Genomic DNA, 138,609 nt, shown 5'->3' with positions numbered 1-138,609 from the left:
CTTAGATAACAGAAAAAAATCTGACCTTTGAAATATCAAAGTTGGCATCTTGGTTTGCTGTAATAATCCATATGTCTCTGCCAAGATAGGATAAAAGTCACTTTTCTGAAAAGGCATGGTTACAAGCGACAGAAAATGAGGGTCAGTGTACACACAGTAGAAATTGCTGCTCAATTTTCAGCTGCAAACATCCAAGATGGATGCATTCAACTTTTGGGAGCTGCTAGTTAGGGCAGCAGAGCTATCTGCTTGCAGGAATTTAAATGCAGGTGAAGATTCTAACATTCCAAAACTGCAAGGTCAAGCTTAGAACAGCTGAATCAAACTGAATTCCTTTAGTGAGGCTTTTTTTTTTAGTGACAAAGTCCCTGCAGCACAAATGCAGTTCACTCTTTTGTACACTCTTAGTTTAGAAGCCCTTTGGGGCACATTTAAATATGTGTGCATCAGCATGAGAAGGAACAAACTTCTACCAGTGTAAAGGATCTTTCTTTATACTTTGTCCATAACAGAGCTCATAACAGAAGAATTCAATCAAGCTGTATGCCATACTCAAACAGTTGCATAGTGTTTTAAAGAAGGAAAAGGTAGATGAGGGTTAGTGATTTAATAAATTGTGGAGGAGGACTGTCCATGATTTTCTGGTAAATGAAGAAAAACCCCAAGAAACAGATATCACATCTGAGGAACTTGACTTTCTGGCAGATGGTGTTTAAAGACTCAGGATATGGTAGAAAATCTAGAAGGGGGAACTAGGCTGAAGCTACTTGTTTTGTTGTTGTGGAGTTGTTTGGATTTTTTTTTGTAGGCATGCTAATTCCTTCCTTAAAGACAATTTCTATTCTTATCACTTCCCTCTTGTACTTGCTAAGTTAAATATGTGTATTTTTATTTGGCAGCTCCACTGTTCACTCTGTTTAGTAAGATACTGTGAAGGAAATGGGAATTCTGAACAGGCAGAAAAGATAACACAACAGGGTTCTTGTAGCAATAGAGGTCAAAAGCAGAGATCAAAGTAAAGAGTGGTCAAGGTGATGCAATGTTTTGGATGAAGAGTTTTTTTGTATATTGTGATACTTTTTCCCCCCTAAATTGACTATGGCTCTCATTGTAGGTGGTTGGATTGCTTTATTTAGACTACACAGTAGAGATTGCTGCAGAGTGAGGGAAGGTGGAGTTAGGGTGCATTTATTGCAGCAGCTGCAGTCATGAATGCAGCAACCCCTTATGATGTGAGTGGCACACAGATTTGAACACTGAGAGCTTTTGGCTGTCATTGCCCCTTGACAGTAGCCCTGGTGGCTTCTAGTAACCGTGCAGGGGAATGAGTAAATTGAATATGTGCTTTGTTTGGCATATCAGGAAAGGGAAAGGCTGCAAATGCATGCATTATGAGGAGCTTAGCTGAAGCACCCACTCTTTGAGGTTCAGTTGTCATCCTGGTCTCCTGTGCAGTTTCTTCAGGAAAACAGTTTCAGGCAGCTCCTTTCCATTTCTGGATTTAATCCTGCTCTTAGCTTAGCAAAATTCTGCTGACACACTCTTTACAATCCACGTAAGTTCAAGATAGCAATTTTTTTTGTTGGGAGTCCACTCTTCACCTCTGGGAGTCATAGAAGTCATATTTTCATGAGAAGATAGATACAAATGGTCTGTTTAGCAGAGACATGACAGAAGACAAGAAGGTGCTAAGGTCTGTTCTTCTCAGAAATACTTGAGACAAAAGTGTCCAACAAGGTAGTCTGATGGCTTCGAAATATCTTCCAGGCATGCACAAAACCTTCCTATTGATTATTTTGGGATGGAGTATAAGTGACATCAACTACATGGGCTTTACATCAGCCTTATGTTGCCAAAACATCTACAAATCCTCTTGGTCTTACATATGAGTACTGCTAATGAAGTAAAAAAATAATTGGAACTTTAACATTAAATTTTGAATAAATGGAATGGCTTAAGTGACTTGGAAAATAGAATGCTTGAAACAAGTCTAAGGCCAACACAGAGACAGGATTCAGCTGCTTCAGTCCTATTGTTTAAGTAGTGGGTGATCATGTAATTTATCCAAAATCTCCTTATAACTACTCACTCAGCCTGTCCCCTTAGTGATCTGGACATCTTGTGGCTGCACCCTTCCCACAGCATCTTTGCAAGAGTGAGGAACATAATTTTCCACTTCTCGCCAGGACTTGTTTCATAATTTAATGTATTTATGTTCTTGCTTGCAACATTCATACCTTTAGATGATGTCAGCCTTTAAACTATATATATGATTTTAAAAAACTGTATTAAGAAAATTTTTATGGTCCTCCATATTTTAAAAATGAATGTGCCCTACTACAAATATCCTGGATTCTTGTGTTTTTAAATGTGTCTTGGTCTGAATTGCTGTCTTCTTAGTCATCTTCTAGATTAGATGGGGCTCCAGTAGGAAAACAGAACGAATTCCCAAAACTGCCAGTAAGACTAGAGAACACGGGTAACTTGAACCCACTGTATTCTCCAGTTTCTGTAATCAGGATATAATAATAATGCAATAGACCATTCATCTGCAGTGTAGCTGGAATATTCCAAACAAATGTTTTTATCTGCTGCAGCAGAGATTCTTATCTTATTATGAAATAATTTTGCTATGCGGTGGAAACTGTGTAATCGCCCTTCGAATTATGAGAAGGCATTTCAGCAGGGTTGTAAACTGTGAAAGCACATCTGCATGTGGCATTTGTGAGTTATGGATGTTAAAACCCCTTGTGCTCTCTGTGTAGGTACAACAGTTCCACTGCCAGCAATGAAACATAGTATAAACCAAAGTTAGTCAAAGTGAGTCTGGGAAATGCATGTGCTTGGGTATGTAACACCATGGATTTTTTGCACCTATCTAAAGGATCAGCTGCAACCCAGTGCTTAGGAACAAAAGTAAAAATTCCTGTTTTCTTCCTCCTGTAGCTTTGACATAGAAAACCCTGGAAATATATGGATATGAAGGTGTAGTTCATCCATATGTAGAATGTTAGTAAATATATACCATATGCAGTAATGATTTGCTGTGGATAGTGTGTGAAGCACAATTCCTGCAAGACTGTCTCAAACCACCAAGTAGGTAATTGGTGTAACAGATCCTCTTGGAGCACACAGATTCTGCACCTGGCCAGTTTGTGGTTTCAAGTCTTGGGGCCTCCTTGCTCGCTCTCTCTTAAGATGTCAGTGCATTGCTGAGTAATTGCCTGAAATAAGCCCTAGATCTGAGTAGCTGTGTGAAAAATAGTGGTTTAATCTTTCTGTATTGTTTTACAAAGCCTCCTGTACCTTCTTCAGCTGCAGCATAGTCATCCAAACTGTTCCATTATTTCAGTTTTGAAAGGCAGTATCTCCTTGTTTCTAGTACTGATCTAAGTTCAGCATCCATGTCCAAAACAGTAGCTGAAGTATCTTGTTCCTTCTCCTTAGGCCATCCTAACCTCTTTCACTTGCTTGACCTGGGAATCCAAGAGAGGGAGTCCAAGGAAAGGAGCAGAGCAGATGAGAAGAGCAGTAGCAGTTAGGGAGAAGTGGGTGCAGGGGAGCCCATCTGCCTTACCTGGAAGTGTCTGCATTGGATCAGCTGCTGATGCTTGCTTCTGCAGCCAGAGAAATAGCAGGCAAGTGGGGAGGCCCAGGGATTTTGTCACCTGGGGATCCCTCTAACCTGCCTTAGGCTGCAGGAAGCCCTTTCCTGAGGGTTAAATGGCCTCAGTGCTATGTAACTGGTTCCCAGCTGAAGAGTCAGTTAGGTGCTATTTACAGAGCCCCTTAAATACCTTGGTGTTAAAGAATGCCATAACAATCCTCAAGCAACTACTCAAGAAGGGAAAGAAGAATATTTTTCAAAATGCATACGGGGTTTCATTTGCATTTTTTGTGTGTCCCTTTACTGCATATAGTATCTTTGCCCATCTACTTCTTTCACCAAATCCATGGTACAGCAAGCTCCAGGAGCCAGAGTAATAGAGGTAATGCCTAATTGTTTGCCACTTCTCTGTTTTTCCCTTGGAGCTCCACCAGATTTTTTTCTTCCAATAACTATAAACCCTGCTTGCTGAGGTAGAACAAGGCTTTGAGTTAGAGCAACTGCAAGAGACAAAAAAGAATGCCAGAGAGAAAGGTACATGAAATGGTGGTTAGTGGATGGCACAGGCCATAGTGGTAAGTAGGAGATCAAAATGACAAGAGGGAACCATTGGGACCTGCAAACCGAGTGGCTGTGGTGGGATTGGAAGCTGGGATTGTATCTACAATTATCTTTTGATTAACGGAGTATTTGACCACTTTCTGGGATTATCCTTAAGTCAAATCAGGTCTGGAAGCAATTATTTTATTCACAGTATACGAATCTGCTGGCACCCCAGCCATGGCAGAGCATACTGCTACCACCTGTGTCAGTGCTGAACTGTCACTAATTTCTTCTTAATGCATTCTTTACATACCCACGATTGTCTGTGGGTTTGCTTTTTCTGTTTTATCCCCTCTTTCCATTAGGCTGGATAACAGAATGACTTATCTGTTCATGAGTATGTATATCTTATCCATGCTGAGCTGCCATGTTAATTCTAGAGTAGCCTAGAATTAGTTGCCGATCTTAATTGGCACTAACCCTGTTGCAGGGAAGTTTGTTTCCTAGGTACTTTGAGTCAGCACAATATTTATATCACACCTGGAAACACTCCAAGCAGGTTTCAGGCAATTCTTTAAATAAAAGGAATGAACTGCAGGTGACTGAAGACACAAGGTTTTTATTTTCTGAAACTTGGACCTCTGTCTCACACAAGGGCTCAGTTCTTGCTTCAGTCAGCACACCTCACACACTTACAGAATTTGCCAGGACCATCTGCTTTTGAGCTGTCTGATGCAGGCAGTGGAATGACAGTAAGTACTGATCCTTTTACAGCTCTGTGCAGGAAGAAGCTGTTCCCTGCTACCATTCCGCCAAGGGGCTAAAAGTCATCAGTTTTTGTAACACATATGAGCTGTGCAGGTTTTGGATTAGATTCACTACATCAGTTTTGGTATATGGTTTTATGAGAACAATGATATTGGTGCAGACATAAATATGGACTAAACAATTCTAGTAAAAAAACCCTTTCTGTATATATACATCTGTCAATCATAGATAAAAATCACAGTGTTATTACATAAGGTAGCACTGCTAATGGAACACTAGAACTACTTTAAAACATTAAAAACTGTTCTCTTCCTTTTTAATCCAGGGTTTTTTTTCACCTTAATTAATATGATTGACAGACATCATTCTCTCTCACATGTATGTCTTCTCTGGTAGAAGCCCCACATTCCACTCACTCACCAAGAAAAAGGAAATATTCACAAGGAAAAAAGTGCTCTTTTAAAGCCTGTGTAAAAACAATTCTTGGTATAAAGTTGCTTGTCCCTGCTCAAGTCCCTATTCATGCTAGCCCAGTTTAATTCAATCGAAGGAAAAACATTAATTTCTAGCAAGACATTTTCTTTGTTTCTTCAATGCAATCCTAAATAAGATAAATGAAGTTACAGGGAAGATTACAGTAAATAAATGAACCAAAAGATATAGGCGTGCATGCCTTAGGGTAAAGTATACCACACTTCTTGGCATAAAACTGGAATATTTTGAACCATATAATTCTTACGGAAATTTTTCTTGCCTGCTAACATGAAACTTTATTTTTACTCTCTGTGTTGGCCTAAACACTACTGCAGACCCTTACAATGAACCTCTTAAGTTAAGACTGGTGCCAACCCATGAGTACTGACCTGACCCTGTCCGATGCTGTGAGACAAGTAACTTCTTCTCCTATAAAGGGCTGAACAAGCCTACCAGTGTCTCTATCTGAAACATAGCTGTTAATTTGGAAGTGTTAACATGTACCACCTGGTCCTGTGAGGATGGGATTAGCCAAGGGTATCATTAACACTAATAACTTGTTGAATGAAAAATAAAAATGAAAACTGAGGAAGTCTGCAAGGGTGTAATTGCTCCAAAATTAACTTTCCAATATTTCTACGTTATGGAATGTCATATTTGCTCAGAAATGTAGACAGCCAATGAACAGATAATATGTTTATTGATGAATAAGTGAAAAAAGTGTAGCGTTTATTTTCCCACCTTTAATATTGATTTCACCTTGTTTTCTTTCACTTGTCTCAGCCCAAGCTGTAGGCCAGGGCCAGCTACAGACTGTGTAGCTACAGAAACACATTCTCCAGCTGATGTGTGTCCACCTTACTGTTTCTGCCACAGCAGTGCCATAGCACTGTCATTCCTTAAAAGTGTCAGAAGTGAATTGCTAGGTAAATAAAGACATGAAGAAATGGGTGGATGTCCCAGTGCAATATTAGTTCTCACCTTACAAACCCTGGCAAAAGGTCTTGCACATTTTTACCCTGGAAAATATAAAGGGTAAGTATAGAAAATCATAGTTTAAATATTTTCTTGATGGCTTACTCCTATGCTGGTTACCTCTCATGCCTTCAGGTGAAACATCTTTCAGGAGAGTGGCTGCAGCTCACTAGCACAAACACCAGTGCTGTCAAAGGTACTGTTCCTGCCATTGCCAAATTTCAGCTTTGCTAAAGGCCCAGTTATGTATTGCATTCACAGTAAATATTTTCCCCATCTCTGCATGTTTTAGTTAAAAAATTGCTACAATAAAATTATATTCAGCATGAATGTATCCAGTTCTCCAGAGAAATGGGACACCACTTGATCTGAGATGATTTTGTTACATTCTTTTTGAGTTGGTGAAATTTCTACTAAAAACACTTTGTTCATTGTTAATATTTTCACAGATGAAAACCTAAATTTCAAGCACGCATGTTGAGTCTGTGGGTCCCCAAACCAGGTAGATTTTCAAGAAAAAAAAAATAAAGTTGCAATTTTAGATAGTAATTATGTATTTATTTTACATTTGTGGAATATGCAGTTTGTTTGCTACCACTTCTAGTGGTACAGATTATTGAACATATGATATTGTTGAACTTTTTTTCTGTGGGTCTAGCTTGTTTTTGCTTAGTTGCTAATGTATTTTGAATAAAGGACATGGCAGTTCAGCTGCTAGTCTGTGTTCATCTTTGCTGTCTTAGGTTCAAAGGGAAAGAGAATTAATTTTAAAAACCCTTGAAATGTAAGAAACAGGTTACTGTCTACAATTTTAAGAATTATAACACTTTCATGTACACATTACTTCCAAAGGAACAGATGCAGATTGGTTCCTATTGGTTTGAAAGTTGTGATGCAGGGTATTGCCCTTCATTAATGAGAACCAGAGGGGTCCAGAGCACGACTGAAGGCTCTGCAGAAAAAAAATTCATGTTCTGCTTTATCACTGGTGTAATGTTCTGTATTCTTGTCATTTTGCCTCTGGCATAAGCATGTGTGCTTTGACTGTATCTATATCAAAATATAGCAAAGTGGGGATGACAAATAGTAACATCCCCACAGAGGCACAGCACAAGAAAGGATCATGCTTTTCAGCCCATTTCTTTCTAGGTCATGAATGACTTGCATGAAGATGTCAGTATTCTGCATCTGTTTCTCTATTTTGCCAGATGTCTTGAGGTGAAATAAGAGGATTCATGCAGCTAGGAAAAAAAATCCTACAATCACTTATCTGTATTGTGGTTTTTATTGAGTTAGGAGAAAAATATCAGGCATCCCTTGGCAAACTGAGTGTTACCAAAACGTTTCACTTGTCTTAAGCTTACCTAAATTTAGTAAAGAATTCAACAATGTATTAGAAATAAAATCCTTTATTTAACATCTTTTAAAACTTTCCCCTTGATGAACTGAAAATATGACTATGCTACAATTATTGCCAAAATCATGATTCTCTTTAAAAAGTCTTTTGAGAACTGACAGTGACAACTTATATCCCCAGTAAAATGTTGTGGTTTGGCTTTGATTTGTGGTTAACTGCGGCTGGGGTGTCAGCTGGAGTAGCAATTTGCAGAAGTAATTCCAAAATCATAATTAATTTTCAGCTGTAGCTGGACAGTTTGAACGGGGTTCAGATTTGGTCCTATTCTCTGTTTTAAAATACCTTTATCTTATACTGTTTGTACACTCCAAAGATTGTCTTTTCCCTCCCACCATCCTAGCTATGTGACTGTAATTCTTTCATAAAGAATGGCTCTAGAAGACCAGTAAATAAATAATTCATGCTATAACCCGTAAAGATCTGCTTTCTGGATGGCTTGCTGGCTGTATGGTAGCAGGAGACTTGGATTACATTGGGACAATTTTAAATTAACACTCACACTTTTAACATGAATAATTGCTTTTAATCATCATAGCAGCCAGTCTGCAAGGACTAATAAATTCAACTGAGTTACCAGAGACAGAGTTTAGTCTCCTTGGGTTCTGTAATACATTTTTGATCGGACTACTATGGCTCTGTGGCACTTCCATATTCCATTGAAATCTTGAAAATCACTCAGTTATAACTCAGTAGAAATTGAAAGAGTCATATATCCTGCCTAGGTGTCTTGAATTTTTGGCTTCTGGTAATTCTCAAGGTTTGGAGAAAAAGCCTGTTTTCAATCTGCTTCTCTAATCATTCACTTTTCCTTACTGAGTTATTCTTTATCAGCAAATTCTTCGTTCCTTTTCTTGGCCTGTAATAGTTTGGGTGCTCATTGTTTTGAATGTCTTTTTGGAGAAATAACAATCCAGCCCAAGGGGTAGATAGCAAATAGGGTTATATCTTTGTTAGTAATTTAGGTTTTTTTAAAAGGATCAATGGATCTGGCATCCCCATCCTATACATTTTTGTGGGTTTTTTCTCCTTAAGGCAAGATGATGGTCTTGCCATCTAGACCAGCAGTCAGAGCACAGATTTGTTTAGCACATGTTATGGGTGCTCTGAGATGTGAATAAAAGCAAGTGAGAACAGCCCCAACAATATATATGACAGGAACTGATCCTGGCCTGGACTAAAACACTGGCATAATGTTCTCTAGGTGAGCCTACCTGAGACCAGAGCATCAGCTCCACTGTTCCTCTGGCTTTCCTCCTTGCCCTTAAGAGAAGATGAAGTATATTTCTGTTACTCTGTGCTGGTCTTGGGGCTAAATGCAAATTCCTGCCTTTCCCCTTCCCATCCATTTAGGATGTATTATAGTAGCTCTCCCCCTTGTGTGGGTTTTTGTTGTTGTTGCTGGGTTTCTTTGTTTTGGCTCTCTCTTTGAGGGGGGTTTGTTTGTTTCTGGGGGGTTTTGTTTGGGTTTTTGTTGTTGATTTCCTCACCCATTTATACAGATGTTTATGCTTTCTCTTCTGTGGAGGCATGAAAGACAGCTCTCAACCAAGCATTTTTGTTAGCAAGGGTTTCAAAATAGTTAGATGACCCCCTCTGTGTTTTTGAAGAGCACAGAATATTACATTAAAGTTTGCCATACTGGCATTTCAAGAATCACAAAATGTTTTTGTGCTGTGATATCTTGAATAATTTGTCTTTACTTGTACTAGTTTTATGTTTCTTTCATTATGGAGGCTATTTATCCTTTCTGTGTGGCTTAGTGGCCCAATGCAGTACTGATGATTACTTATTTGCTTGGAATGGAATCAAAAGTATATATTATTTGTCACAGGACACTAAAAACCCATTAACTCAGGATTTTATCAGTGGTGTGAGACAAGTTTCAGCCATCAAGGGAGAAAGAAAATGCCCCTGTATAATTATTTTCATGCTCTAAAATAATGTTTTTCTTCAGTTACCCCCAATGATACTCTTGAATTCCTAAGTCTTTTACCAATATTAAATAAGGGTTAGTTTATCCATTTGCTAGGTGTTATTAAAACAAACTCTGTAGGTATAAACTTGGACCAAGGGACTGATTTGAATGTGTATAAATGTGAACATCAGCAGAAAGAGGCAGCCAAAGCTCTGGCATCTAATTTCTAACTCCAATCACTAACCCACATAGCAGGGACTGAATAAGTGTGCTTTAACAGTGGATATTCCTGAAATACATATCCCTCCTTGAAAAATGGGCTACACTTGGGATGCAAAGTCTTACCCTGCCTTTACCTCTGAAATGTAAAAAATTTTCAGTTAAAAAATTCCTAGTCAGCTAGTCTGCTTCCAGAATTTTTGTACCGTTGAATTGTTGTCCTCTCTAAAGGGCTGACTAAAATCTGGATGCATTAAGAATATATCTCTTTTATTTCATCATTCTGTTTACCTTTGAACTAGTTTTCTGCCTTTTCTAATGAGCTGACTTGACTACTAAAGCTGCTGGCATCCCCCAGGACCTGAGAGCAAGGAGGTCATCTGAACCCTTCACTTTCGGCTGCCTTGCCACATGAATTTCAGGAGAATGGTTTCCACTGTTTATTGGAACTGGGATTAAGAGTGGCTGTGTTTTGAGTGACAGAAGCTACTGGGGAACTCTAAAAGCTTTCATTTAACCTATTCCTTTCTTTTCACAGCAGTCAGACAGCGTTGTAAAGTTGCACCACTGTTAAGGCAAACAACCGCACTGCGAAGCAGTGAATTTAAAGCGCCTGTCTGCCTTTTGGCACCTTGGCCTTTGGGCTGGGAAAGCCACCCATTGCCTGTGAAATACTTGTGAGGAACAAAAATAAGATTTTTCTTGTTCTTCTCATGATCAGTTATGTCTGCTGCAGACACTTCACTGCACAATGTCAGCTAATGCTGATATCCCTTCAAGCTAAACAGATCGCCAAGAGAAGGCAACGAAACCCTAAACATTCAGCGGTGGCTTTGGATCCCTGCAGCAGCCAGGGTTTGTTTGGCCACTTGTGTGTTTGTGGCTTTTAAGTGCCTGCCCAGGCCCTGAAATTTCAAGAGTAAGCTAAGAATTTATTATGAGCTTTGCACTTGAAACATTTTTTTCACTTAAAGTTCTTCTGTTACTGCTCAACTTCTGCTCATGCAGCAATATAGGTACAGGCTAAACTGGGGTATTGGTGTTTTTGGAGGACATTGTTAGAATTAATACAAACCAAAACCCAACAAAAACCCCTAGCCTGCAGTTAAAAAACCATTTTTGCTATACCTTACCTGGAATATCTCCAGCTCCCTCTTTTTCCACTGGCTGGTTGTCAGAGATTCCCAGAACTAATAAACCACCCTCTTCTAGCGAGAGGAAGGCTCTGGATCTGCCATGATCACTCCTGGCATCCTGGCTCTAGGTGGAATGCTTCCATGTCCTGGGACAAGTCCAGCATCTACTCTGCAATCTATAGTGCATAGTTTTGAATGTTATAAATACTTTCTCAAAGATTTACTTTCTCAAATATACCTGTATAAATGTTCATGACTTAACAGTTCTTACTAGCATATAAAGCAAAGTTACTTGGTTTTGACTTTACACTTGATGCCCACTAGCATTTTTCTTGAAAAATCACATTTTAAAATAATTTATTAAATAGTACTAGGCTCTGCCTTTCTGCATAAAAAAATTTTAAGTATTGATAGTGTATTTCAATATAAGGCAACACAGAATGTACTTTTTCTGTTGATCCCCCTTATTCTTCTACTTCTCTTTAAAGAATAGTTCCTTTGCCTATTTATTCAGAGCACCTTCATTTCCTGACTCTCTTCTGCTTTCCAGTCTCTAAGAAATGTATCAATAATAGAACTAATAAATATAGATTGGGTTATTCCAGTATTATTTTTTCTTCCTCTGTTTAAGAATAAATTTATACAATTTCTTCCCTAGCACCAAGAGAATGGATGTCTCTGGCTACATGCATGTGTGCTTAAGTCTATTTATTTTCCTTGTTAATATTTCTAAGACAGCTCTTCATAATGCCTTGTGAAAAAGCACATAAAATCATATTATTGGCTATTCTGTTAACTTATTAATATAGTCAAATTGTTGAAGGAGGGAACAGATCTTCATTAAAGAAACCACACTGCTTTGACTGAGCAGCTATTGCTTTTTATCTCAATGGTGGACTATGCTGTCTTCAACAATTTTTCCTTAGTTTCCCAGTAAAATTTTTATGATTACTAAAAAGGAATTATTTATTATAGATTATGGTTAGCTAGAACTTCTCAAGTATTGTACACTATAAGACTTTGAGTTGACTGAAGCTGTAGCTCTGACAAACTTTCCCCAAGTAGACTTCCTACCTCTATCTTTCATTTATTTTCTTATTTTAACCCCAACACAGAAGGAATATGAAGACAAGAGCGCTTGGTGTGGGGTAAATATTTCAATTTCCACTTGATAAAAACTGATTTTGGTTATTCTAAATTTAACAAATGAAACATAGGATGCCAGCGTTTACCTCATGTCACTTCGTGAAAAAATCTACATATTAAAAATTTTAAGCTGTCACTAAATTTTAACTAGTATTGTTAGCATAGTTTTGGAGTTTTTTTAACTGTTCTTTGCTTACTTGAAAATCCTACAAATCCTACTGCTTTGAAGAAGTATATTTTGAAATACCAGAATTTGCTGCCTCCTAGCTGAGGCTGTACCTGGCTTAAGAATGAAGCAATTATCACTCAGACTTTTTCCATCAGCAGTTATTGTAATTATCAATTTATTTGTTTTCAGGCTTTAAAAGTGGCTATTGGAATGGTGATTCCCAGTTGTTTATTTTAACCTCTGGTTAATCAAGACCCGGTGATTCTGTTGCTTGTTCTACATGGATAGTAAGTTCATTTCCTGGAAGGCTTTTGATGATCTGTTAGCAGATAACACAGCTATTCCTTTTCAGCTTTCACCTGAAAGATAATGTGATGAAAGTGTAAAGGGCTGTGGTTCTTTTTCATCTTTTCAACTGCTTCTGATTACATCAGATTCTGTGGGGAAATGATGTACAAATATGACTAGAAAAAAAGTTTCTAATTTTTAAGAGAAAAACAGTATCTTGCCAAGGGCAAATTACTAAAATAATATTTTTCTTCTTTGACTATCCTGTCCAATATCTGATACCTATAATATTTTTGAGATTTAGCTTAAGCTAGATTGTCTTGCAGAATTTGCTCAAAACCCCTTGCATTAATAGTTAACCTGGGGATCTCTACAGATACATAAGGGAATTCATTATTCACATGACTGTGCATGAACTAACTTTTTTTTCTGTGTAGGTCTTGCTCTACTGTCTTGAAAATAATCACCAGTTAAAGCTCCTCGGTGCTACACAGAAGCCTGAAATTTTGGCCATAGATTTGAGATGTTGCTAAATTGCATAGCTGTTGAGATGAAGTGGGCTAGTTTACTTTATCTTTTCAAGTGCACATGTCAATGGAGGCTATGTCTTGGCAGAATAGGAAACCATATATATTTATCCTTTGGCCAAGGGTTGGCCACAATGCAGCTTATATAGACAGCGACACAGCAGATCTTTCCAATCAGTAAACCACAAACCTTAGTCTTACTCTGTTGGATCACACTTTTCCATATTACATATCATGTAATTCTGGCAGTGTTAGTCACACAGCATCTGTACAGCCTACAGTATGACTGAGACAGATGAATGCATGAGCACTTGTCTTTTGAAGTTCTGGCCACTTTCCTTAAAATACCTGCTTTTAACCTTAGCTACAGAAGATGATAGTCAACAAATTTCTACATTTAATTAGTTTGACTGCATGTTATCTATACACCTATTAAGCACACTGTAAAATATTTCTTGATGCAGAGTAACCTTTTGTAATTACCTATTATGACTTGCTGATGTGTTCTTTACCTAAGAAAGAAGAAAATTCTCTTACTTTTTACTTTGCTGTAGGAAGTACAAATTACTTACGTTCATAAGCAAAACCAGGGTGAGTAAAAATCAGTAGTTATATGTAGAGAACTGAATTTTGCTGCCAGTACTACTACATTGGGCCTTTGATAAATGATTCTCAGTGTTTCTAAATGGCTGCAATAAAAAAACCAACACAAACCCTTTGCTCCTTTGCAGGGTGTTTAAAGAATTTTGTGTTAGTAAAGTCTGCTGTTCTGAATGAGTTTCATATCAAGACCAGAAAATATGTGACCTGGCTTTATTAGTTTTGCAGCAAGTCAGACTTTGGGAATGTTACTCTTATCTTCTTTGTGCCTTGGATAACTAAGGTGCAGGGAAAAGGCTATCTTGACCTATTTCAGAAGATTGTTGTAACTATAGATGCATTACTGTCTGTAAATAAATTTGAGACCTTGTAGGAACACTTTTAGAAGTCTGAGTTTTCACAACTGATGTTTTCACCATTTTTCCACTTATTATTCATTGCCAAAACATCTCCTCTTCTTTTGGGGAATTTATTTTCATTGCTGAATCTACCAATCTTTTCTTTCCCCCAGCACCCTTAAAGAGCTTGACAAACTAAGAAGTTTTAAACCTTTTAGTTGCTGAAGTATCTTCTTGGAAATGAAACTTTAAAAAGTATGTTACTGCTTGGAATAAGAAGGGCTGCATTGTTGGTTAGAGAGCTCCCATAAATGTTGTGTGGAAGCATCTCACAGCAAACAATGGATACTGGGAAGGAAATTAACAGTGATCCATTGATTTCTTACTACACTTCTGAACTGTTTGTCTGTTTTCAGCTTCTAAATAGTGAATCAATACACAGTCAAGTCTTGATCTCATAGAATAATCACTGGTATGCAGCAGCACATCTTGTGGTTTGGACAACAGAGGGGCTTGGGAAGAACCGTATTCCTATTACTTGTTCCGCTGCTGAACTACTCTATAGCATTAGAAAAACCCTTTCACTACTTTCTGCTCACTTCCTTTATCCTTTTTTTTTTTTGTTATTGTTCTTAGATTTTGTGGACGTTTTTCTAGGGACATTTTTTCCTCTGTTCTCTTTTGCCAAGCTCAGCACAAGGCCTGCCTGGACAGAGTGGTCACATCTGTGTAGCTCCATCCCCTGTGTCCATTACCATAGGAAAAGCAGGCTAATAAGTATATATTGCTATATTGATTGTATTGTAGAGGAATAGGAGGCAAAAATTATATGCTGTTTTAACTATTTTCAGGTTAATTCCTTGGCTTGACAGATGTTGCTGCATAATTTCATGGTGTTTGAAAAACAAAATCTGTGGTGAAGAGCACAAAAAAGTCAAAAGTTCTCCTTGGAAAAAAAAAACCAAAGCAAAAGAAAAACAATATCCCAGCCAAAAAATAGAAGAATTGAGGTCAGAAGTAGTAAGTAGAAAAATGCAGTGAGCAAAAGAAAAGGGGAATGCTATATATTGTACCCAGAAAATAGACATTTTGTATGAGTTTTGGTAGTCAAATGTAGGTTGTTTGGGAGGTGGCCATTAGCAATATATGAATTTCTTAAAGAAGAGCTTTTAAACCTGTAAAGAGGTTTCATGATGGAACTCTGCGTAGTTCCAATTTCAAATACAAACTCTTAATTATTTCCCTTGTTTTGCTCTGTCTGCAGTAGTACATAGCTTTGTGCAGGCACAGCAGACCTGCTGATCGAGGTTTCAGTAGTGAGTTTCCTCATGAGTGTTTTCTGGTGTATTTTATCGATGTGTGATTTATTCCCATTCAATGTACTCAATTTTTCTTGGAATGGAATAGGAAGAAAAATCCCTAGTTGACTAGCCCTCCAGACACAGCTGGAACATGCCTGGCTTTGCTTGAGCTTGCATTTTATCATTGGGTTTAACAGATTTGTAGTGTGTGCTCACATTTCTTCCCTTCTACTGCTGTGAAGTAGCAACCTTGTTAAAAATACAGTTGATGTTACAAGATACCTTAGTGGATAGCAGGAGTTTGTGTAAAAAAATGAATAAGAGCCTTCACATCAAAATGTTTTGAATGTCTAACTCCTCACAGAATTTAAAGCTGGAAAAGACCATGGAAATGTTTGTTCTGAACAACCCTAGTAAGCAAGATAGGAAATTTTGCCAAGAATTGTATAATCTTTCTAGTATCTTTGGCTAAAAATATCTTCTTGATCATCTTCTTAATCTGAAAAACACCCCTGCAACAGAAAGGGCACCAGCTCCACTACTCAACCACTCTCCAAATTAAAACTGTCCTCAGCTGCTATTTATCAGATTTTTGAGTGGAATTTAGGTTTTCTTTGTATTGACACTGTGCCACACTCCAGGCCAATAGGTTTGGGTTTTCTTAATTACATGGTGCTTTATTTCTTTGGGGGTTCTTTTGTTCCATAATTATATTGCCTTTTCATTTTACTATAATAAATTGTTTGAGGCCCTTTATTATCAAGTAAAAAATTAATTCTAGATTTTTTTTAATTTTTGAAGTGTTTCCTTTCTGCTATCCTGTTCTCCAAACTACATCTGGTCTTATTAAAATGTGGATGTCATCTGTACACAGTATTCTAGTACTGATACCATATATAGAGATAAATCACTTTCCCACTAAAAATCACCACATCTGCTTTTGTTTGTATATCCAAAAAACTGGATTGCCTGGAGCACATGGAAGGATCATGCTAGTTCCAAACTCCTTTTAATATGAATTGCAACTGCATTACTTGCTTTTGGATATCATATTTTGTGTACCTTTTTGGGCTTGCAGAAATGTGGTTTTTTTCTGCAGGTAATTAAGGGATTTTTATCATTTGCCTTCTCAAAAAAAAAACCAACAACCCTCAAAATAGGACTTTAAGTCTGTAGAATCAGAATCCTGTAATGAAATTCCTTCCTTCTCTGTCCTGTACCTGTACTCCCAAAGCTGAGGACAGACCTTCTCCATGTTACCAGTTTAAGGCCAGGTAATAATAATAACCTGTGTTGAATTCCACACTGCAAGAAGTGCATGGAGCTCCAGGCAGGTGAATGATGTCCTGCAGTACAGGCAGTTGTTAACTTTTGACACTGTTACATTTATAACAGTTGTTAGGTTTATAACATTGTCATGTTTATAAAAGCTGAATAGTGGCAACTCTTAGAATATAAATTCCCCAAAACTGTACAGACATGGGTAACAGGACTTGAAGCCAGCAGTTGGAAAGGAGCAACGAAAGGCTCCCAGGGTAGAGGAGTGATATTCTACCCCTTAGGGGAAGATCCTATCAAACATGTTCTCACTTTTCAAGATGCTTCCCCCTCACCCTACCTACTCCATGTCTCTCTTTGCCTTTGAACATATTATTTTTCATGGCAATTTAGCTCATGAGCAGTATCATTAGTAGCTTGGTTCTTGCTCATGTTTTGAGGTGGCCTTAGTTTCCCTGTTTCTTCAAGAAGATATTTTTACAAACTTCTGTTTGAAAGAAGAAAATGGCCTAGAGTTTTCCAAACCTGACTGTTGTTCTGTAGGTTTCCATTTGGAAAGTTCGTCTATGCAATAATTATGTGCTAAAAAAACAAAAAAGAAAAGCAAGATCACAGATATCTAGTGACTAATTTGAATGTTTGAATATAGAATAACAGAGACTGATTTTTTCATTCTATTTTTTTTTTAGTTCAGTTTACTTGCTCCAGAAATTCCATTTTAATAGTTGAAAAAAAGCAGGAATGTCTTTTCAAGCAATAAACTAGAAAGTTCTGGCTCATAGAGCAGTGCAGAAATGTAGGCCTATTCTCTCCATAATTTGATAGAAGAGATGTTTTAGTCAGAATAACACCTAGATACTGCAGAGCTTCCTTAAAGAAGAACTTAAGTTTTAAAGCTGCACTTTTTCAAGCCTTTTAATTATTTTGTTATAACATTTGATACCCCTTACACACAGAAGGCAATTATTTGATGTATATGAAAAAAGCTACCAAGCAGAACTTGTCAGGAAACATTCATGCTGCAGCAGCATTCACTGCAGCTAACTGCTTTAGGGAAGCTCTGGGGGTCTCTCCTGAGGTACCTGAGTTACTGCTGTACATCCTAACAGCCTTGGTGAGGTGGTTTCAGCAAAAACCCTAGTGAGACACTAGCTCACATTTCTCTGAGTGGATATCCACAGAAACAGGACTTTTCCTAGCTCTTTTAACTCTTGGCTCTTAATGAATTATAAAGGATAAATTGATATTTGTGAAGTGTTTGACTGCTTGGGACAGGAATACTGGAAAATGTAATGCAAGGGGAAAACATGACACCACAGCTGTGCAAACAATGCTAAGACGTTCTTCATACCCGCTCCTCACTCAGTGATTTGCATCCCCCTCCTCCCCTCACATGGTCAGAGAACACTAAGTTTGATATACTTGATGTGCAAAAAATAGATACACTCTCATGTGGTTTATTATGGACATAAGTTATTAATGATTGTTTAAAGAGCACACTGAGACTCATTCTGTTACAGCCCCTGGGGCATCAGCAGTAGTTTGAGTGTCCAAGAGGATTCTAAGCTATGATCAGCACGACACATACCAGTAGGTGTATCTTCAACAGAGGAATTGCCATGGGGCTATTTTTAGTATAGCTATCAGATATCTTAGGGTGGAAAATTGTAGAGCTGTCTTCCAAAAGATTCTACAAAGCCAGACAGGATGACCACAAAAATATGAGTAGATTTTTAAGACTGTAGCAAGCATGAAAATGTTCTCAGAAAGACAAAGGGTTATTTTTCTTAGTTGTGCAGGAGAGGGAGGGACATGCCTTCCTAAAATTGTGATAAATCATGAATTCTTCAAAGTTGTTTCACAGGTTGTTTCTTTTTCTCATGCTTCACAGGGTCAAGTCCTAATATCTTCCTAATTTACACCTGTGTCATGTAATCCCCTACCTATTTTAAGCCTTGGCTGTACTGACTGAGCTGGTACATTACTGCCACGTAGAGTTCAGTGCCAGCTACTGAATGCTTTTTATTGAAACTTATACAGTCTCTGGTAATCAAGAGATCCTTACACAGGACTGCTTTCACTAATCATGTGAATAAAACAGTGCCACTTTTTCTTATTATTTTATATGCATCTTCCAAACAATAAAGCAGGATACCATTAGTCGTGTGCAGCTAATGCTAAAATAATAACTCAAATAGCAGGTAGATATGGTAACAGCCACATTTGTTTGGAACATAGAATGCATACACAAATGCATAGGCACATACTCTGTGTAGCTACACTGAATTGCATACTATCGAAGAAGTATCTGCTAAAGATCGTAATGAGAGAAGTAACTATGCTGCAAAGCATGACATGTGGCTCCACGATCTTAATTTTAGTAATATCTAATCTCTCTGTGGCAGTAATGCAGCAGCTCAGTTTCCACAGTCAGGTGTAACTTCTTGTTAAAGTCAGGACTGACTACATGAGAACAGAAAAAACCCTGAAGATATTCCTTTAAAATTCCTTCCCAAACTCATGTAAAAGTGTTGTGAGAATGCTTGCTGGGTGAAGAAAAATCAGTTTATTTGAGGACAGAACTTCAATAGTCTCTTGCTTCACCAGCACTATGTCACTGATTGTATTTTCTGGAAATATGCTGGTGGAGGTTTTCTGAGGCTTTTCTACTTATCTTGGATATGGAGGAAAAAACTTCGAGAACTTTTTGAAGTCATAATCATAACAATTGAGTGGCTGCAAGATTGTAGTCCGCCATAGGAGTTTTAATTGCTTAGCGTTACCATTTTTATGCAACAAATGATACAATTTTTTTTCTAACCCAGGAAATGATTGAACGAAGCTCAGATGTTGGTGAATGTTAGCAAAATGTTACCTGAAAATGTCTGTAGACTGCTGCTGTGCCTGCATCCCACTTCAGTGAGTGAAGTGTGTGACTATTTCCTGCCATTTACAGATGGTGATCCATAAGGGTTCTTGCAGGTTAGATGGTATATTATTTACTACTCACAGTATTAAAAGGAGCTATAGGACTGTAACTGTTTTATTGTCTATCTGGGCCCTCTCTGAAAATCAACATTTTGATGGTAATGTGATCTCCCCATTTCCTGTGCAAAATCTTTTACTGTGTTCCCCAACTGGAATTTCTGCTCCTTCCTGATCCAGGGTGTTCACTTACGTTGACTGTTGTATTTGTAAGTTTGCCTTTCCCTACCCTAAAGATTTTGTTGACAAAATGCTAGCCCTTCTCTGTTGCTTTATTTTCTTCCTTGTCCTTTGGCAGCTTTCCACAGCTTTTGGCAGCCCCAGCTCTTTGTCCAAGCTGTCCAACAGGAGATATTCTCATTCTGGGTACATTTCTCAGAAAGGACAACTTTTGTTGCCTCTCACAGAAGCCTCATAGAAATCCACACAATGTTTCCTTTTCAACCAACAACCTACATAAATCTGTAGGTTCTGAAGGAATCTTCCTGCTATCAAACTGTAGCAGAGGTGAAAGTCATCTCTTTCACCTTACCCTCAACCTTTCATTATACACCACATTAAGCAGTTAATTATCAGTTTAGTGCAATTACACTTGGCAATGAATATATTTTTTTTTTTCCTGGCAGAAGTGCTGTGCCCTAGTCTTGAACTGCAGGCATTAGATGGCCTGTTGAATGGAAATCTCAGTGCTTGTGGAATTATTACACATATAAAGTGGCTTTTGTACTTAAGCAGTAATAGGATCAGTAGATGTGTCAATTTAAATGATAATTTATTAAGGACAGGATTAGTGAGAGCTCACTTGCCTTTGGGAGTAGAGTTAGAACCTTGCTCAAAATCCCATCTAAATCTTCTGTGCTTCTCTTTAGCCTGTCCTTGTTTCATTATGTTCAGCTGATCATTCAGCAGAACTTAAACACACAACATTAGGCACCGAATTAGAGGTTTTATTTTTATTTTTCTTAAGTTAGCAGTGCTTTCTAGTCCCTTGCAACTTCCAGGCTGTCCTGAAAGCACAAGTGCATTGCAGTCATAGTAGCAGCTGCTATTTTCTCTTGTTCTAAGCAGACATTCTCTGCCACTCTATTCCTATCCCTCTGCATATTCAGTTTCCAAGCAAGAGCCTGTTAAATGGTTATCTTGAGGGGAGAGTAACCCTACTTCAGTGGGCCTTTCCTGACTAGAAATCCAAGTGGATTTTGAATGTAAACTTTCTTCAAACACATCAGGCACTGTTTTGTGGAATATTCTGAAGAAGTTCTCTTACACATGTAATTCAGCTTAGGTTTTGTGTGATTTGCTTTTGTCAATCTAATAGCTAATATGAATACTAGATTATTTTAAAAATAAATCATGTCATTTACATATATAAGAAGGTAAGTAATTCTTATTAATAATTGTATCTGGTAAAGTGGCTGTACTACTAAAACCTTCCCTCCACCTTTCCTCAAATCCTAGAAGAAGGATTTTAAAAATGAACTTGCTCAGTTCTTCTATTTCTGGCCATAAATGTAGAAGTGAGAATCTAATTTGACACAGATGGTAAGTAAACTGTTTCTTAAGTTTCCACTATCAGGACTCTAGAATTTTAATTGATAAGCTTCAAACAAATTTTAAAAGCCTAGAGTACAATAAATTTAGCGTTGAACTCAGGGTTAGAAGCAATAGATTGCAAATGCAAGGCATAGTGGGAGATAACACTGAACAAATGCTTATTCTGTTTTTTCTACTTTTATTTACATAGATGAGCTACTGATTTAAATAAATTCATTGAAAGTGTATCATGAGCCTACTGTAAAAGAAAATAGGAGCAGCATATTAGTAAAATATTTATATAATGCCAGATTTAGAGAAACTGTAAATGTTAGAACGGGCTGAGAAATAACTGGAAATGCAATCCCTGAATAAGTAAATCCCTGAATAAATAAACAAAATTGCTTTGCCATAGATCACACATCTTACATGGTATCGTTATTTTATGGAAGGATAGTTAGAAACTAAAAAATATGGGAGGTGGAAATTAAGCCATAGCATACACAGGTTTATCCAATGTTCTGGCAAGGAAATACACATGATGCAAGCTTGGGGTTGTAGGTGCAGAAGGTAGTGATCAAAACTGGCCATTGAATTGATAGTCAGTTATTACATCTGGAAAATATAGACAGACTATGTGCAGACTGTATGTGCAGAGCTAGCACTTCATACAGTACATTAGTAGAGCCATGAATAGAGAATGCAATTTTTTTCCAATCCCTCAAAGAACTGAAGTCCCCCTACAGAGAATTCAAGGTAAATGCCAGCAAACACTTGGTGAAAGATTGGAGAGTGAAGTGAGTAATTAAACAGTAGCATAACAGAGACTATCAGGCTGTAGTCAGCAAAGGGAAATTCCTCTACTCTGTTGATAGTGAACACTAGGAGACTGCAAAGATGGAGGCAGTGGAATATTATTTTTACATACAGAGTAGTTTGGCTGCAGCATGCAAAATGCTCAGTTGAGATCAGATTTGTTTAGTTATGGAATACAACTAGATGCATCAATGGTATGTGCTCCCCATTTCTAGCATCTATAGTATCACTCCTTCAAAAATATTTCATGATAGGAAAATAGATAGAAATCTCTCATTTTATATACATTTTCAGGGTACTGCAGGGGTGGAAAGTCACCATGCTGAGCTGTCAGAGTCCTGGATAAAACCCTTCCTTTACTATGTATTGTGTGCAGTGGCAGGCTATGTATGACATGGGCTGCAATGGTAATTAGGTTTTATAGCATGTGTATCTTGGCCTTTTTTACAATCTATTGCCAGACTGTTATATTTTAAGAGGTGAGCATGTGCCTGTTGAGGCTTGATTTGAGCTCACTAGCTGGAGTCTTGCACGCTACCAACAGCTGACAGAACAGAGAATTTAGCTCCAGTCCTGTACTGAATTTCAGGCAAGCAGCCCCTGCACACTGTTTATGAATCTGCCTCCACAGGTCTCACTGAGGAATTCAAGCAGGCATCAGATTGTTCTCTATACCTGTTTTTCACTGTGTGTGAAGTGAGATGGTCCATCTTTGTAGCTGAAACACGCTACTGAGGAAATACTATGTTGCCAGGATCCTTGGAAAAACCAGAAAGGAATGATGATGTTTCTATGATTTCTTAAATTCTTACTTTGAATTGTTTTCCCCAATATTTAGACACCAATACACTCATCTTTGTCAATGCTTTCCATTCCTGATTGCAGGAGGAGGCAAGCCAGGCTCCTTCAAGGCAGAGCTTCCTTTTGGGTGATAATAATGTAGAAATAACCTGAAGGGGAAGTAGGACACAGCAGCCTCCATTCCAGTCCTGGTATGCCTGGGATTCCCTGCTGGCTGAAGATCCCAAAACTGAAGGCTGCCTTGATCCCCTCCTGCTGTTCTGTCCCACATACTGCAAGCATTTTCTCAGGAAAGTTTTGTGAACTATGAATAACAGTCTAAATTTTGAGGACCATCACATTCTATCAGTTAGTCAAAAAGTCCTCCTTTTTTATATTTTTTTTTCCTGTATGGAGAATAGCTTTATTTCAAGATCATGTCAGAACAAACCTGCCCATTTCAGACAATTTCTTTCTCATCTTTGAGATGCTCCAAAGATGCTCTGTGGTCAGACAGTGATAAAAATGTGCATGAGGGATGCAATGTTCTGGTTTGAACAGTGTTTCCAGCAGTCTTGGAAACAGTGAGATCTATGTCAAGTCTTCAGGTATAATTTCAGTGATACTTAGCTGATGTAAACCATCTTAAAATTACAGAACTCTCCTCAGTTTCGTAGATATCATCAGGACTTTCAAATGGATATCTATATTGCATCTCCACTTGAACTGATTAAGAAAACCCCAAAACTGTATTTCTTTATACTCATTTCCTTTACACTTCCCTTTTTAATTTCCATGCTTTTACTGTTGCCATCTCTTTAAAAGGTCCTTTGACAATACAACATATTAATGGAAAACACTTGCAGATGTTAGTTCCTTTGAAAACACTAAATGTATCTTCAATACAGCATAGTTACTGTAAATCACTTGACATGGTTCAACCTCTAAATAACTTTGAACTTTCAGAAAATTATTTGGGGAAGGAGCTGTTTTAAGCATAGGTCAATCAGTTTGAAAGAAAGGAATAGTGATGCCAGTTTTTATCAGCTGGTTCAGGAACTGCTGCCTGATTACCTCTGAGTTCATTAGAAAGGATATACCTGCTCTGAGTCTCAGGTAACTTCACCTTGCCAGACTTGTCAAGTGCTAATGTAACTACTCTGACACAGTGAAAACTGACTTGCCTAAGCAATGGACAAAAGACAAAACATAAATGCTGTATTTGATTACCTTACACTCAGGGATTTGAAAACCCAGGTTAAACCCTGAGGTTGTTGCTCTTTGAATTCAACCTCTTTGAGCAGTGGGCTTGAATTCAGGTTCTGAAGGACTCAGTAGAAAGATGGGAAAGGTTTCAGTCAAGAGTTCTTTCTTTTGTACTGTCTTATTCTTGCAGTAGTACAGTAGTAACTCTGCTCAGAAGGCTTACACATACAGCTTATGTCTTTGAAAAAGCTTACTGTGTTGTCATGTGCAAAACAGGAAACGTGTAATGGTATGATCCCCAGAGGAGCCCATCCAGGGCAAACTCTTCTGACCTTGTGGAAAACACATCCAGCCGAAACTCACAGTGAAATGGAAACATCCAAGTTAACCACAGAAGTTAAGAATATTCTCATCTGCATTGTGTTGCTTTAACATGGAAATTCTCTACATGAGCAGCTAAACAATGAATAACACAGCCTGCAAGCTGATGCCACTGTGCAACTCTCTTCATGTTGTTTTTCTTCTTCTTAAAAGCAATATTGTACCCCAGCTTGTTTTCATTTTGCAAGCAAAGTGGTATTTTGGAGTGAATGACATACTTTCAGATTTATACACTATTAGATATTGTTGCTGTCCCCAAAGAGTAAGAAAAATGTAAATACCAAGGAGAAAGAGACATGATTCAAATTAATCTTAGCAGGCGACAGCTAGATTGTTATTTAGAACTGAGAAGAGATTTGATTGAGAACAGATATTTTGGTCCAGAAATTCTCTTTTCTGGACCAGACTAGTTCTCTGCTCTATGTAGTTTTGCATGTGTCAGGGTAAACTCTTGCCCTGCACAGGTACAATTATAGGATCCAAACCCTGTTCCAAGCAATATCTGAGGCCATGTTCCTTGAAATACATGGCCAAGGATTTATTTCATATTAAATTAGAATTAGGGGAGGAACATACTATTTGAAACCCAAAAAGCTATATTCTAGTCTTCATAGAAGCTAAAGGCAATAATAACTGTTTTCAAAGGGTCTGGGAATAAAAACAATTAGAAACCCTGTAAACTGTGGGAGTTTTATATATTCCAACTATAAAGCCTACTACAGAGAGATATATTAAATATTTATGGACAGACTAGTATTAATATCTGTATTTAAAATTTTGGTTACTTCAGTAGCATGTGTCTTCACCTACTGATTGAAACAATATTACTTTAGCAGTCTTTCTGTTAAATACAAAGCTGAAGTTATTCAGTGCAACATAAACATTTAGCTCTACAGTTTAGTCTGTAAACATTAAAAAGGCTGGAATGTTTATCTAAAATGGTCAGACGTCCAAAACTTGCAAAGCAGATCTGTTTGCAGTGTTAACAAGAAGTAGAAAACAAAGAACTTTACTCACTTGAAAATGAAGAAAAAAAATCTCAATTTTATTCCCATCAATAATTAGGCTCAATTTTGTTGCCATTCTGAGTTTTCTTGGCACTGGTTTGCCTATCCTGAACTCATTTTAGAAGATAATTGGTTGAGGTTAGGACTGCTGCTGGAATCTCAGTATAAATCTGGGTCCCAGTAAAAGGACAGAAAGGGGATGGAACAGATGCAGGTAATACTGGTTTTGTATTTTTATTTTTCTAAAAGACTCACTGGGATATATCAAGCTGAAAAAACCCAGAGGTTTAGGAGTTGCTTCATGAGCAATTTCTGTGAGAAGGAAGGAGCTACTGTCACACAGATGTGACTGTAACCTCATATTTTTGTCTTTATGCTACTGCTAGTAAATCACCATACCTGAATGCTGCTCAGTTCTTGGTTTGGTTACTTAATATTTTACAAAATTATTAGCCCTCGTAATACATTGTAGTCGTAAAGTGTTTACTTTGATGTAATAAGTAAAATGTTATTTCTGCTTTTTTTTTTTTCTCTTAAATGCACTAAAATTCTGTGTCCAGGCTAATCTGGAATATGATTCATGTCATTATCAGATCAGTTGCTGAAATCCTTTCATCAAGTCATAAGGGAAGTGGCTACATCAGGTAAGGGTTAAGCAGCAGAAACCATAATGATCCAAACAGTAGCTATAAAATACTAAATAAACATTTTCATAGTTCACAAGAAAGTTTGGTTTATTCTGTGATGAAAAAGCAAGTTCTGAGGGTCTCATTCTGTTGGGATTAAAATTACATTTAAATTCCTTTAAGGAAATCACAATATAGAATAAAGTTCACAATATAAAATTTATTATAGAAGAAATCACAATATAGAATTACAATATAGAAGAAATGGGGTCTTTTTGTTTTGTTTGTTTGTTTTAAATTTAATTTAATTAATTAATAATTTATTTTTAGAACTTGTTTCCTCCAAACCACAGCCTGAATACTTGCTGTTTGACCAGCTATGACTACAACAACAGGAAAGAACTCAAAGGATTTTTACAGTTAAACATTGATTGGCAGACATAGGGGAACTGTATGTTTATCTGGCATAATTCTTCTCAATTTATTTAAGAGTAATTACTCTCACAGATATTTCATAGCCCTGCCCACAGATATAATTGCTGCAATAACACAAACGGCTGCTTGAATCCTCCAGTGTACTTCTAGGGATTGGATGTCTGATATTACCCCATGTTTTGATTTGCTAAATACCCTGAGGTGCCTCTGTTTCTGATGTTTTCTAATGGAAAAACCTTTTCCATCCTTGCTCTTAGTGAGATGGTAGCTGCTCAGCAGGGACACTGTCGCTTCCACAGATCTTTGGTAGACAGTAAGAGGACTCCCTCTGTTGGCAAATCCGTGGGTACCTGTGAGATAAGTAAGAATTATTGTGTCCATGTATCTTCCTGGGATACTTTAATTTTGTGAAATCTCAGCAATTTGATTAATGATGTTGTGCTTGAATAAACAAATAAACAAAACTAACTAGCCACAATCTGCAGCTGAACTGTAAACTCAGACACTTGCATAATTCTGGTCTATGTACATCTGAGCATCATTCTTAAATCTTCTCTTAACACATTTTTGCGTTCTCTGTTATATAAGCAAATTAAAACTGAAGGAAGCAGGAATATCAGTGGCTCATATTTGTGGGTGTTAAGTATTTCTGAGGTGAAATAGCACAACTATTTTAAGAAAAGAAAAAATGCCTTTCCATATTTCTAGGAGAGGGCTTTGACTCATCATGGAATGCATTAAAATAGACTGAAGTTCTGAATCTTAAAATGTTAGCACTGAGCTGTCATTCCTCTGTGCTTTGAGCCAGCTCAGATAATAGGCTGTGCTGATGGCAGCTGCTTTGTAGAAAACAACAATTTATTTTCTTTTTTTTTTTTTTTTTAATTGCTTCTAAATATGAAAAGGAAAATCTAGTTCAGGATGCAATGAAGCTCCCTTCCTTAAAACTTCAATCAAAGGCTGTTTGCAGGGTTCAAAATGAGGATAAGGGGTACAAAACAAGAAAACCAAAAGCAAACCAAAAAGCATTTGAGGCCAGCTGTAATCAGCTAGGACTGACTGAGCTGGAGAGAGTAGAAAAGAGAATTCCTTGGCCAGGGGGATGAGCATCGCAGTGGAGCCTGTGTTTTGCAGAGCTGCAGGGAATGGAGGCTGTTGGGGTGCTGGGTGCAGGGGACCTGTGCCACCAGGCCACCCCAGGCTGCACTGCTGAGCACTCCCACACCACCAGGAGACTCTCGCTCCCTGCAGCTGAAAGGCAAAGAGATATGTGCTAATTCAAAGTATCAGCTAGATCAGCAATACTTGTTGGAAAAATGCTTACTCAGATCTGAATTTACCTTCTTCCTTTTAGACAAATGCTGCCTCGTTGCTGTCAATAACACAAATCTGACTCTGTTCAGTTTCAGTTAAATACCACGTTGTTCAGCTCTCTCAGGATCTGATCCCTAGCCTGTGGTTAGGGTGCTTACCTGCAAGCAAGGCTGGGCTGGGACACCTATGAAAGGCAATCTTTCAGTGCTCGTTTTTCTTAATAGTTGAAAAATATTTTGAGCAATCTTGCTTAAAAGGTCATCTGTGCTAAAGATGGCTTGAATGACATGGTTCTCCTTAAATGTGGAAAAGGCTCCTGGTGAGTCAGGGCTGAGTCATGGGAAGATTATGCTACTACTCTATATGAGACTTGGTTTATTATGTTCCAAGAGTTATGTCCCAAAGAACTGTTTTGCTGCAGCAGAACGCTGCTGCAGCTGGAGGCATGGTTTGAGGAGGTGCTGACCCATATCATTAGTGAGGTGAAGAAGCCCCTCAGAGCTTGCTGTGCACAGATGACCCCCAGGCAATAATGGTCAGAACCTCTGGAAAGCTACACTTTTAACTACAGCTTGAACTGTGTTTTTTGTAGTCTTGAGAATTTTTTATTAAGCCTTTCAATTCTGACTAATAGTTACAAAGAAGTGTTTTACGTGTAGAATATTTATCTTTATGTAGTCCTCTTGTTTTTTATTATCATGCTGAGGATTGATTAATGGCATTTATTTCCAGTGTTAGAGAAGGGAATTTGAAGAATGAACAGGCTAAAATCACATACTAGGCCTATAGTGAGCTAAAATGGCCTAGATCTTGATGTTTACTGAGTAGTTGTATTTTCAGCACCATGACTGTTTTGACATATTTAATACCCCTATAAGCTTTAGGCACTCCTTTCTTCAAAGAATTACCACACAAATATCAAAGAAGAGCATACAGTAGATGAAGGAAAAGAAAGTAGTTCAATATGGTATATTCTGACATAGGATTTAAAACTGAGGAGAGCAGAACAGAAGATACAGGAGAGGGTTCAGTTCTAGTGAATAGGACAGTAAAGCTGTGGGTTCATGACCTGATGGGAGGAGCTAAAAGGTGTCAAAGTTAGAATCAAGGCTAAACGGAGCTTGGAGAGTGACTCCAAATCCCACCTTTTTCTATTAAGAGTACAGCGGAAGCATTGCTGTGAGACAGAAATATGAACAGTTATATCAGAAGTGAGGGAACATAGAAACTGAGGTATTTATTTCCCAAACTTTATGGTGTAAAGGGCACACCTGCTCTGAGTCAGTGGTACACCATTTATTGGCATCACCAATAAATAGGCTTTGCTGAAGCCAGCCCTGCTGTGCAAACCTTGAGAAATGGCTAAAGCTGTATCTCTTCACCTAAAGAATTTGGGTCTTACTGAGAGTTTACAGGACCAGCCTGAACTGAGACCAGACATATCTAAAACTTCAATGGCTGCCACCAGAGAGGAGTTTGACTACAAGCCAATCACTTTACACTACAGATATCTGCAGCCCCAGAGCCTGAGCTCTCCTGCATGCATGGCAGTGGCTGCACAGTGGTGATCTCCCCTTGAGCAGGGGTAACTCCCAAGGCCATTCCTCAAAGTCAAGAGATCCCTTGCCTGGCATCTACAGCTAGGTAAGTGACATTTTATGTTAAATCCAAAGCATATTCTACACAAGCGAGCTTAGAAGTGTGGTAAGAAGTAGTGTTTGACCGCCTTGTTGTCACTGTTTAGTAACTGTTTAATCATCATTGTTAAATCACTCTTTAATAAAACTTTTTTGTTAACCTTACAATAATGACTTCTCTTAATAGCTTGAAAACTCTTGGATACTGCTGAATGCCTGAGTTGCTTTGCTCTCTGCTTCCTGGAGGAGGAAAAAAATAGGTAGGTAGGTATTTGTGTTTACGTCATATTAAGCTCCACCTGGAAACTTTGTGGGGCTGGAACGTCATTTACAATAATGAAGCAATCAGTTCAGAATGGTATTAGAAATTGCCACAGCTGACACATAGGGATAAATGGCTCATCTGGAATGCATTCAGATGGGGTTCCCAGTCAACCAACTGAATTGCATTCAGCAGTACTTAAAAATACTAACAGATATTTATCTATTTCCCCATACTGGGAGCTTAAACTCTGCAGGTGTAGGTAAAGTGTGTGCATGCCAGGACCAGCTCAGTCTGGTTCTGTGAGTTCCCTTTCCTCTTGGCTAACTCTGTTACATAGAATTAAATGTTGATTGGAGTTCAGAATTCAATTTTACACAAGATACAATGCAAAGCAGAAAATCTAAACAAATGGTAGAAAATCTGATCTGATAAAGAGGGGAACTACTGACTTCTAAGAGAGTATGTGGCAAAGTGTCAGCCCACCAAAGTCGGCCAGGCTATGCTCACCAAGCAGGAAAACACCGAGCTATCCAATTTTAACGCTCCAAGAGTTTAATGAGAAGTTTTTGTTAATACAAAATGGAAACTAAAGCACTTCCATCTGTTACTCCTTGAGGAAAATGTTTATTTCAAGGCTATATTCTACTGCTTGTGAAGGGTATTGGTTTACGTACAAATGCATGTTGAACATTCCAATTCACTCTTAATTTGGATGCCTTCGGTAACAATGGAAGATGCTCAGATTGACAGCCTCTCACAGATCCAAGCTCACAGCATGATGGTTTGGGGGAAAATGCAAGAGACATGCAAGAAAATTACTTCACCGATTTTTTTTTGTGCTAGAGACCTACCCAGGTCTAAGGCAGATAGCCTTTGATAACATAGTTTGTACAGTCCATCACAAGTTCTGACACAATTATTAAATGGCTGTAGTGTTGCATTCCTCAGCAAACAGCAAGTTGAGCCATAGGCTGTGTTACCTTTATTCCAGACTAGTGGCAGTGCAGACATTAAACACTGCAGTCTCCTACTGCAACACAAATGCACTGGGGAAATGAAGTTGGAGTGCAGAAGTCATTTCAGTTAAGCCTGCCTCCGAGCAATGGATTTTAAGCAGTAAAATTTTCTCAGGAGTGTAACACAGATTGAGGATAATGCCGTTACCATCAAATGCTTATCTTCAAGTCTAATACACTGGCATATACAAAGAACCTGTGGAGGATCAAGCAGGGGCGGCAAATCCAAATATGTGATATTGTCTTGGAGGGATCTGGTTTAACTGAAGGCCCAGTTATGAAGAAGGAAAACAGGTGCATAGAAGAGTTGCAAGCTGATGGAATTAGAAACTATGTGCAAAAAAAGTAAGTATAAAACCTACAGAATGCTCAGAAACAGTAAAAAAGCAAGGAGGGAAGATAAATGTCTTTTGTGACTATAGCAGAGTGAAGGGATTCAGGCAAATACCTTTCTAAAATCTCCATCAACTAATAAGACTGTAAAAAAAGTGAACTACAACCCAGCATGACTGTGAGAGAACAGCCTTTCTTATATGAGATTGAGTTAACAAATTATGTGTATCAGTTCCTTAGGGCTCAAAATGAATGTAGGCATACATATTCATGTGTATCCTCAGAGGTCTGAACCTAATCAAGTTCTTGCAGGAAACCTCTGGAGTAACCTGGACCATTTGGGTAGAATTCCCAGATCACACTGACTGGTACTTGAGGTTCTTAGACTGTCTGAAAAACTGTGTTATAATACTTGTAGGTTTTATTTTATGTTTTCTTTAGTGATTTGTGCTTGCTTTTACTGTGTAAACACTCAAGATTTTTCTTCTAGAGTTTTCAGCAATGTATTATTTTAGTGATAGGAACTAAATGCTGTAAAATGAACGTGGAAAAATGAAGACAGTACCTGTGAAATCAGGAATATGGATGTTTTGTTGTACTAGTTTCCACCACTCAGTTCTGGCCTGTGTGTTATAATGGCACAAATCCACTTGGAAAACTACAAGTCTGGAGCTCGTAAGCTTGGAAGGGTCACTAGGAAAATGCAGTGCTTGCAGGAAATGTTGCTGTGATTTTTGTGGGCTCTCCCACAAAGGCTTCTCTGTTTCAGTTGGTACTGGGTCAGTATAGGCACAATGTCAGAAAGCAGTATGACTATGCTTGAGATGATAGGTGAACTCTCACCCATCCCAACACCAAGGATTCCAGGCCTCATTTCTGCTTCATTTCTGACTGTGGCATCACTGCCCATGTGAATTTGGTTTGAAATGCCAACACAACATGACAGTTTTTTATATGGGTAAAAGTAAATCTCTGTTCAATTGCACAGCACATGGTGCTTTGGGGTTCTGTCCTGGCTTAAATGCTAAAACCCAAGAGGAGGCTGGGAAATAAAAAGATTTTAAAACTTGCTGGTAGGCTTCCTGGCTCTTTAAGTGAATGCTGACAAGTGCATGTGCTGCCTGTAGCAGATTTTGCAGGGAAAGGGTTTTACTCCAGCCAGAGGTCCCCAAAAGCATGGGCTCAGAGATTACCATTCCTGTGGAAAAATTTCCAGAAATAAAATACGTTAAGCAAATATCTCAGTCCCTGACTGTCTGAAAATGGCAGGTACTGAGGTTTCCATACAATGATTTCTTTGTCAGAAGAATATTCCGTATGCTGCCATAGCTAGCCCAGTTTTCTGTTTATGAATGCAGCATCAAAGGTGTGAGACTTCCAGTCACTGAGCCTGGATAAATAGGGGAATTCATAGAAGTAAGCCAAATCTAGACCTTGGTTAAACCCATGGAAGATTGCAATTGACTTCAAAGTGAGCACAACCTGGTCTGGAATGAATATTGAGCTGGTTGCAGCAGTACAAGCTTCCTCATCCACCCCTTCCAGCCTAGGCATTGATACTCAAAGGGCTTTCCTACATGAAAAAATAGCAGTACTAAAGTTACAGAAATATGAGGGTTTTTTCTCAAAATCTGCTGGAAGAAGAAATAGTGCGTTGTAGAAGTTGCTGTGTCCTCATCTGATGGGAGTAGCAGCTCCTCTGAATGGCCCCAAACCTGTTTCAGTGGAAGTTACTCTGGTTAACAGGACTCTTGTGTCAGACCTAATGAGGCCCCTTTTGGCTGATACAGGTGAGAGGAGTTTAACTCCCAAGAGAAGCAATACCAGCAGACTCAGAGGACAAAGATCGCTGGCCTTCTTTCCACTTGAGCTACTCTGGACACATCTTCATTTCTCCATCTTCCTGCATAGTGAACATCAGGCTACACTTTGCATCAGAACCTGTGTTTAGCTTTGACTATTAATGAGAAATGTCTGTATCAGTGAAGATTAAAATAATCTGGGTATAAATTTATTTGTGCTAAACCACAATAGGTTTTGACTGAGATGTAATTTATCTTTTTCACAGTGGCTAGTGGGGGGCTATGTCATTGATTTGTGCTGAAGACAGTGGTGATAATAACAGAGATATTTTTGTTATTGCTGAGCAGGGCTTGCACAGAGCCAAGGCCTTTCTGCTTCTCACCCCACCAGTGAGGATTCTGGGGGTGCGCAATAAATTGGGCAGGGACGCAGCTGACCCCAAGGGATATTCCAGACCATATGACATTGTGCTCAGTATATGAAAGCAGGGAGGGGGCATTTGGAGTGATGGCATTTATCTTTCCAAGTAACTGTTATATGTGATGGAACCTTGTCCTCCTGGAGATGACTGAACACCTGCCTGCCCATGGGAAATGGAGAATTAATTCCTTAGATTTCTTCGCCTGCTTGCATGGCTTTTGCTTTTCCTATTAGACTGTCTTTATCTCACCTCACAAGTTTTTTGGCTTTTACCTTTCTCATTCCCTCCCTGATCTTGCTGACCAGGGAGTAAGGGAGGCTGTGTGGGGCCTGGCTGCTGGCTGGGGTTAAGCAACCACAGCTGTTCTTATATTCAAATATACCTATTCACCTGCTCTAGACTATTTTAAATGTAGCTGTTTCTCATGAGTGTAGCCTTGGCCTCTGCGGTGCCAATAAAAATTTTGATGAGGGAGAGGGAAAAAAATGGCAATTTCTTCTCTTTAGTTCAATCACAGCTGTTGCATTTCAATGATTTGCCATTGTAATATGTGAAAATTGTATGGAGGAGAAAAATCCCAGGCCTGTCACTGAAAGCTGTTGGTAGTTGAACAGGATGCTTTAAGAAGCGTGAACACACCTATCCAAATTAGTTCAATCCTAAATGAAATTGCCTGTTACAAAGCATACATATTAGAGAAGCAAGTGTTGGAAAGGAGGTTCTGGATCCTGTTCACAAAATTCCCAGCTGCAAAGTTCATTCCCCACCCAAGTTGTATAATGCTGTGATTCAGTTAGATAATGCTGTCTTTGCTATTTTGATTAGTGTCTTGGCAAAAGAAATTTAATTGGAAAATGCTAGCCCTTTTTATTTTTCTTTTTTATTATCTTGGTTTGTCTCTCTAAATGCTTCCATGTGAGCAATTTCACTCATCTTTAAGGAATGCATGTAGGAAAAAAAGATGTTTATTGAAGCCTTTAGCTATTACTGCTTGTACTAGAAAAGGTCGACACAAACTTCCTTCTTTCCTTCCTCTTGATTTTTTGGGGAGTTTTACTTAAGGAAAAGTAGGTTATATACGAGATGGGGGTTTCTGTACCACCTTGTCTGGAAAGAATATTTTCTGAGATTTCCTGGTGAGAACAGTCAGAGGTGGTTTTGGGTTTAAATCCGATGTTGTCCTGAATCTTGACTTGAACCGTAGGTGCCCGGATTTGGTTTTGCCGCGTCCATGTCACCCGCTCCCTCAGGTGACGCTGTGCTCTTGCGGAATGCCCAGACTGCCTGACGGGTGGAGCTACCTTTTTTACCGTGTGTCTTGTTTTTTTGTAAAATGGGCCTCTCGCTGAAGCTGCCTCTTGGTCAAACCTGTTGTGCGGTTTTCCAGCCCCGGCCGGCACACACCGGTGCCGGCTGTCCCCGAGGCCGGGCCCGCCGCTCCCGGCAGGTTTCGCCCCGCCCGGCCCCGGCCCTCCCTCACACCGAGGCCGCGGCGGGGCGGGCGGAATGAGCCGTGGCCGCAGCGGCTCCTCCTCCTGCCGCACCCCGGCACCGCCCTGCAGCGCCAGCGAGCACCTGGGACGGGCGGCGGGAGCAGCGGCTCACAGGACCCGCGGTAGGCGCGACCCCACGGCGGGACGGGGCCAGGGGCCAGGGCCAGCCGGTGCGGCAGGGCCGGGCCGGGCCCGCGGGGCTGTGGGCCGGGCCCATGTCCCCGCAGGGAGGGGATCCTGGGGCAGCAGGAGCCGAGACGTCCGCGGGTGACCGGCAGCGGCTCAGGAGCTGACGGAGGGGAGGTCAGGGCCTGCGGCAGCTCCGCGGCTGGGAGGAAGCAACGCCTGTTTCCTGAGGAAATACGGTTTCAGAGGAGAGGGCGTGTTTTGCTGTTGTAGTTGCAGTTCGGTCCTTTGCATGTGTCTATAGTTTGAGTTTATAGTTTCGATACGTACACAGTTGTCAGGAGAAAGCAGCCTAAGATGGTAGGCTGGCCATTACGCAGTGCTTTTTTTTTTATATATATATTTTTTCCCCTTTCTCTAAACAGCTCGTAGTATACTTTACCTGTGTACTTCGAATGTCTTTAAGACTCTTAAGTGTCTTTAAGTGTCTTCAAGTCACTTAAGTTGTCTTAAAACCAAAACTCTTTAAACTCCTGCTATGCTGTAGCTATATGTTGAGAAAAAACAACACAAACATCTCCATATTCAGAAAAGCAGTTCCTTCTTGTCCCCATCCTGTTTCTGGGCAGTAAGGGAGTACTTCTATAGAATATATTTTTATTTTAAAATGTATTTATAGTAGTTCCTGGAAGCTTCTTCCTGTTAAGGAGGAACTGTGGAGAGATAATGTTCTGAAGGGAGTGGCAGAAGCATGGAAGGCTTCTCAGCCTGGAGCGGGGACAGATGGCACTGGGGCAGAAGGTGTGGAGCGAAAACAGACTGGCGAGAGAGGAAAAGTGCTGGTACAGTGTGTGTTGAGGAAGGAGCTCATGATGAGGGTTACGCACCTAAAAGCACAGCTGCTGTCAGAGGTGGGAGGTTTATTCCCTGATACCTCCCCCAGCATACAGTTATTTTCTGTGGAGTGAGTCAGTGCTTTATTGGAACGCCCATGGTAACGTCGGAAACAATACAAAACCAGTGCAAGTGTATGGTTGCTGTGAAGCCTGAGTGTATGAATGTTTTCCCCATAGCTTGGCTGTTTCTGTAATTTCCTGTATTTTGAGTTGTTCTAAGCGTCATGTGGATCACTCTCCTCCCACTGATGCAGCAGATTATTAGAACTGAGTATTGCTTACATGTTTGTCTGTAGCCCTGTCTCTTCTGCTGAGTGCCTAATAATTTTATGTCAACAATATTTATGATATTTATGTTCCTTTCTCTTGCCTGACCTATACTGCCTAGTATAAGGTCTGAGGCCAAAAAAAAAAGATCCCTGGCTTAGCTAGAAAAGGACATCTGATTTTGAACTTTGGCTTAGTGAGTTACTCTGAATTAGGTGCTTAGGTTTCCTAAAGCAGACAGGGTGAATATCCCTTTTATTATTGCTAGAGATAACTTTAAGCTTGGGAATTTGAACTTCTTCAGTAAACAGTGTACTTATCTATAGTCAAAATAACTGGTTGTTGGCTATGCTTGGCAGTGTTTTAAAAATACTTGGTTTTCTATTAGCTAGGAGAATAAATGCATCTTACAAATGTTGGGATTTTGGGGGAAAAATACTTTTCAGTAGTAAGATTTAAGGCCTAAAGCTTGCTGATCTAAAGTGCAGACTAGATTTGAAGGCTATAGTCTTGCTTTCTTTTCACATTCCTTGTTTATGATGGCTTTGAAATACCTGCCTCTCTATTTTACTACTTGAAGCTAGTTCTTGAATAATTCTGTTCCTGGAAAGAATTAATCAGCTGAAAATGAGTAATTCCTTATAGCCTTGAATGAATGAAGGTGTGTCCATTTGCTCACCGAGGGGTAGTAACCATCCCAGTGTTGCTGGACAGCTGAATGTGTAAGCCTTCCCTGGCCAGAAAGTGTGAGAGTCATCACTGCTAAGAAGTTGATGTCTTTGTACCTCTTGTTCAGCTGGGGAGTCCCAAGACTGTCAGCAGAGAGGTTTTGTCGCAGTGTTGGGTATGTCCATTAGGAGTTTAGCTAAGCTCCCGTGCAGCTCCTGCCAGTGTGCCTGACTTTGGGAGCTGTCACTTGAACAGCTTGGTGCCAGTCTGGCCTCCTGCAGCCCAAACAGCTACAGACCTGATGGAAACCTTTTGTCATCCTTTTGTTCCTGTTGCCTCTGCCTTTGCAGTGGGGCCACTCCTTGGCTCTGCGCTTCAGGCTCGGGCGCAGCAACTAATTAATAATTGCTGGTGGGAAATGAAAAATCAGATATTTTTTAATAATTGTTTTAGAGTACTGAATACTACTCTATTGCTGTGGTTCCTGGAGTAATTGGTTTTTACATATTCTGACTTGCACTAATGGTGTAAAAATTTATTCCTTTGTGGTGGAACTTAAAATAGAGGAGTGTAACTCCCTGAGGCATTAGTCAGTTGAGAACGTAGTTCAGACTATTTATAGTATTATTTTTTTGCAACAAAAGAAAAAGTTAGGAGTTTGAAGTAGAACAACCACATTCCATTGCTTTTTCAAGCATCTCATAACCTAATTTTTTTTTTTTTCTTGTTTGTTTTGTTGTTTGGAAGCTGTCTTGTCTGTATTGTCATAAATGTTCTGACTGTGTGTTTCATATATTTGAGAGAGAGTATTGAAAGAGTGCTACAAAAGGAAGCACTCACATCAGGGCAGAGTAGGGGTCCAAAATGAAACTGACCTCTTGGAGTTAACTCAGGTTTTTGCTGCACATAGATCTTGAAAGTCCATGCAGCTCAACTAAGTTCTTTGGATTTTGAAGCCCTGAGTTTATATGTAGGGCTTCAGTCACTGTAAAGTTACAGGAGTGTTCTCTGTAATATTTTTACAGCTTGGTTGTGGCTTGTGGGTATGTCTTCCCATTCCGCTTTTCTTTGTTGAGCGTGGCATCATCAGCATTTCAGATCTATTTTATTTTGACTAAAGCTTACAAGTGCTACCTTTCTGATGCTCTTCCCTCCTCACCCCCCATGCCCCAGTAGGTCAAAAAGTGTTAGATTATTTTCTGTAGTAAAAAAGATTATTATGTTGAATTAGAAGGATCATCAAAACTGACAGAGCTCCTGAGTCATAATACTAGCAAGCAATTCAAATTGATAGTTTTTTTAAAAAAACTCTTATTTTATTTTGTTTCTGTTCCAGTCTATTCAAAGCTGTGAGTTGGTTTGGGAAGCTTTTTTTTGTAGGAAGTGGATGATGTGTTAGTACTCTTTAAATATACATTGTTGGATGAATTCCAGTAAAGGTGAACAGTGAATGATAAGATCTGTGTAAAGAGGTTTCCTGAGTTTTGGGTGGCATGAACTCACCCGTGTTGGAAGATAAACCCATTCCACTAAATTAGTTCTTTTCATAGTGAGAGGAAGGCTAGACAGGAATCACATACATATACAGAAGACTTAATGAAAAAAAAAATTGCAGAACTTTTTATCTGTCAGGATGAAAACTATTACAACTGATACAGGAGAGAACAACTTGTATGCTGCAGTGCACGAGTCAAAGATAAATTTTGCTCAGGCTGGTAAAAAAGCACTTAGCTGGTTCAGTGCTGACTGTGGTTTGTCCTTGTCCTGGAAAAGCATGGTGGTGGATGCCTCAGCTCATATGTGATGAAAAACGACAGCATATTGTAAGGTGATAAATTCTGTTCTGCTGGTTTCACAATCAGGGATCAGTCTCAGAGCATGTACTGTAATTTATAGCTTCAGGCTGCTTTGTCTACAATATCCTGGTAATTAACCTTGTGGAGGAGTCAAGGCCAAGGGTTTAACTTTACTCGGTGATCCCTGTGATGAAATGGGCATAATTAAACAAATAATTTTGAAAAAATAAAGAATGTGGTTTTTCATCCTTTTTTGTCCTCAAATTATTGTACCATGGCATAGCTGGAGCCTGAACAGCAGCCACTACATACATTCCAGGAGTGGGTGTGAATGCAGTGGCTGATTTTATTGCTATTGCACCTTGAAACAGAAGTTTTCTTGCAGCCTTGAAGTTTTCTTCTTTATTTCTGCCTTCATTATGGAATTTGTATTTTTGTTACAAATTTATTGAGTTGTAGTCCTTTCCTTCTGTGCTGTATCGTACAGAAGTGTATTTTCAAGACTCCTGTTGAAAGTCTGTCATAGGTTTAATTGTTTATGAACAGGTCTGTTCCCTCTTAGTTTTGTCAAGCAGCAGGAAAATGCTCAAGAGCCTGAATGGTTTATAGCTTGCAGTGTGAAGTATGATAACGATGTTTGCTGTGGGAGTAAAACCTCAGGTCTTTAAATAAAGTTCTGAGGTGGACCTCTGGGATTGAATACTGGGAATGGGCAGTGGACCTTGACAGCAGTTGTTCTTTGTTTTCTTCAAGGCACTCCCTCTTCCCGTGTGTGGTTTGGTTGTTTGTATTTTTCCCTTGTCTTATGCACTACATTTTTTTATGACTGAACAAACAGAGACCTTGCTGTTCCTTTGTCCTCCCACGCAATATTTGTGTAGCAGGGTATGTTTCCGTATCTTCTGTTCCCTCGCCTGTATCACCCCTCAGTTATCAGCAGGCAAGTGCTGCTCATCAGGAGCAATTTTAGTAAAATATTGTGGATGTAGCAGGAGAAAGTGTGGATGATGAGATTAGAAGATGAAATGGAGGCTGGCTGGAGGGAATGGTTGGGAAAGGTAACTTTCTATGTTAGTATTTCTAAAGTTAGAGTACTGGTCAACAGAGGCTCGAATCAACTGTGGAAAAGGTGGTGATCAGGGAAGTTTCTGAACATGAGAAGTCGGTGTGTTTGCAGATCTAGTTTGCCTGGAATCAAACCAGTCTGGGAAAATTTCCCCTTGGAAAAGCCCTGGATAAATACAGTGTTCAAAAGAAGCAAGTGGAACATTTTTATATAGAAACTAACATTTTTTTCAGATTGCTGAAGTTGGCTGTTTTTTCTCAATCTCAGCTTTCATTGCCAAAAGGCTCTTTTAATCTTGGGTTTTTTCCCAATTTGAAATGAGCGTTCTGTATGGGATTAAAAGCAAGCAAACAGCCTTGCTAAGAAAAACAAAGCCTATCCCATTGCTTCTCACCCTCTACCACAAAAAAAAATGTATTTTTGCCTTAAATGTGTACCTAAATCTTTATTAAAAAGGCATTTTGCAATTTTTTGAGTACCCTGTCTTTATTGTATTTACATGTAAAGCTAAAAAGTAACTAAAAATATAATTACAGTTTTGCCTGAAGAAATAACACTAATTTCAGTGTTGTAATAATTTGTGTATAAAAATGTACACCTTGACATTACATATGCTAAGAATCTAGATTCTGGGGGTTCTTAGGTTTGTTTTTGAGTGACATGGTAATAGCTGTTCTTTTTTATTTTTCCATGCTTTATTACGTAAAGCCCATTTCTAAATTAGAGAGTCTCTGAAGTGTGCCAGGCTGCCTTCTGTTGAGTTTTTTAATGTTATTTTTTTTTCTGCTGGCCTCTCTGCACTTCCATACTCGGGTACCTGCCGGAGGTGGCAGCATGGGCCTGGGGCCTGGCAGCTCCCTCTGGCAATTGTGTGGCCAAGCGCCAGGAGGGAGGAAGCTGCCTGCTCGTTTTTCCAGCAGCAGAGGGAGAATGTGTCTTGCTTTTTTGTTTCTTGGCCTCGTGAGTTTGGGGTCAGTCTTTGCATGGGTAACAGCAGGCATTCTTTTCGAATGCTGAGAAGCTGCATTCACTTATTTATTGATTCTCAGATGCTACATACTGGAGCAGAAGTAAGGTAGGGTTATAACTTTTGGTGTACTCTGTTCATTGCTGTTTCTGTTCATTTCTCTCTCTTTAAATTTAAATGAGTATGTGCAGCATGAAGTCCGAGCAGTTTTTAAGTAAATTTCAGATTTCCTAATTGTATTTCCTTTTAAAAAAGAAAACCACTAAGAAAAGGTGTTTCTCCATTTCAGTGTTGCTATGCGATAGAGCCATGCAAACCAGAAAGAGAAGTTAATGTGATCATGCAAAATGAAAACAATTTCACAAGAACAGCACCCCTGCCAACTCAAACCAAATCCAAAGCAAAATTCCACAGCTGAAACCCAAAACACAGCAAAACATGCCAGATGCAAAAGGTAGTGCTTTAGGGGAAAGAGAGGGGGGAAAAAAAGGGCAGCAATTCTAAAAATAGACTGTGGCTTGTCATTAAAATAACCTTCAAAAATTAACACTCATTATAGATATTTTCTTCGTAGTTCCTTTTACCATTCTTTCTGGTAGTTGTTCTGTTTAAAATAAAGCCTTTGTATTTTGGAAGCCAGTTTTCATTTTGTCCTTAATTTAGCTGTTCTTCCTTTTTGACCTCTGCTTCTATTTTGGACAGCTAATGACTTCGTGCACTTCTGTGCTGACAGAGGCACTATCCATTTTGAGAGACCAAATTTGTTCTAGTGATCTGATCCTATCAGAAAACCCTTCATATTTTATGGCAGTGCTGTAACCATGAAGGTGTATCCCTTCTGCTTCTTACTCTGACCTTGCACTTCTGCAGACATTTGCGTTTAGGTGCCTTCTAACAGCTTCTCCTAGTTACTCACTTGAAGACATAGCTTCTTTGTCAGATGATTTTCTACTCCTCATTGATAACACAGTTTTGTATAGGCTGGAAACTTCTGGAGGTTTTAATAGCACAGTAAAGGAAGCATGTTCAATTAATATATCCCTAACAACATAATAGACAAAGCAAGCAGTAAGTAGCAACTGCAACAGATAAGAAAAATAGTGTGAGGAGTGACTCTGCAGCTGCTTAGCTATCTGTTTTTTAGTCCAGCAGAAGGAAACAGGAAGAGGTTTTTAAGGGGAAAGTCGGGACAGGCTTGTGCAGATTATGTATAAATTTTGATAACTGGCTACTGCATAAATGTTACCTCTTAGTGTTACGTGGTGTAATGAGTGAAGCATTGCAGAAGATAACTGTATCACCCATACTTTCCAGATCTTTGCAATGAGTTACCCGGGCTATCCCCCAGCGGGTGGATATCCACCAGCTGCTCCAGGTAAGTTGTTCAGATGAATTAAACATAATGCACTGGCAGTCCTGTCTGGAGTGGAAACATGGCATGGATGAAGAACAGGGCTCTGAAGGGTTTCCTTCAGAGCTTTCTGTACTTGCTTGTTAAGTCCTGTGTTATCTAGGCTGGGGATTCTGATTTGTCTAATATGTGTGTTCTGCCATGTGCTCATATAGTAGGGTCCAGTTTCATTCATCTCGAATAAAGCACAGAGCATTGGGAAATGGTCTTAACTTGATCAAATCAAATAAATGACAAGGATCAGTGTCAAGTCAATACTGAGTCTTCAGGGTGTGTGGTGAGACAAATGAGTATGGGGAGAAATCATTTGTACGTCTTAAAACTATAGTCTCCAAAGAAGTAGGAAATTATTCTTAATTCACTGTTCTTAGGCAGGTGGTTGCATACAGAGGAGAGAGGGCAATTAACAAGGGTGGCATTTATAATAACATAAAGCTGATGAAATACTCAACCACTGCTTGGTTATCAAGCTGAGCTTCACAGTTGTTAATATTGTTGAAATTCAGAAAGCAGGGTCTGGAGTCATGCAGGTATGGTGAAGTGTGGAGTTAGGCAGGCTAGCTCAGGAAGGGGAAGTTGAACTAGCTAGGAGGATAAAGCCTATTTCTCAGCAGAGTATTCTGTCTTAAGTTAGACCATACTCCTGTGTGCAGACAAGTTTTATGACTTTGGTGTCTGTAAATATACTGTTGTGCTCTGTGGACACCTCTCAAATTAGCAAAGTAAGTAGAATTAATAATATCTTCCTACTGGAATACCCAGACAACTTTGTACTTTAAGTGCTCTCAAGTCAAAATGTGGTGCTCGTCTTGACTGAGTGCTAACTGTCAAATAGGTTTAGAGTTTGAGAACTTACAGATTCAGTTATACTAACATGATTAGAAATACCCAGTGAGACCTCTCTTTTTATAATAATTACACTGCTACCCTGCACCTCTTCAGTTGATTTTCCTGGTAGTGTTGAAAATAATTACATTAGAAATTTTAGTAGTAAGAACTTTAAAATGGCATAGTTTCTTGTTTCAGCACATGTATGTTTGATTTCAGGTAGCAGTCCTTGGGGTGGTGCTGCCTATCCACCTTCAAATCCACCTCCAATTGGTCTGGAAAATGTGGCTGGCTATGCCAACCAGTTCAATCCCAGCCACATGGCTGGAATGGTGAGTTTGCTTTCATTTAATGTGTTTCACTGTGATGCCCTTAAGGGTGAAGTTGCATTTCTGGCATTGTCACAGTGAAGTTCATCACTTGAATTTCTGTGCCTTTATGTCTAATCTGTTTAAGTGTTGAGCATTCAGTATTGCCTATTGAAGAAAATGATTACTGAAAGCTATTCCTTATTTTAGGAAACAGAACACTAGTTAAGTGTTGTTAGCAGTCTAACTTCAAAAGTCGTGAACGTAAAACTAATATAACTTGGCATTTGCTGAGTTGAGGAATAGGGAGCTATTAACTGTTAATATATTCACATGAGCAAACACAGTCTGGATTTTGCCTATTACCTGTGTTTTGACCAGTCAGAGTAAGGAAAAAGGCTGTGTAATTAGAGGTAGCAATGATTCGTCCTTGAAAAGAATATGGGATCAACAGTCTCTTACAAACACTGATGTTTAACAGATGGAAGTAAAAACCTTTTACATTGACTGAAGAAAATGTAGACGTTTCCAATGTGATTTTTTTTCATAGAGCAGAAGTGAGTGACACTTCTGACAACTTTAGTCTTCAGAAATCTGTTATGCTGCACAATGAATGCAGTTTGTAGGAAGATATTTGCATTATAGATGCCTTTCTGAGGCAGTGATTAAATGAAGTGATTTGGCAGCCAGCAGGCAAATTGAGCAACAAACTATCTAGGGTGCAGGAGGCAATATCCACAGCAACTAGTTTTTGACAATTCTGCAATCATCAAAAGTCACTTCTGGTTTCTCTCTAGAAGAGCAGTTTCAGTGGTAAAGTTTTGATGTGGAGTGGAATATCTTCATTTCAGTTTCTGCAGAAGTCTTTCCAAATGCAGCCCAGGAACTCCTGCTAGTTGTAAACTACTAACACATCATAAAACAGCCAAAGGTTGCTTAAAGTCCTTGCACCCAGGTGCACCCTTGTGATCATACAAGGCAGCCATGGGAAAAGAAGGGATTATTTGGTGTAAAGTTTTAGGCAGATTTTTCCATCCTGCTTGCTTTGTTTTCGAGATAAAGAACTATCTGTCCGTGTTGGTGGGGAGGGAGGTTGTGTTGTATTAAGCATGTTACTGAAACTCAGCTGTTTGTACATCTTCCTGTCTCTTGCTTTATTGCTGTCATTGCTGTCATTGCAGGCATCCAACCTGGCAGGGACCTTTGGAGGGGCAAATGTACCACAAAACATGTATCCTTCCACACCTGGGGGTTATCCACCTGTTCCTCCAGGTGGCTTTGGGCAACCCCCGCCAGGACAGCAGCCCTCGTACGGAGGGTATGCTCCCCCTGGAGGAAATCCACCATCCGGAATGCCCTCTTATCCAGGGTATGGAGGCGGCCCTGTGCCAGGCCAGCCCACACCACCACCTGCTCAGCAGCCTATGAACTATCCAGGATTTCCAGCAGCTCACCCAGGGCAGCAGCCCATGCCAAATTACCCAGCAGGTCCAGCTGTGAACCCATCTATGCCCTCTTACTCAGGAACTACAGGGCCTGCAGTCACTCCTCTAACAGTAAGAGCATTCACTGCTTTTCTTTTGAGGTGTGGCTGTATATATGTTCTTCTACATTTTCTTTGTGTGTATTAATGTAAACCAATCATCAAATTGAAAAGAAAGTTAGGAAAAGAAGTTTGAGTGAAGAGAGAGATGGAACCTTTTCAAGCGCAAGCAGTATAGGCTCATATGTCTTGAAACAAATTATGTTTTACCATGGTATCCAAGAAAAAAGTTTTGACATTAATTCAAATTAATAAATCTTGCCTTTCCTAACTTTAGCAAGTATTGCCAGTCATATATACAGTATAATCAAACCTTAATGAATTGGAAAGCAGATTTAATGTCAGGAAACCTTGATCTTGCATTTTGTCATTTGTGTCTAGAAATTAGCAAATTGCTTAAGGCAGGGTTGGTTTGAGTTTTCTCTATTGCTTTTCTCACAAGAAAAAAACTAGTAACAGTGATCATCTTTCCTAAGTAGTAAACCACAGTATTTCACAATTTAACACTAATATACTGTTAACACTAGTACTGTTTAACACTATTGATCTCATTTTAGCATGGAAACCGAGGTACCATCACTGATGCACCAGGTTTTGACCCTCTGAAGGATGCAGAAGTCTTAAGGAAGGCCATGAAAGGATTTGGTGAGCAGTCTGAGGATTTACATGTCAGTTAAAGTAGAATTGCATATCCATTCAGCACTGATGTTTTTCTATTGCTGTGTGTGTACTGAGCAGGATAGTTCCCATGTGATTGTCCTTGGTTATCAGAAGTTACTACTGGAAGTTCATGTAGGCATAAGTAATATGAGTTTGGTTTAGGTTTTCTTTGTATTCTTACTGTGTTCGTGATTGGGAGTAGAGCTTGAAGTTCTGTGGTTGTACACAAGAGTAGATACTGTAGGTGAATTCAAGGCATTCATGTCCTTCTGCTGGGTTTACAACAGGATGAAATAGAGACAGAAGGCTGAATCCTCACATGAGGTGATGCTCATTCTGTGGTGTCTGTGTGTGTGTACAGGAACCGATGAGCAGGCCATCATCGATTGTCTTGGAAGTCGTTCAAACAAGCAACGGCAGCAGATAATCCTGTCCTTCAAAACAGCTTATGGAAAGGTAAGTTTGTTGTGAGAACAGAACAAAGAAGAAATAAGAGCCTACATCCCTTCAGTGGCAGTCAGAAGACTTAGTGGTGGGGAAAAAAGATTGAAAGGTGCATTAGGGGAAGATGTTTAAGTCATAGCCAGTTCAGAGTTCTGCTTTTTACCCATGCTTGACTTCTTTATGCAGTGTTGCAGATGAAACATGTAAAGCAGTTTCTATGCTAAATGGTTACTTTGACGCTTTGATCTGTGCAGTCTATTTAATTGGACCTTAATGACCTCAGTGTACATATTCCATTATGCTGGTTTTAGTTAATTAATTTAGTTAGTTAAGTGGAATAGCTTTACTTTGAACATACATTACTGGTGCTTATGCATAAAGAATTCCTAGTAAAATGTGTATTTTTGGTGCTTGCTTTTGTCAAGTTTGGTCTTTACACATTTTTTCCTTGTTTTTCCTTCTCATTAGGATTTGATCAAGGATCTCAAGTCTGAGCTATCAGGTAACTTTGAGAAGACAATCTTGGCAATGATGAAGACACCTGTCATGTTTGATGCTTATGAAATCAAGGAAGCTATAAAGGTTTGTGTAGGAGATACATTTATAAGATAGGGGAAATAGTTGAGCTGATAAAATATTTGGTTGCCATTTAAAAGTTTGGGCTTACTTGGGATTACTTGCTTTGGTTATAATCTGAATTTTTTCCTGTATAATTTTATTACATTGCTTTTATACTAGGTTGTAGAAATCAAGAATCTGAAGTGTTTCTTCTTTGCTTGTTTTAGGGCGTTGGCACAGATGAAAACTGTCTCATTGAAATCTTAGCTTCCCGCAGTAATGAGCATATTCAGGAACTTAACAGGGTCTATAAAGCAGGTTAGATCTGTTGCATCAAAATTTTCATCCCTTTCTTCCTTAATCACTGATTGATAGTTTGAATTTAGGAATTGAGAAGGGTTATATGAGGATTCATGACTGTCTCTTTTCCAGAATATAAGAAAACTCTGGAGGAAGCAATAAAAAGTGACACATCTGGACACTTTCAGAGACTTTTAATATCACTTGCTCAGGTACTTGCCCCTGCTGGGATTTTGGGAATTTTTTGTTGTGTGTTTGTAGGTGGTGTGGAAGGGTTTGGTTTGGTTTTGGTTTTGGTTGTTTTCTGTTTTTTTTTAATTTAAAAAAAAGCAGCCCATCAGTAACACTGCTGGATCTTCTAATTCTTTCAGGGAAACAGAGATGAAAGTACAAATGTCGACATGTCTGTTGTCCAAAGAGATGTACAGGTCAGTAGAAATGCTTCATCATTTCTAGCTATGGTCAACTCAGTTTGCTGAAATTAGACTGTGTGGATTCTGCTTACTGTTAGTTTTGGATACCTTGTGACATCTTCTGATTCAGTGCTTATATTTGAGTGGATGGTAGAGATACAAAAAGCTGTGACAGAGCATTAGAGCCATGTAGGTGCAATACAGAGATGAATCTCTTGGGAGTACAGTCCATGGGATATTTTACTTCTCATTCAGTCAGGTCCTTGGCTTTTCCAAGTATTGGATTGTGCTGCTTACTAAGGAAATGGTCCAAAGAGATTTGAGGCGATATGTGTGTGGATTAAATTTTAAACAATTAAACACCTGCAATAGCCTTTGCATGTTGTTTAAGTTTGCAGCAAATAAGGCACTTGGACTTAGTAATGCCTGCCCATTTCTTTTTCTGTATATTCCATTTCACTATGTAGCAAAGGGAAAACCCTGGATTGTTTTAGCCATACTAGTGGCATTTAAATAGTAATGCCATTAGCTTTCTACATAGTGTGCCTTAGCCAAAATACAAGAATGTCCCGGAATGCACCTAGAATTGTAGAAGAAAAGCTAGGTGTAAGGACTGTTAGGAAGAAAAAAATTTCAGGTACTTTTTGAACAATGTCCCCTCCTTTAGTAATGTGGTGCTCTTGTGTTTGAGCACTTATGCATCAGCAAGCTAGGAAGACTGCAAGCATAGCATATTATAGGAAGGTTAGAACTAGTTGCTATTTATTGCTTGCCCCTGTTTTGCAGTGGTACATAGGCTATGAAATAAGTATAAAAGGAGGAGAGGCTGCAAGGAGGCAAATCTATGAGCTGTTCAGCCTGACTTCTTTTCTGAGTAATGAAGTGTGAACTCTCTTCTGTGTTCAGGAGTTGTATGCAGCTGGAGAGAACCGTCTAGGAACTGACGAATCCAAATTCAATGCCATTCTGTGTGCAAGAAGCAGGGCCCACCTTAGAGCAGGTAACGATGCCCTACATAAACAGTAACTTGATTCTGTTGTGTATAATGATAAAAATGTACAGCACTGCTCTGTGCTCTGAATTTCCTCCATCTGTAAAGTGAGGCCAATAAGATATCAATGACAAGCAGGGTGAATTCTGCTGAGGAAAAGGAAGAGTCACCTTTCTAGTAGAAGTAGAGGTCATACTTGTTTAAATGATCCTCTGATAAAGAATTGAAAAACTAAAATTGTTTCAGTCTTGCATACTTGTGTGTGCAAGACATTTGCAATCCTTCCCTTTTTACTTGCTGATGTAAGGTGCTACATCAGTCTGTCGTGGTGGAAATGTTTTAGTAACTACATAGAACTTTTACAATGTGTTGTTGGTATGCGAGGTACTTATATGGAGGAAAGGAGTATATATGAGAACCTGAATATTTTCTTAATTTTATTGACACCCAAAGTTTTCCTAAAAAAATTGCTGTGATTTCTTAGTCTAGTTTTTCAGTGAAGAGGACAGAGCTAGGCAAGCTAGAAGGAGCCTGATAACATGTAAATGGTTGATAACACAGTTATTAATCCTTGAGATGTTCAAACTAGTGTGAGTACACTGTAGTGTGAGTACACTTCTCCAGCTGAGAATCGCCATTGAAATGAAGCCATCCAGCACATTCCAGTGCCACCTCTTGTGGTGGAGCTGAAATCTTTCTTTTCCATTAACAGTCTTCAGCGAGTACCAGAGGATGTGTAACCGGGACATCGAAAGCAGCATATGTCGTGAAATGTCTGGAGACCTGGAGAGGGGCATGCTGGCAGTAGGTATGTGCCACCTTAGCAAGTTCATTCCTGCTATTCTGCTACAGCTGGCTCAGGTGGCACCTGTGACTCCAGCTAAGGATGTTCTTATTAGTAGTAGTTTCTAGTTTTCTGCTTTTTATGTTGAGCTTTCTGTGAAGTCATTTGTGGTTAGTAAAGTGGGACACTTAATTCACCTCAAAACGACAGATGAAGCTTTTTTATTGCAGGCATCTGCAGAATTTGAATTTCACATGTTAAAATAGGGAGAGAATTATTAACTATAATTGACACTGTTTAAGAAATGAACTTGTACCAACTGCTGACTCAGTGAGAATGGAGTATTTGGGACAATTTTGTAAATCTAGCAAGATACAGGCTTTAACTCTCTAATTAGTTACCTCTACCTCTATTTAGTAGAAAGAAAACTTGAATTTAATTGCAAAAGGGTTATTTTTTCCACTTTTCCTGTGGCTACAATTTTATTAAAACTTTGTTTTTAATTGCCCCAGAACTTCTGAGGAGTGAAAACTCTTACCTCAGGTCTACTGTTCTCTCTTCAGAAGCAGCCATTTATTTCCATGAGGTTGGGACAAGGCCTCAAGTTGCTGTGCAGTAGTTTAATTTAAAATGCTTTATTATAGATATATCTGTGAACCACTTTGCTGTCTTGTGTCTTTACATCTCAATTTCTTTTTCTGTTTATTTCTGTAAACATACTGTGGTATCTAGAGCTCCTGCTTTAGAAGTGTTGTTCTTTGGTTCTGAATATGGTAGTGATATAACAAAAAAATTCCTAAAACAACCACATTCACCTAACCCAAAAAATAGGAAAAGTGAACTTTGCATCACTTGGAAATGAGATAGAGGAGGATATTTGGTTCAACCGCAACAGATTTTTCCACTGAAGTTTGTAACAAAATCTTGGCAAAATGAAAATCAATTTTAAAAGCCTTATTTTTTCACTCCTGTCTTGTGCATGTGTGAACTATGTAACTAATGTTCTTATTCTACTTGGCCACACTGTCATTGTACTGATCTTTTAATGACCCAAGCTGGATCTAGGTCATTGTGTCTGATTGATTTGCAGACCTTTTCCAGGACTCAAACTTTGTCACCTCAGAAACTATTGTCAGAAAACCAAGCTTAGGGAAAAGAGATTTCTCTGTTTGTAGAAAAAGATTGCCTTAGTAAAGAAACTGCTCAGAGTTTAGAAGCCATTTGTCTTCATGGAGCTTCATAGTGACTTGACAGGTCTTCATGTAGATCCAGATTCAAAACTGAGACTGTAGCTGGCAAACAAGTCAATAGCTTTTTGAGCAAGGCTTGTCATTAATATTCACTGAATAGCTCCATTTATTAAATAGATTCTGTGGGATTTTTTATGTATATACACATATCTCTATATCAGTAAATTATATTAACATCATTTGTTCTGTGAACCTTATTTGCAGGAAAAAAAGGGGTTTCTAATTGAAAATATTTAATTTTGCTTTCTTTAAAGCTTTCTGGATTGTAAAACTGGTAACTTAAACAACATCTTTAAACATCTTAGAATGCAAGTGTGTTGTGTTAGCTAAATATAGTGATACAAAAACATGCATTTCATTTTGTCATTTGTTTTTGAATAGTATTGTACATATCATTGACAGTTGTGTGGTGAACTGCTATCTCTCATCAACATTTTCCTACTGAGAAAAGTACTTCTCCCTATACAGAATGTGTGTTGCTATGAAAAATATGTCTGGGTTTACACCTTTAGTTCTGCGTTGATTCTGTGTGATTGATTTTGATATCTTACTGTGCTATTAAATGTCAAGTGTGGTTTGTTTCCTCTGTAGTTTACCACAGTTTGCATGATTGTTTACTTGTAAGCAACATTGCATCAATACATAGATTTTAATTCTGATCAGTGATGGAGGATTCTTTAATTATCCTGATTAACATGACAGTAATTTGACTTAGATTTTGCTCTTTCAGATTTCTAATTAACTGTGCTAATTAAATATGACATCCAGTCATTAGTAAATGAGCACGTTAAAAAAATTTCAGGAGTCCTAATGAACTTTGTGGCTAAAATAAGACTAAAATAAGGGTTATGATGACACACCCCTACGGAGAAGGAACCACCTAAGATTCTCTGCTATCATAGGTGGTTTCCTAATTTGTACTAGTGCAGGACTTGAATTTTTCATACCTTGCAGATGCATGGCCTGAAAATTTAGAATTAAGAAGTCAGGAACACCACTACCTATGTGTTCCTTCAAGTCTTCTGCCCCTCCTCATTCCCTGTTTTCACTTCATAAACAAGAATCTGGACATTAGAATTCAAAGGTTCATTATGGCTAACATCAGATGGTTTCTAGTGACAGAAATGTTTGCTTTTAGCCATGCAGTGTAGGTTCTTCAACTGTATTGCAGCTACTGTTTGGATTAAAAATAATTTCAGTGACTAATGGAAGGAGTGGAAGCTGCATTGTATAAAGTGTATGTTTATGTAAAATTCAAGCATGTGACTATGTTGGATAAATCAAAAAATTACTGAGATCTGATTGAGAAGGAATGCCTGATTTCTGTAATGCTGTTTCTTTTTGCAGTTAAGTGTCTCAAGAACACACCAGCTTTTTTTGCAGAGAGATTATATAAAGCAATGAAGGTAGGTGTCTGTGACAAGTTACATAAACTTATAGTGTGGGGTTTTTATAAATGCTTGTACAGCTCTTGGGAAGGAACTTGCAGCTGAAGGGATTACATTTTTCAGTGGGCAGATGACTAACAGGATGCAGTCATTATTATGAAAGGCTGGAAAAAATCTAGCTAATTTGATCCAGCTTAACAGAGCAATGAATGCAACCATACATAAAACAAAAACCTTCACTTGGTGAAACAAAAATATGCTTAAAACTCATTGAAATGGGTACTTTTTAAGTAGGGAATTCTAGCAGAAATAAAGGCCATTTAACTCAACAGATTTTTGTGACCTGTCTTTATAAATCCCCCTCTTTTTTTTTGAGCTGTTCTTGTGCAGAGAAATTAGCGTCCTACTACTAAATTAAAGATATAAAGTATGATAGGCCAAATTCTGTTCAAGCTTATTAAGTCAGTGGGATTATGCTAGTAAACAAGCATTTTACTTTTTACCAGTGCTCTATCATACACTTTTCAATGCATTATACTGCTGCTATGTTTGTTTCAGGGAGCGGGGACAAAGGACAGGACGCTGATCCGGATCATGGTATCGCGCAGCGAGGTTGACTTGCTGGACATACGTGCAGAGTACAAGCGGATGTATGGCAGATCTCTCTACTCAGATATCACTGTAAGACTTGCACACCTTACCTTCCTTGCCTTCCTTACCTTCCCTGCCGTGACACCCCTTGTGCTGGCAAAACACTGCTCCTTGTGCTTGAACGGCTATTACCTGCACTGAGCTTAGCTGGCTGTGTTGGATTGCTGCATTGGCTAGGAGCATGGAGGCTGAGGGCTGGAGGATTGAGAGCACTTGGGTTTGCATGGGGGCTAGATGAACTAGAGATGGGAAGGAAGGAAAGGGAAAAGAGGTTTCTGAGACCCCTCTATCCCAATCTCCTTATATGATCTTGTGGGAACTACTCAGTCCTCCAGTTGAGTAACAGTGACGCTCTACTTCATTTGTATCTTGGAAGAATATAAAGCTCCTAAAAATCTTCTTAAGGATTGCCTCCTCTTTCTCTTGAAAGTACAAGATTTTTCAAATAGGCTAAACTTCAGATTCTTTAGCAGTTGATCCGCTCTCCTACTGCTATGAAGAGCTATAGCAACAGCCAAGAGGATGCCTGGCCAGTGGTAGGGGAGTAAGAGCTGGAGGAGAGTGAGTGGTGTCACTTTTATTTACCTTGTAATGAGGGTGCCAAACCTATTAAGCCCCTGTTTATTCCTTCTGCTCTGGACACGGAGGGGCTGTAACTTGGTGTTTGGAAAGAGTCCTGTAGACATTCTGGAGGTTAGCATGTGCCAAATGTTTCTTTTACAGTAGTTGCATGCCCTGTAACCACCAATGTATGAGTAAAAAGCAGTGAGACATTGGTGGAAAAGCTCTGTATTTCTTCTTCCCCCCTGTTCCTCTTTTGATCTGGCATTATAATTTACCATTCAGAATAGAAGCAGAACAGGCCATATCTATTTAATGGACTGAACTTGGTTAAAACTCAGCTTCAATAAATATGGGTGTGCATGTCCACAGTTAGGTGTATGTAAACTCAGCTGCTTATTTCTGTAAAAGTAGAGCCAAAAATATCCCTGGGAAGAAAGTTCTCAGTTTTTCAGCTGTGGCTTCATCTCTTTTGGTTATTCTTCAACTTTTCTTTTTCTGGATTACTTTTCAGGGTGATACTTCAGGAGACTACCGGAAAATCCTACTCAAGTTGTGTGGTGGAAATGACTAAATGGAGCATTGAGCTTTTCTTTAAAAAGCTGCAATTTTCATGTACTTGCTGCAAAGCATCTTTTTTCCTCCATAAGTAAATATGTAATGACTTGTTTCTTCTAAAGCAATTACATTTTAAATAATATTGCATATATCTTCAGTTCAAAAGTAGTAGGTAATAAATGCCAAAACCCCCCAAAATACCCAGCTTATGTGCTGTCTACTCAGGATTCTGTATAGCACCCTTGGCAATCCTTGAATGAGTGGTCATTATTTCTTTTTTGCTTCTATCATGCTGAAATAATGTTTGTTTTATGAAAAATCACAGTTGTGTGATTTAAGATTTTTTTTGTATAAACATTGAGTGCAATTTTAATGCAAGTTTTATATCTATTGTATGTAGAGTTGGTTAGCCTACTTCCTGATATGTGGAGATAGCAGCCTCGAGATTTTGTGTCAAGTTAAGACTGTTTTAAAGAAGTTTTGTCAAGTTCTATTTTTTACCTTGATTATTTTCAAGGAAGATATGTTCCACATTTCATTCTTGCTAAGGCAGACTGTCCCAAGGCAGTAGTAATGTTGACAGTAGTAAAGATTCTGTCATTAATGTTTAAAGGTTTTGGATAGTGCCTTAAATATATGTATGTAAGAAGAGATTATGAAATTAAAGCTGTCTGAGTCTTTGCAGACTGTGCCTTTTGGTGTTCATATTGATGTATGTGAGTGATGATTCAGTTTATGTAACTTAATTTTTCCATAGAAGTTCTCTTCCACGGGATTATTCAGAAATTGTTGTTTTGATAAGAGTTTGGGAGATGTATGCTGTTGATGAGCAATTGTATACGATACATGTAATCTGTAGTTACTGCTCAGTATTTTCATTTTGCATGTTGCAATTTCTCTAACTCTTGGAACTCTGAGTTTTTATTTGCTGCTGGCATGGATGACATCTCTTCAGCTTGTTCTCAAAATAAAAACATGTAAAGGTAAAAAGTACAAAGCAGGGGAAAGGTTTTATAACTAGATCAGTGAAAATGGACTGCTTATTAATCAAGAATGTGCAAACTCCCCTTACTTCACACACATGTAAGTGTGCTCTGTCTGTTGTCTGGTAGGTCCTTTTTCCTAGAAGTTCTTTTGCTGTTTGTCTTGAAAGAAAAAGACAATGTCCTGGATTTAATTCTGATTTGTCAGCATAGCAAGGGAGGGGAATGTAAAGATTACAGAATATGGTAGCTGTGTGTCCAAATGATGGATTCTGACTGGGACTTGTTGGCAGGACTCCCATTTTGGTCAATGGCAGCAGTGTGTCCTGTGTCCAAAGGCAGATCATACACTCATTTCTGTCAGAAAATCTGAGCATGTCTTGAGAGGAATTTGCAGCTGGAAGTCTCTTTGTTGGCTGAAACTAATAGTTCACATCTTTGGAAGGGTAGGAGGAAGCTTTTGAATTGTTAGCTGTTCTTTAGTCCTGAACACCACTTGATCTTGTTTGCTTACTGACTGCTGTATTTGAAAGGCAGTTTTGATAAAGTGGGGCTCCTGAAAGATTTGGAATGCAAAGTTTGAAACGGTGTCTGAAAGCAAATACCTCTTTATTATAAAGCACAGCAACACAGAAGACAAACTACAGCTGAGTATTGTTCACCCTGCACAAATTCTGGAAACACAAGCTTATTAAATGATTAGAAGGGCAATTGTTTATGACAACCACAGTTACATTCAGCTGTCTTCTGTCTTCACAGTGTTCAGCTGGTATCTGTATAGAGAAGAGTTGATGCAATTATTTTTGGTTATGAGATCAGGATCAATCTTTATGCATAAATCTAATTTAAAACATGAATCTTGCTACTCTAAAGTGAGGAATTGTCACTTTGAGTCACAAAATCATAGAAGGAAGGTCCGATCTGTAATTCTTGAGCAGTTTGGCAGTTGTTGCAAGATCCATCCGAGTAGTACTTGCTATAGATTTGCGGCAAATGTGCTGATTTCCACTTTAAATTCACTGCAGTGCTTTACTGGAATACTTTTCACTTTTACTGGAACACCCCCTTCCATTGCAGGGGAGTAACTTAATTGTTAACCTGTTAACTGCCCCTCACAGAAAACTTCAATGGATAGCAAAGTTGGGGAGGACATTATCAGTCATGGTGACCAGATACATACAGCCAACTGCAAGAAGCAAAAAGCAGCATAAACTCTACTGCTGTCTCCTTCCATCATCTCAGTGCACTGTAGTGTGCCCACTTTAAGCTACCTTAAATGAAAAAACAACCCAGCACTGACAAAACTGACTTCATAAACATGTCTGTGGATGCTTACATCTGTCCACAAGTGGTTTGTTTTCCATCAAGAGTGTCTCACCTTGTTAAATGCACTATTGATATTTAGGCAGAGGATGAAGAGCATAGAGCATTATAAGAAAGTGAGTAGAATAGGTGGTCTCATCCAACTAATTTCTGTTGTGGTTTAATTTATTCCAAAATCATTTATCCAGGAGCATGTTTTGTGTGAGGGGCTAATGTGTCAAAGTTGAATTTAGGATATCATAGTAGCAATACCTCCATTTTTTTTTTAAATTTTGTTGCTCTTCCTTATTTTCTTACACATGAAGCTAAAGAATCACAGGCTCTTAAATCTGAAAGGAAGCTTGAGCAAACTTCATCTGCCCTGCCATTCTAAGGTGAGTTGCTTTCTTTTCTCCCAGCCTTCTCTTCAGTGGTTGTTGAAATCTGATTTTTCAAACTGGACCCAGAATTGGCGTCCTGAGGCCCCCAGTTCTGAGCCCTTAGCTACCCTGAGCTGAATGAAGGATTTAGCTCACATCCTGAGAGAGAAAATATGGCATATTTAATAATAACATATGTAACCCTTTTTTTCAACATAGATTATACCGGACCAGATACTGACCATCAAAAATGTCTATCAGTGGAGTTCCTGGAATGGTGGGGATATTCAGTGTTGTCTCACTGATGATGTTGAGGAGTGATTTGACTTCTGATTCTAGGTGCTCCACAGTTTTTATTACCTTCTAATGGAAACAAGTGAGACAAATGGAGAAAGGAGGTAGTCAAAGGGTCAAGTGGAAGGAACTGCCCCAGATGTGTTTGCGGAAATGCAAACCTCATGTCCTTTAGTGCCAACAGCTAATTTAGTCTATAATGCGCATTGCACCTTTAAACATTTCTTGTGTTCTGCTGGCCTCTAGTGGCACCAAGTACTAGCACTTGGTTTTGCAAGAGTTAGGTTAAGGCACCCCTGTATAAAGAAGAATTTAACTTACTGGGGCTTTGCATTAGTTTGTTTTTAATTCTTTCTGTGAGAGAATTGAAATTTACTATATGCAATAAAAGAAACTGCATGGATGATGAGAGGAGCTGATGAGGTGGAAAGAACAGGGCTGGGACTAGAGCAAAAAAGAGGTAATGTTGCTATTTCAAAACCTCAGCATGGAGTTTGGGAACTACCCAGCTGAGAATAGTTAGCAGATATCTTGTGAGTGCTTAAGACACCAGGGAAAAAAAAAATCAAACTCTGCAGCTTTCCTAGAATCCCAGTCATAAAGCGCATTTAGCTCTTAAGTGTCAGCAGGGGTGAGCAGAAACTCCTCTATCATCACCTGCAGAACTCACATTTACCAATAAGCCAACGTGAAACTTTACAAATATTGATTCTGAGATTTTTAGATTAAAGGCACAGTTATAAACATTCTAGAAAAGGCTGATATATAATAAATTATTAATCAGTTTTTTGGAATTCATCAAGATTATATATTTCTGGTGGTAATGGTTTTATGGATAGTTATAAACTATGACATCTGAAAAAAAAAAAAAGTAGTCCAACCTTGACTAGAATTAAGTCAGGAAGGGACACTGTCTAGAAACATCCTTTTTCTTTGGTCAAAAGGATAGGGCAGAGGTCTGGTAAAGTTCAGGAGCCAGCACAATCCCTCTTACCTCTTCAATAATATCTAAGCGTTCATGGAGCATATGTTCATTACACCAGCTTCCTCTTTCCAAACTTCCAGGTGCCATACTGACAGGATCTGCAGCAGCTGGAAGTACAGACACAGTTAATTAGCAGAGGGCTAATAGCAGTTCTTGCCTTTCTGATTTCTGAAGTTGTATTTTGCATGCTACACGGCCTTGTTTATGAACCAAATGTAGAAATTGAACTTCTTTTCCAATAACTACAGCTGTGCCCTGGTGCAGTGAATGTCTCCTTGCCTGCACACATCATGTTGGTTGGAACAAGGTGTTTTCTCTTCCTACAGGTGTTTGTTTTGTTTATGTGTGTGTTTGTTTTACATAATCTATTTTTTCCTACCTGTGTAGGGTAAGTTTATAGGCTGTAACTCTGTCTCTCTTAAGTGTGAAGCCTAACTGTTGGGAAGATCTGCCTTGCACAACAGTTCCTTGTAGACTTTCTTCAGAAGCAGCTGGTATGGTAGAGCTTTGAAGAGTAGCTAAGCTTGTCCCCTTTCCAAATGGTTGCTGATGACGTCTGATGACAGAAAGTTGTCTCTAACAGTCTGACTTTGCAATGGGAAGGGAAACAATAAAAATGTGTACATTTGCTGACTTGTATATAGTGCTATATACAAAGTCACATATCTCTGACAGTTATCTGTGATTACCTCTCGGTACTCATGAGCTCTTGCTCTTTGAACTTTTCGTTTTGCTGGCTGTGCTCCATGAAAGGTCAGTCAGTAGCTGCTGGTGTCCATGCTTTAGTGGAGCCTGCTTCCTTTTCATAATTTCTTTGTAGCATTCAGTAACATTTACATTTTCACATGTGTGCAGAGGACTGTAATGGAATATTTTAAGCTGTGGTAAAGTGATAACATATCTTCCTGCATGTAAAGATAGGTTTTGCTCTTGTTTGATGCTTGAAGCAGCTATGATAATGAGGAAACAGAAGTAACTCATTGTTTGATTGTAACATTGTCATTGATTGTAACAAAGACAAAACTGAGCTTGTGTTACAATGATCAGTAAGACACACAAGAGCAGTAACTAACTCTGTCTTCAGTACTGCTCTGCCAGAACAGAGGTGTGGAACTGCTGCAGTGCTTCTCATCTCAAGGCTGTGCCAAGATTTCTGGAGTGTAGGTGTCAGGTGATGGCAAACACGTGTCAGTAAGGATCACTGCAGTTTGGGGGGGATGAGAGATGTACTCGGAGTTGGAATGACATCCTTGTAATTGGAGGGGGAGGACGGAGGGGAGGAGGGATTACGAGGTGACCTGACTTTCTGGGCATTATTTAGAAACTGGTTTGGCAGAGATTTGGTTGGGGTTTTTTTTAGTGCAGTCACCAGAAGGTGGTGCTGTTAGGACAGAATCCCAAAGGCTTCCTCTACCTGTTTACAGGAGAGTGCTGAAATACAGCAGGTATTTCAACACCAGCTGCTTTCCAGTTACCCTTTTTTTTCTCTTTGCTGCTAGTAGTGGTGGTTTATGAGTGTTGTTACTGTCTTAGTGGTCAGGTGAACGTGCTGTTTCGCAAAATTTTTGCTTCTTTGCATGTTTTTTTTATATCATGGTGTGGAGATACTGAAATTGTGCTGGCTGATTCTCTAGACAAGTGTTTGTAGGTGGGGAGGTTAGATATGATGGATGACAGTTCAAAGCACATGTATACATACCATGATAGGTAATGTATAGCCAATATAAGGTTGTCATGTCTTATTGTGAGCTTAGCAAAGCACTGCAAGGCTTTGTGTGCATCTAGAGAGCAAGGTAAAGGGAGACACTATGCTATGAGACACAGGACTCAGTAGGTCTTGGTTCCTTGGGTGGTGGGTTCCTCTCCTGATATGAGGGGAGACAACTTTCCACCACTTAAAGTGCATTGCTGCGTTATCAGCAGCAATGGGCGTACTGAAGGAGGACAAAGCATCTTGTTCTAGTTTGACAGGGCTGTAAGATTATCACTCAGAACCACAGAATTAGTGCAGTGCCCAAAAAATTTGATAAACAGGCCAAGCCTAAGTGTCTCGGGGAGCACCTGACAGCTGATGATAGCAAGGCTAAGAGTTAGTATAAGCAAAAGCATGTCTAGTTGTAGACCTCACAGTATGGAGCTGTGAGCTGTGAGAGGGCTGAGAAAGGAGAAACCCTCTCAGGACCTGTGTGTCCATGTCTTGTTAGTCACTTTCACACCAAAAAAGAGATGCTCAGGTTCTTGTGATTGCCCCTTCACCACCACGCCAGAACAGGCTAACTCAGCTGCTGCTGGCTGGCCAGCCAGTGCTTTGTCTGTGCAGATTTCTTTTTTCTGGCTTGGGGCTGTGGCTGCCCAAAACACTCATTGTTATTTTGTTGTCTGGCTTTAGCTGTTAAACTACAGCTTTATCTCTGGGATGGGCTGTTCACAGGACACATCCGGTCCCTTGTAAATACAGCACATATCTGGGTCACTGTGGTCGGGCAATTCAGCCAAAGCAGTAATTTCCATGTACTCAAAGAGAGCACATGGAATGTTGCTTATGAGCACTGCCCTTCTCTATTGCAACTGGTGAAGGAAAGGGACACAATCTGCCTTTGTCACTGACCTTACTCCAGGAGCATCTCTACTTCATGTAATAAATTCAGTCACTGTGTAAAGGAAGTGAAGAGTGGAAGGCTGCAAACTATGTAAGCAAGAGACTAATGACCTTTTAGGATACTTCCAGGTACTTATTTTCTGAGGTTACTGAAGAAACATTGTTTTAAATGTATATTGGAATTTTTACTTGTCTGTGTTTCAAAGCATGTGCATAAATACAGACAACTTTGGTAGAAAGTTTTGAAGCTTACTACTTTTAGAAGTGAAGTGTTCTTTGTATGCCATATAAATTACATATTTAATATGTGTGGGTGTTTGCAACTTTTGACAGCTTATGCAAGTGTATAGGAGGCATATTTCAATGTCTTAAATCTCTCATTTGAAACTTAATAGATTATTTCACGCAGACCCTTTTCACATTTCAGTACAGCAGAGAGAACATTACCTTTCAGTTAATGTCCCATCTGCAGATTTCCACCTGATATTTCTTGCAGGTGACATGTTTAGTTAAATTCTTGAAATCCATTCTATTTGATATCTAGAGTAGTTATTTTCCATCAAGAACCAGAAATCTCATGTTTGATATAAGAAAACTACTCATGCCTTATTTCCTCTGATTAAGTCCTCTGTGCTGCATTGATGATGCTCATAAATCAGGGTAGTTCCAACCACCCTGGGCTGTGATGCAGTCAGACACCAGCAGGGAAATGGAGCATCTCTGAACTGGTTGTTAATAAGGATCTGTTTAATAGAAGAACATGCTTAAAGTTTGAAAGAAGTAGCACCATGAAGAGTAACATCTATGTATCATGGTCAGCCTGACAGTACAAAGCTTGATCTTATAGCAAGAGAGAGAAAGAGCAAACTAAGAATCAGAACAGCCTTACTAAACAGACTAAGAGCAGCGATCTTAGATTGTCACTCAGTTAAGCTCTTCTGCCTCCTTTACATTTGATATATTCCCCCAACCCGCAAGATGTTGCTTCTCTGTGCTCCCTGACGAAGTTCCCTTCTAGGACTGTCAGGATTCTTTCTATCCAGATGCTGTTAAATGGTTCATTTTGATCATCCAAGTAGTTGCTAATGGTAAGCATCAGAATAAACCCAAGCAACTGCTTCTCTGCTGTCATTTTCTGTGGTTACTGGGACTGCCAGAACTGAAGTACGTGACCACGCAGATCTGGAAGGTCTTTTAAAGTATCCTTCCTAATGACACATTGCTGGTCCAAATGAAGTTACAGGCTTGATCTAGAAATTGCTAGGTTGGGTTCTTTGGTCTGCATTATAGAGAAGGTCAAGGTGAGTGACCACAGTGTTCTCCATTGGTCTTAAAACCTGCAAAATTATTTTGCCTCATTCTATGATCAGTGTGGTTTTGCAAGTTGACAGCAAGTTCTTGTTTGTGCTCAGTGGGAGGGGTAAAACAAAGCAGGCCACAAGCCAAGTGAAAAACATGGGAGATTAAAACAGGAACCAGATGGCAAATGAAGAAGCCTGAAAATGTGATAGAGCAAGGGGAATAAAGGAGAAAACATGTCTAACTCTTCAAGAAAATGTGCTGTGCTGTGTGTTTTTGTTTGCACTGACTTAGGTTTAGTAGTATAATTTTATTCCCGGAGCATGTAGGATAAGGTGGCCAGATAGCCCTTGATAAGAAAAGGAATGGTGGTAGTAATGATTTATGTTCCAACAGGAAAAAGGTCATGAGCTGGAGGATCAAATTCAAATGATGAATCCACTAACCAGTTTGGGAGGAATGCAACAGACTTCTGAATGGACTTGCTGGTCCTTGCTTAAATTATTTTTTTTCTCTAAATATAAAGTTTTGGATTCCACTTGGAAATTTGCATGTAACTTTGAAATGGTACAAGAAATCATATGATTTTCAAAAGTGATTGGTGAAGATAACTTGCAGCTGAATTCAGGAAAGATTTAGTTGATTTGAACCTTAATTGATACTAATAAATATCGGTACTAGTGCTTTCAGACCATAAATTATGTTAAGCTAAAACTGTTAGTCATATTTCATTTTGGGGGCTGTTCTTCAAGGCATCAGAGTTAGTTTCCAGTAATGTCAGCTCTTAATTAATCACATTGGCACCCTTGGGTATAGAGGTACTGAATTAACTTCCTGTGTCGTTACCAGTTTCATTATCAGCATCCCCAAATTCATTTTAAGCAGTGATATATAACTCAAGTCATATCAAATTATATTGTTCGGACATCAAAAATAATTGATTTGGATATCAAGTGTTGTATTTAAAATGTTTTTTAGGGCACAGATTCCCTTCAAGTTCTTAGCCACTCAGAAGCATATCTTTAACTGGACATTGAGCATCTTTCTGGATGTAATCCATAAAACACTAATGCTTAGCTGTGATTTAGATGCCTCTGATCTTTTTAGAGTTTAGTTTCTATTTTCTTAAAGATAAAGGAATTCTTACCTTTAGTGATTGCAATAAAGACTGCAGGAATTGTTATAAATACATGAAATTCCATAGCAACTTACATGCTGCTATATGCTTCACACTGGAGGCAACTGCATGGGTTTGCTTATATTTACATGGAAATATATATACATATACATATAAATATTTAAATGTACACACCTTTACTAGGCTCTAGCTTTTATGGCAGAATGACAAGGCAAATTTCATACCGGGTAAATATGGTCTATCCAAAGTGGGAGATGGAAAGCAGGCATTGTGTATTAGACAGTAAACTGACAGTATAGGAAGATCTGAAATTTAGGAGTTGTGGGAAGATTTTGTTGTTGTTTTTGTTTGTTTGGTTTGTTTTTTGTTTTAATTTCAAGAAGGTACATAGAAAGTTTTTAATGCCTGATTAGGGATTACTCTGTTATCTATACATTCGTTGAATACTTCAACTGCTGCCTGAATGTCAAGTCTTGGGAAGGTTTCAAACATGATACAAAAACCAAGGGATTTCTCTGGTATCCAAGATTTATGGTCCTCCAATAAGGGAAACATCCAGAAGTTAGTTTCTTCCATGAAATCAATTACTTTTAATATTAATTTTAGTAGCTAAATAACCATATCAGAAGGTCAAATTCCAAAATTGCAGACCTGGTTCATACTCTCTTTATCAAGGTGTAGAATATGCTACTATGAATATTACTTCAGATCCTACATCAGTTAAGGTTGTACTTGTTTTAATTCTTTTTTACCTGAAAGAGAAGGAGCAAAGGGAGAATCTCATGGGTTGTGGAATATATTAATGAAGGTGGTCAGATACCAGCCTACGAGGCCTCACATCTCTACCTAGTCTATCCCATCCACCTGTGGGTGGGACTTTGTGTCACAGTGTGTTCTGGTCCAACCGTACATCACTTGTGCTTGTCAAATGTGCAAAACCAGAAATGGGACCTCATAGCAATTGTTCCTGACTAGTTAGCATGTATTTCTGAGTAAAACTACTTCATTTACAGCAGCTTTTGCTATTGTGACCCATGTAATTCTCATTTCATAAGGGGATCCATCTCTCACTCACCCAGCAGTGGAGATTGAGGGAGTGCACAGGGCCAGGGATAGTTTGTACTTCCAGTTGGTGTTTTTTTTAAGGCACAGAAAAATCTGGCCCCCTGCCATGGCTATGTGCCAGAAGCAAAATTGCTACTTGAAAAGCTACTTTCCTTTTTCTGCTATTTGACCATATCTGTGACTGTAAGAAGCACTTAAGTTTTGTGTATTTTCATTGAAAGGAAGAAGGATAGCAATTAAAAGTTCCTGTGAGGGAGCTATTGGCTTGGCGCGTGTTTTCAGCATGCTGGTCTTCTGAACAAGCAGTGCAAGTTTTCCTGCACTTGCTGCTGTGATGGAAACTGACTACAGGGAATTGGACTGATAAGAGACACGAGCCACGTAATTAGCAGGTACGTTACTCTAATTCAGGCTGTGTCTTACAATGATGCTTTGGGCTGCAGAAAAATTTGCCTTTATTATGTATTTATTTCTGTGTGAGTATATCTTTGTTATGGAAACTAAGGCTAAATGTTAGGAGGATTATGGCTAGAAGCTGTGTCAGGACACACCTGTGTGTAGAGAAGGGGAAGCTGTTTAGGAAGAAGAGGAGCTGTGTCTTAGTATACATAAAGAATCCAGTTGTGCAGAATTAGTGGGCTTAAGGCTGGCTTGAGAGTGGAGGATGTGAGATAAATGAATAATGGATGCCACCATCAATTTGAAGATAACCACTGGTATCAGGGATAAAGAGTTTCTCAATTCTCTGAGGACATGGCTTTTAGTCTGTGTTTAGTAATAGAAACTGGTCAGGGGGAGTGGGTGAGGTGAGTCTGTGACTAATTAGCTCTGTATTGTGTAGTTTTCATATGTCTAAGTCATGGTAGAAATATATAAGAAATAAATGGGAACAATAGAAATAATAATAGATAAATAAGTACAATGAAAGAATATAATTTTAGGGTTTTTTCTAATATCTAAACAAATTTAAGAACTTGCTTGAAGTTATATTTTCTCTTGGCAGACAGTTCATGCATTGTGCAGCAGCTCAGGAAGTAGAATAGTGGGAGAGAATATTTATATATATATTCAGAGATAATATATATATTCACACGTATACATACATACACAGTAGATCCTGACATTCAGGCCTGGGACTTACATCTGCTTCAAGCAGAGCAGATCAGCTGTTCTTATGAATAGAGCCACATCCTGCAGATGGACAATAGGAGTCCTATATTTCTAAACTCCTGATTTTTTGGGGGCATTTGAAACTAACTTTTACTTTGCATTTGGGGGTTACAAAGTTCACAGAACTTAAATTCCTTTTAATAAACATAAGAAAACACAGGGCTTTACAGATGTATAAAATCTCTTTATAAAAGGCTCACTTCTGTACTGAACCATGATCTCCAGATACCTCACAGTCTTAAAAACCACAGTTATTTCAGGGTACACTTTATTGGAAACTTTTTCTCCTTCTTTGTTGGAGCTCTGAGGTGGGTTCTGCAAAGCCTACAATCCTGGTGCTGGAGACACTAATACTGATAGGTTTCCATAAGGATAAAAAATACCTATAACATGGAGTATAGGTTAAACCATTATTAATTTGTTGGTAAGATAAATATGAGTCCAAGTCTGCTCTAAAATAGGATAGCTATCATAAGTTTTTTTCTGTGGCTTTAATTCTACAATGCAGTAGCAGTAGTTTAATTTCCTGGAGAAAAAAACGCTCCTCTGTGATAATGCAAATGGTCAATTTGGGGCAGAATCTGACTGTTCTTAAAGGATTTTTTTCCCCAGTTTCTAGACACTGGTTCAGCTTATAGATCTTCCCAGCTTTGATATTGCATGTGAGCATCAGAGGATTCAAAAGATCTTGAGAATTCAAGGAACGTTAGGTGAATGAAGAAAAGCATTCATACACTTGGTTTACTTTAGCTTGTATTTAAAACCGAGTGGATCTCGTGCTGTTTGCGAGCGAACCCCGCCGCGGTGTGGAGCAGCAGTGCCTGCGCTGGGAGCTCTCTGTCCTCTCTCGGTGGCCGGAGCGCCCCACTAATGATGGCCCTGCTTGCCAGCTACGTGCTGACCTGAGAGCTCTGGCTCACCTCTCTGCCACGCATAAACATGGAGCAAAATCTCTGCTGCTGGGGTGCCACGCCCCTCAGAAACATCCGCCTGGATGTTTTTGTTAGAATAGAAACACGTTTAAATGGGGCAGGTATTGTGCTCCAGGCTACATTTGAGCAGCACCCCACCGATTAACCTGGCGCTGGCAGCAAAGCACTATAAACTGCGGCAGGAGCACATGGTTGCATCCAGAAGGGCCCCCGTGCCAGCCTCTTCTCCTGAATGATTTGGAGGCTGACCTCTTTGAATTTGAGATTGTTTCTATTAATTGAAATTTAATTAAAGCGTAAATTCCAGTTTCGCTGAATAATTTTTAAGAGGAACCCTTGGGAGTAAGGATGGGGGGGATCTGCAAGGGAATCAGGTCATGTTCCCCAACTCAAGGGTAGCAGAGGGAAAGTGAGGATGGCTTTTTTAAGCCTTCAGTCAGGCAGGGTGCTCCCCTGGCCATGACAGACACAAAATTTCTCATTTTGCATGAGGTACACCACTAAGATCATAAACATGGTTTGCTGACTGAGTAGCTGCCACCTGGCATGATACTGGGTGCTAGTCTCTGCTGCAGTTATTATTGAAGTGCTATTCTGATTAACTGGATTTTATCTGAGTTTGCAAATGATTTGAGGTTAAAACCGTACTTTAATGGGAATAGACAAAGCCTTTAAATTTTTTTTCTTTAATTTCACATTTATTTTGGTGAAGCTCACAAAACTCACAAGAGGACAGTGTATTCTTGTGGAGTGAAAACAAGTTAGAGTGCTCCTGCTGTTGCATTGATATTTCAGTTTGTCACTGAGATAAACCTCACAAAGCCAGTTAAGCAGGAGGGAGTCAGGGCAAGGAAGGGTGACTAGAACTTGGGGGCAGAAGGGACTAACAGTCTTTCAGGAAATGTTTTGAATGTAATAGGATCTTACTACCCTGCCATGAAATACAACTACTGTGTTGTCAAGAAAGTAGGACCAGAGGGAAAATAAAGCTGAGCCTCAGCTAGCAGAAAAGATGCAGTACAAACAGGCTGGGCAGCCAGGTTTGTGGTTACATAGGGACTGTAAACCCTTGAACTAGCCAAAGTGAATAGCTTTCAGTCACACTACAATGTGATTACAGGTTATTCAGCACTAATCTCTTGTTAATGAAAGTAGAATTCAGATGCAGACTTATCAGATGTTCTCTGTTCTCACAAGACTTTTGGAGAAATCATTATGTACTTCAAAATCTCAGGAATAAGCAATGAAAAGCAGAAGAAATAAAATTGTGATGCTGTTACCAGGAAATTTTAAAAGAAGGCTTTGAATGAAGGAGAATCTTTCTCTAATCACCTTGAACTTTCCAAGTGGATTAGTGTGATATTAATACAGCTGCCAGAACAGTAATTCAGAGCTCTGTCTGCAGCACCTCAATGTGGTTCTAAATTTCTGAATGTAGAGTGATACTATCTCCTGTAAGAAGTAAAAAATCTCTACCAAAGCAATATGCCTACAGGAGAGAATTTAATGTCACAAAAATGGAGCTTTACCTCTTAAAATCAATACGCCCACAGAATTTTGACACATACCTGTGTCACCTTCACATAAAATGCATAGAGAAATTAAGCAATTATTTGCTTCCCTCTCCCACCCCAAGCAAAGGCTTTGACCATATTAAGATTAAGCTATTGTTTCTGCTTTGCAAGTTCAGAGTCACTTACCTAAAGGATCTTGGTCCTGCAGGACTAGAACAAATGCCAGTGCCCAGAGGAAAAGCATGGCTTCAGCCTGTCCGGGCTCTGCCGTAGCTGTGCTGGAGAGCCCTGCAGCCTCCCTCCCTCCCCGGCTTCCTATCCACTCCTCGTCCAGCCCTTCGTGCTGAGGTTTAGCCAGAGTTAGGCGGAAATATGCCCAGCCTGAGCCAAGATTCTTAAGCTGTTCTCTTCTGCTTCCCTCCTTTTAAAAACACCCTTCCAGCTCCATGCACAGCCCAGCTATCCAGGCAAGCTGGAAGTAGCCCAGGCTCCCCAAAGTTATTTTTTTATGCTCGTATTTATTTACACAGATTACAATGGCATGCGATGAAAAACTTTGGATCCTGTAAATGCAGCAAGCGGGGCAAGGAAAGGAAGGGGAAAAGGAGGAGGAAGGGATGTTTCTTTCCCTGTAGAACTTCATCTGGAGCAGGCAAAGCAGGAACATTGGAAAACACCGTATCTTTAGATCTTGTGAGCTTACAGGGTTTTTTCCATTTTATGATCTTTTTGAAGAGCGCAGAAGCATCTTCCTCAGGCAGTACAATATGTGGCAGTCTTGTGGGAGGTAGCAAGTGTCTGTGGTGCTTTATGTTTGGACAGTATCATAGGATCTCCTGAGGAGCCATCTGAGATCTTCTTGGTTTGGCAGGGTTTTAAAATTGGTTGGGCTTGGTAACATCACATGCAAAAATAGCGCTACTCATGGTAGCCTGGCAACGTGTGTGACTTTTAGCAGGATCTTGGAAGAACATTGTTTGTCCTGCAGGTTCCTGGGTGTTGACTGGATAAGCATCAATCTTTGTCCCCTCTAGGCTGGTGTTAAAATATTTAAGGTATCTCCTTCCTGGTATTGTTCCTCATATTCATTTGAGTTATCTTTTTCCAAACTATTGTAAGAAAAAATGAGAGGCCAGTAAGGCATTCTACTTAATCCTAAGGGCCGTTGTTCAGGACAGATGGTGTTTTAACCATTGAAAACAAACCCCTGCAAACTAAAACAGATTTCCTTGGTCTTTACCACCTCCCTAGCAGTCAAAAAATCAAGTTATTTTAATATCTGAAAATGATCCTGTAGAGATGCTACCTTACAGTTCAAAGTAGAATCATCCTCAGTGATTCCTGTAAAAAGTTAGATTGTAACCTCAGTTGCAAGGCAAAATAGCATTAGTAACAGAGATTCTGTGACTGGAATTTAGCTGATAATTTTGATGAGACATAGAACAACCTCAGTGTTTATTAAGCCCTTGGGGTTGGTTTGAATAAGTTAACACTTTTATGAAACAAAAAATTAAATTAGTTATGAAAATTGGAGTGGCAGTGATTTTCTGGGTGTTTTGGCTTGAACCGCTATGATTATGCATGCTAAAAACTTACATAAATCTTAATTTTCTTATTAACAGGTCCCGAGAGGGGAACTGCAAAAGGTAACAGTGAGTCTACCCTCAGTTTTACCCTGTGTTTCAGTATGAGATGCTGATGTGGGAGGCTGTGATTTTTGAAGTGATACATTATTTGTGTGGTGTCTGTCTTTGAAGGGAGGGGACTGGGGAGCAGAGGAAGAATATTTATGAATAGTTGGCTGCTGTTTTCTGAATGTGTTTGTCCTTTGCCTCTGTCCTTCTTTAAGCAGAATCACCCAGTGCATTCTCTGTATTGCAAAGGGAGACTGTTCATGGAGGATTTCTGCAAGCTCTCTCTGCCATCCTCTATGCCACACACTAAAAAGCAATGAACATTCATTGAAACAGTTTTCCCTTCGAAACAGTGTAAAAAATATGGCAATTTCCATTCCACACCACCTTTGCTGAGGCCACTCACCTCCTTTACATTACCCATTTCCTTGAGGTTCCTCCTGAATTGCTCTCAAGCTCCTGGAACAGTTCAGGCCCTCTAAGGCACTTGCTGCATATTTTTGCATACTGTGTTATGTTTGAGTATACTGAGGTGCTGGTCTGATAGCCATGGAGAACTAAACAAAATAGTGTGGGTTTTCTCTAGTATTATCCTCCAGGGGTTGTTTCTGTAATCAGAGAGTCGTTTTTTCCACTGCAGGGAAATACAGCCAGAAGGAATATTTCTGCCAAGTGGGATTCTGCTTTTCAGTAGGACTACCTGTCCTGAGATTTTTGGTCATCTTGGTTAATTACCTCAGATTGTTTTTGTAATTTATAAATACTCAGAAGGAAGCTGCAGGGTAAGACAAATGGCAACTAAAGTACAAAAAATATGGGTGTTGTCACACCCATTAAATTGTAAAGCAGTTTTTTCAGAAGACAGAAGATGTGAGAGCAGAAGAAAGAAAATGTTGCAAACACACTTGTGCTCTGAGAATTTAGTCAGTAACTGATTGTCATCAGAGAAAGCATTCTTTAGCACGTTCATCTTGGAAATGGCCATATATGAGAACACAATGAGATCATATGAATGTAGGTTTGCACAAAATCCAGCTGTTGAGATGTTCCCAAGATACTGGCAGCCAAAAAAAGCATACCAGTGAATAGGGATGTGAATTCATGCCAGCAGGCAGTTTGGTGAAAGGGAGAGCAAACATAAGGATTAAGGCTATTTTGGGAGGTGCTTTTTTGTTTGTTTTTGGTACAGTCTTTCTGTATCTCTTTCTTGGACTAGTTAAGTGCTTGGCAAAAACAATAAATAACTGCACAATGATCCCACAGGGTGCATAGGGAGAAGGAATGAACTAAATAAAGGGTATAAGTTGTCAGAGGACATATGTGCTGTGTGAAAAAAACACATTGTTATTGGGCATGAAATCCTGCAGCATGGGCTGACAAAGGATATATCTGAACAAACTCTTGGGACTTTATGTGAAACACAGAGAAAATTAAGTGGAGATTACTTCAGGAGACAAAAATATGGTAGGAAACCAATCTTTGTAGTGAGAGGAAAATGCCTTACCCTGAAGAGAAGGAAATGAAAGAGTATAATCACCATCCTGGATTTAACCCTGGTGGATGATGAAATCAGTGCATGGTTTGGTGTAGCCTGCCTACCTGCCCCTGAGAGAAGATTCATCTCCATTAGAGGCTGTGGAGGTACCTTAGGCTCTCGTCACAGGCTTAACTTCTGTCAGCTGCTCATGACCAGAAGTTCTTGCTACTTGGAGGCTGTTGAATACCTAATGTAAATTGAGACTTGTTACATGATCCATTTGGAGGAGGTCACTTACTTTCACTCTCTTAATTCATTTGGTTTCTGACTGCTTGGTTGGAACAGCTGTTGAACAGATGCAGAAGTAGAATTTTATTACCTGGAGAGGCTGATCTGTGCAGAGCAGGTATGCAGCCTTTGGGCTGCTTCTCAGGGAAGCAGAAATTTGCTCTGCAGCAGTACTTCTGTTTGGTGAACAGATGAAGGGCCTCTTGCAGTGGTGATTTCATTAGAATGAGGTAGACATTGCCATTTAAAGCTTTGGCTAGCAGTGATTCCTAGCACACATTCCTGGCAGTCTCCACAGAGCCTCCATGCCTCTGTTGTTCATGGGGCAGCCTCAGTTGGAGTTTCAGGTCTTATGGCTGCAGCCTTGAATGTTCTCCATGTTCTGTGCCAATGCAAGCCCCTCTCTGGTCTGTTGTATATCAACTTGTACTCCTGTTTATTATCTCGATTTGCAGGGAACATCAAAAAGTGTCAAGTTCTCCTGCTATTTTCATAGGGGCATAATCGCTGATGCAGTTAAAAGCCCATATCACATGGTTCATAGTGTGAAGCGCTGTGAAGATCAGCTCTGTCTCTGCCCTCCCTGGAGAGGTTAACAAGCGTGTGTGTCATGGAGCAGACAACTCTGATCCAGCCTTCTTCCAAACAATACATTTTGTGCTACGCCTAATGCCAGTAGTGAGTCAGCTACAGGAATTGACTCTCTGGTGTCATCTTGGTGCCAGCACACTAGGCTGGATTCTGTTTGCCAGCATTAGGTAAGCATCCCATGGCTTCAGGCTGTTTTCAGTCTGTGGCTTCAGCTTCCTGAGCAATGATCCACGAGGAAACTGAATCAGAGAGCTGAAGGAAAAGGTGGGTCACATGGAATATTAGTGAATTATGTTGTTTGTTTTGTATTTTTAACTAGTTATGTCCTTTCATTTGATAGATTTCAGGCATTTTATGAAGCCTAGCCATGCCTCAGAAACCCTATGAAATATGATATGCAGTGTGCCACCCATTTTAGTGAAAAGAAACCTTTGTCCTTAGAAAACTGGTTTAACTATATTCCCAGCACAATTAGTGATTCAGGAATAGACTTCTGACTCCCAGTCTTGTATTGCATAAATGGTGATCTGATATTTGCTATATTTTCTATTGCAGAAGGTTGTGGCCCATTGGTGTTGTAACTTTACGTGCACCCGTTTGCGTCAGATAAAAATGGGAAATAGACCTGTGAGTCTGTGGTGGATAATATTCCAGGAAAATAATAAGGGGGAAGTGCTTGATTATTCCCAAATTACAATTACTCAGCTAGTGTCTTTAGCAGATTGGTATTGCAAACCACACCAATTAAATGAGATAATTACTTGCAACTGAAGCCACAATTTTGTTCCATGAAGAACCTGCTAATATCTGAGAAGCTATTCATGTGTTGAGTAGCACCTTGCTGAACAGGAGTCATGACAAACAGCAGTGTAGCAAAGGTCTGTTACTTAACAGCTACATTCCTTTCTCCATTAGGAAGGCATCAGCCATGTGTGTGAAGCCTTTAAATATAGGTAGTGTTTGCCATATGAGTGGAGATTCCTAACAAAACAGAGAAAGAGCTGGAAATTAATACCATTTTTGCTTGCCACTTAGCGTGCTCCCCTTTCCTCTTAATTACCACAAGGTCATGGAGACATGCAAGGGGAAGAATGACTTGCCAGAGAGAGAAGCCAAGCTAATCGCTCCACTGCCATTTCTCTGAAAATTTACAGTATGTGTATAATTTTAAAGCCAATGCAATAAAAATCCCTGGTTAAAATTCCTTTTAAAATATGTGTGTGAGTAAATATACAATACTGTAGCAGGGTGATAGTAGTTCCTTTGTTATTACAGATCCCTTACGTCTTTAGCTGCAATTTTTCTTCAAACATGCTTCCAGTACATGTTTCCAGGCAGAGACTGAACAAGAATGCATATGAATTTTTTTCATCCTGCTGCCTGTGTAGTTAATCATATGATGGATCCTGTCCAACAAGATTCTCCACCAGTACAGCTAGTTATTACTATATGGTACTGGCTTCTCACCTCTTTAATTCCAGCTGAAAAACTGCATTAAAAGACAACATAAATACTTTCATAATGCCACTACTTAATAGAAGAATTTGTGGTAGTTGACACAGGGAATTAGAATAACCATGAGAAGGAAGAGAAGGGCCCATGAAAAATTTCTATTAAAAGTTGATCCAAGGCATGAAAAATGTTGTGAGCATATGAACAAATGAACAGATTAGCACACTCCACAAACTCTAGAGACAGGACATTAACTCCAATTGTTGGAAAACAGATGTGAACTCAACTATTGTCCTCCACCCCTTTTCTAAAATTTTTTTCTAATGAGTTTGTTAAAGTTCAATCAGTTCCATATGTATTTAGGAGGGAGCCTGATGGTGGCTACACTTGCAATTAATTTGCTGTATCTGCATGCATAGTTTAGTTAATGTTAAGGATGAAAGAAGTAGGAGCAAGAATTATCACCTGAAGCAGCATCCATGTAGGAAATTGGGATAGCATGGATGCTGTTTCCAATGTTAGATTTTAGGACATCCTTCCTTGCCTTAAGAGACCAATTGGCTCAAAGTAAGTTAAGAGATCTGTTACAGTACTCTGTCCAGATGCAGTAAAATGCTTTAGATTATCTGTCCCAAATGTTCTTTAATACAGACCCACCACTGGAACTCTTTGTAAGAATAACAGAAATATATTTTCTTAATGCAGATATTAATCTATGTCATACTGTAATTTTCATTTCTGTAAGTGCTACCTGTTTTTATCTTTTTGAATAAAAGATGTTTTGCCATCTGCACAAAAATGAAGGGGTGACTTTGTGGTGACTAACGTCTCTTCTCATTAACACTGAGAAAAGAGGAAATACAAGATTAGAGGATAAAAAAGTTGAAGGGAAATGGAGGGCTCATTGCATGTGTTTGCGGAATAAGAAGCATCAAAGATGAGGACAGGAGCCAATGGAATCATCAGGATGCTATAAATAATTCTGGAGTAATCTCTTTATCATTAAAAAAAGTGAATGAGGAGAAGCTGATGGGGGGAAAGCCTATGGTTTGAATTTAGAAGAAATGATAGCAGTCCAGGGTGCACAAAGTGTTCTGCTGGGGCCATTGGGAGGGACTTGATTGCCCAGCTTTGATGGGATTTCTGGAAGGAGAGCTGGGAGCAGGCGGAGGCGAGGCAGGGTGGGGGGACATCCCTGAAGAAGGGCAGGGCGGTGGGGAGAGGGCTGACAAAGACGTGTGAGTGGCCCTGGCAGCTGGCTCCCAGTGGCACTGAGGTGACCTAATTCTGGCCACCGGGTCACCCCAGGGGCCGCTTCGGCTCCTGCCCCGCCTTTGGCTGCGGCGGCTTCTCCGCTCCTCCACAGCAGCGCCGGGCGCAGCCCAGGTGAGCCGATCTCCAGCACAGCGTGAACTGCAACCGAGAGTTCAGTGTTTTAATTAGCCCCAGCGGGACGGGAGGGAAGCGGATTTGCAGCGATGAGTGTCTCGGACAAAGTGCCAGCCCCCGCCTGTTCCGTGCTCGGGCTGCCGGGGAAGCGGAGATCAGACCGTGCCGAGGGGCTGGAGAGACAGCGCTGGTTTGCTTCAGCAGAAACCACCATCTGTTCTGTGCTGCTGCTGGGGCAAACCCATCCCGAGGCCTTTTAATTCTCTGAAGGCGTCGTGTAGGAGTTGTGTATAGGCTGTGGCAAATCAGAGCCCCTTTGGGAGTTAAGTCTGTTAAAAAACCCCAAAATTAATTGTGTTTCAGCCCATGTTAACTTGCCATTTGAATGCCTGGTGATCTCCGCTAGTGAGAAAAAATTATTGCAGTAGTACTTTGAAATTATATGGTGCCACCATGATGGTCTGATGTGTCTGGAACAGCAGAAGTGAAGCTGCTGCTCACAGTTGCTGTTTTCTGCACAGACAATCAAATGTAGATTTTCAGTGATTCCCTGTGTGGGCTTCAGTCAGTGCACTTCCACTCGGTGTGAGCACAACTGCATCACCAGCACTTTAGACCCAGGTGGACAAAAACCCTGGAGCCAGTGAAAACATAAGGGATCTCATGTTATTCAAAGATAACTGGATACAGTCTTTGCTCATTAATATAATTTTGTGAGGTGGCTTAGAATAAACTACTGTGTCCCTTCATGCATTTGCAATGCTAATCTGCTGCCTCTGCATGTTTTAGAAATGTTATCCTGCCACTTGAAACTGAGATAAGCAAGACGTTACAGTTAAATATCACTAACAGCAGCACAAAATATTTTGCTGGTTCTTATCAATTATTTAGTCTCAGCAGAGGAGAATGCACATTTTTCTTGTAACAACAAGGCACAAGCTTTGTGCCCCCATTTTTTCCTCATCTGATGCTATTGGTTCAGCATCTTAGTATTAGGCCTCTTATGGATATAGATACTATTTTGAGGAGATAATTTTTGGTCTATAATGTAAACTTTTGTCTCTGTCTTGAGAAATATCTCATCCTTTATGCAAAATATTTGCATAAAACAGATACAGTCTGTCCCACATAGACAGATGCAGTCTGTCCCATAACTTTAGATAAAGCACATCCAGGCTTGTTGGCACTTGGTCCAGCAAATATGTTCTTTGAATTGATGCCTCCCCTTTCTTTCAGGCTCTGTGAAATACAGCTTGAGGAAGCTACTTCTGTTTCCACTGATTTCAGTCTACCTTGTCAGCCTTTTCTGAGATCCCTAAAGATAGCAAATGGGAATGTGACATTTTACTGCTGTGGGTCAGCTATGTGACAAATATAAACAAATAAAAATATAAACACTGGGGGCTGAAACTCCAGTCTGCTTTATGACTATTGACTTATGAAGAATCTGAGATGGTGGTTAAATCAGTATCTTGAATTAGAAGGAAATGGGAAGTTTTTTGGTGCTTTTTTTTTTTTTTTTAGCTTGCAATTCTTTATGAGTTGTCTATTTTTTTATCCATACTGATTATCACAGTGGTTTACCACCACATTTGCATCAATATGTTGCATAATCCTCAATGATCATCTTGGTTTTCTGAGCTGCTATTCTCTGAGAAAATTTTATTGTTTTTCTTGGCTTAACTGCAGATTGCCTCCACCCTCTTTCCTTCTGCAAGTGATCAAATTCTGTAAAGAATTCTCTGCTTTGGATAGACTATCACTTCCCACCCATGCTGTTCTCACTGAGGCTGGAAATGTTATTAATTTTATTTAGTGTAGGGAAAAGCTTGGCTAACCCTTCAAAACAATCTTTCAAGTCCTGTAATTCAATAAAGTCCTTATTTACAATGGCCATAGCTATTTTTCTCAGTGCTGTCCAAACTGACTTCTCTCTGGTTACAAGAGAATGAAGCATTGTTTTCCTTTCTGACAGCAAAATGGTTCTATTTTATTTTTTTAGTTCAGGAAAAGTGCATCATAACCTTGTTTAAAAGGTTTTCTAGAAAAAGAAGCAGCTGTTACTCTCCACATTATGCTATTTTTAATGGGTTTTGCGCCAGGCACTGAGGGAGGAAGGCTGGCAGTTATATATGACCTGTTGAGTGTAAAACTGTTATTCTGAGACTTGGATTTTCCAGTTCCTTCCAGTCCTAATCATTGCTTTTTCTTACACACCACCACACAAGCACTGAATTTCAGTTCTGTCTGTTGATTAAACTGTCTGGTTCATTTCTTTCTTTGGATTCAAAATTATCTAAGTACAAGATAATATTTTATTATGATGTGGATAAAAACACTTCCCAATAACTGCCATTTCAGATGTACACAGTGACTCTGACCAGGTCTGGTTTTACTGAGGTCCCAGCCTAAAGCTGGGCAGATAGGAATGATGATTTCCTTGCACAAACACACAAAGCGTGAGTGGTGGCAGCATGGAAGCTGTAAATGAAACCTTTGGAAAGCTATAGAGCACTGAGGCATTGGCTTCCTTCCCTTAGGACCCATCAAAGAGCAGCTGGGAAGGAAGTAAGAAACTCGAGATTTGAAAAGAAATGTCATCTGAGGTGACCTGTAACTTAGTGTTGTCCTTGACAGTTTCTCAGCAATCGTGTTAGATTGTGTACCAGCAATGCAATTGTATCTTACTTATCCCTTCCTTTCACCCTTATAAAAGGAAAAAAATCAAAGCTGAAAGTGAGTTTTTCCTTCCTGTGGTAATTGTGGTCTTCTTTAAAGCACTGTGAAGAGGTTTGGAAGTGACAAGAGCTCTGAAAGAATGCTTGACATGGGTGGAAATCTGCAGCAGAAATTCCCAAAGATCATTTCTCTATGGCTGGCTGCTTGTTTCGGAGTGTTTTACAGGGATAGCAATTCAGCACTTCAGGTGCTTCTGTCATGCAACAGCTTGGTGAATTTTTTTCCAGCTTCTTGACAAAATGGTCCCAGAAGTCCTTTTATCCATGCAGCGTGGTCTACAAGTGTCAATCGCAGATCAGAGCCTTGGTTATGAGGAACTGAATTGATATCAAGGCTTGAGCGCATCGGTCTGGACCCTCAGATATCCAAAATCCAAAGGAATTGCCATTTTCACTGCTTTGAAGTTCCATACTACCCACCATTGCAGTTCAGATGTGTTGTGAATAAATAGGAACTCCCCTTGCCTTCCTCTGTACTTCAAGGCACCAGTGATGTTGGCCTGAACATAACTTGGCCACAGGGCTGCAAGTGTTGGCAGCAGCTGAGTGCATTTTTCCTCATCTCTCCTGGCAGCAGCATGCTGCTGGGCTGTGGCCACTTGTAGCACATGGCACCACCACAACCTGCACATCCACCACCTGGAAAAGGAAGAATAAAAGAGGTTTGTGTAGGAGAAACTGGAAAAAATGGTGAATCTGGAGCATCAATACTGATGAAGTCAGGAGAACGTGGGCCTGCCTGCCGCACCAGTGGAAGGCTCCACCAGCACAGCTCAGACTTTCCAGAGATCCCAGAAGACTGTTTGATCATTTATTCTGACTCTCCCATATAATCAGATTATAGTGTTTCTCATGATATCCTGTGGGGAGAGTTAGGTCACAGCTTGGGTTAGATTCTATGACATGTCTGTTCTCTGTCTTGGAGATTAAGACTCTGTATGCTCTCAGTAGAAATCAGAGGGTACTGAGGGACCACTGATACCTGGAAATGGATACCTGGTTCATCTCCAGGCTGCCTGGAGACTGCATTCCATCAGGAATATATTTGAGAGGAGGGGTGCCACAAAAGGACCTCTGCCCATCCCTGCTGCACAGCCATTCAGTGTCTGAAACTGTGACTCTGCCTTTGCTAGTGCTCTCTCAGGGCAAAGAGAGACAGATTTAGATGGAGATTCTATATCTATCTATCTATATCTATATCTATATCTATATCTAATTTATATCATCTATATCATCTATCTATATCTCTCTATATATGTGTATATATAGATGTATCTCTATATATATGTATATACATACATTCTATATAGATATATAATCCCCATATATATATAAATAGTTATAACAGATATCTATATAGATGTAGTTAACTGTTGCTGCAGTCCCTCCCCTAGATGGCCTTTTCTTTCCTTTATGATCTAGATACCTGTATTTTTCTTCTCCAGGGACTTGTGCCAAGAGAAGACCCGGACAAGCAGAGCTGTCTCCTCTGTGCCTCAGTCATGAGGACCTGTGTCCTCTGGTGCTGCCTTAAAGGATCCCTGCAGAGACTCAATCACCCCAAACCTGGCATCCCTTTCCTGCTCTGCCACCAGGGCCCCGCTGCTCAGTGCTGGGCCCTGCAGCCGGTCGGGATCATGCTCCACAGCTAAGCAGTAAGTATCTAAAGCTTCAAGTGTCCTGCTAACAGAGCGTCACCCAAGCATAATCCAGGCCCTGACTCAAATTGACAAGGACAGGTTGGGCTCTGAAATAATCTCTTTAAATAGCAGCAGCCATCTCTTTCAAAGGCACTTCCCCCCCAGCTAGTGCTGAGAGCTGCTTACAGCACATCTCCTGCTATTTCCCACCCAGGCAGTGCAGGGCTGACACTTCTCACAGGCAAGTGTGTCCCCTGCCAGCCGTCTCCCAGCTTTGCTTTGCACCAGGAGTTACAATGAATTTTGCAGCCCAGTTTATCTACTTCAGAGTCTTAAAAAACAGAAGTCCCAGGGACTGCTACAGGGAAGACGAAGACTACGATCCTTTCTGGCAAAGGTTGGAGAATATTGCTGTCTGACTTAGAGCTAGAGTGCTCCTTTATCCTCCTCAGGGGTCATGGTCAGCCCTTGGGGTCCACCCAGGGCCCGGCCCACGGACATGACAACCCCTGGACCCCTCCTGCCTCCTTATGGTGTCGTAGTTGGAGTTTTGCTTCACCTCGTTGTTTATTTAGTCGCTGTGCTGTATAGGTAATGCTTTCTTTTTCCTTTCCTTACTTTCTTAAAAATATCAAACCAAACAAAAAAATCCAGGAAACTGTTTGTAATTTTCCATAATCTCCCAGGGTTCTGTGGGTGTGAGTTGCTCTTGGAGTTATCCACTGGAAGTGGTGGAGATTTGAGTATTTTTAGCCTGCAGAGATCAGCTTTTTTATTTCTTCATGAGTACGGTATCAGAAATAACCCTGGACAGGCCAATGGACTGCTGAAAATTTATCTTGGGATAGCCCATGTCAGATCCTGTTATTACAGCTCTGTGGTTGTCTTTGTTATGGTAATCTTAAATTCCTGTTTTCAGACTTAGATGGTGCAGATGGAATTTAAGAGTCATCTAGTGTCCTTGTGTAGCATGAGCTGTGCACACACATGGCATGGTGGTGTTGTGCAACCTCATTCTTAACCTTTTCCATAGTTTGTTTCTCCCTCAGTTTTATTATTTGGACACCACTATTGAGATCACGCTCTGGTTTTGACAGATGTGGTACAAACAAGGAGCAATTCTCATTTCCTACATCTCCTTGTCACATTTAAGACATAAATTGTTTCAGTAGGCCTGCAAAAAGAACTTGCCCAAAGTCACCTGTGGTATGACCTGTTCTGCAGTGCACTGTGAATTTCCTTTCAGCACAGGATCACTCTTTCCTCTATTTTGAGTTGTTATTCGATCCTAATTGGAAGTGAATTATGGAGATGTGTTAGTCACCAGAAAACCTGTAGACTCAGAGTACTTTCAACTTAGGAAAAAGTTAAATTGCTTGAAGAGTTTTAGCTGTCAGATTCTGTGCAGTGTTGGGTAGTGATCATATGACATTCACAGCTGTAAATATCTTTAAAGAACTTTTGAGAGGGGTGGGTCTGTTTGAGGGACAGTTAGTTACCTCTGCTTCAGCATTTCCATGATGGGTGACCTTGTGAATTCTTCTTGCTTTCAGATTGCTTTTTCTAGTGTTTTCTCTTCAGCAGCTGACACGCAGTTGTCACTGGCAGCAGTAAGCGATGACATGTGCACAATGTGTACAGGAGAATGGCAATAGATCAGGCCACAGATGAAGGCACATATAGTGCCAGGCTCAGCCTCTGGTAAATCTGACTTATTTAAAGTAAGGAGAGATATAATCAGAGGTGATAATACAGCTTGGTTCTCTCCTCCATGAGCTTGAGCTTTCTTTCAGTGTGCTGCTGGTGCAGCGTCCCACAGGTTTGTCAGACCTGTATGTGGTGATAAAGGCCTGCTCAGTCTCAAGGCTTGGTTATTATGTACCTATCTATGCTGGATGGTCACAGTGCTTGCACTTTTCTCATCCAGGATGGTTGCTAAGCCCTGATCTCTTTGTCTTTAAGACACTCTGATAAATAGCCCTGCGGAAGTCTTAGGCAAGTCACTGGGTCTGTGTCCCAGATTCCATCAATGAAGTTGAGCTAATATTTGCTGAACTTGTCTTTCTGTTTAGGGGAAGGTGTTGGTGATTCCTGTGTGACTTAGGAACAATCAGTTTGCATAGGGTTTAGGGATATAAATGTCAGACATGCATTTTATATTTCCATCCTGTATGTGACACTAGTTGGAGCAATACAGTCTCGGATGGGTATTTCCAAGTACTAGTATTATACAAAATAATGATAATTCAAGACAGCCATGTTTAGAATGCAGTGTTGTCTTTGATCTGTTTTAAATTTATTGTCAGAGATCTTATGTTCCTTCCCTGTACCTGCAGGAGTTTACTTGTCACCCTGTAGTGGTGTGCAGGGCACTCAGACACTGTTGAGTGCATAACCCAGAATTCCTGGTAGTGAAGATGACATTTGTTGTGATCCTTCTTGACACTTTTATCTCAGCAAGCCTCTATTTTTCTACCATTTTTCTTCCATAAAGTCCCACTTGCACAAGTTACTGAGATGCTTTAAAGAATTGCTGCTATTGCAGTATTTTGGTGTATTTGGGGATGGGTAAAAAGGTAGGAGTTGAGATGGAACAGGAATGTTTAGGAGCTACTGGGAAAGGGGATTGCAACAAATGAGGAAAGTATCAGAGGGGTCTGGGAGGCTCAGGCAGTGAGAAGGGTCAGAGGAGACAGCTCTGGGACATGGAATTAGAAGGATTAATGGAGCCGGAGAGGTTCTGGGTAAAAGGGATTTGGATGAGGGAAAGGGCCCTCTCTGTCATATCCTGGGACTGCGTCTTTCTCACTCCTGTAAGAGGTGATCCCAGCCCCAGTCACATTGCAGTCATAAACCAAGCAGACTGCTTCCTGCAGCAGGCTGCTCCCCCTGCCTTGCCCCCTGTACATGACCCATCTCTGCTCAAGAGAGAGGCAGAAGTGACTTTAAAGGGGTCACCTTTTGCTTTAATAAGTATTCTGAACTTGCAGGCATAAAATCTGAGCCCAGTTACCTGAAAGCAAATGATAAATACGTCTAAAACTGGATCTTACCGGTGTCTCTTAGTCAGTGTGCTCCAGGAAAGTCTTCAGGGAGCCTGAAGATGATGGCAGCATATAGGTATGAGCTTAAGAAACGCCTACAACCAAAACATTAAAAAAGGACAAAACTAAAATCTAAATGTAGAGAACACATGCATATGAGTTTGAAGTGTTATTCAAGCTTAACATTTTGTGACTGTTCAGCCCAAGCTGGGCATTGGAGTTGGAACTTTTTGTCATGGCACAGGCCTATAAGCATGCTGAAGCATTCCACAGAACTTGTGCCATACTGTTGTTATCCACAATAATCAGATTCCTTACCTGGTGTGCAACAAGCCAATAATTACATGCTGAGAGAGCCAGTCATTATACTTGAGAGCTGCACAAGCCTGGGTGCTCTGTGGATTCCACAAATCAAGCACACCAACTATCAATGCTTTTTATTATCTATGCATTATAACAAGCAAAGGAATTAGCTTTCATTTGCTACAAGTTCTCTTATTAATTAGTATTTTATCTTCTATTGGTTGATGATTCTCTTGTTCCTCATGCTAATTAGTTCTCATGCTCAGTCTTTCTCTTCTTTTGGGTCAGTGGTTTCTTGGGTTGGTGGTCACAGTCTGCATCTGCCAGAACTACCTTTTACCCCATCAGAGCTAATTGCAGCACTGCTGCTGAGTTGGCTTTGTTAGTTTCTCCTTTGTCTTGGAAATTCTACCAAATGTCCTTGGGACATTCTGCATTTTTTGTGTCCACTGTCAGTGGTACATCCTTCTCCCCAAGCTTTGTTAACCTCATATGAGGTCTGAGATCACTGAAGTATGTCAAGCCCTAAACATTACTGAGGCAATTCTACCAACAACTAATTTGCTTTCCTAGCACATGAACATCACTTGGAGTTTGTTAGCTGCTGTTTCATGGATTAAATCTTCCTTCTTGTTGATTAGGTTTGAAAATATATGAACATCAAACATCAAAAACATCCTTGCTTAAGAAAATTTTTATGCTTGCACATTTTGTAACAGTCCCTCTTAATTGTGAATGCAGATGACAAAAGCTAGAAATGACAAAGAAAGGCTGAGTTTTCAGTCATATTAAAATTAGTTTCCTTTTGTGACACTTGAATTTCTGTCTTTAAACCATACATGGGAATGTATATCCATGATTCCAGCTTCATGTCTGCCTCAAAACATGTTGCTGTGACTCATTTTTAAAGTGTAAAAGCTGCCAAATGGGCCAGCTGCTGACATTGGGTACATCTGCATTCAAAATGGCAACACTGGGTCAGGCCAAAGAGCAGTCCTCCTCTGTGTCCTCTCTCTAGAGCTAGCCAGTGACAGAGCTGGGAGGAAAATAAAAGCCACCTAAGACATTTTCTCTCATATGCTTCCATGGAGTTTGCCAAGTGCACAGGGGCTTCCTGAATCACAGATTAATTCTTGAATGATGTGTGTATTGGTCACTACTTCCATTTATTTGTGCAATTTTTTAGAAGCCCATTTAGGTTGTTGTTCCTCATGGAGTCCTCTGGCAATGAGGTCTGTGAGCTGATTAATTTCTCTAAAAAGGGAAATTTCAAATTTTCTACCTGATTCTTTCATACCATCTCCCTTTAACATTTATGCTGGGCAGAATGGTGGCTAGTTTTGCACAATTTGCTATTCTCTGGACATGTGTGATTTTGCAGATTTTGCTCCTTTAGTTTTAGAAGCTGAGGGCATCCAGTGCATCAGTTTAATCTGTTTAGTCTGTTTCCTGGGTCCTGAGGGAGGCAATCTGAACGTGCTTCATAACAGGGATGTGTAACTGTCCATCACTGCACACCTGGATACTTCTCTGTCTAACAAAGGCAACAGTTCTGGTCTTTAGGTGTAGTATGAACTATTGCCTTTTATCTTCCCAAAATTATTTTTGCTGGTTTTATTATTTTCTTAGTTTGTTAATGTTATTATTTCTGAATTTTTTTCCTTAATGAATTTTATTATTATTGATGAATATTATCAGTATGTTCAAAAAACCAAACTGGAAATAGAAAAATTATTCATTCCAGATTGTTGCTTTTTATTATTGTAGGAGTACATTTTGGTACACACTGTCTTTGCATTGACTTTAAGATTTTAAAATATGTAAAGCTATCTACTTAAAAAAAATATATTTTTTCCCATGCCTTAATTGTTTATGGAATGTCTGCATATGGATCTTCTCTTTTTTTTCCAGTTATGCTGAGCAGCTGTTCTTGAAAAAGTAGGTTTATAAACCGTATTTTCGTGTTTGCTTTTACTAATAACTTTAAAGGTAAAATGTTGTAATTTATAACCATGTAATAAAGCTTGCCAGCTGGGTATTTGTTTTATGTCTGGAAATAAACAGACCTTTTAATGAAAACTTTTGACAAACTCCAAAAAAGGAAAAGCTCCATTTGAAAGGAACAGTGCTTTATACTGCTGGGGTTTGTATTTATAATGGCTCAGATCTTCATCTGGTGGACATGATTGCTGGAGTAGGGGCTATATTTTGTTACTGTGCTTGAGAAATCATGTGCTGTGGTTTTTTTGAGCACTTGCATGCTTTGCTGCCTGCTTTGGCTGCTCCTGTAGAAGAAATTCATATAGATCTCTGCCAGGCATGGGGAATGCTTTTGAGACAAGAAATACTTTTGATCCAACAGGGTCATTATTTGCCCATTTGTGATACTTTATCAAACTTCAGCCCACTGTTTATCTTGGGAGAGCTCTAGGATGGTCTGTGGCACATCCACGTGGGCTCAGTATGGGAAAATGTCATTTTCTAAAGTAAATGAAACATGGGTGTAGAAGAAGAATCAAAGGTATTCTGAGATAAATACATAAAATACATATATATGCAATTGAATGATAATCCCTTGATGAAGAGGCTGCTGACCTTTCAGATGCAAATGTATGATAGTTTTCATATTAAATATTGAGGCGGTAATAATTCAGATGTGCTCTAAACCTAGCTCAAGCCTGGAAAACCTATACATACTTTCCAGCTATTTGATTTCTGTTCCTCTTTTCCAATGGTCGCAAGGTGTTGTCTCCATTGGAGTCCTGAGCAGATATTCACTGGTCATCAAAGTGCTACTGCACATCAAGGACTGAGAATCTGATTTACTTCCCTCCTTTTTTTTCTGCCAAAAAAGGAAAACCTAGGACTAGGGCAAAAAATTAATATACCATTTTGGTCTTTCTAATTGCAGATAAAAATATTTGATGGCACTAGTGTGGTGAGGCATTACCATGCACTTCTTATTTCTCACAGAATCCTACTTCATCAATAAACTTCTGGTGGTCATCTTTGGCTGTGTTTGTATAGGCTTTTTGATTGCAACAGATGCAATGAAAAATGAGAATTGTTATTTCATGTCAAAGCCAGTTGAATAAAAAATTTGACCCACAAATTCACAAAGTTTTGATCTGACTATTTTTTTTTACCCTACATAGACCCCTTTAACCCATTTCCAGGGTAAGAAACATAATTTATTGCTAATGCTTGCTAAACATTTTAGACAGAGTGTTTGGAAATAAGATGTATCAGTTCTTCCTTTTGGAGTGGTTATGGGAGTCTGTGATATGGAAAAGATTTTTTCAGAAGGATGAGGTGTGGAATGAGCCCTAACAGCGCTGTGGCCTCTTGGATGCTGCTGCTGCTGTTTTTGTGGGGTCTGTGCTGTGACAAGTTCACAGGGAGGCAGTCTGATCTGGGTCTCAGCTTTGCCTTAAGCAGACTAATGTGCACTCAAACTAACACTGGAAGCTTAACATCTTTATGAAGTGTTCCAGCTGCCTAACCCTGATGGAGCAGAGATGCAGAAAAGTATATAACAGAGCTACTTGATAAGTTATTTAATTTGAAAGCAGAATGCCTGGTGTTAGGCTCTGTCAAATTTAAGATACAGTATTGGGAAAATGCATTCCATTACAAGTTTCAACATAAAAATGTTACAAATGTAACCTTATTTATCTTAGAAAATGAGTGTTCTCATTAATTTTGGAGAGAGAACATCTTGCTACAAAAATTTTCTCCTGTGAAGATATACAGAATGTTTGATGATGCTACTGGTATATTACTTAATTCTAATAATAAAACATTTTATGTTGCCCATATTGTTAAGTGAATTCCTCAGTGGAAAAATTGGAAGTGTAATAGGAACCAGAGCTACTGGCACAGATTATTGATACCATTAAGGAAATGGATGATACTGCCCAAAGTGGGCAACTGCTCAAAAACAGATCTTTCTAAATATTTTTAAATTCTTTTGGAAATTGCTGCAAAGCATATTATGGTCAGATATATTACAGATTGCTGCTGTAAAATGTGCTTTAGCCAGCACTGCTGATGAATAACTGCAAAACTTAGACCCAAATTATTTTAGGAAAAAGGTAAATATTTTTTGTTGGAGATAATGCTGGAATGTCTGACGTAATTTAACATGTTTGCTTTTAGAAAACCATTTCTACCAAATAGATTAATAGTGAGTCATGTAGAGGAGCTTATTCCATCTGTCTAATCATAGCCACAAACTAGGGGTGGTATCAGCTCTTTTCCCAATCACTAGTCTTCTGCTTAATGCTCCTTTTCCCCATAATACTCTCCAAATTCCAAGAATTCCTAGAAGTTTTGCATTTATCTATTAATAGGACTGCAAAGTCCTGCGCTAGAGTACATTATTCTTTGTGAACTGAATGCTATGGACCATAGAGCCAGGCAGTTGAAGGCAGCAAGTTCAGCAATTTTTTCTAGCAGTGCTGTCTCCTAAGTTTCTTGGGGATGGAAATTTTTGTGCCACCACATTTCTGCCATATCTACACATGTATTTACCCATGAAATGTTAACCCACAGATCAGAAGACTTAATTCTTTAGCTTTGTAGGAGGATATAATTGTTATGCCTTATCAAAGCAATTTCCTTCCCATCACGAGGCGGTTGATGGCTGTCAAGAGTACACTCTGCAAGTATGCAAGGGCAGAGAGCAGACCTCTGGTGTACAATGTAGTGGCATTTGTTACTGCTGTTAATAGTTTGTGGGAGTGGTCTGCAGCAGCCACTTGCCTTTTTTGAAAAAGATAGAATTGCATACAGAAAATACAATTCCAGTTATTCCAAAATTTTTAGAAGCACTGAACCAGGATCGTTGCTGGTTGAATACCGAGTACTAAGGAAGGTCTGGCTGTCCAGACAACACAGATTATACATTTTGTATTTTCTTGGGTAGGACAGTTTCACAGTTTGCCCACATGTTGGGTTACTTATGGCTTTTCTAACAGCTGGAAGGTTACAGAATCTTTCAGTGCACCTACAGGTAGGTAATATGAGAGTAGTAACTCACTCTGCCTGCTCGAGGCCTGCAAAGAGCAACTGAGATGTGCATCCTTCTAAAATGCTAAATATCAAGCCTTTAATCATCCAAGCCATTTAACCAGTTTCTTTTGTTTTCAGGGATGACAATAAAATAAAGAAACAAGATATGCCAGAAATCTGTGATCTTCACTGCTGTAAGGATGTGCCTGTAAGAAATGGCCTAATTAGGCAGAAGCCACCCTCTATCAACCCCGAGAGACTGAAGGATTTTGGTGAGGAGGATTACCTCAATGGGGATGTGAAGACCTGGGAAATGAAGATAGTGAGCCGAAATGAGGAGTTACTTAGGGATGCCCTTTCCTGCATCCCTCAGCCAAGCAGTAGGACCAGCCTGACAAGCTGTAACAAGCTGATTCGATTTGAAGACATTAGTGCAGCAGCCTTCAAAATCCAGTGTGGTGTTCAGAAAACCCCCTGCATGGTAGGAAATATTTATGGTTTTGCATTCTCTCAATGTTTCTTTTCTTTTTCCTTACGAAAGTTGATCAGAAAAGAAGCAAAGGTTTGTGTGAATTGCACAGATAGTTCTGTGTAAGAAGACTCACGTTCATATTAATTGTATTTAACTGTCAATAATAATTTTCTTCTTATCTGTTTACACTAACCTAAATCCTCAAAGATTACAGTGACCTGTAAACAAAGGATAAACCACATTAGGCATAGACTTAATGCAGTGTGGTATTATGGTCCCAGTGAAAAACTCCTGCTCTAAGGAACCTGAGGTGGAGGTGACAGACTACCAGTGTTTGGGTGAACACTCTTGTGGGAGGGTCTGGTTTGGAGCCAGCCCTCATATTTGGAGGGTTTGAAGGTACAGCTTTTCCCTCTCAGTCAGGCCAACCAGGAAGGGCTGGATATGTTCTGTAACCAGGTATTTCTGCCACAGATGTCTTCAGCAAAATAAGGATGCTAGGACAGACACACACACACAAAAACATGTCAATTGGCGTAGAAATTACTGAGATAGCCCCATCAATGCACAAGGTCTGCTAAAGCATAAGAGAAATACAGTGGCAAGCTGTACTGTATTTCTATGCATTTTCATAGTGTGTTTCTACTGTTGGGAGCTCTTCAAGCAGTCTACTCTCGGCTCTCTGGTAATCTGTTTTCCTTTCGGTGGGTGAAAGGAGTGTCTCTGCCAAATAGCAATTCCTAGCAAATTGTGCTCTCAGTGAATCCTTGTGGATAGTTTTTCTGGCATGAACAGAGTGAAAACCTTGCAATCTGCTTGGGGCCAACAGTCCCTGGAGTGAAGTGGTTGGGTCTTCAAGGTGCAGAAGTTGTTCTTGTTCCCATATGATGCCTGATGATCCAGAGACATCATAACTACTTCCAGTGTGGGTTTTTTAGCCTAGCATTCCCAAAATAAAGGATAGCTGTGCTTTTTGTAGCACATTACTGAAGAAGTGTGTCTTGTGTCAAAGGACGTGGTACAAGACAGTTTGGGGCTGTAGGGTGGCAAAAAAGATTTGGCTGGAATGTAGGGAAGTTTTGCTTAGGGTAGAGTTAATTTTCTTCACAGTAGCTGATATGGGGCTATGTTTTGGATTTGTGATGAAAATATTGTTGATGAGGCAGAGATGTTTTTGTTACTGCTGGTCAGCTCTTACACAGAGTCAAGGCCTTTTCTGTTCCTCACTCCATCCCACCAGTGAGAAGACTGGGGATGTACAAGGAGTTGGGAGGGGACACAGCTGGAATTGTGAAAGGAACATCCTATACCATATGACACCTTGCTCAGCAAAAAATATTAGGGGGAAAGTTGCCTGGGGGCCTGTGGCTCAGGGCCTGGCTGGTCATCAGCTGATTGGTGGTGAGCAATTGTTTTCAATTGCATAAGCTGTCTTCCTTGGGTCTTGTTTATCTCTCTCTCTTATTTTTCTTTTAATTACGTTGTTGTTGTTATTATTTTTTTATTTATTCTTACTAACTGTTCTTATCCCAACCCATGAGATTTCTCACTTTTACTCTTCCAATTCTCATCTCCCCCAGAGCACAGGAGCAGGGAAAGGAGCAAGTGGTAGGATGGTGTTTAGTTGCCAGCTGAGGTTAAACTATGACACCCCTCAATTTAAATATCTCCTTTCTTCTGGATGTCCCTGGCAGATTTATGCAACCTAGTTGTATCCCCTTTCTGCATTTACTGTTTCAAGCTAAACAGTCTCACTTTCTTTAGTCTTTTTTTTATAAACTATGCTTTTAAAATTACCAGAATAGTGGAAAACATATATCCATATAAAAACCTGTGTATTTTAGTGTGAAAATAGCCTATGACTGTTGTTATTCAAAGTAATGTTCCTGCAGAAGCCATCAGTGCATTTCATGCATTGCTTCAAAAGCAGAGTTTTGTCAAGAAAATCACAGAAAGCCTTTATTTTAACTCATTGCTGAGAGGTGAGAGCCACTTTCAGTGACATTTGTTTAGACTAAAAAAGTGAGTGTGACTATAATCCATTTAATTAATTGAAGGGAGAGACACTTTGCAGGGTGATCCCTAATCTGCAGGTAAAACCACAGATGGAGCATCCTGGTTCCCTAGGCAGGAGTTTGCCTTGGAGCTGAGATATGACACCAGGAGTGAAAGATGTCAAAGAGGTAGTGAGCATAAGAAAACTAGGAGCTGACACCAAACTGGACAGCTGGTTTGGCTACTGATGGAGGGCTGTGTAAGGGCTGTGTTGTTTCACCTTTGTGGATGCCAGAGGGAGGCTGTGCTGTGTGCTGTACCTTAGACACGGTATCTGTAGTCCCTAGGTAAGATCACAGTGACTAAAGGGAAATCTTACAGGCTGGTTCAATGAGTCTTAGGAGGTCACACATCAGGTCAGTTCAGCTGAAAATAGCACTGATGCCTGCTTTGTTAGAAGTAATTGCTATATTTAGGCTATATGAAAAAATCCTCAGTTAAAGGAAGACAAAAAGGATAACCTAAAGAATTAAAATCCTGAATATCAAATTCAAAGAAAAGTATCAATCTGAAGTACACCATCTCTGTGGTAAAGAGTAATTTAATTACATGGTTTTAAATGTAGGAGACTTAGCAACTTCATTATTCACAGGATTCATCTCCTTAAATCTTTTTTCTGATTGTTCACTCTAGAATACAAGATTCTCTACAAAAACAAGTATGGTATATGAAAAACTAGTAGCATTTCTTTTAGAGTGTTCTTGTTCTATTTTGCATAGGCATTCTCCATAGATTAGGATGTTTAGGATATAAAGTATTATCCTATTAGTCTGCTAAGCACTTTCCATTGTTTCAGTTTCTGCTGCCAGATTTGCAAAGGAGCAGCAAGCTCTTATGTCAGGATTTTCAGAAGCAAAATAGAGAATCTGGCCCCACCTATGGGTGAGGAACTTAACATATGCTTGGAAATCCACTAAAAAGCCTTGAAACGTTCACCTGAAACATGTAGTTTAACTGTATACTTTACAGCAAGTATCTGTGACAGATATATTTAGTTTATATAAATTCACTTGGAAAGTCCTGCAGTCTGAAAAGCATGTCAGTACATGTTAGTGTGTACACTATTCATTGTATGTGTGACACAGCCAGATATTGCTGGAGATAAATATTTTGTCATGCTGTTTTTGGATGTGTCTCACTTTGTGACTTATCTTAAATGAGGACTAGATCCCCTTAATCCCCAGGGCCTCATTTGCTTTGGCAGCCAATAGAGGAGATGGAGCCAATTCTGAAATAGAGCTGCAGTAAGCCTGGGGAGCTGGCACCCACAGGCTTACTGCAGCTCTGTTTCACAAGTCTTCTTGTGTAAAACTCTTGGTTTAGTGAATATGGTAATAGGAAATTAATATGTTGATGTGTGCTAGGAGTGTCTTATTATGAAACTTAACAAATATTAGCCATTAAAAATGTTTTAAAATCATGCAATTGGACACTGCATAGCATGAAATGTGCTTGCTAATTCCCCTCTGCTCAGGCATCCTTTCTATTCCAAATGCTAAGCTTTTCCAAACAGCTGCTACTTACACTTGCAGCCCTGGGAAATTGTTTTTTATTATTTCCATCTTTCTTTGAGTAAGAAATGTCTTTACTAACGTTCTACTGGCCTTAGGATGCAAAATAGACAACACTCAGTAGTGGATCAGTGGCATAAACCATAGCAGAGCCATAATGGGGCTCAAGGAGGTGTTTTCTGATGGCTTTTGTATCTATTAGATGATGATCTTATTTTCTGGGTATTCAATATCCAGTTCTGCCAAGTGCTGGAAGCATGGGTTTTGAGATAATTGAAAATATTTATTTTAATGCCTGTGTTTGAACAGGAAGATCCAGAGCAAGTGCTATTTTCAGAGTTCTTAATGACATGTGGTCCATATTTCACTGCTGTGAGTTAGAAAATCACTTCCATAAAGCAGAAGGACTTGGTGGGTAACAACACACTGTATTTATAAAAAAACAGAAGATGAATTTTACTTTTTGGAGCTCATATATAGCAGTAGAATTCATGCCTCAACAGGCAGCCTTGGGGTGTGGAAGATTTTTCTTAATAGTAGATATATTGACATAATATTATTTATCTACTGCAGTATTCTAGGCTATCCAAGCAGTATGGAATGGACATCTACCTGAAGAAGGAGTTCCTCCAGTACACAGGGTCTGTGAAGGAACGAGGGGTACTTTACCTTCTGATGTCATTGCCTCAGGTACAGCACAATGTCACCATTCAAAAAGAAGTGGTTAAGCTCTGCTTCATGAAAATGGAGCAGAGTTGAAGATAAATTTACCTCTAATCTCCATGGAATCACAGTGTTTCTTGTCTTTCGAATCATTGTACTGAACACAGCATGTGAATGGAGATAGGTCTGAACATAAAATACTACTTTATTTACAGCTGGCTGATTGGCTGGTGAAATTCTTAAAAATGTTTGAAACAAAAGCTTGCAAAATAGAAACATCAGCATTTTCCTGTGGCATTATAGTGCAAGTGTTTTTATGTGTATTGTAGTTCTGGTATGTTGAAACCACCAAACTCTTGAGTGATGATGAAATTGAATTACAATGACTATGACAAGGATCTGGATCACCAATTGATTTTGTAATGAATTTCAATTTTCTTACATGAATAGCTTGTTTATCATTTGTCATAGGAGGTTGCCATTGTCACAGGAGTCTCTGCAGTAATAAATGTTATAAGAGGCATGAGACAGCAGCCCAGAGCAGTGGTCATTCCTGCGTTTCGTAATAATATAAATTAAATCTTCTGTTAAAAGGAAGCCTGAAATGAAATAATTTCATACAGGCAGAGCAGAGATTTCAGCTCTGAGGGACCAGATATCAGCCCTTCTGTGATCAGTTGGAGTTTTTTACCTCTTTCCAATGAAACTGAAATTCAAGTAATTGAACCCAGGGGAGTGCAGGCACAGGAATTGATCTTGTTTTAGCTGTTTTCAAAAAAAAGCTGTTTTAACTTTGTGTGTAAATCCTGATATCACACCAAACGTGCATATACTGTACCATAGTATCACAATTCAACCATCTAGTAAAGGGAAAAAAAGGAAGCCAGATCACTAGAATGATCCAGGATCATATGGGACAACTACACGACACTGCATAATGTGCAATAAGCAACCCTGTTTTTTAGGAGCAGCAAAGAAAGGGGGTGATCGTGGCTTCGGACAGTAACTTTTCCATGGCTGTTGCTTACCATGCCTCAGAGCTCCATATTCCCGTGTTTGTCATCGTGTCCACCAGCACGGCTCCGGCCAGGGTGAAAATGTGCCGTGAGTACGGCGCCATGGTCATCTCCTACGGCACCACAGCGAAGGATTCCCAGGTGCACGCGAGGAGGCTGGCACAGGAGAATGGTTACCTCTACCTCGAAGAGTAAGTGAAAGGCAGGCTCATTAGAAAGATCTGGCTAGATGCTTGCACACTCAGCTCTGCAAAAACAATTGGGTTCTTTAAAATGTTGTCACGGCTCATCAAAATTCTCCTCTTACATGGAACATGGACAGTTTATATGTTTCCAGGCACAAATCATGTCTTTCTGTAACAGGTGAGGATGGAGACCAAAATGAAACACTCTTCTCTGCCCCTAGATTAGGCAAACTCTGTGGTTAGGGATTTCTATGGCCTAATATGATAGTGGCTGTAGGTTAATTCTTTAGGAACTCTGTCAGAATGCATTAAGGCTAGTGTTCATTTCTGGTCTCTCTGTTTGAAGACAGGTGGGTAAAAGTTCAATGCAAAGGTTCAGTGGGATAATGTGGAGCAAGAGAATGTTGAAGAATGGTTGAAGGTTAGAAAACTGCTCTAAGATTTTCACTTATCTGGTGTGAAGAACAAAACTGATATTGCCTTGAAAAAAAGATGATTAAGAGGCTACTTCACACATACATTTAAAGTAGCTAAGGATGAGCATAAATCTAAATTTGCACTGTTTGAGATCACTGGACAAGGCAGACCTAACAAAAACATAAATATGACAGGCAAAAACACTTTGAACTGATACCTCTTCCCTGTTCTCTTTGATCTCTGTAGCCTCTTGTGCATTCCCCCCCTCCTTTCTTTTTTTACCTTTCTTCAGGAAAGATTTCCAAAAGCACAGAGGGGTGAGTCATTAACAGTGGCCCCTCTGATGCCCTGGGCTGGAATGTTATTGTCACTCTACCATTTCTGTGCAGGAAGTCCTCACTTCTTTCCCAGCTGGTGTGTAGGGAAGGCAGTACACAACTGCTCAACCCCGCTGTCAGCTCTGCCAGCAGCCAGTGACACGCAGAGCTGGCTCGTGTGCCTGGTCTGCCACCATGGGCACAGTCTTGTCCCAGGCTGGGATTTCTGGTAGGGAATGAGGTGCCCTGAATCCCAAAGAACTTTAAACACTTTTATACTCCTTTGAAAACCACAGTTTTCCATAACTTTGTGATTTCCAAATTTCTGTCAGCCATTTTTCAATTGATTGTGTTAACTTCCAGCTGGCTTGCATCAACTATCACATTCACACATAAGAACAAAATATTTTTATTGCAATTTGATGTTTAATCTTCCCCTCCTCCCTAAATAATGATTTAAGTTACATGAGGTAGATATTCTACAGGTTCATGAAGCTCCAGGGATAATGCTTGTGTAGAACTTCAACATTCAACACTGAGGAACTCTAAATGTACACACTACCATTAACAATACTAAAGCACTTTGATTTATTTCAGGTTTCAGGTTACAAGACACAGAGTTGTTCGGTCTGTGACTGTGTTTAATTAAAACATCACATATGCAATTTTTCATTGAGGGAAAAAAAAAAAAAGGAAGAAACCCCCCCACTTCAATTGTGATTTTTTTCATAATGGGATATCTGAAAAATGTTTTGTTAGGTGAGAGATTTCCCAGTGTATTGTATGCCTTTATGGGTAGCCAGTGTTCTCCAGTGTGGGTCTGACACACATTCTTGTCACTTTTTGTCAAAGCTGTTTGTAAAATACCAGCTGATCTCCCAAGTACTAGAATGGAACTTCTGAAATGTCATTTTATTTCACTTTAATTCTAGCTTGCATACAATCCCTAGCAATTTGGTCTCTGGGTCTCCTCACCCAGTAATTCATTCTGCCCTTCCTGAAGCAGACACTGCATGCCTGGGTTTGGCTGTACCTGCATGGGCGATGCCCTGCAGCTGGGTGTGTCATCATCAGCTCTTCCCATTGCTTGAGTGCAATTAAAATACTGTGTCATGAAAATGACCATGCAAGAATTCAAATAGGTGAAGGACACTTTTTACTCAGTGGCAACTTCCTGGGAAATCCCAGGAAGGAAATGTGATTTTTCAAATTGGAATTCAATCATTTAGTCTGCCTAATTGCTGCCTAGGTGCTGTGAAATTTTTACTGACTATAGAGGCTCAGGACCTCATTATAAATGCAATAATAAATATTGACTATTTCCAATAACTAAATCAGTACCTCTGTGAGGATGTGAGAAAGATTCTTTTGTGAATCAAGGAGGAAAGAGTGCTGCAGATTGAATTATACACCTTCCTTCCTTGAGGGCCCACTTTTTTCTCGTGTAACTCCGTATCTAAATGCTGATCAAACCTGATCATTCGTGATCTGGTTAGTCTGTTACTCTGCCCAGCAGACTCTGAACCTTTTACTTGGAACAGATAGGACCAGAACCTTCTAGCTGCCACACCAAAACTTCATTGGAAAAATAAAGTCTGATAGCATTTCAGAAGGTAAATAGCCAAATTTTTAGCTGTGCCTCAAAAATGCTTGTTTCAGTCTACAGTCTTTAGATTTATCTGCATTGTTCCTTCATTTTACCTCAATGGCATATGATTCTCAGAGATATGCTTGCTTTCAAAAAGCAAAAGTTATCAGTCACAGTGCAAAGAAAATCACCCATTTTATTATAAAAGCTGACAGCTGATCTGTGAACTGATGTTTCAACTGGATTTTAGCAAGGAAAACATGATGATCTGAAATATTGATTCAAATTGCTATCAGCTCTCCATGTCCAGAGCAGTCTCATTTGGACAGTTTTCAGTTGTTAGAGGGGCTTTATTCCTTCATTGCACATCTCAAGCCTTCATTCATTTTTGCAGATCCCCTTGTAACCCATGTAACTATGGCAGGCATAGCTCCACAAACTCGGATCTTAATCTCATTTGGGAATAAGTGTCCAGAATTTTTCAGGAGGCCAGTGATATATTTTGTCACATACAAGAAGGAGGAGAGAACTCCTTCAGTGTCTTGATAAAGACAGTAAATACAAGGATTCAGTTGCTCATTCCACTATGATTTCTTGTCTTTGGCTGTGCTACAGGAGTGAAAGTTCATTAATCCTATCCTTTCTTATGTAGTTATATGGGCCCTTGCCCTGAGGAATTTTCTGTGTCTTGGTACATATGTGAGTTAACCTCTCAAGGGCCTTGGTCTCCTTCTTGCAGGAATTCTGTGCTCCTATGCTGACTCCCTCTATGCCTGTCTAACAGTAATAAAAACAATTTTCTAGTACCCAAACATCCTTGTAAATAAAGTTAAGCAAATCGAGCACAGTCATTGGATCTATAATTCTGTTTGCCAGAAAAAGCAGAATGTACAGAGAGCTCGTACTTATTTTCTTATATGTAGTTCTACATTTACATCATTACTAACGTGTAAATAAAATGCAAACCAGCTTTCAGAAATAGATCCAGGTCAGTCATGTGACTGTATAGTGGAGTTTTTTGGTGCTGCTTGTCCCTATTCTTTATACTACATTTGCCTGAAAGTATTTTACCAGTGAATATTTTGGCATGACTAAATGCTTTACTTTATGCAAAGGTATCAGATATTGGCCCTGGACTGTGGAGAGACAACTCTAGCAATCTGTTTGGTATTTGTGAGGTTGAACACACTGCTTAAATCTCATGAAAAATTCCTTTCATCACGAACTCTAAATCCACTGACAGCTACAGAGGGGATTTCTTTTTGAGACTTTGCTTGTAGTTTGGACTGCAACATTTAAAGTTTATGAAGCTGAAGAAAGCAATGGCAATGGAAACATGATTTCTCCCTGTCAGTTCTGTAAACAGCTGATAACAATGGGAGTTAAGTGCTGTTCAGTTTGAAGACTCTTTGAGGGGCTTGTCTACAGCACAAGTTTTCTCCCAGTAGGCAGCAGCATGCTATGCTCCACCTGATGGCACCGTCCTGTTGCATCACCTCCTCCCCTCCTCCTGGGCTGCTGCTTTACTCTCACATTTATCTTTTTCTGCTGAACAATGTCTTGAAAGCAGTAGATTGAGTTATTACTGACTGACAGCTGTGACCTCTGCTGATGTGTGTCCTTCCTTCCCGCAGGGAGGACAGTGCTGTGTACCTGTCAGGCCTGGGAACCGTGGGGCTGGAGATGTACGAGCAGGTGCCAAAGCTGGACGCAGTGATTTTCCCTGCAGGAGGCCACTGTGGCTTGCTGGCAGGGTCAGCTGCTGCACTCAAACACCTCAACCCACATATTTCTGTAATTGTAAGTCGCCTTTCACCTGTTAAGCATTGAGTTTGGGTGGCTTTTACCACAGCTGTTTACAAAAGACACTGGTATCTAGTGACACTTGCAGAGACTGCTTGTGCTGGGGACAGGAGCCATCTGATCCATGGGCTTTGCCTCAGAGAGGACCCTGTAGGATCCAGGGAAGTAAGTTCCTGTCCCTTGGCTGTTTGGCTGGATTTAAGAGAAAAGTGTGGGAAGACTTTTCCTAAGCAAACAAAATCCAGTTCTGTGTTTTGAAATCAATTTTTACTGGAAAAATTTGGTCCTAAGTAAGCCACAGAGTAAGTTTAGTGGTAGCAGGGTTGTTTTGCAACTTGAAATAATCAATTAATTAATTAATTAATTGTTAATTTGAAGGGGAACTTTCTTTAGGTTTTGCTATCTACTTTGGTGGTAACTTCTGTTATAATGGGTTCAATTAAAAAGTGACAGCATATCTCTTCCTCTCAGGGAGTTGAATCTGAAAGTTTCCCAGTATTGCAGCAGTCCTTAAAAGCTGGCCACCCAACTGATGACCAGGCCTGCAACAATCATCACTTCTATGGAGGTGAGAAAATGCAGAATTTTTTTGGAGGTATAATATAGGTTGTAACAGATTTCTCCAAATACATTATTTTCTTGTTACTTCAGTTCAAACGTATTTTAAGGGAGTTCTCTGAAGAGTCAGAATTTAGTTCAAGCTGTAAGAGCAACTTCTGCCACATTTTCCCCACACCCTGATGGGGTAAAATATTATTTCCAGTGCACATGAATACTTAGAAATATGAGAGTATTTATCTGAACATTGTGCTCACATCCAGCATCTAAACAAGTGAAGTAAATGGGAAAGCTCTTGTGTAAAAAATAATTTGGGAAAAGGCAGGAAAATGATGCAGTGTTTAAATATTTAGACACAAAACTGTTCTCAGAACAAAAGTGTTTATAAATGGTACAGTTGTTTCCATATAATTTACTCAAAAAACCTCTGTTGTTAAGCAATTTAAGAACATCCTGTTTTCCTGATGTTCAAGTCTCTGAAAGTTTTGGATTAAATGGGAGTTTTATAAGAAACTTCTAACTTCTCTTGGTTAGCTCTGCCTGTGTCTGCACTCAGCTGTCCTGCTGGAGCTAATAAGCCCAGTGCTGTGCTTGGGTCCCCTCTCCTTCAAGCCTCGTTGGAAAGTGAAAAGCACTGGGCTGCAGGGTCACTCTCACACTGGAACAATGCCAGTGAAGTATCAGAAGTTTCTTGAAGCGGTCCAAAATGGCAAAACCTTCTTGTAAGATTTGGTCTTTCATTGCCAAACACATTTCTGTCACATGAAAAAAAAAAATCAAGCAACTTAAGGTCATGTAACAGCAGTGTGCTGCACTCATTAAGGGCACAAACCAGCCAAGGCTCTAAAAAATGTTCAATATGTCTAAAGCAGCCAACTTCATATTTTTGTCTTTTGAAATCTGCAGATGTGAGTGGAGTTTGCTTTGGCAGCAATTCTTTGCAGCTGACTGGGAAGCTTGTGGATAAAGTTGTTGCTGTGAGGTAGGTGAAGCAAAACAGTGAAATAAATAATACTGGATGGACATTGTTGTATATGAAAAATGTGCTCTGCTCGCAGGGTATGGTGGTTCTGCATGTGCAGTGGAGAGCAGGTTGGCAGGAGTTGCCATCACACAGAGACTGGGGGAGTGTGGGAATGGGGTACCTTTCCTTCCATGACGGGCACTGAAGACTTTGAACCCACACCCACATATCACAGAACCACAGAATATCTCAAACTGGAAAAGACCCATGAAGGATTATCAAGTCCAACTCCCAGGTCCTTGCAGGACTACCTAAAACTAAGTGATATGACTAAAAGTGTTGTCCAAATGGACCCTTTGGCCAAAACTTCACCTGCCACCACTATCTGGTCATGCTCTGGGTGTGAAACTTGTCCTTGAGTTCTACAACACTTGAAGGCAGCTCTTGACAAACCTCTTCTAATCTTCACAAAAAGGCCACATTTGTGAAATATACTTACTGCTAGGATTTAGGTAATATTTCTAGTAAAAAAGCCATCCTGTCTTTCAGTTAATAATGAGTCTGAGATGTGCATTCACCCCCAGCAGCACAGCATTCTGTAAAACCACCTTGGGGTCATATGAATGTGGGTGGATGGCAAGAACCCAGTTACACATAAATGTATTATCTCCTGATCTTGGAAGCTCTTTGGATTTGATTTGTTTTGACCCAAGTCTCTTGCTTTCAGGGAGGAGGACATCCTCATTTCAATGCTGAGGCTGCTGGAGTATGAGCGAGCCACGGTTGATGCAGAAGGGGCCATTGGACTTGCAGCACTGGTGGCAGGGAAGCTGCCTGAGTTGAAGGGTAAAAGGTACAGCAGCTATTGAACTGAGGCAAAAACATGGGGCTGAGCACCTTGGTCCTAGGAAACAGTGAAAACCTACTTGTTCTATGGGTGACAAGGCAGTTCCTGCCCCTGAACTGGCAAGGGGGTCATCAGTCCCAGAACCTTCAGACTGACTAGACCCGTCACAGGTGGTAAGATTGTGTTGAACCAGACAAATGCCAGCCTGGAGACCTGATAAACCTTATCTGTCAGCCTGTTGTCTCCTCTCGTTCCCCCTGTGGAACCCAGCCCCATCTGTGGTGGGACAGGAGTTAGGCTGTCTGCTGCAGTGACCCAGTCCTGAGAGCTGTCCACATTGTCAAAGGGATTATCCTTGTGCTTAGTGTTGAACTTAGTGTGGCTAAGTGCTGCCTTGCCTCTCAGCTTGAGGACTCAGCACTTAAATGGATTGAGCCTCGGCTCAGGTCATAGTCCAGAATGTATTTAAACATACACACCCTCAAGACAAAATAAAATTTCTAGTGCACAGCATTGTACACTAAAATACCGCAGAGGCAATTCTTCAGAAGAAGCTGACAGTACACACAGAGCAGCAGCACGTTTCAGTACAGCTAAAATGAAAGGGAAAATGCAAAGGTCTGGTCTCAAAGAGGTTAGGTTTGACTCTGCAGAGAGGGATTTTAATAGACTATTCATGTGGCTCTGGCACTTCAAACATTTCTGCACTCATTTTTTAGGGTTGTGATGAATTTAATCAATGGTTACAGAAAGCCTTGAACATAGACATTGTCTGATCAGTAACAGGCTGAAACTTAGAACTTCCAGGGGAGAATTATGTCGAATCTTTGAAACTTGAAACCTAGACCTACAGTTCTCCAGGTAATTATCTCTAACAAAACTCAAACCTCTAGGAAATGCGAAATGAAAACCTCAGTTCAGTCCAACCAATGCAGCCAACCTCTAGGTCTCCCCTACCTGCTCATAATGGATACTGAGAGGCAGGAACCCTCTGACATATAACACTTACTGAGGGGAGGTTCTAGCAGACCTTAGGGTGATATTGATACAGTGTTTACAATTTATGGTTCCTTTACACAGGGAAGTGCTAATCAAAACTCCCATCTTTCTGTTTTCAGAGTGGCAGTGGTTATATGCAGTGGAAACCTGGAATTACATTTGCTGCAACAGTGCATAGCTCGTGCTCTGACCCTGGATAACAGAGTGTGCAGATTTTCCCTTGTGATTTCCGACTGCCCAGGAGACATGTCAAAGCTACTGGAGATTTTGGCTCGGGAAGAAGCAAGGTAAATCAGGCTAATAGTTGGGAAATATAATCACAGACTAGCACAAAGATTATTAAAGATTTGGAAATGTTTCCAAACATCTCTGAAGCCAAGTCTGTAAGTAATTAATTAATCAAAGGTTTTTTTCTTGTTATATTGCAGAAAATCTTATATTTCCTTCTTTTTTGTTCCAATCTGAAAACACCTTTGTAGCATAGAATTGTGCCTACTTCAGAATGCAGGAAAGATATTTACTCTCCAAACACTTACAGAAACTGTTTTGCAATGACAAGGAGTTGTTGTGATCTGTAATTTGTCTCTTATTTGATCTAGAGTTTTGGATATCAAACAAGAACGCACATTTGTGACGTCTGAGCTCTTCACTGTCAAGGTAAGATGAGATGCAATTTCAGTTTCTCCAATAGTACTGGCCTCCCCTGGTTTGCTCTGTTTCCTTGTCTCTTTATGCCTGTGTTGAAGAAGTCCAGCAGAGTGTGCAGTGTCAGAGATTGTTCTCTCTGTGTAACACAGCTTCCTGCCAAACACTCAGCAGGCATATAAATAACACAGGACCAGTTTTACCTGCTGTTGCAACACCCTGGGGAAGTACCCCAGGTGCTGTATTGCACAGTTGCTGCTATGACCCCTCCTGACATGTGTGGCAGGCTGCTGGAGGAGGTGAGCAAGCTGCAGCATCCATCCAGAACTTGAAGAGCCAGCTGTGTAGGCTGGCTGTAATTGATGTGTTTGCCTTAAAGCAATGTAGAGAACACCCTTACTCTTAAGGAATCCTTGTTTTTAACTCGGTTTTGTTTCTTATCCACCAAGAGCACAGAGGAGAGCCATTATTCCTTGGTTGTGTACTGGATGCAGAAATAGTGAAGAGGTGCTACCAGCTAATGGTGTCTCTTAAAAGGACCATTTGTCTCATGGTGTACCTCTTGTTTCAACTGGTTTGGCAAAGGCGTGGTCCTACTGACTTCATTCTATCGCTGTCCAGCTCCAACCTGACTTAGTTTGTGAAACCTCAGGTGGAAGTCAAATTAGAGATCTTTGCTAAACAGGCTCATAATTGGGGAGCAGAAATGTTACTGGGTAAGAGAGTTCTTTGATTTTGACCTTTGAATTTAATTTCCCACCTGGATGCAAAAGCCTGCTCAGTATTTTCACTTGCAGATACAAAGAAGAGGGAGATTAAAGATCACTATAGTACATGATATCATCAATACTCTCAAGCATCTAGGACTTAACCCACACTGTCCTGCAGTGTGCCATAATGATAGGCCAGCTCCCTGCTTTGGGTGACTTGGAGATGGCGTGACACTCGCTGCACGAGGTGGATAAATCCCTCTGAGTGACTAACTTAGCTCTGGAAACGCTTTTCACTGAAGGCTAGATTCAGCAAAACCTGTAACTCTTTGGAAGTTTTCAATGCCATTTTTATGGAGTGAGGCTTGTAGTTTTTATCAATGCTATTAAGCAAATTAAATGAAAACTACTGTCTTAGATGGAGGGTTTTGGGGGTTTTTTTGGTTGGTTGGTTGTGGTTTGTTTTGTTTTATTTTTAAGTTTTTAGTAAATACAGGCCCTGAATGAAAACGGTGCCATGTGCTACTCTCTTCACTTTAAACACAATGTATTTTCACTGCCTGTCCACTTCAAGAATCTGACAGTGTTGTACATAAAGATTAAAGGGAGGAATTTGCATCCCTGAATAATTTAATTGGATTTTGGCTTTTCATGATGGCTTTCAATCAGTCTGGGAGAGGTTATTGGATAATTAGATGTGAAGTACAAAGTAGTGACCCAAACATACAGACCTCTGTCTGGTGACATCTAGTGAATTGGGAAGCTTTCTTTAAAAATTAAAACACAGGTAATCAAAAAGGGTAAAATGTAGAGTTTTATATTTAAGCATCAAAATTAATTTGCTCTATCCAGGTACAAGAAAAAATACGTATTTTCATAGTAAAGCTAATACCTGTGAGGGATGTTTTGGTTTTTATTTTGTTGTTTCTAAGAGCCAAAGATCTGTGTCGTGAAAATATTTGAAGCATTTGTTATGTAAATCATGGCACATAAAATAAGGCATGAATTTAAACCTGGGTCAAGAACCAAAATTACCACCTTGTGTTGCACTGGTGGTAATAAGAAGAAAGGCATTGCAGCTATACCCATCTCTTTCTGACTTTAATGTGTACTTTTGACTGTGGATATAGATTAGGTGTTTGACAGAACAGAGCAGCGAGCACAGATGCTGATTTGAAACACTAAATCTGTCCTGCCAGGATTATTGCCTCAGTATTTAATCGTCCTTTTAGATTTACCTTTTTATTTCTAATTAAGAGAAACTTGGCTTCTGGTCACTTATCAGGATGATAGAGCTCCTTTGGGGTTTTTTTCATTCTAGTGAAATGTCTTTGTGGGTTAGTGTTTGTTCCTCTAGTGCACACTTGGAACACTCTGTGGGAAGATCCTTGCTGATAGTCTGATTTCATGGAAAAGTAAGGACTTTCTAAAATGAAATTTTATGTTCAAACTACACTTCTGAAAACACTACAACTTTTGGAAGATTTTACTGGCAAAAACAAGAGGGTTTATTTGTTTATTTTTTAACTAAAAAATAAGCAAGGAATATGTCTATGTTAAAGTAAGAAGTGCCTTGTGCAGAGGGATCAGCTGCTTGTGTTCCTTGGAATATTATGGGAGTTTCTTTAGGATTCTGCCTGCTCATACCTTCAGTTCAGATTCTCTTCCCTTGTGACTCATTCTGAATTTCTTTCTCACAAAGGACTACACCCTAACTCTTACCTGACTGGTTAGAAAACTACTTCCAAAGTCACTATATTGAAATAAATAACTCTTAGCAAACCAGACAAATAACCAGTCTGGTAGGCTTCACATTTTACAGCTGTTGAAGGAGGTTACATGGCTGGGAATATCTAGACAAAAGAAAGTTCAGAGCTAATGAAAAAAATCATCAGCTATCACCAGTTAACTGGGTACAGAGATCCAAAGGACATCCCAATTCATGGGGGGAAGCTTCTGTGAACTCTCTCTGCTCTCCATCAGCAATATTCCCCAGATTCAATTGGGACAATTTTTCACTTAAACTGCTTCCATCTGTAAATCTCTTTAAAACCATTTAACTCTCTTTAATTTCATATTACTATTGGCTCAGAGAGAAGTCAATGAGCAAAATCAATAAGCAGCTTAATAAAGTAAGGTCATTCTTTGCTATGAAGTAGATCAGCACCTTGCCTGTTTAATAAGTGTCTAATTTTTGGACTCGGGTAACCTAGTCGAAAAAAAATTTTTTTTGAGCTCATCAGTTTTCTAGAAAAGTCTTCTCACCACTGAACCTACAGCATAATCAAAGTGGCAGGGAGTCTCCAGGGTCTGTAAGGTCTTGAACTGCCTCAGCAGCTTTTCAGCGGGTGGCAGTGCTCCCTCTGAGCTCACTCCTGTCTGACATTATGGGTTATCTGCTCTGTTCACTTCAGACCCCTTCAGCTTCTTATGCTGAAAGTTGTTTTTTTTAAAAAAACTTGGAAGAGCCCAGCTGTAAAAAGAACACCCACCATATAACTTCTTCTTCTTGTTTGTGCCCGAAAATGCTAGATCATAAATCAAATATTTTCTTTTCTTTTCAGTAACATTCTCCCAGTGGTGCTGGAATTCCTGTCTTTGTGTGGTGTAATACCTTTTTTTTCTCATACAGTTCATTCACCTCAGGCCAGAACTCAATAAATTATTTTAGTCTACTCTGGTTAATTTGAATAATTTTTTTGGGCCAACTTGCATTTTGTAAAGGCTGGAAGGGAATATTTTGGATTAGAGTCCCCAGTTGCCAACATATTCCATTTTTGCCCTGTGAAACAAATACACAGGAGCAGGCAAGATGTGCAGAAGGACGCTATCATTCCCAAAGCACTTCCTGCAGGACCGTGGGCAAGGCCGTGTTTCCATGTTCCATTTCCCAGCTGCAAAGTGGAGACACTGAGAGTGGGAAGTTCGACACTCCTTTTCTTTTGAGGCCCTCCAGAAGAATTTGGTCATGCTCTTTAATGGCATTCCACAGCAGTCTGTGGTACAGAGCAGCCTGGCCCAGCAGGAGAATGAGAGCCTGGCTCTGGGAAGGGTCTGAATGTTCCTGCTGGGTTATTACCTGCCTTATGTAAGGTGTAGCTTGTTCCTGCTCGTGCTCACCGACCTAAATGCACCAATTGCCAAAAGATAAGGGCTCAGGTTGCACAACCAGCTGACAGCTGATGTACTCTTTCTCAAGCATTCCATTGCTCTGACCTTGGGGACAATCTGACAGCTGATCCCCAAACCATCAGCTGAGCTGCTGTTACCAAATAATCTGTAATGTGAAGTAATCTGTCCTGGGTGTTTACTGAATAATTCAGAGAATTACCCAGTTGCTGATTTTTTTAAAATAAAACCCTTTTCTAAAAATATAACTGAAACAAGTGTATATAAATAAAGTTTTCACTCTTAACTCCAATGACTTTCATGCAAACAAACTTAAAATGTTGGTAAATGTGGTGTATCATGAACACAAAATTATGCAAATCCAACAACAACAGTTTAAGATGACGAATATGATTTCTAGAATTAAAGAATAAGGATACAAAGGTTCAATGGATAATTCACAGACATAAAGAACTGCACTAGTTACTTTAGAATTAGCTTTACACGGAGCCTGGAAAAGCACAAAAGACTGAAATCTCTTGATTCAGCAGTACTACTCACATCTCCTCTGCTCTCTAACACTGGCTCAGCATGTCCACCCACTACTTTTATTTGCACACACAACCTACAGATAGTAGGCATCAGGGAGCTGAGAGGCATGTAAAATTCATTTTTAAAATCTAGGAAAATATGATCTAAAAAGTGAAGTGCCTCCATTATGAGAACTTGAAATGAAAATGGAGTAGAGGTGCCCACCCTATTCAGCACAGAACTTTGCAAATTTCTTCCTTTTGTGAAGTTATGACATTTCCTCTCTTTGAAATCACTGTAATTCCTAAGAGTTTTTGGATTTATGCATCTGGATTTTGGTGTTGCACAGCAATAGCTTGCAATCAATTTTTCCTTTAATTTTTTTTAGCCTTTGTCCTGCTTCCTCAGTTATTTCCAGTCATTAAATAAAATCCACAATCCATCAATATTCAGTGAAATCTCTTCTGTCTTTAATTACTTGTAGGCCTGCTCTGAAAAAAAACTTAGAGGCTGACTAAACCTTTAGGCTGAAATGTATCTTTAGATTACCTGTTCACAGGGAATGGAACTTTACATGCTGTGAAAGATCTACCTGGCTGGTTATTTTAATGGTCTTACTGGACCAGACAATTGTTTGTTTGTTTGTTTGTTTGTTTAATCCAGCAAAGATATGGTATGTAGGAGAGAAATTAATAAAATGCACTCAGTTGTTGGTGGTTTTGTGGGGTTTTTGATACAAAGAAAAGCAAGGTGTGCTGTGCACAGCTGGCCCCACAGCCAGTAAGAGCTCTGCAGGTTCAAAAATCCCATGATAGCTCTGAGGGCTTACCAGTATGAAATAAGTTTAAAGTAAATTTTTCTCTAGTCCTCATAAGTTACCTTGTTTGATATACAAGAAAGATCAGGCAATAGGTTATGTTATTTATTCTTAAATAAGACCATTTTGGGGCACTTATTCTTAGGTCACTGGTAAGTGTGCAACCTCCTCCAGCGAGTGATACTGGGGTGCTTCTGCATCCCACATAAAATACAACCTCATAAACCTCCCCATGAACGTGAGGGTTGCTCTGTTGGAGCAACAGAGCAACTCTCATGAAAATTATGTGTCCCAGGTGAAGCAAGCAAGAGAGAGCAGTTTGTGAAAGTAAAACTGCAGTTAAAAATTGGCTTAATCTAAGCAAGAAACTAAATTCCTGCCTTCCCTGCTGCCGGGATCTGCAGCTGCCCTGAGGTGTTATGTGATTCTCTCTTCACTACTGCTGTGACCAAATGTTCTCTATTCCTCTCTTTGACAACTGTGAAAAATCAGGTGAATTTCTGGAGTTTTTTGCTATCGCTGCTGTTGCTGTTACTACTTTTATAATACACTACAGAATAATATCTCCCGTATCAGCTGCTGGTTGTGGTGCATGCTTAGAAGAAAATGACAGTGTTATCCAACCTGTTCATGAGCTCTCTGGCTCCAGTCTAGTGAGGTCTGCCTGGTTTCCATCATGAGCAGGAAGGAAAGGGCAGAGAGGATAAATAGCCAGAAATCAAAATGCTTCCCCATGCTTGCTCCCAGGGCAGAGCGACGGCTTGCTGCCAGATATTCAAGGCTGAATCTGTCACATCCAGACTAGTTCCAAGGGCAGCAATTGATTTACTCAGGACAAAACAGGCATGATTACTATGGAAGAAGGAAAATCTTGCTTTTTTTAATTACAGACTCCATGTGAGACGCCCATGTCCCCTTGAAGATATGATTGCAAAGCTTTAGGGGTTTTATATGAACCAGGGAATGGATAATGGGTGTTTGGTACATTGGAGCTCTCAGGTACTTTTCCCAATCACTGCTCTCTCCCCTTTCCTCATTATTACTTGCCCTCTATGGCTGTCCTTCTCTTGAGATTAAATCCCACTTTTTTGAAGAAGAAATTAGCATCTAATTTGTATTCCAAAAGACCAACAAATAGAATTATGTGCAGCACAAGAGGTGAAGAATTACAAGACCAGATCAGATCTGTGGCTTATTTCATAATGGATATTGAGAAGCTGTAGCCAGTTTTCTAAGTGAACTATGGCTATTTAGATTAACTTGGAGTGTTAGTGTTTTATATTTTCATTCAACAGCTTTGCTAAAGGTTTATTGTTATTTTAAGACAGTTCCAGAAAACATGAATTCAAAGGTCTTGTTTAGAAATGTCCTTGTAAATAAATTAGAGTATTTTTTGTCTTGTTGCTTTCTAAAAGGGATGCAGCTCTTATAGGAATATTTTGACAGGGCATGTCTGGAGCAGCTCACCATCATGTTATCATGGCTCGTTGTTTCTCTGCTCTCTGTAGATGTCCCTGTTACTATGAACTCTCTGTAGTTGCACTGTGACTCATCTTGGGTCCTTTCCTTGCTAGATTTCCATGTTTCTGTGAGGTCTTGTTTCCATGTGGCACTTTCAACGCCAGTGATTATTCCAGCAGGACTAGCAGTAATGCAAGTTAGGAGTCTCAAATTGTGAAGCATAATTTTCCTTCTGCACCTTTACATTGGTGCCTCATCTTTTCTAGTACCCAGTCTTTCAAGTGTTGGAGCAGAGATGTGAGTACACAAAAACAGAGATTATAGAAAAATTGAAAAAATGCCATTGAAGTTATTATCTTTAATGGCTACATGACAGGATTTCAATTGTACCTATGGAGGCATGTGAAGAATTCAAAAAAACTATCAAGATTCATTTTGCCCAAGTTGTTTTATTTAGCAGCAGAACAATCATAAAAGAAAACTAGAAGTGATGCAATAAGCAAACAAAAGCCAGAATGAAGCAAGAAGGTGTGTGAGAAGTGAAACCAGCCAAAATACTGCAGAGATGATAAAGAACTGGGCATAACTCCATGACAGACAAGAGAAGGAGAATATAAAAAGCTTGAAGAATGGAAGTTCTGGAACAAGGACTTGCTAGAAATACAGAAATGTGGTGAGCTAAGAGTCAGAGGCGGGTGAAGTGGCAGCAATGCCACGTACATACCCCAGGGAAGGGAAAAGAGAAGCTACTAACAGATGTCTTCAGGGAGGCCAAGAGCAGAGAGGTACCTTGCCCAGTAGCCAGAAGAGGATCAGCCTGTCTTGTTTAAACCTTGAAGGCAATAAAGTAGGGTTTTTGGAAGGTTTTATGGCCATGCAGATGGGCTGGAAGAGCCCCAGATGTCTGCAACATCAGTTTTCTTACCTGCATAGACAGCAGATGTGAGGGCCAGAGTTTTTATTTAGGACTGATAAAAATATCCGATATTTTAGGATTAAGTTGGAAATTACTTTGTATGAGCTTGCTGCCATGCCATCTGGAATGGTCCTAATTCTTTTTTCAGGTCATCTGCACTGTGGAGACCAGAGACAAGATCCACACAGCCCAGCTGAGGAATGCCCTCTTGGAACGCTACCCCACAACTGCCTGGACCGAGCGGTGACGGGCACAGCGCGGTGAGGGGGCACCAGGGCCTCTGACAAGGATTCCACAGAGCCCCAGGCTCGAGGCTTTCACAACAAATATTATCTTTCAAAGCTGAACAGTTAGCAAATAGTTTCAGGTTATTTATTTCCTGCTCAAAATGTAGTAAATATCCTTGGGGAGAAAAAAAATGTTAAACTCAAAACTTTAGTTTAGCTAAGGGAAGCTCCTAGTTTCTGCTGGTTTGGAATTCCTCAGTTCATTATCAGCTGGCTGCCTGGGTTTTAGCTAGTTTGTAGACTCCAATGATATTCTGTAAACAAACAAGGAGAAGGCATTTCTCTTTATATCAGAATATAGACCTCTCAAAGGTCTTTTGATTTTGATGCCCCTTGTTAAAGTAATGCAGCTCCTTCTGCTGGACTTAGCCACACTACAAGTACAGAAATTTTCTGTTTCCAAGGCAGAAGCAGTTTTCTGTTTGTTAAATCTGCTTCAGGATGTGCATACACGTTTGTGGGGCTGAACACACTTCTGTTCTGATCTTTGCTACCACGTGATGAAAAATTATGCTAATAGAAGGTGATTTAAACACAGATAGAAAAACCCTTGGAAGATAAAAGCCAATACAATATTAATTTTTTCCCAAGGGAAAATGATCCTATTTGCAAAATAAAATTACAAAATATTTTGCAGACATTGAAAAAAAAGTATTGAGTATGATTAGGGCTCATGAACAGAACACAAATGTATTTCTTACCTCTGCTTTTGAAGACTCAGTATAAAAAGTAGCATATAAACTGTCTTGTGTTTCTATATAAAAAAGGGGTCTCGCTATCCAGGTGAATTTTGTAATTAGCATTCCACTGATTATCTTAGTCTGTCTAAAACAGACTCTATCCATCTCACCTGACAGATTAAGCACTCTGTTAATAGTGACATATATTTAAAGACCACATGTTTATAGCCAAAGGCAGTGCTGAGAGAAGAGGAAGCCTAAGTCTTAGGGACGTGGCTAATGCAATTAACAAAGAACACATTGACCTAAATACCATTTTTATCACTACAGGCAGAGACCAACTAATAATATAACTGAGTGGGATGGCAAGAAATGTAAGAGAAATTCAGGCCCTCTTCTGAATGTGCACACAACAAAGTTATCCCTTTTCATTTGGGCAGAATTTAACTTCAGCTCTGGAAAGACTTTATAGAACCTTCCAGTACCTAAAAAGGGCCTACAGAAAAGCAGCATGGGACCTGGGGCAATGGCTTTAAAGTGAAAGAGGAAAGATTTATGTTAGGTATTAGGAAGAAATGCTTTACTGTGAGGGTGGTGAAGCACTGACACAGGTTGCCCAGAAAAGTTATGGGTGCCCCATCCCTGGCAGGATTCAAGGTCATGTTGGTCAGGGCTTTGAGCAGCCTTGTCTACTGAACAGAACTGCATGACAGGGAGGTTGGAAATAAATGGTCTTTGGGGTCCCTTCCAAGCCAGACTATTCAGTGGTTCCATGATCCATCTCCCTCTGTAGCTTACACAGGCCAGATTGGATGAGAAGCACAGCATTTTGGCTGTCTCTGCAGTATTCTTTTTCTGGGACATAATGTGTTTGCTCCTTCTTGTTGTGGTTCACAAAGGAGCAGGAGCACAGAGTCTGACAAATGGTGGACAAAAAATAGAAGTTGACAGATTTGGTCTCTTTTTGGAAGGACTATGTTGGTTTGCACATGGAAGTAAAAATTACTGATGCCCCAGTGGTTAGTTTTGTTCCCTCCTGGCCATCCCGAATGATGGGTATAGGCCTTGGTCCTGTAAATCACAGCTGTGTCCTGTCAGACACAACTCCTTTCTCCACTGTCAGAAGAGTTTAAGAAATCTGTATGGAAATAGATGACAGAGTCCATATTACATACTTGCTACTTCCATTGGAACAAGAAATGAACCACTTATCAACGAGCAGATTTGGGGTGAAAACCCACTATCGATAAGGGTATAATTAGCCTCTCGTGTTTTTTGGCAAAAGCCTCAGGAAATTTTGAGGATGTCTCAGGTACCTCCATGAGAAGAAAATGGAGTTTTATAACCAAAGTTCTCACTAGTGGCCAACAGGTTCTGCTGTCTGGATATTTGATTTAAAATTTTGTATTTTCCTGGATGTTATTGTTTTAAAAGCTCAGAGCATTAATGACTTCTTTCCTAATCAGCGGGAACTGCATTTAGCAAGTCTTCACAAACCTGGGGCAAGCAGATGTAGCAGATAGAGGAACCAAAAATCAATACACTTGAAATCACTGTATGATTTTGGAATGTGTTTGCAGTGGGGGAGAAAGAAGGTGATGTCCAGAAGGTGCTTTAAATGTCAAACATGATATTTGCAGTTTGATTTTATTTTTATTGTTTTAAGTATACTTTAAAGTCTAAATTACTCTTCAGTAATAAACACTTATATGTGAATATAATAATACCAGAGGTGTTTTTCATTTGATATTGCCTTTATTGAGGTCTCATTGGCTTAAGTGATAAAATTAAGATCTTCCAAGGGGAAAAACCCTCAAAAATGAGACATTTAAATGAATGTATGCTTGGAAAGAATAATGAAATACCTGTGCTGCTAACCTTTTCCTTTTTGAATTATAAAATATAATAAGATCTACAGCATTTCAAAGATCTAAAAATGTGGTTTTGAATGTTTTATTTAAAGAAGTATTTTTATATAGAGTGTTCTTATATACCTTGAAAAATAACTTTAATGATTATGTAAAAATTTTACTAATGGTTATATCAGCAAAATATAAATCTAAGCATTGTATTTATTTGAAAAATAATTAAAATTCTGCTACAACCAGCAATGAAAGATTTGTCATTCTCTTGTGTGATACTGATAGCAGCCTCACTTTAAGAAATCAGAGTTAATATTTTTCTTATCTCTGTCATTGACACTGGCTCAAAATCCACATAATTCACGCGAGGGGGAGCTCTGGGCTGCCAGGGAAGAGAGTGCAGCTGGGCAGGATGGCTGCAGGGGCCCTGTGGAGTGGCAGGGGAGGCTGCTGGCCTGCTCCCCAGCAAGGTGGAAGCCCAGCAGGGCCTCTCCTCACTGCCAGAGGAGGAGGTGATGTTCCTCGCCCTGGGCCTGGGCTGGGCTTTCTGTGCTCCTGGGCAGTGGGGACCGCGTGGGTGCTGCATGTCCTGGGCTGGGCTCAGGAGAGAGAAGTCCATGAGATCAGCTGAGTCAGCTCTCAGAGATTCTCATGGCAATCATCACAAACTTTGGGAAACCGGTGATTTACCAGTTTGATTTGCCAGTGTGATTTACCAGTGTGATTTACCAGTGTGATTTACCAGTTCCTTGTCTCCAGAGGCCCAAGATGACCCAGGCGGTTCCACTGGAGTTAAGCCACTTTGGGAGCTGTCCTAGGCACACACTGCTTGTCAGGGGCACAGCACATCTTCTTCCCAGGACTGATCCAAATAAGGTGCATCCTAAATTGAAGCAAAATCTCTTCCCACACACAATTCTTTAATTTTTTCAGCCAGGTCCTGTTAGCAGGGGATTAACATCTAAATCCCTGCCAGTGCATGTTTTTGCAGCATCAGGAGCAGTTCATCTCCCTATACATGTCCTTACAGGCAGCACCTTGCCTTCCGGCCTACTGCTTCTGGGAGATTCACAAATTCCCCATCCCACAATGCAGTAAGTGCATTTGACATGTAATGGTTAAATTTTTGCTAGACCCAAACATAGACATATGGTTTACTGAATGGAAAAGTCAACTGCAACTCTCTGGGGTTGGGCTGTAATTCCCTCCAGTCATTTATTGGATGGTCACTTTCTCTGCAGTTTATTTTACTGTAAGCAGTCAGCCATGTATAAGGTGTTGAAGTTCGTAGAGTTTTCTTCTGTTACAACTCTTTGCTGTCATGTGTTCCCAAACTTTTGCTACATCTCAAAGGAGGAGGAATCCTTCAGTATATTGTGCTCTCCTGAGCTGATGAATTTCCCATTGTTCAAAAGCACATTTTTTTTTTTTTTTAAAGCTGCAGCAAAAAGTGGGGGCAGTATTTGGAAAATGTTCTAATAAAATATGAAAGTTTTGAAGTATGTCAATAATGATCAACATCCCACACAGCTCAGCCCATACAGCCTGTCAGACTGAAGAAATGAGGAGTCCTTAAGGACAAAGCCAGATCAGTCATATCTGAGTGCATCCACACAAAGGATACTGGGGCTTGTCCTGTGCTGTTGATGTCTGAAAGCTCCTTTAAATGCAGGCACTCTGATCTGCTTCTGATTTACTGGTGTGGGGGGATGCAGGGCCAGATTGCAACTATGAAAATCCCTATCCTTCACACTTCTGAAATTTTGGAGAAGGACGTGGCTTTCCTTTTGATAAAAGGCCTAGAATTGTCTTTACAAGGACATTTTAAATTGTGTAATTGCTAAACTCAGTAAATTGGTTACCCTGTGTGTTCCCACAAAGGGCACCTGAGTGGTTTTCCTTTGTGAAAATGGTCTTGAAGAACACTGATAAATGATACAATAATGTTCCTTACACCTCCTTTTCCTCCTCTCTCCTCCTTCCCCTCATGCATGTGCTGTAGGTATGTTTGGAGTTGCAGGGGCTGTCTAGGGTCTAGTACAGCACGTGGATTGTGCCATAGTATTACTGCTCCTCTGAGGAGCAGGAGTAAAGGAAATACTGAGAGATTTTGTTTCTTTTGCTTTCAACAAGCAATGGTAATTTCCTGAACTGTTCATGTAGCTCTTGCATACAGAGATGTACCAGAATGTCCACAACCATCAGACAGTGGGACCTCAAGGGTCTTGCCTATAGTGGTCAAATTCACTGCAGATTCCGTGGCAGTGACCAGGGAGGCCATTCCCCCAGCTTCACCAGGGCGCTATTGCTCTGCAGGGGCCCAGCTGCCCAGCCCCAGAGCAAATTAACTATCCTCAATTAACCCAACACTTGGGTATTTCCAAAGTCTGGCTCAGTCGACTCCTGTTGTGTTTAGAAAAATCTAGGTCAGCATGAAAAAGAGGCAATGCAAGACAACATATTGAGATTCTGAGAAGTTTTTCATCACTCCCTCACAAAAATGAGCTACAGCCCTGAAGGCTTCAGAAGTTTGTGAAAATGGGTGGGAGACCTCTCACTGCTTCTGTTCAGGCTCAGCAGTGTTTCTGAGCTGATGTTACATGTCCTGACCCTCATCCACACATCCAGATCTCCTCAACAAAGCTTGATTTGAACAGTGATTTGGTAGACATGCTGGTCCAGATAACTTGTCTTGAAGGCATAAATTACACTCATTTCCATATATTATGATTTAAGGGTGAAAATGGATCTGGGTGGTTTCTTTGTTTTCTTCCACAACAAAGCTACTAAGCAATCCCAGCATAAAAGTACTGCTTTAAGTGATGTGGTTGTGACTTGCATGAAATAATTTATTTTGATCACCAATTCAGGTCAAATAAACAACGAATGGGGGTTGGTTTTTTATATGTCTAGAAAAAACAGGCTTGGTTGCTTTAAATTTTCTTGGCATCTACTTTACATTGTTAATATAATGCATACCCAGTCTTGCACTTAGCTTTCATAGCAAAGGTTGGGTTTTTTTTCCTCTTTCCAATTTGAAATGGGCATTTATTTTTCACTGCTGTCACCAGCCCAGCTGGCAGAAATATCCATCCTGAGAAACTTTTATTGATGTCATCTCCATCATTTCCTGATGATTTACCTTCTTATTTTGTGGTCTTTTTCAAAAGTAAAAGCTCTTCTGTATGTTTCATTTGGGTTCATTCCTCTCAGTGGGAAGCAATATTTTAAAATATTTTGTTACAGTGAATTTCTTGATTTACAAGTGTTTTCCTCTGGCAAGCAGGGTGGGTTGGGTGCTGCTGGGGATGGTTTGACACCCAGCTCAGCCTTTGGGAAGACAGGGTACACTTCTGCTGCTCTGCCCTTCTGTTGCGTAAAGGGCATTTTGATTGCAGTGGAAAGAAGAGTTGCTCTAAGTGATTAAGAGTGATCCTTTATTGCTGCTATTGGACTAGCCTGGAGAAATGCTTGTGTCTGTTGTAACCAGCAGCGTTTCCAGCCTGTCAAAGCCAGGAATGTGTGTCTTTGTGAGCTGAGTGTGGTGCCAACCTGGATTTGTGCTCCTGATAGCTTTTAAAATAATTTTGTAACATATTAAGGGTATGTTTATCTTACTGTGATGTTACAGGCACTATAAACACTTACTCAGAAATGGTATCTCAATATTATTTTTGATCTTGTCATGCTGTGGGTTTCTTCCTTTTCCTCAAGGCCAGTCAGCTTATCCCATACTCCTCAGGTTTGCAGTTGGGATTGTGTTGTGAAGCCTCCAAAACTTTATCAAACAGGTATCTGTGCTGTTTACAGCTCTGGGACAGAGGCTGGCAGCAAACACTGGTTGGCTTTTGTTTTGAGTTTTTATTTTTACAGGTTTTCTGTGTTTTTTTAAAACAAGTGTTAAAACTGAACTGCTGAAAAGCAAAGGCTAGGGAAAGTGTCTGAAGGTAGATGAATACCTGGGAGTTGCATTTTTTTGCAAAAAAAAAGCAAAGCTGCAAAATCTTTGATAAGCAAGGCCCAGCAACCTTCACAGTGAAAGCTGCTGAAATCTGTCATCCTTAACAAAAAAAATTCCCAGAGAGGCTTCTAACAATGGTGCTGTGCCTGGCTAAAACTTGTTCTGACTTGATAATTTTTTTTAACTAAAGCACTACATAACTTTTTCTACTCTAGCTTCCTACTGTAGCTTTGCCATCGCCAGTCTAAAAGGAAGCCTGTCTAATTAGGGGGAGTCTAACAGGATGTAGTTAACATCTCACAGCTGTGATTTACCTGTAGCCATCCCAGAGCCCAGTGGAAAGGCTGAGGCCGAGCCTGACCAGTGCTTAGAGGGCAACCTGGCCATGGGAGGGGAAGGCAGCATAGTGTCGTGTCAGTGATGGGACTCCAAAAAGCTGATCCTGGGTGTTGCAAGTGTGAACACTGATAATGGTGGCAAGAAGGTTTCTATGTATTTTGTAGGGGCATTTTATTTCTAGGATGAATTAGAAAGAAAAACAACTTCCTCACTTTTTAAAAATCTTTATTCCAGGGTCACAGACTAAGACAAAAGGTTACACAGTAAAACGAAGCTCAGGCTCTTGACATTCCTGTTGGATTTATAGCCACAGAACGGGTTTCTACTTCTCTATAAAATATTTAAGTTAACAGTTTGCCATTAAACACAACAACAAAACCCAAACCACAAAGAAACCACCATGTCAAACCCTTCAGTTCTCCGTGCTTTTAGTACCCACTGAAAGCAAAAACTTCATGTACCTGTGCTTGAATAAGGCTTCCCACATTGAAGTATTACAGTCTGTAGGTACTGCACTGGGCACAAAGTTATTCATTACTGCCTTGTGGAGATCTTAGAGGTACAGAAACAACCTTTTCTTACCCTTTCTTCCAGAACAGTATCATGGCAAGCAGTATGATAAAACTTCTCCCTGCACCAGAGTTAGTACTTCAAATAGTTATTCCTTTTAAAAGTGCTAAAACTACACAGGCTAAATTCTTGTTCAAATATTCAAAAGTAAAAGACAATCTGATGGAAGACTCAAGACTCACTACACATACGGGAAATACTCTTGAGGGGTGCTTATGATGGTCTCTCAACCTTAGGTTTCAGAAGACCAGCATCTGGGAAACAGTGCTATATGTTTATTCACTATGTCTAATTTCATTCCCAAATATCAACTTTTCAGCTAGATTTTTGAGCAATATTTTTTTTTCTTTGGATAATAAATTACTTTACAAAAAAGCTGCCCTCAAAGCTACTTTATACTATAGTAACTTGTAACTTAAAATCTTCATTAAAAGATGAGGTCACGCTGCATGAATTTTAAGGCACTTGTATCAAACCCAGTTAAAGTGCTTTATGTATCCAAGCTCACTGCACCTCAGCCTGAGCTGAGACGTGGTCTTTTCAATGTGCCTGCAGCAGTACAGTGGTCTGTCCTCTGTGGAACAAAACAAGGAGACAAAGCAAGTACAAAGAGTAGGCTTTAACAACAACATCAGTCCAATAGAGAAAACATAGGTAAATTTAAATCTTATTACAAGACAGGTACAAGCTGCCTTGTGGCTGTCAATAACCCTCCCTGTTGTAGAAGAACAATTCTCCTCATGAAAAGGTAATTTATCAATCACTGCTACCAGCTGTCAGTGACAGAGTTTACATGTCAAAATCTGCAAAGGAGCAACTTACGGCTTCTTGCATAATAAATAGGATTACAATTTGGCAGTACCAAGACTGCAGGGCTGATTTTCTGCTGAACTATCCACAGGGCCCTGGGAATTCTAGTTGTTGCTTAGTAAGAGGAGAGTTGCTTGGGGAGAAGGGCACTGCATCATGCAGCAGGAATGTAGTTTAGCTAATTAATTACAGCACCTAGACATGTATGTGGGGGTCTTTTCAGAAAAATGAGATGAAGTATGTGAGAAGTGACTTCTTCCATTGTCTTCTAGTACTGCTTCTTGGCTGCAGGCTTGTAAGACACCAGGAGACCAAAGGAAGCATATCCAAATAAAAGGGTCTGAACGAACCATTGAAACTGGACAGCCGGGTCAGTGATTCCTTTAGCTCTGTAACATAACAAAACCACAAAAAGTGTCAAAAAACTTATACTCCTGCAAGCTGTGTTGGTACTTATAAAGTAAGGTTAGCCATCTCCACCCATCCTTGAGATTCAGACTGGATTAGAACATTTCAGCACATTAGTTTCCATCTACGGAGACACTTCCTGTGCTAACTAAACATTACCAGTTCTTGTGGTTTTAGGATTTTAAGCTATTTATTGAACAAAAAGGTCTTTCAAACATTCTATGCATACAATTTCCTCAACAATATATAAATTGCAATCTCAATCTCAATCTTTGAAATTACTTATCCCAGAAGCTTGTGTGCAAAGAACCAAGAAACTGGAGTAGCTCAATACTGATCTTAATACAGAAGTCTGAGTATCATTTCTTGTTGACTGTGTTAGTCAAGGGAGACTTTATGCTGGCAGGGCAGAGATCTGACAATGACTGTGATGAGGGATAGAGAAACACTGGTACCTGAATTTGTGGCTGGACAAAAACAGGTGAAAGGGCTGAAGGCATTTCACCTTATTTATGAAGGAGAGGCCTTCCTACGTTAGTTTTGATGTAACATATGTGACTTTTTCTGTATGCTACAGAAAGTGGCATTTTCTCCTCCATTGTTCTTGAGAAGTGCTCTACTGAAAGGAACAAGTACAAACACAACAGCAAACCCAAAGGATTGCACATTTCCAGTAAACAATTCTGTCAGGCATAGCTGTGTTTTTTTGTTTATAATCCCAGCTGCAGTGTTTTCAAATTAGTGCAGAACCTGGAGAACAAGAGCTTAAGAAATTTACCTGTTACTACAAAGCAAGCTTAATAAATAGATCACATGCAGGCCAAGAGCCAATGACAATACTACTGCTGATTAACAAATTTGCATCTGAGTCCTCACAGTTTTTCCTTGTGCCTCCTTTGTGAAGTTGCAATGTAGACATAACTGTTAGATAAGTAAAAATAAATGGTGTTTGGTGCTCAAAGAAGTACAACTGTTTGATACTCTAAAGCAGCATTCCTGATGAGATGATGATGGGCAGGCTATCTCTGGTTTTTGGGGTTTTTTTGTGGGTTTTAACACTACTCTGTAAAACTTCATTAGTAAAATTAATTACAATACACGAATTTGGTATGTTCACTGGTAGTCAAGTTTTCTCATACTTAAAAGTCACCTTAGGCCCAGATATCCATTTATTTACACACTCAGGCTTAAAGTTTTAACTTTAAAGCTACATAACTTAAAATGAGAGTCTGATAAACACAAATTTTTTACTAACTCTAATTCTGAAGGAAGTAATTATTCATCCATTTTCTACTATCTTAAAAAAAACACTTCTGCAGCGTTGCATGAAACAAAATCTTGTTGCTTTCAAGAGCTGTTACCTGAGAAGCCTGGGACAGGCAGCACTCAAATGAAGTGGAAACCCATCATTTGTATCATGGCAAACAGACTGGTCACCTACTCTGCAGAGCATGAGAACTTAACAAGTATCTACATTCTTCTGAATTACTGCAACCCCAGGTCAAATGAACAGAAGGATGATGTGTCTGGACAGCGCTCCTTTCCAGGTAAATTGTTATCCTCACATAAGGCTGAGATGGCCTGGCTTGCACAGCCCAATCAGTTCATGTATTTTATCCCACTGACCTGCAGATGCAAGTAGATTTGAAAGAGTCCCCAGATGAAAGTGTCCCATTGTATTCTCACAATACAGACGCAATTGTTTAAGCGTGTAATTAGCAGTATCGCAATCCTGATGAGGTAAGATCTGATAAAATTTTAACACCTGAAGTTATCAGACTATTTCTACACTATCTATTGCCCCCTCTGCCTCCTGAGCAGCAGTGTTACCCAGTGAACAGGGAGTTCAGAGGCCGCCAGACAAGCTCTGGCAAACCCTGCTGCTGCCAATTCTGCAAGTTGCCAGCCCTTGGTTTTGCTGCTCTGCACAACAGTAACCACTGAGAGGACTGGCAGCAACCAACTGTGGAGGACAGCAAACTATCACTGCAGCAAGAATTTCACCAGCATCCTCTCAACTCACTGCTGCTGAGAGCCACCACAATCAGTCTATAGCTTGTGTTACTTGATTCAGAAATCCTTTGCAAAGAACCTATGTTGGAGTGAGAGGAGGGAACAACTTACTGGCATAACTTAATACCGTAGAGAGCTTCCACTACGTGAATCAACCAGGATATCCAGAACCTGGTGGAAAGAAAACATGGTTTATTTTGTTGAAAATCAGGGAGAAGGCTGTTGTATCCAAGATGCATTATGCAGAGAATATAAATCTAGAAGCACTGAAGTGACAACTTATTTTAACCTAGAAAGGAAGGGGTGTTTTTCATCTTGAAAAAAACCCACAAGTGTACTTCAAAGAAACTGAAGTCCACTGAGAAAATCAGAACAATTGTAACTTGTGCAAATAGGCCTTGACCTGCTATTTGAAGTATCCACTAGGCTTCCAAAACTTTCAGCACTTAGATTAAGCCAAAAAGCCAAATGCTTAGTGAAAGCAGTACAAGTTAATCTTAGTTAAGCATGCAAAATCTATCCTTTTACTTACACAAGTATTTTTAGTGGTCCTAAAGAGCTACTTAAGTTTTTACAGATTTAGTTCTACAAAAACAACTGTATGTATAGATTCAGAATATATAATGTGACTTCATAAGCCACACTTGGCCTACAAATTTTTATACAGAAGCTTTTGTAGGAAAAAAAAAAAAGACAGGATATTCAGTTAGGATTAATCCAATACCTTGCTAAAGCAAAAGATGTTCTGAGAAAAGATGAAGGTTCTACATGATGAATGGAAAAATAAACAAGAAAGCCCTACTGATTTCTAGCTTTACAGGAAGTCACTGAGCTCAAGGAAATATTTTTTGGCTCTTTTGTTAATTAAAGTAGCAAAAATTAAGTTTTGTACCCCAGCAAAACTTAGCACTATGCAATTTATTCAGCAGGTTATTTCTCATTAGATCAGAATAAGTGAGTACCAGGGTACAGTATGTGCTTTAATTGAAGCTGGATGTAAAAGACTCCTAAAGAAAGAACTGCTCAAGTAACAACTAGAGGAAAAAAAAGACTTTCAGTAGCTGATACAAGTATAACTTTGGGCTAATAACTCATCAAAAGTAGTATCTTAACTTTTTTCCCTTTCTTGTTAAGCCACCAGTGATGCCAAACTCGAAGTTGAATTTTTAAACTATCAAACTGGTCTTATCCTGTCTAGTCCTCTACATACTTATTACCCCACACCCTTAATTGTAATGAGCTTGAAAGGAGAGCTCTTTAAATCTAATTAACAACTGGGTTACAGGAAAGCTTGTTAACACAGACTAAGTACAAGAGTCAGAGAGAGGCAAAATAATGACACAGTCAAATATAACTTACCCGTAGCATACCCATTTGTGGTGGTGCTCCACTAAATAATTAAGAAAGGTACCAAATATTCCCAAGTAACTATAAGGTATAGTGGAAGGCCAAAGTGTTACCCACTAGGAAAAAAAAAAAAAAAAAGAAGAAGATAGTTATCTTACTTCAAGGTAGAATCAATTTAACCTTCAAAATAGCTTTATTTTTGAACCCCATTAGTTTAGGGCTCATTTATTCTTAGTACTTAAATTCTTTCATTCCACTAACCTTGTCCAAGGACCATATTCTTCCAGTAGCCTTTGAAAGATAACAACTAGGGAATTTCTATTCCTTGACATACCAGATGCCAAGGGGATAAGTTTAAGGTTGCTGTCTGGGTACCAAGAGTGCATCTGCATGTTAAGTGGCCTTTAAGTTGTAAGCTCATTACCTATTAGACATGGAAGCTGCAAAACCTACATTGTCTCTGTCCTGAAGAAGTTAATCTGAGGCAAGTGACCTGAAGAAGCCAAACAATGAGTACACTGTATAAGAGGAATAACTATTTATCTAAAAGTAGGGGATCAGTCTTCTTTTGTCCCCTAAAAAAGAAAATGTCAGATTTTTTTTTTATTTTTAACAGGGCACAGAAGATAACTAAGCACGACTCCCAAGACCAGAGATGCAGTTTCTTTCCTGTCACAGAGCTGTCCACGGTGTTTACCACTGTGCACCCTGATTTCAAAGCCAGGGAGGAGAAGCAGGCAGTGAGTGATGAGCTGTGCACTTCAGAGTCCATTGAGGATGTAAAGTGACCGCTCGGTCAGGCCAAAGTTCACACTGCCTTCTGGTATCAACACTGCAGTTTCTCACTAAATGTAAGTTTAGCTATACCAAAGATGTGGCAAGGTGATGGGTTTAAACAGGGAATCTGCTTAAAGCTCATTCTGTTTCTTGAAACAGTGCAAAAACTGTTTTGTGAGTTGCTTGATGTGCCTTGACCATCATTTTTACAGTGATGGTTCTTAAGTTTAGAAAATCTGTGCAAACAGAAGGAAAATCACATGTGAAAGTCAAGGAATGACTTTCATAAACTCCTCAGATACATCGAAATAGCCATTAATATCCCTGCTCCAGTAATCCAACTCAAGGTAGCCAAAGCCCGTTTAAAGAAATTAAGATAACATGGTGGCTAAACTCTTGTGTTTTCCAACACCATCACCTCGTACAGCCCGTGCCTAAAGCCCTTACCTGTAAATGCACCTTATGGACTGACATGCCCCACCGCTGCCCGGGAGCGAGCTGTGTCGATGCTCAGTGCCTCAGCTCCCAGTTCTGGGAGTGCTGCAGCCCCTTCCCGGGGCACCAGTCCCGCACAGCCCCGCGCCCCGGGATGCTCTGACCGGGCCCGGGACGCGCCCCCAGCGCCACGGCCCCGCTGCCCTTCGCAGGCCAAGCGGTTTCTCCCTCACACTGGCCTTCCTGCACGGCTCTGCCCAGCCTCCTCCCTGCGCAGCCAAACCAGCACCTCTGGTTTCCCTTTTCTCCTCGTTTATTTCAGGGAGCGGCGTTTCGGCGGACAACAGGACGCTTCAGGGAAGCTGTTCCACGCACCCCGCGGCTTCTGAGTGGACTCCCTCCCTCCCCCCCCGCGCCGCTCCTTACGCCGAGGAGGATCATGCCGAAGATGATGGCGACCATCCAGATGAGCCGGGAGCGCTGGAAGTGGCAGCTGCCATCGCGGCCGCGCTCCGCCGCCGCCGCCGCCATCCCGCCGGGCCGCGCTGTGAGCTCGGGCCGCGCCGCCGCCGCCGCTAAGGCCGGGCTGAGGGGGGCGGTGCCGGGCGGGAGGGAGGCGGGCCTGGGCGGGCACTGCCCTCGGGCCCGGGGCGGGGGCCGGCCTGGCACCGCCCTCCTACGGCTGGAAGGAGTCCCGGTGCTACCGAGTGTGGGCTCCTCCCGGACCGAGGGCAGAGTGGCTGGGAAGTGGCCCAGCGGAAAAAGACCGGGGGTGCTGGTCGGCACTGGCTGAATATGAGGCAGCACGGTGCCACTTGGCCAGGAAGGCAAATGGCAGCCTGGCCTGGATCAGCAATAGTGTGGCCAGCAGGAGCAGGCAAGGGATCATCCCCCTGTGCTTGGCACTGGTGAGGCCACACCTCGAGTGCTGTGTCCAGTTCGGGGCCCCTCAGTTCAGGAAGGATGTTGAGCTGCTGGAATGTGTCCAGAGAAGGGCAGCAAGGCTGGTGAAGGGTCTAGAACACAAGCAATGTGAGGAACAGCTGAGGGAGCCAGGGTTGTTTAGCCTGGAGACCAGGAGATTCAGGGCAGACCTTATCGCTCTGTACAACTGCCCGAAAGGAGGGTGTAGCCAGGTGGGAATTGGTCTCTTGTCCTAGGCAGTCATTGTCAGGACAAGAGGACATAGTGCAGAACCACACCAGGGGAAGTTTGGGGTGATTAGACATGGAAACGGGCTGCCCAGAGAGGTGGTGGTGTCACCGTCCCTGGAGGTGTTTAAGAAAAGACGATGTCTCAGTGTCATGGTCTAGTTGACAAGGTGGTGGTATTCGGTCATAGATTGGACTCGGTGGCCTCGGAGCTCTTTCCCAACCTAATCGATTCTGCGATTCTGTACCGAACGCAGCGTGGAGCAGCACAGAAGTGGGAGCCCGGGCCCGGGTGCCGGAGCGCCCTCTCGTGGCACCGAGCGGGGCGGAGGCGGCTCCCGGCCGTGTCCCCGGTGCCACCCGGGCGGGCGCGGGGCCGTGCCTGGCCCTGCCGCAGCACACCCGGGGGCACAGGCTGCGGTGGCGCTCGCTGCTGGGGTGAAGTGAGCAGCTATTGACCTTCCTACCGATGAAAAGTTCAGTCGTTACCTAGAACAGTACAGAGTATCTATCTTTTTGAAAACTAGCGATTCTAAGCGTACTGAGCGCAGCATTTTCTATTCTCTGCCCTTTTGGGAATGTGGTCTCGGTAATGAGTCACCAGGGCCTTGGGACAGGTGCTCAGGGGTAGAAATGTTGGGAGGTGGGTTGGGCGGGTTTATACTTTCCTTTGAGCTTTGCTATCTGTTTGCTTGGCTTGACTGACAGTGTAGAGACACTAAAATGTTGACTATGCTCTTCTCTCTCCTTGCCTGAAGGCTAAACACGCTGTTCTGTTAATTTTGTGTTAATGACATGCCTGTGCTTTCTCCCCTCCCCGCCCTCCCTTTTTTTTTGTCCTTTTTTTTTTTGGGGGGGGGGGGGTGTTCTTTGGAGATTACAGGAGAGTTTGGTAAAAAATTCCTGCTGTGATACAACTGTCGCTGGGAATCCCATCTACAGAACCCAGTGAGGTTGGCTATGTGGAATTACACCTGATTAATAAATTTCCCTGTGTTATTTTGGTGATGCAGGAGAGAAGAGTGTGTGGCCCCGCTTATTTCATAACATCTGGGAGAAATTTCTAAAATTAAACTTTTTGTGGTTTTTTTTTTTCTCTCGGGTTTGATTGTTTAAGTTGGGTTTGGTTTTTTGTAGCCTATTAGTTTATTTCTTCCTCTTTAGAACATTGTACACAATTGTTTCTGTCTCCCTGTAATACCGTGTCCAAAGGTGGTGCTGAGACCCTGAGACGGTCCGAGCTTTGTGGTAGGAGGGCCTGGGGCTGCCCCGCACAAGGAGAGCCCACCTTGTCCCCGCGCCAGCACCGAAGGTCACAGCCAGGCCCGTGTTTGGGCGTGCAGACAAGCCCAGGGCTGGAGCGATGGGCGCTGCTGCGCGGCGGAGACTGCAGAGGGCAGTGCATGCACAGCAGAGGCTCGGGCTGTCAGCGCCAGGCGCTGCTGCTGCATTTCCCGTGTTAGTCTCACCTTGCTGGCCAGATGGGGTCAGACACCATACACTCCAGTGAGGACCGCCTGCACTGTGACATCATGGGCAGAGGACAGGGAGCTGGCTTACTTTTCTTCCTCTATTGCAAAAAATAATTGATATGTCTTTTTATTAAGTGATATTCTTCCAGCTTCATGTGTGGCAGCAGCTCCCACTCGCTGCCAGCCCCGTTGACTGTCATGGGTAGCTGTACCAGCCTGGGCCATCTCAACAGACTTGGACCTGAATGTGGAATAGCTCATGAAGACAACTCCCTGCCCAGACCTTTTTGGGGGTCATTTAGAGATTCCATTTCTAATCCAGGACAGCATCCTTGACCTGACTTTTTAAAACAGGTTATTTCTCTTGACAAAGAGAGGAGTCTTTAGAGCATTTAAGAAGCTGAATATAGTTCCAGTTTTAATAATTTAAAGCCAGAAGACCTTCATCATCTAGTCTGGCCATTAAATATTATCTTGTTTCTCTGAATAGAGGTCAGTGACTTGCACTTACTTATAGGATACTTTTCAAGGGGCATTTTGTCTTACTTTGAAGGTGTAATAAAAGAGAAAGTCCATAGATTTCAGTGATTAAACATTCTTGTGTTTCTTTGGTGTTGTTAGGTACATCTGATTATTAATTTTGAGGGAATCATTTCCCAGAGTAGCTGAAAAGTTTGCTCTACTGTACTTAGTGAAGGTTTGCAATTCTACCCTCATATTTTTGACAGACTAGTCATCTTTGTGGCTTCAGCATTGGAAATGTTATTTGTCAGTGAATTGACATTTATTGTCAAGTATAATAAACTGGAAACAACAAATCCCAAACACTGTTATGTGAATTATTGCAAAAATGCAGAACAAATTCACTTTGCTGAGTTTACAGGAAATAAAACTATTTCACCATAACTTCTGAAATTTCTACTTTGATTTCCTTTCCTTTTATCCTGGTCAGTGCCAAAAAGTGCTTTCAGCAGCATGCCACACACCCCAGAACACCACCAAGGCCGAGTGCAGAGAGCAGGCAGCTCTGGCCATGCTTACCAAAGCCAGATTTAGAGCTGTAGTTTGGAACACACATGCCAGTTGTGACAGGATTGCCACAGCTCCCTGTCCCTTCTCAGGCCTTTCCTGTGCTGGAGAACATGCAGATATTGGTAGGGAGCATCAGCAAACTGCCAGCCCCATGACAAGGCTCTGTAAACTCTGGAGAAGATGTGCTAACCCAGCTACACCCTGCTGCAGGCTGCACAAATAGCTAAACTGAGTCTGTTTTGATACTAGTCGAGGCCATAGAAAAGAGGGAAAGCATAATCCTAAAAAAAAAAAAAAAAAAAAAAAAGTTGGAAAGAAAAAAAAACCATATTCCTTTATAATTTAATTGCACACAAACTTTTTTCCCTTGCATTTGTATTACTTGGTTTAGATTTAAATTAGGTTGGTATTAAGCACTCAAGTATTTATTAAGAATCTAAAACTGAAAGAGATGTTATTTATAAAATCAACAGATGAAGTATAAAACCACGTAGTACCACGAGGATGGGACAAAAGATCCTCTTTGAGGTTTCAAAGACAGCTACATTAATTTTAAAAAATTATATTTTTTACTGAAGGAGGGTCCCGAAGTCTCCACAGTGACTGGGTGTGTACACTGAGATGGGTTAATTCTACTGAAACAACCAGATGGATCTGTGCATTCTTTCTGCTTAATCCCTGAGACAAAGCTGGCTCATTTCACATGCTGTTTACATCAATAGATCGCTCTCTTCAATTTTCAAATACTAACGTTCCTGTTGTACCTACTAGAGGAGAAAATTGTTCCCTCCCCATTTAGAAACATTTGCTATCTCTAACTTAGAGATATTGGCTATCTCACTTCCATCGGGAAGTACAAAGGGTATTTGCCAGGTAGTCGGCCTCTTTTGTTTGGTGTTCTGGTGGATGCCAGAGAACAGATAGAGACACGTTAGTTCTTCTCTGTCGTTTAAAATTTCTTTAAAAAACGGAGAAGGGGGAGGGAGGATTCGACAAATTCAGAACAAATTTTATGGCATGAGTCATCGTGCTAGGGTCAGTGATGTGACTTGTTTAAACAGCAAGGATTTAGGGATTGGGCTTTTCTTAGGAAGTTACTTGGAAATAAACTGGAGCCAATTTTAAACTGGATTTGAAGCTGGTATAAAAGAGATGGGATGTGTTCAGGGAAAGTTACCTAAGGAAAAAGAATTATCAACAGGACTTTTTTTAATTAGAGCTAAATGGCACAATGCTATAATGAAACCGTTGCAAGCGGTTCCTAATGTTCCTAATGTTTGGTTCCTAATGTAGCTAGTTAACCTGTCATTTTGAATGTAATTTTTAATTTTTAATGGGGACTCAGGATTGTATCACCTTAATATTTTAGTTCTAAGACTAGAGAAGCTAAGGAAAACTATGGTCTTTTAAAATATTTTGTGTTGCAATTTGACAAGCATTAAATTTTTGAGGTTAATGGACAAGATTTTCAGCAGATCCCCATACTTACAGGAAATGTTGAGTGTAATGAGATGTGCATAAGAAGAAACAATGTGCTATAATAATTCTGCTTGTTGCTGTGGTGAATAGCCTTTGCAACTTGGAGTGAGTTAATCTTTACATATGTCTGCTGTATCCTTTCCATTTGTCATTGGATTCCTTGGATGTTTGATAAAACTACTTCTATCATATTTTAAACACAATTATGAGGATATTTCAAGTCTTGGAGATTGTCAGCTATAAAGGTGCCAGCCAAATACCTTATTATTTGCAAAGATTAAGAACAAGGTAACACCTTTAAGTTACAAACATATGAGATTCTCATTGATTTTACTACAAATTCAGTTTGTGCATTTTAGAGGTGAATTTATGCCAGAGTTCCACATGCTCAGCCTAATATCACTGTGGGGTTTTCTCTCTTATTAAAAAGGAGGAGGAGGAAGGTGAAACAGCCACCTTTATCATGATGTGCTTTAACCAACACTGCCTTAATAAACCTTTGTAATGAAACAGTCAAGGCTCAGCAGTTTGAAATCCAGGTCACACAGGGAGCTTCAGTTTTGACCACAGTTGTGCAGTTTACAGTTTTCTACTTGTTTTTACCCATATCTGCTGGAAGTCAGTAACCTGAGTCCTATTAAAAATATTTTGTGGACATCTCTGATGTCTTTTTTATTATGTGAGATAGCTTAAAAAAATCAAATATTAACAAGTAACATCCATTTGAAATCTCAGTTAATAAATGTTGGATTTATGCTGCATGGAATTGGTGGAATTTTAAAAACTGGATATGAACTATAAGTATTTGACAAGATGAACTATAAGTATTTGACAAGATTTTTTGGAAGGTATGGGAACAAAAAAAGATTTTATGTCATTTGGGGAGGGTAGTTAATAAAACAGAATGTACTTTGCAAGGATAAATTGTGACCAGACAGCCTTATTCATATTGGTCATATTGGAAAAACCTGAGTAGCTTAGACTATTCAAAAGCATATTTCATACAGATCCAGGGCCATGACTCTGCACACCAGCATCCAACTGCAGATACAGTGGTTGTAACAAGATGAAGGAGTAAATCTCCGGCAAACCCTCAGCATTTTGATGCCTTGTTCTGTCCTTTAACCACTTCATGACAGTGCATGTGTATTTTAATACACGGTGTTTGGTATCTGACACTATTTCTTCTTTGTCTCTGAAGGAATTCTTAACCCTTTATTACTATTTTCTGTTTGGAAAGACACTGCTTTATGTTGCCAGGCATATGGCAGTAAACACAGAGTACGGTGTTGAGAAAAAGGAAAGGCTTCCATTTAGTTTACTGTTCTTGAGGGTCCATTGGGAACAATTAATGGATATTTTCTGTGCTTCTCAGTTAATGAACAAGTCATGTCAATTAATACAGTTTTCTAGTCATGAGTACTTTTTCCTTTGTGTCTGGAATAGGAATATTGTGATGGAAAAACTAAGTGCAGTAGAAAAAATCCAGCACAGATCTAGCAAAGAAATGGGGTCACTCACTACTAGCAGATGGGTGGGATAGGTGGGAAGCATGTTTCACTACAGCCACATGGGTGGGGATGTCATTTGGGAGGAGGAATAGGATTGACAAGAGAGGTTAGAGCAATAGTTCTTTAAACAGGGAGAAGACTCCAGACAACTTGTCTCCAGTTTCAGCAGACTAGCCCTAAGGCCAAATTCACTGGTCTTTAGGTGACTAGTTATCATAATCAAGTTCAGCAGACTATGATGTTGAGATTTGTTGTATTTCTATAGTATCATGTGGGTGTGCTTAAGGCACAAGAAAAAGATAGTCCTTTTCCTAAAGCGTCTTCAGTGCAGAGGTCTGATCCTCCTGGGTGCCAAGAGTCAAGTAGTGCTTCTGGAGCTGATCAGTCACAGGATGGATCTGCAGTTACACAAACAGCACAGGTGAGGACAATGACAGACACTTTCTCCCAAAGGAAAGGAGACATAGAAGGAGACAGCTCAGAGTACAGGGAAAAGGATTACCATAAAGTAATGTAGCCTGTGAGCCTGACTGTACTGGGCATGAAATACCACCACATTTAAAGGAGATCATATTCATCTCAGTGGTGCTGCAGCAAGCGAGGGCTTGCCAGACTGAACTGAGCTCAGTAACCCTCTGGAGGCCCAGGCTGGATTTCTGGAGGATATTTTATCCACAATTTTTTAAGTTTCCTGAGGCAGGATTTTAGTGGCCACAGGTTTGCTACTACATGGCTGTGTGGCTTTTCTACTGTGTGCTCAAAGGGGTCAAGAATACTGATAATATATTCATTAGGTTTATTGAAAAGGGAAATCCTACTCCAGCCCATTCCTGCACTGGTGCAGACTGTTCTGTTGCTTTGTCCTTCCCTGTCGTCATCCTAACCCTTTGCAGGCTGAGGCTCAGCCTGTTCAAACTGCAGATTAGTGTTCTGTGTGCCTGTGGGAGGAAGGTCTGTCCCACAGAACACAGACTTTCCTCCACCAGAGCAGGACACATTATTGGGTACTGCTGGGCTATCACTTCATAAGAGATACAATTTTTACAAATACTTTGACTTCAGTTTTATCTGGGGTCTTACTTCCTTTAAAATTTAAGGCAGCCTTCTTTTTGACAGGGATGACAATTTATTTCAAGATTAACATGGGACTCAAAAACTCGCCAGTAAGCAGCATAGTGACAGTACACATAAGGAACTGTTCTCAGGTTTCACAACAGATTATTGTTACAATGCAGAAATGAGATTTTGGAGTTTGATAGATTATTCTATGAGAATGCAAGTTCAGTGAGGGTCAAAAAGACTAAGCAAATGTTAGCTGTTAGGAAAGCACTGGAAAAAAACCTGCACATTACCTTCATAATAGTTAAAATACCATGATTCCTCTACATCTTAAATTCTGAGTCACTCTATGTTCTTTTTTCATGAAGGAAGCAGCATAACCAGAAAAAGTTCTGGAAAAGACAATGTGAATGATGAAGGCAAGGAGCAGTTACCATAGGGGACATAATCATGGGTCACCTAGCACAATGGGATTCTTCAGTCTGGAACTTAGGTGGCTGAAGGTAGAGAGTGAAGGGGTTTGATGAAAAAATGATCAGTATGAACTGATGAAATCAGTGAAAGTCACTCCATATTCTTGGGTGGGCAGCAGCAGGCACCAAATGATTTTAGCAGGTTGCACATTCAGAACACAGGAGATTAAGTGTTGTTTCACATAACATGTCCTAGTGAGAGGATGCTCTGAAAGCTAAAATTTTACGTACATTCAGAGAAAAACTGAATAAATTCACTAAATAGAAACTCTGGGCTGAAAATTACCAAGGCCTTCAAAATTTCCAAGTAAAATTACCAGTATGTCATTTACTAAGCTGGTTATAGATTCCTACCTTCCCTGGCAGGTATCCAGTTTTTGTCATTGCTGAAGAGTTAAGTATCAGGTGAGATAGACATTTGATCTTGGAGGTAGGACATTTTTTATCAGTTTCCTGGATTTCAGAGCATTACAATCAGTTCCATAGATTTTAATATTTAAAGAGTTAAATATAAGAAATACTAAAGCGTGAGATTATTCCGAGTTATCTGGAACTGGCCTAATGCCTTTTTCACCTTGCAATCTATAGGTTTTAGAGTGAATTATGAGCAAGCCTGCTATGTTTCAAAAGTGTGTGGTGTTTTTCAGCAATATTTTTTGCCTCCACTTTCAAGCATTAGAAACAACATTTATTTCTGGTAGGAGAAAAGACTAGAGCAATGCTTTGGCATAACAAAGGTGTTTACTGTAAGGGAAAGCTCAGTGCAGGTGACAGCTCTCTCAAAAGCCAGTTCTGGACTGGGGAATGGATACTCTTGAAAAGCAAGGATTGTCATAAATGTTGCCTTCTTTTTGCTCAAGGTGCAAAATGTGCCTCCATCCTGCTTATCCTGCTGGCAACCATAACACTGGACATGTCTGGACACTTTTCAAAGCAAGTGAGGCTGCTGGAAGTGCTCCTTTCTCTGAGGAACAGGTGAGAGCACAACCATCACTTGTCTGTTCATGTTCTCTGGAGGGCTCCTGGGTGCCCCTGGCCATGAGAGTGCTGCTCATGGTATGAAATCTTTGTGAATGAGAATCCATGCTGCTTTGCTGAATTCCACCGTTTTCCATTTGAACATGATTTGAAATCTCTTTGCAATTCACCAGGGTTGTTTTTTGGCATTTTTATTTCAATGTTGTAAGAGCTGCCTGTTACTGCCAAGCCCATAATTAAAGCAGTGTTGACTGGTAAGTAATGGGCTGCAAAAGGCAGTACCAAAAGATAATTAAAGACACATTCCAGATAAGCAGGGCATGAGCATCCTCTTTATGAGGTGTTAATGTCTGAAGACCAACTAGTGAAATTGATCTTGCCTGCTTCAGGATGAAAGTTCTGCTCAAACATCAATAGCATTGTACTGCCCTAGAAAATGTTTGATGTAGGGATTCTGTAGGGTGTTTGTCCTAAGACTCCCCAGGCAGGCGCCTGGTGCCAGAGCCCTGCTGCACTGGGTGATTCAGCATACCACTCATGTTGGCATGACTTTGGGGCCACCTTTGCAACTCCTGACACGAGGGCTGCTCTGGAGAGAGAGAACAGAGCTGCTTCCAGTGCCCTGCGTAGGATAGGTGCAAACCTTTTTACGAGAGCCATTTTAAAGAGCACTGTGGCTAGTCCTTGTCTAATAATTGTTGTCACTCCTAAATGCCCTTTACTTACATATCCTTAATTTCTGTTCTTAGCATATCCCACCTGTGATTTGGATTCCTCTGTAGATGCACTTGTATCACAATTGGCATAAAGGAACCTTGGCAGAGTGGGTTTCCACATTTGGACTCTATTTAAATGTATAGAGAAATTCTGTGGATTTTTGTGGAAGTCTGAAGACAATCTATGAACCAAAGAGATGCTGGCTTTGTTAAGCATGCTGCTCTGGGTATTCCTGCTTCTTTTCCCACACTCTTCCCATTTCTCAGTTTGTGAAATGAACCAAAAGTAGGGATGAGAATACTATTTTCCTGATAGAGTTCAGAGAAGAGATGCAGGAGCTCACAAACAGTTGTTTTATCACTGACATGCAACAGCATGAAGATGCCAAGAGAACATGGACAGCAAGGGCTGGTCAGTGTTCTTGATGGATTAGTGTATGGTCAAACTGCAGCTGTGGCAGAAATGAGCTCTTATGTCAGCCAAGTCCATATGCCTCAGCAGAAAAGGAGGAAAAGGAGGGGGAGGCAACGATTGTCATCTTCTTTCCTGGAATCTGACTTAAAAACAAAACTCTGCAATCTCTATCAATTAGCATTGCAAAGAAAATCTCTGAAAATTAAGGGTGTAAAGGGGCTGCCTGGCAGAATGCCTCAAACAATAACTTGGGGAAGTGTGAACTGCTCTCTCTATAGCTAGGGGATGTTAACAAAAGCATGTTCTATTTGAGCCAGCTAGTAGTGGTGGACAGTCACTGTTAGCAAGCAGTGCAAGTCTGTGCAAGCCTCTGCTGGCTCCTTCTTATCTCTTCTGCACTGGCTGTGTCTAAAAGGTGTGTATGTGTGTGTTGGGGAGGAGGTTTCCCTGCTCTTCTGGGCTCAATATTGCAGGCTGCCTACAGGGGCAGCTTTGTGTTGTAGTTAGTCCCATGAGATGATATTTTCTGCCATAAAAACTGGAAATCCAGAAAGAAAAATTTAAGCATTTGTTCTAGCATTCCCTCTGTTCAGACTGAATTAATAATCTCTCTTTGTACCCTGCAAACATCCTTGGTATCCTTGATCCATTGTATCATGTACCCCATGGACAGTTGTATTGGAATTGCAGAGAGATGGAAAGGTCATATGCAATTCCATACTTTATTGTGCAGTTCAAATTGAGGCTCCCCAATTCTCTCTTACCATTTGCCCCTGTACATCCCTATCCCATGCCAATGCTTGAACAAAGCTTGCCAAAAACTAAATTGGAGAAAAAAAAATCAGGTTTTTTTAAGGAGCAGCTGCATGAGCTTTGCTAGCCAAGAGTGCACTGGAGATGGCTTGTGCATGACTATGTGCAAAGCCCTGTGGGGTTTTCAAGGCAGCTAGAGATGAACCCTTCATGCTTAGAACAAGAATCAAGATCTGAAGGTGAATTTGCTGTAGTGAATGCTGTCAATAAAACTATGCCCCCAAGCTTTATAAGTCTGCTTTTTGTATCTGTGCTTTCATCCACCCCTACCTTCACATGTATGTGAAAAACAGAAGTTAAATAAACCTGAAGGATTAGAAACACCTCTTGACTCTACCTAGAACTGCTGAACCATTTTCCACCTGACATATTTTTTCCTTTCTCCCATATGACAATTCTTGCTTAAATACAAATTTTACTGTTTACATGGACAGGAAAAACTCCAGACTATTCTGGAGCCAAAGGGAAAAAAAAAAAAATTGTGGGATGGTTTTCTGCTATGACAGTTCAGGCTTATGGGGTGCTAAGGTATAAGAAAGGGGAGAAGTACTGAGAAATTGCTTTAAACTGTTGTTTCCAGATGTTTTGAACTTCTTTCTGCTGTCATACCTCTGAAATTCTCAATGTCTTCATATGCACTTCTGCTTGGAAATATTATTTAAGTGTAGTGTTTTCTGAGGACATTTATCTTGCCTCAAGGACAGAGCTAATCTAAGCTAAAGGAATCCGGCCTCTGGAGTACTAGACTCATAGGAGCTGACTGTCCTTCCTGTGTGGAAGGACATTAACATTTTGTAGTGAAGCACTGTGATGGTGTGTGTGGTGTTAAAACCCTTGTGCGGCTCAACCCAGAAGTGGCAGTATGGATGATGGGTGCACTGGTCCCTACAGAATGCAAAGTATGTACCAGCTCACACACATTTTGTCCCTCTACCCTTCAGCTTCACAGCAAGCTGGAGTGGGTCCCAAATTTGAAAAATGAATGGGGACATGTTGAGAAGAAAAACACATGATGTAATGATGTTGCTGTTCTTGAACACCTTCAGTGATAGCCATTAATGGCCTCATTTGACAAATTATTACACTGCCTAATTGATTTTCTTATTTTCTAACATCTAATCCTTTCCAATGTTCCAGCTGTTGCTCCCTGTAAGTCCCTTATGTCACCCTTGGCTCTCTTAAATGATATCTCTGGCCACTCTTTTGAATTAATATGTTGATCATGATTTCACTTTGGGCACAGACCTTGCTTGTTCTGTACCTGACTTGGATGAGCAGAGCTGTCTGGAGAGAAAAAAAAGCTTTCCTAGGAAAGGAAGACTTTGCTGAGCTCTTCAGCATGTAGTCTGGAGAGACACTGCTCCATCTGACCTGGGTGACCTCAGAGTGTGCTGGGGGAGGTTTTGTCCTTTACTGTGAACATTGGGTATTGATGCAATGTCTAGTAAAGACACCAGCATTTTATTTCCTGCAGTAAAGCTGATGAGAAACGTCCTTTGGACGGGAATAGGAGCAGGGTAACCAAATGGGGAAAACAAGGACTTGTCACCTGGGTGCAGTAAGAACTGGGATGGTTTGCCTTTAGGAGAAGGGTAGTATGGAAACCTGCTTGAATTTGGGGAACACCAGGTTTCCAGCAGAGCTCCAGGCCTGCAGTGCAGAGAGAAGGGGAGCTCCCTCAGAGAGCTGAACCAAAGGTGGAAGATTTCTTCATTAAATTAGTCGCTCTCCATTTGAATTAAAAAAAGGTGGATGGGCTGGTGGCAGCAGCGGGGACTTCGCTGGGAGACACCTTGGCTCCTCTGATGGGACGAGCCCTCATTATGTGTATTTTGGTGATGGGATGACAATGGAGGTGTGGGAGATGGCTCTGAGTCACCCTCGGAGCCCCGGCGGGGGCCGGGCCCAGTGGGTGGGGGTCGCTAAGGGCCGGGGTGGAGAGCTATTAAGGCACGGAGCAGCTAGTGTCGTTCCACCGCCCGCAGACCTCGGCCAGCATGGAACTCGCCAGCCACCCCTCCGCCAGCCTGGTCCCCTCCAGCCTCCCCTCCGCCAGCCTGGCCACCAGCCCCGGACCCGCCGGTGAGCCGCGCCGGGCGGGCTGGAGCCGGGGGTCTTGGTGGCGGCATTGGTGGCAGTCTTCATGGTGGCTGTATTGGTGGCGATGTTGGTGGCAGGGTTGGTGGTGGCTGTATTGGTGGTGGCGATGTTGGTGGCTGTACTGGTGGTGGCTGTATTGGTGGCGGTGTTGGCGTTGGCGGCGTTGGGGCAGGAGGATGCTGGCCGGCCCCGCTGACCGCCGCTCCCCGTTCTCTCCCCGCAGGCGAGCCCCGGGAGCTCCCCGCCGGCCCCAGCTCGGGGCGGGAGGGCGGCCGGCGCAAGCGAACCACCTTCAGCAAGGCGCAGCTGGAGCTGCTGGTCCGCGCCTTCGAGAAGGAGCCGTACCCCGGCATCGCCCTGCGGGAGCAGCTCTCCGGCCTCACCGAGATCCCCGAGTCACGGATCCAGGTGAGAGGGGCGGTCTGGGAGCGAGGACGGGCGGGTGGCGGAGCGGCTTCCCTGGCGGCCGGGGTACTCAATCTCTGCCGGTCCCGCAGGTGTGGTTCCAGAACAGGAGAGCCCGGCAGCTAAACCACAAGAAGAGCGAAGCCGCCGCTTGCGCCAGGCCGGGCAAGCTGAAGGCTCCCCGGTGCGCTGGCCAGGAGCGGCCCCCGGCGCAGCAGAGCCCGGGGACAGAGCGGAGCCTCCTCTGCCCGCAGCCAGGCCTGCCAGGAGGGAGCCAGAGCTTCTGCGGTCAGCCGCCGTCCTGCTCGGGGCAGCTGTACTCAAGGCGCGACATGCATTTCAGGAGCTTGGATAACACTTTCGGAGCGCTGGGTCAGACCCCAGCTGACTTCGGTTTGGACTGTTCGGGAACGGGGGTCCCACTAGGTGCGGGAAGCGTGGGGAGTGTCCCTCCGTTCTCGCTCCCTGTGCAGCAGACACAGGAGTATCTGCACCTGAAGAAATCCTTTCCTGAAAGCTTCTACTCAGATGCAGATGTTTTCCAGCCTTGTACAGATCACCAGTACCCAGCAGCTAAAGAGCATATGTACAGGAAGTCTGTCTTAAACTACTTAAATGCTAACCAGGGCCTGGGTGTTGAGAACTGTTTGTATGCCAAGTCAGGTACTTCTCCCTTTGGGATGGGCTCCACTTTCAGTTATGATGGGGGGGAACCTAAGCTTGAGCCCGAGCAGATGAGGCACAGTTCACCTCTGCTTGCTGCTAGTAATGCTAGTCCTCCTTTGGTACTTCCAAAGCATGAAGTGGGATATCAAAGGACACTTGCCACTCCAGCCTCATTGTATGGGCAGCAGCTGCTGGAGACAGTAAATGACTCTGACCCTTATTGGCTGGGCATGCGAAATGAAATTTTGGGAACAGGGTTAGATTTGCTGTTTGAGAATGAGCAAAATGCAGAGCAAGGTCAGACAAAAAGTTACCTTTCTGCTTTTGGTGGCCAGAATTTGGTCTATCATTTGGGTCAGACATGAGCTGGCAGTGGGTCCACTTGCCAGATGGAAAATGAATGTGAATTTTTTTTCTCAGTTGGCAGTGTTGTCTGAAGTAGCTCGAGGTTTTGCAGGTCCAAGTGCAGAGTGCTTGCCCTGAATTTTGTGCCATTTGGAAGGGAAAAAGAAAGATAAGCCATATTAGCAAGGGCTACCTGTGGAAACTAAGTTGCCTCCCCACCCCAAGCGATCTTTCACCAGCTGCTTGCAGTATTCCTGTACATGTTTGGTTATGGACAGCCTAACTTTAACCTGCATGCACAGACTGATCTTCACAAGCATGTCAGTACTGAGGAGTTCTCTGCGTTCAGACTGTGCTGGATTAATTCTGCCAGGCAACTTAGCACTATGGACTGCTTTTGTAACCTTACGGCACTGAGTTTTGTTTCTATTCTGGTCATGATTTGCTTATTTTAACTTAAGGAAACTTAGATAACAGATTTTAGTTGAGAAAGCATTAACACAAGAGGGTACAAGCATGGGAAAAGCAACCTTGGTGGTGGCAGGGGACATCTCACTGGGTGTGTTTGCATTTTAGGTATGTGCCTGATAAGGAACACTAATGGTCTTTTCCTGGGTACTTCATATATAATGTTTTCATTTAAAAATGACCACAGCCTTTTAAAAGGCAATGCTTTTGTGATTTTCTTTTGTACAATTTGTTTGCAATTTTTTTTTTTTTAGTTTTAGTTTTCTATTTGCAAAATTAAGGTTTTATATCTTCATGAAATTGTAGACTTGCACTCAGAGGAAAAAAAATGTGTTTCATATTTGCATTTGCACATTGAGCCTATTTTTAGAATTCTGAAGATCCATGGTCGTGCAGAACACCACAGAAATCATAGAAGGGTTCTCCATGTGTATCTCTGGAGAACTGCCATGGATATGTGTTAAAGCAATATTAGGCCTAGGATGCTGAAAACTCTGCATGCAAATCTTTTTTTTTTTTTTGTGTTTAAAATGTGGCTCTGGAATACTTCTAAGTATGCTTAGATTACAATACATTTGTTATTAACTTAATTATTTTGCTTCTAGAACAAGAGAAACAATGAGAATTAAACATAATCACAGACCATTATTTTATTAATAAAATTGATATCCCTGAAGAAACTGTCTATGGAGGTGTGTACACAACAAGTCCAGAAAATTAGTCCTGACTTTTGTCAGTAATTTTGAGCTGTGGATGTAACTTTTCTGCCTTGATGTAAAGGATTGGAACAAACTCATGTATTACAGAACAGCTACATGGCTCCAGACAGTAGATGCTAGGCACTTTGAACACAAGTTGTATTTGAGATGATTGTATTTATGATTGTATATATGATTCTTTTATTAAATTGTTGGGAAAAATGCATTAAGACTTATTTATTTACATATACCCTCTCCCTCATAATACCTGCTTAATGAGAATGCTTATTCAAGACATAGATGGTACTTCCACAGCGATGGTATCCACAGCCTCCCCTGGACTTGCATGCCAATAGCTCTGCTGTCATATGAGTAGGTGATGCTGAGGAAGAGCTGGGTAAGGAACCAAATGTGTTCAGTAGTTGAACTGCTCTTCTACTGCCTGTAAAATGCTCCTGTTTATAGAAGAGGGGAGGATTTTGCATGCTAAATAATTGAAAAATGTATTTTCTTCTACGTAATTTGTCAAAGAGATATTGAGAACCCAAATTCACCAATGTCACCGTCAGCCTGGGCCTACTCCACTGCTGTGTGTCCCGAGCTCCTGTGGGAACCTGCAAATCACATTCCTTTCTTCACAGCCACCTCCTGGGCAGCAGGACTAATGTGACAGCAAGTCCAGCTGGAAGCCAGCTGCCTGGGATGCAGGACGGAGCAGCATCACAGAGGGAGCAGTTCACGGCCTGGACACCTCTTTAGCAGCCCTGCCACTCGCTGGCCACGCCAGAAGGCAAAGCACCCCAGAGGGCTCTTGGTTTCATTAATCAGGGTGGGCACCTACAACCACCTCAGGGGGACTGGCCTTCAGGCGTGGCACAGAGCTGAGATGGAACAATGGCCCACTTCTCACCTGGGGCACCATGCCCTCTGCATGCCTAGTCTTGTCCCTGTGGGTGCGGGGCTCCGTACCTGCAAAATGCCCCCACCTGAGCTGTATTAGCGACAGGAGGAGAGCACATAGTGTTGAGCTGCACCCGGGAGGTTTAGCTTGGAAATTACAAAGAATTTCCTCACAGAAAAGATGATTAGACACTGGAATGGGCTGCCAGGGGAGGTGGTGGAGCGGCTGTGCCCGGAGGCCTAAGGGAACGTGGCACTCAGGGCCAAGCCCTGGCTGTCACGGCGGTGTTCGGTCACGGCTTGGACTGTGCTTGGCATGTTCTGAGGGGGCTCAGAGTTAAAATCCCAGTTGTTTCTGTGGTGATTCCGTCCGAGTTTACTGCACTGAAAAGCGCTTCATAGGCTTTTACCCTCTGACTCGATCGTCCTCCCATCCTTG

General features: G+C 40.5%; 5 protein-coding genes across 10 annotated transcripts; 3 read left to right on the top strand and 2 right to left on the bottom strand.

Annotated features, from left to right (window-relative positions):
- The first annotated feature begins 34,738 nt into the window (after positions 1-34,738).
- ANXA11 (annexin A11) lies at positions 34,739-53,871 on the top strand. 3 transcript variants are annotated; one of them, XM_014250499.2, is made up of 16 exons: positions 34,777-34,874; positions 40,829-40,993; positions 41,854-41,914; positions 42,998-43,110; positions 44,268-44,642; positions 45,187-45,274; positions 45,651-45,745; positions 46,202-46,315; positions 46,519-46,609; positions 46,724-46,803; positions 46,963-47,019; positions 47,911-48,004; positions 48,708-48,803; positions 51,377-51,435; positions 51,976-52,098; positions 53,144-53,871. In XM_014250499.2, exons 2-16 carry the CDS (start codon positions 40,985-40,987, stop codon positions 53,201-53,203), a joined length of 1,515 nt encoding a protein of 504 aa, XP_014105974.1. In that variant the 5' UTR covers positions 34,777-34,874; positions 40,829-40,984; the 3' UTR covers positions 53,204-53,871. The 3 variants fall into 3 exon arrangements, with proteins under 3 accessions (XP_014105975.1, XP_014105974.1, XP_087915855.1); XM_014250500.2 differs by lacking the exon at positions 40,829-40,993 and having other exon boundaries at positions 34,739-34,874; XM_088059729.1 differs by lacking the exons at positions 34,777-34,874; positions 40,829-40,993 and adding an exon at positions 40,492-40,647.
- Positions 53,872-54,762: 891 nt separating this feature from the next.
- PLAC9 (placenta associated 9) lies at positions 54,763-67,212 on the bottom strand. Its single transcript, XM_005520820.3, has 4 exons — positions 67,035-67,212; positions 57,141-57,238; positions 56,095-56,215; positions 54,763-54,943 (listed from the first exon to the last, which is right to left on the bottom strand). The coding sequence occupies exons 1-4, from the start codon at positions 67,090-67,092 to the stop codon at positions 54,933-54,935; spliced, it is 288 nt and encodes a 95-aa protein (XP_005520877.3). The 5' UTR covers positions 67,093-67,212; the 3' UTR covers positions 54,763-54,932.
- Positions 67,213-78,234: 11,022 nt separating this feature from the next.
- LOC102108079 (uncharacterized) lies at positions 78,235-111,083 on the top strand. 4 transcript variants are annotated; one of them, XM_014250543.2, is made up of 12 exons: positions 78,235-78,454; positions 83,316-83,342; positions 86,556-86,898; positions 91,029-91,145; positions 92,084-92,325; positions 96,276-96,441; positions 96,916-97,012; positions 97,909-97,984; positions 98,694-98,819; positions 99,932-100,099; positions 100,412-100,469; positions 108,149-111,083. In XM_014250543.2, the coding sequence occupies exons 1-12, from the start codon at positions 78,354-78,356 to the stop codon at positions 108,245-108,247; spliced, it is 1,620 nt and encodes a 539-aa protein (XP_014106018.2). In that variant the 5' UTR covers positions 78,235-78,353; the 3' UTR covers positions 108,248-111,083. The 4 variants fall into 4 exon arrangements, with proteins under 4 accessions (XP_014106018.2, XP_014106016.2, XP_005520876.2 ...); XM_014250541.2 differs by having other exon boundaries at positions 78,235-78,648; XM_005520819.3 differs by lacking the exon at positions 83,316-83,342.
- A 4,254-nt stretch (positions 111,084-115,337) lies between these two features.
- TMEM254 (transmembrane protein 254) lies at positions 115,338-122,042 on the bottom strand. The gene is made up of 4 exons (XM_005520818.3): positions 121,916-122,042; positions 120,290-120,393; positions 119,042-119,101; positions 115,338-116,898 (listed from the first exon to the last, which is right to left on the bottom strand). The coding sequence occupies exons 1-4, from the start codon at positions 122,018-122,020 to the stop codon at positions 116,778-116,780; spliced, it is 390 nt and encodes a 129-aa protein (XP_005520875.2). The 5' UTR covers positions 122,021-122,042; the 3' UTR covers positions 115,338-116,777.
- Positions 122,043-134,585: 12,543 nt separating this feature from the next.
- LOC148183772 (uncharacterized) lies at positions 134,586-136,124 on the top strand. Its single transcript, XM_088059737.1, has 3 exons — positions 134,586-134,689; positions 134,745-135,096; positions 135,186-136,124. The coding sequence occupies exons 1-3, from the start codon at positions 134,586-134,588 to the stop codon at positions 136,122-136,124; spliced, it is 1,395 nt and encodes a 464-aa protein (XP_087915863.1).
- Positions 136,125-138,609: the final 2,485 nt, after the last annotated feature.

This window comes from Pseudopodoces humilis, chromosome 9, assembly GCF_049639895.1.
Source record: "Pseudopodoces humilis isolate 2021_Gansu_Grassland_sample_001 chromosome 9, ASM4963989v1, whole genome shotgun sequence".
NCBI classification, from domain to species: Eukaryota; Metazoa; Chordata; class Aves; order Passeriformes; family Paridae; genus Pseudopodoces; species Pseudopodoces humilis.
Note: the sequence above shows the minus strand (reverse complement) of the source record. Positions and strands in the feature narration are given on the sequence as shown.

Bases quoted from the DNA above. Each gene is read 5' to 3' on its own strand.
- ANXA11 (XM_014250499.2), top strand. The intron at 45,746-46,201 runs GTAAGTTTGTTG...CCTTCTCATTAG, and splicing joins TCAAAACAGCTTATGGAAAG to GATTTGATCAAGGATCTCAA. The intron at 47,020-47,910 runs GTCAGTAGAAAT...TTCTGTGTTCAG, and splicing joins TTGTCCAAAGAGATGTACAG to GAGTTGTATGCAGCTGGAGA.
- LOC148183772 (XM_088059737.1), top strand. From the start codon at position 134,586: ATGGAACTCGCCAGCCACCCCTCCGCCAGCCTGGTCCCCTCCAGCCTC. The intron at 134,690-134,744 runs CTGGAGCCGGGG...TGGTGGCTGTAT, and splicing joins GGTGAGCCGCGCCGGGCGGG to TGGTGGCGATGTTGGTGGCA. The intron at 135,097-135,185 runs GTGAGAGGGGCG...CCGGTCCCGCAG, and splicing joins TCCCCGAGTCACGGATCCAG to GTGTGGTTCCAGAACAGGAG.
- TMEM254 (XM_005520818.3), bottom strand. From the start codon at position 122,020: ATGGCGGCGGCGGCGGCGGAGCGCGGCCGCGATGGCAGCTGCCACTTC. The intron at 120,394-121,915 runs GTAAGGAGCGGC...TTTTTTTCCTAG, and splicing joins TCGGCATGATCCTCCTCGGC to TGGGTAACACTTTGGCCTTC. The intron at 116,899-119,041 runs GTAAGTTGTTCC...GTTATGTTACAG, and splicing joins TACGGTATTAAGTTATGCCA to AGCTAAAGGAATCACTGACC.
- PLAC9 (XM_005520820.3), bottom strand. From the start codon at position 67,092: ATGCTTTTCCTCTGGGCACTGGCATTTGTTCTAGTCCTGCAGGACCAA. The intron at 57,239-67,034 runs GTAAGTGACTCT...CTGTACTTCCAG, and splicing joins GCAGGACCAAGATCCTTTAG to CTGCTGCAGATCCTGTCAGT. The intron at 56,216-57,140 runs GTAAGAGGGATT...TGTTTCCATTAG, and splicing joins GCTTAGATATTATTGAAGAG to AAGGTAATAAAAACTGTGGA.
- LOC102108079 (XM_014250541.2), top strand. From the start codon at position 78,515: ATGGTCAGCCCTTGGGGTCCACCCAGGGCCCGGCCCACGGACATGACA. The intron at 97,013-97,908 runs GTGAGAAAATGC...TGAAATCTGCAG, and splicing joins CAATCATCACTTCTATGGAG to ATGTGAGTGGAGTTTGCTTT. The intron at 98,820-99,931 runs GTACAGCAGCTA...TTCTGTTTTCAG, and splicing joins CCTGAGTTGAAGGGTAAAAG to AGTGGCAGTGGTTATATGCA.